Source organism: Ruditapes philippinarum, unplaced genomic scaffold (assembly GCF_026571515.1).
Source record: "Ruditapes philippinarum isolate M1 unplaced genomic scaffold, ASM2657151v2 ctg1836_1_1_1_1, whole genome shotgun sequence".
NCBI classification, from domain to species: Eukaryota; Metazoa; Mollusca; class Bivalvia; order Venerida; family Veneridae; genus Ruditapes; species Ruditapes philippinarum.
This window is the reverse complement of record NW_026859211.1, coordinates 68775-194095: the sequence shown is the minus strand read 5'-3', so window position 1 is coordinate 194095 and position 125321 is coordinate 68775. Positions and strand designations below refer to the sequence as shown.

The window sequence follows — 125321 nt, the reverse complement described above, 5'->3', positions numbered from 1 at the left end:
AAAGGGTATCGCCGTAGTGCTACAGGGTTATTGAGACTGCAACAATATTTTCATCCGGATCGTCTGGGTGGATCTGGGCTTTGCCTGGATGCTGGTGAGAACGCTACTTAAATCGGTACTTTTAATCCCTATGGAAACCTTTATAACTGGCTGATGCATTACTGTTGATCATAGAAATAAGTGCAATTAACATATGAAAAGTTGAGACATTTATCGTTAACCGATTTGGACATTTATGAGCACCTAATTTGTTGCGACCTTTTTCGTTAATTTTTGGAAATTTATCGTTAAAGGAGTTTTGGACATTTATCGGCGATTGAGACATTTATCGTCAATTTTTGGACATTTATCGTCGTTTGGACATTTTTCGACGTTTGGACATATATCGGCGCTACAGTATGTCTTTGACAACGTCGTACGACCGTTTTATGAAACGTATCACTGACGTCGTGTTTCTTCGGCGAAACACAATCTAGTTAGTGTGCGCTTTGACGCCACAGCTATCAGAAGTGACAGCAGAAAGCATAAAAACATGTATTGGCAAAACAAATTTAAAAAAAGACTTTATGTAGACTGTTGGAAGACTATTCTGAAACTTACATAATTATTATGATACGTATAAATACTTTTAAGTGTCATTCAAGGAACACTTTTTGTGAGAAAAAAGCTACATTTTTGGCACTCAGTCCATCTCTTATGCTATGCTTCCCCCTTACCTGTTCTTTACTGAACGGTAAAGGCACATAACCTCATAAAGGAATATTCTCTTCTTCTGTTAAAATAGCAAATATTGGTTTCATAACGTTTATACATTTGTATAATGATTTTAGAGAAAGTCAGATGTTTATCACCTGAAGAAAGTAGTGATGAATGTCAAATTAATTTAATTGTTATCAAAGTAGCAAATTGTAAACAAAGTAGTATTTGACTTTCATACAAATTACTAAATCATTATCATGAAACTAAATTGCCAAAAGTTAACAGAAGCAAACGATAGTTCAGGTTAATGATCGATCAATAAGTAATGGAAATAAATAAATAAAAAAGATTAAAAAACTTTGAGAAAATAAAAGCGGGCTTTATGAAAAGATTTTCTTGCGCATAGAAACAATTATAGGTGCAGTTTTAAGAAACGCCAAAAGTATTAAAGTACTGCAAAAATAAAAGATAGCTGTCATTATAAAACCATTAATTTCTTGTAAGTTTGAACATATGAATTACTTAAATGGCACTGAACTTTTCGAGTATAACGTGTGCTGCACATTTTTGCCCAATTCAGTTGTTTTTTATCTTTAATGTTACTCAGCTGATTTAACGCTAGAATCTGCAGAGTACCCGTATTAACTAAGTAAAACAGTATTTTATGACGCCAGTAGTTCAGGAAATATTAAAGATCCTGTAAAACAATTTTTTTTATATTTTTATTTCATAAACATGATGCTCAAATTTAGAATTTGTCAATATTGTAAGTTCAACTAAGCATTATTTATAAAGATATTACCCAATTTAACATTTCATGTAAACAAAGGGAGATAATAAGAAATTTATTTCTATTAATTCTAAGTAAAATTTACCAATAAGAAATGAATGCATGTAATTTATTGATTAAATATAATGTGCACAAATATTTGCAGTTCACATTTAACATATTCTTGGATGTTTGAAAATTATTTCATTTGCATAATTATATACACATATTCTTTTTTGCAAGTGTGGTATACACACAGCACAAAACATACAGTTCCGAAAAGCAAAATCAATGTCCAAAGTATTATATGCGTTCTTGTTCTATTTAAAACAGACGAACGCAATAAGTTGATTTCAGATTGATGGTTTGGTAATTATTTTCACCAATGATCATAAAAAGCGAATACATGGACTTCCTTGGGAATTTTTGTTTATACGGTAAGAACCGTTTGCGAGTGTTTCAAGACCCAGTGGTCCGTGCTAGACTGCGCGTGCTGTCTTCGTGTGCTGTTACTAAACATATATAGAAGGGGAGTGCTATTTAAGGATATACTAAAAGAACATTTAAGGGACGAAAGCATGCACGTTAATTTCAAGGAATATATACTATCAGACATCTATGACACGGCAACACCATATCATTTAAAACTTAAAATTCATAATGAAATTTATTTATTCATTCTTAGAAGCCTCGTCACTAATTGACCTTGTAAATAAACATACATTATATATTTAAATTGAAGGCCTGACAAACTATTATTTATCACGAATTTGATTTCACATGGATAAAATATTTCATTTTTAGGGCTCTTGTTTTGTTTAAATGCGCATTTGTCAAAAATGTCAGCCTCAGCGCAGGGAACCACGTGCTTGTAAATCTATGAGACGTTACTTGCTCTGCGAGTCAAAGAGTTATAAATTCCCTTTTTATGCCGTCTGTTTGAATAGCCTGATGGAATTTTTATTGGATAACGTTATTTGAATAGTTATAAGCCAGACATACGCCAAAGTATTTAAGTAGACTGTGAAAGAGAGACCGATCGCTCCTTATTTCTTTTTTTTTGAGAAGATGACTGAATGTTGTCAGTTTTACTAAGCCGGTTCGTACCTGCAATAATGTGTTGAAGACACTTGCGGAAATCGCCATTTAATATAGATATTCGCCTTTTATATAATTCATAATTTTCGTTTGATTTATTCAACCCCGTCCCCAAACAAGATAAACTTTGAATCATAGTCTTAAGTTAGTGGCTTTAATCCTGTTACTATTGTATAAACATATTGCATTTATTTTAAATCGTTTTGGGTTTTTTCTTGATTTTATATTTATATGCATAAAATGATTAGCCTTTTTTATAATAGAATCTCCTCCAGATTTGGACACATTTTCTGTGATATTTTAATATATCAACCTGACCTTTATACATTAAAAAAGTGGATTTCAATAAACTTGTACATGTAACACCTCATCTACTGCATTTTAAATTACAAGAGCGTAACGGTTAATAGTTTTGAAGGGTCTGTAAATAATATACAGCCCTATTTTTCGTACGGACGGTAACTATTTCTGCACGATATTTATTTATTGTTTAAGTTTTTTGACATGTAACATGCCCGAATCATTAATGAAATTGTTAAACACACGTTCGGCCTTTCTCAATAATAAAAGAAATGATTTCTGAGGCATAATGTCCTTTTAACAGATTAATATAGTGCATCATATTATAATGATTATCACTGATTTGGTTATTTAAACTTGAGAATTAAAAAGAAAAACAAATACAGATACATAAGAGAATAAAGCTTAAAACGTCCGACTCTAAATGATGGATAGGGCATTTTAAATATTAAAAAAAAACATACAAAAAGAAGTAAAAATCGTGCAGTAATTAAGTTATTTGTGCAAGCTACTGAATAGACCCCTTATCACCGGTTTAGGCAGTATTCAACAGTTAATGATGAAAAAATGAATGAAGAAACATCCAAAGATTTGTAATTTATTCAACCAAATATCAATTACATCAGTATTATTAAGGATTTCCAGACGGACAAAATTGGTATTGATAACAATCTCTGTATGATTGAGCCTGTTCATAGACGATAGAAGAATATACAAGCTACCGTACATGCCCCTTGCACCGGTCTAAGTAGATTTCAACATTTAACATGAAATGGTAACAATTTGAGTTTTAAATCATTCGCAGATGTTTTCATACGGTGGTTATCATTGTAAGCAGATATAACGTTTGTTTTATAAATATATGTATATTTGGGATGGGGATGGGCTATGTCGCACCAACACAGTATATGTCATATGGCGACTTTCCAACTTTACTGGTACAGGACGACCTCAGGTGATCTCATATGTTTTATTTCAGGCACGAACATGCACCTAAATTAACCCATCGACGTTCCGCGTTCCAAAAGCTAGCTGGATAGGTTCCTCATATGATAAAATCCAAAGTTAAAGTTTCTCCCCTTCGGCCTTCCCTTGTCTGTTGTATAATAACTTGAAATGAAAACGAAAGAAAAATGCTTACTCAAACTAATACCATTTACTGGTAATATATATAATTTAGAAGAATAATGATGTTTTTGTGTTGTTGTTGTTGTTGATGTTGTTGATGACAATGATCCGTGAACCGTTATTTTTTTAATAGAAGAGTACAACGCATATCACCAATAATTGTTTTCACAAACATTCCCACAATGAATTTATAAGCAATTAAATTTTATCGTGAAAAAAACAAATACAAAGATCAATCAGGAAATGCGAAATTCAATACAGCAACTCAGGACTATTGTCAAAGAGTCCAGCTATGTCTACATCTCGTTATTTTGCGCATGCCTCGCTCGTCTCTTGGATTTATAGTTGACCCTTGACATACGTTTTATAGACTAAGTTGAAATTCTTATGTATGCAGTAAAACTTAGATTATTCAACTGGTACATTTTTGTGAAGATTTTTCAACTTGTCCGTCCGTCTGTCTATATTTAGTGATAGAATGATGTAGATTGGTATTTCATTTTATAAAATATAAAAATATAGTCGTCCAATCATATTACTTTGACTTTATCATTTCATTAGTCTAGATATTTTGTAAAGACCTTGTTATAAATGTACATACTAGTTATTTTTTTTTTAATTGTTTTCTTTCATATTCATTTGATATCAAACCATGTGACATTTGAATTTTTTTTTTCAAAATAACTGATGGAGTCACCGTGAATGATTTAGTAATTATTATGAATCAAACATTTATCTGCCCACATGTATTGAAGTATTCTTGTTTTGTCATATAAACAACATTTGAGCCGCGTCACGACAAAACCAACATAATGGGTTTGCGACCAGCATGGTTCCAGACCAGCCTGCGCATCCGCGCAGTCTGATCAGGATCCATGCTGTTCGCTATCAGTTTCTCTACTTGTTATAGGGTTTGTAAGCGAACAGCATGGATCCTAATCAGACTGCGCGGATGCGCAGGCAGGTCTGGATCCATGCTGGTCGCAAACCCATTATGTTGGTTTTGTCGTGACGCGGCTCATTTGTTCATTATATTAAGGTATAAATCAACATAATGATATTTTATTTACACACAAAAAATAAAATAAATAGATAAAAAAACAACACAACAAGCAATAAAAGGTTAATATTTCTTCGGAGCAGACATATTAATTAAATTCAAAACGGAGATATTTATTGGTCAAGTAAATAAGTAACTGAAAATTCAAATTAACAGACCATTGTTCTTTAACATATAATAAATAAATGATCATCATAATTTATTAATTTTTTGGAATTGAAAGATGCTATCTACTTTTAATATATATATTTGTAATAAAATATTATTCTGAATATCAATATTTTATTAAATTTGATTACAAGATGTGTGTTTAGTTTGTACCCTATAAGTTGACGTGTCACTATCACTGATCACATTAAATGTGTCACATTGCAGCAAATATTCGCAATACTATATTGCATATTGAAAACCTTTATTGTATCATTTGAACTACGCTCCTTCTCAGAAGAACAACTGACATATAATTTGTGAGTTCTTTCACTGAATGTTACGGCCTGCGGACTATCAAGGTTTATTCTTTCTAATCCTGTGATCTCACATTTCTTGAAGCTGCTTGACAATCTGACAATTTTGTTACTTTCACGGAAGCAAACTAACAACGTACCATCTTCCAGCTCCTGAATTCCCTTAGGACCTTCACATCCTTGATCCGTGAAGCTTTCTACAACATTACCTTGCCAGTCTATCTTTGTACATTTTCCATCTATGATATTGATGTAATCAGCCACATACAAGAACTTCTCATCACTGCTGATAACAATCTTTTCAGGTTCTTCAAACAATCCAGGAATATCAATCACCTGTATCAATTTCCCGTCTAAATCCAGAATAACTATCTTCCCTGGATTACAATTACAGCCTACTACTAGCTTGTCATGACTATAAGCTACACAATCACACTCTTCACCGACATTTACACGACGATCTAATGTCAAACTTGTATTATTATAAGACATTATCTGGATACATTTTTCATTAGGTAATGCAACAGCAAGCTTATTTTGTGGAAGTTTAATAACATCCCATGGTGCTGAAGACACGGTCTTCTCAGACACCAGCGTTCCTGTGTCTACATCTATCATTTTAATTTTTTTATTTCCGTAGTCAGCTAAGATCATGTGTGAAGCAGAAATCGTTACCATCCCAAAAACATCACTTTGTTCTTCATCAGAAGGAAATGTCACGTTGAGCGATCTTTCATATTTGACACATATTTCAATATCTGTTGATGATTTTCTGTATGTGGAAATTGTTCCAAAGATTGTCTCACTTTTCAGTTGATCAAGCAGCTTTTCGTTCCGGTCAAACTGAATGTCGTCATATGTCATGTTCTCTTTAACAGTCTGTATTTCCTCACTTTCCAGTGTCATCAAACGAGGTCTGACATTTTTCAATTCAATGAAAAGCTTATTATTCTTGTTTGCTTCCTTCAAGGCATTAAGAAATGACTGTGAACGTTTCACATCCTCGGCTATTTTTTCACAAGCAACTGTGATATTCTTGTGTTTGTAGGTTGCTGTGTTAACAACAGCTTCAGCTTCTTTTATCATCATAGATTCCATCTGATCTAACCGATCGTTTATTTCTTTTCTCAAGAGTCGTATGTCTTCAACAACTTTTCCACGACTTTGTTCTAGTTGCTTTGTAGCAGCTGAAGCCTTCATAATGTTATTTTCACATTTCTTGACTAAATTTTTCATCTTTTTGTTCAAATCTATCAAGTCGCCAGATATGTTACCTGAAACATCAGGAATATAATCAACTTTGCATTGTTTGTGTTCAAGTGTAACACAGACATAACATGCTACAGTTTTGTGATTGTTACAATAGAACTCCAGTTGTTTATCCCTATGGTTGGTACAGTTGTCCGTAATTACTTCTGCATTTACGTCGTCAATGGTCGTTTGTTGTGTTGGCATTGCGTCTTTATCAAGCAATACGTGGTTTCTAGAAAGCCTTGACCTTCTATGATGTTGAAGGCAACTTTTGCAAAGATGTTCTTGGCAGTCTTGACAAAATCCGTGAGCTGGCTCCTTTAATCCATCTGTATCACACGTAATACAGTAGAGGTTAAAGTTCGTCTTTGATGTCGAAGTTACCTTTCCAGATACCTCCATTTTCTTAAATGGAAATAAATTACTAATCAATTTTCCGCCGACGACATATCAAAGTTCTGAACAATATGAAAAAAAAAGATAAATATTTATTACTATATATATTCATGGGAAATGAATATGTTTAAACCTTTATGACTTACATAAAATACATCGTATCAACTGTTTGTAATCCAATATATCAATATGCATTTCTCAATGCGATCTTGAAAGAATTTAGTTTGCATGCTTAAACACGTCCCATATTTATCAGCTAGCTAGTGTCACATAGCTAACTAGTGTCACATTTATTATTAAGTTTAACTTTATAGTTTTTCATCTTGAATATTTCATTGAACTTTTATTGTAAACGTTTATTTAGTATTAATTAAATTTAACTAAAGGTAAAGCGGTTTTGTTTTGTGTTTTACGAAAACAAAGAGAAGTCACGTGATCCGATTTATATTATTCAGTTGTTTCACTATATCTCACATATAACTTATCTTAAAATTAAAATAATGCTCGTATAACTATTTATCCCCACTTTATCTAGTAAACTCATCCTGCTTAAACATATATATTTTGCAATATTATACTGAAAAGCTGTAGAAAATCCTCACCTTTTTTAAGTCCGTTTCAACCCGAACCTTGGAACGCGGAAGTTTAAATTCTAGTTCGCAGGGGGCGTAATGTTGTCTTTCAAATATGACAGTGACATTATCTCCCTTGAAAGCAAATTTAGATAGATTTTTAAGTACAATGTTTCATAAAAAACTGCTGTTCATGTTAAAAATAAACATGTTTTGTAATGTTTACAAAAAGATTAATTAAAACAAAGTGTGTCATCATTTAAATTATAAATAATAACCGTTACTTCATATAGACGTCTTTTCACCACCCCTTTGAGGCCTCAAATAGTGGAAAAAAATACCTATTTAGACCCCAAATACTTGTAAAAAAAGTAGTCAGTTTTTCGGCGCCATCCGCTATCAAATAGATAAAAAGGGGTACAAGAGCATCTGCTTGGGGGGTTTGAAAGGGATCTTCTGACCCCCTCATCTACACGAAAATTTTGGACTAGTGAGAAGCTTAAATGCCCTCAGGTCGACCTTAAGGTAACGTGAAAGCAACGCTGAAAGCTTTTGGCTCTATCTCAATCCATTGAGAAATTGCAGCATTTTGAGAAATTATGAAGTAATTGGTTAAGGAACATTAATATGTACATAATATACATGCCTGTCATTGAAACTTTGACATACAATTTGATCGTATGCAATGAAATATAAATAAAATAAATAAATAAATCAAAAGTTTATTTACACATTCAGATACATAGATAACATATCTACATCTCCGATACATTTAAGAATTTTGACAAACATATACTATGTACCCTGTTGGGTATTCAATATTCATCCATGCTAAAACTCTATAAATAATCTATTACTAAATCAAAGAAGCTAATTGGACTTTTTATGCAAGATCCACGATTTGTAGAATAGAATAGAATAGTTTATTTCGAATTAATAGGTCACATTCATGACATATAAATCAAAATAATGGGCAAATAAATATTTCGCATAATATAAGTGTATTAAAGTCAATAAAGCTTGATTCTGATTATTTTGAAAACAATTAAAGATGACATGTATAAGACTAACTCTTGGCAAAGTTATGTAACATATTATAGACAAACTCCTTGGTTTTAAGTTTCAATCGTTTTTGTTCTCTATAAATTGAAACAGGACCACAAAATGGGACAATATCTGAATCCAGGGACATTTATATACAAAGGCAAGAGGATTACAAATTGTTATATTATGTAAGACTTAGAAAAGTATCAGAAGTGTGGGTAAATTTTATCCCAAGGGCATTTATGTATGACTCACTTAGCCATGTTATTTACCATATATATAAGGTCTGGCTTCTTTCTAGATACTGACAAAGAGATTCTCCACGATTTCAATTCTTTTAACTTAAGTTCAAGTAACCTACATATACAGAATTCAATGATAATTTATATGACTTGTGTAAAGGACCACTATGTTTTGAATAAAAATTGGGTTGGAGCTGTTGAAAGGAATTGTGAATAAAGACAAATACCAACATTAGCTGATGACTTAAGCTTTATATTGGTCAGGTCTAAACATAGTGTTGATAATGAAAATATATAATCAAATTAATGTGCTAGACTGGCGAGCGATGTCACCAGACATGTCACCAATATAGCATGTATGGGACGATTTCGGCGGTAGAATTAATACACGTAAACCATCTCGACAAAATGAAGCACAACTTCAACAAGCCTCAGTGCAAGAATGGAATAATAATCCAATTGCTGCAATAAGTCAGGTGTCTTTCTAGCATTCAGCTTAATGCGTCATACACGAGATACTGAACGCCTCATTTATAAGCCTAGTTGAAATAATATATAAAATGTTTTATACAAAACGCCACCAACGTCCCCGACACGTCCTCGTCGTAGAGGAAGGATATGATCTTAAACAATCCCAGTGAGATCATGACTGTGATTGGGACTATGCTCATAAAACAGGTCGGTTTTGATTTTTGTAAATGCGGATTACCACACATTTTTTACTTAAACTCAACAATAGAGTCGTGACAGTAACAATTTTAAATAAGAAGTATAGACATGTGTCCTTCAGTTTGCAAAAAAATCAAATACGCCCTTCCTTATAAAAAAGGTAAAAAACAATGGATGCGTTTCCAATGTCCAGCAGTGTATGTCGTTCTTGCAAGCTTTGTACAGTTTTTCAGCATATATACATGTAACGCTTACCTGGTACCAGTTCAAACAAAGATAAGAATACACAACATGTTGTGCACTTTACACTATTCAGTTAATACTTATTTGGAAATTTTCCCTATAATTTATGAATGGACTTGTCCACACTGAAAGATGAACAATTCTATTTAAGATATTTAGTGCAGTAAAGATCAATATCCCCTTACTCAACACCTAAAACCTCAGAGACTTATTTCATTTCAATAGATACATTTATATGACAGAACATTACAAAGTTGGGGGTGTTATTTTCCCTTTCTGTCACATTTTCATAATTTGAACACATTGGCTCTTATATACAAATATACAATACATATTAAAATATCCAAACAGTTTGTGAACTATGAAGTCTCAGTTTTACATGCAACAGTTCCTGTAGCTATCAAGCTATCTGATCCATCCCCACTGGCACCTTGTATATGTTGTTGATTTAACTGTACACCTAGAGGTTCCCCTACATGTACAATCTCCTGGTGAGCCTCTAAATGCTGTTGGAGGGTTTGTTGCTGCTGCAGCTGCTCCAGTTGCTGCTGTGTGATAATCTGAGGCTGCTGGACTTGCTGGTTGGTAGTTGCCTGTGTGAACACCACCTGACCAGTTGACCCCAGATCCAGTGTTCCCTGTTGCTGGGATGCCATAAGACTTTGATATATTGAGACAGGTATTGACATCATTCCAGCTGAAATAAGAAATGCAATTTGACAATTTGACAATTATTTTGAAGTTATACATTATTGCATAAATATAATCTAAGGCTGCTTGGGCAGATGCTTTGAAATATCAATTGATATAGATAGATAATCTAAGCTAGCTAAGCATTATGTCCTTAAAATTTACTTTTTGGGGGTGACGGGTGGAGGAAGACCTCAGGAACGCTTCCACGCATTATTTCAGGCACACACGGGCATCTGAGCAGAACCACTAACATTCCATAAGCTAGCTAGATAGCTTCCTCGCATGAAAGAATCTCAAGTCCCTGTCAAGATTTGAATCCACAGCGGTAAGGGGCAAGTGGTTTGAAGTCAACGACCTAAACCACTCACAAACACTTACAATTTACACAAGAATTTGTAACAGAGTTACCAACGTTCCCCGTCTCAGGGAAGTTTTATATAAAGCATAAAATTGTGCTATTTCAAAAGATTGATGTATGGATCTCAGGACTTTCAGTTCAATATTATGATCAATGCTAGATCTGCAAATGCATCAATAAATTTATTAAAGAAATAAAATGAAACACAGAATTTAAAAATCTATAATGTTAAGCTTTGACCTCTAAGTGTGCCCTTGACCTTGGAGATTGTGGTGCTGGTGTTGTGCATGACATATCGTCTTATAATTGTTTGTGCCAAGTTTTTTCAAAATCCCTTGAACTATGAAGAAGTTATAGATCAGACACAAAATATACCCTATAGCAGATTATGTTAATCTTTGACCTCTAAGTGTGACCTTGGAGGTAGGGACCAATGTTTTGCGCCTGACATATCGTCTTATTATTGTGATTATTTGTGCAAAGTATTTAAAAATCCATTGATGTATGAAAAAGTTATGGACTGGACGCAAAATATACCCTATAACAGACTATGTAAATCTTTGACCTCTTAGTGTGACCTTGACCTTGGAGGTAGGTAACCGGTTGTTGCGCATGACATATCATTTCATTATTGTGAACAATTCTGGCAAATATTTACAAAATCCCTACAAAGATAAGAAAGTTATGGAACAGACACGACATATACCCTCAAATAGACAATGTTGACCTTGAATGAACAAAAGCTACATTGACCCTGAAGGTAGGGGTCTGGTTGTTGCGTATGACACATTGTCTTATTATAACAAACATTTGTGCCAAGTTATTTCAAATTCCTTTGATAAATGACAAAGTTATGGACCGGACACGAAAGTGTGACGGACGGTCGGACAGATGGACGGAGCCTATTTCTATATCCCCCTTTTTTCTTCGAAAAGGCGGGGGACAATAAATTGCATAGAATGCGTCCAAAATAAAATAATCCAAAATATCCCTTAAGTTCATCAGTAACTGTTGCATGATATCGGCAGAAAATCATAAAATATTTATCATTTCCTAATCTCAGTATGAAACAAGAGCTGTCAGTTCTGAGTAGGACAGCAAACTTGACTATTCTCAGTGCTTGAAAGTAACCCAAGAGCTTGGATAATGTAGAATTTTTTATAAGTTCAAATAGGGCCATATTTCTGTCAATGTAATGTGCCTTATGCAATGATTTCCAGTTATACTATAAAGTAAGTGTGTGAACTTTCAACCCACTCCCTTCAGTAGCCTTGGAGATGAAAACACAAAGAAAGTGTGACGCGGATGCCGGGATGGATACATTAGCTCTCCCTTCGTTGAATAGTGGAGCTAAAAAAAATGGTCCCATGATTCAGAACATTTTTTATTTAAGCGGCTTGATACATATAATTCTGTAGAGTTCATTTGGCAAAGCTTCACACCAAATATCTAAGCATAAGGATATGTAGTTTCAGAGAAGATGATGTAAATCTGTTTTTATATACAAGGCTTTTTCCATACTAAGTGACCCTTAAAGAACAGCCAGATTTGATCCAAGGTGCATTACTTATTATATATAACTTTTGTAGAGGACCAAAAGGTTATAATGATATGCTATAGGCATTATCTTTAGATCTGTGCATTATATTCTTAGAAGATTTTTAAAGATTTCATTTTTAAAGTTTATTTTAAGCTCCAGACACCTCACCTAAAATCATTTCTTCAAAATTTTGTCAAAATGTACTATGAGGTTAAAGATATAATGATGCTAAGAGAAATTCTGGATAAGATAATGACAGACAGCTCAAGGCAGGTTATAAGTTGGACAAGACAACAGGTGATCACAAAGGGAAACAAGACACGGCACATTTGACCGACTTTCTAGCCTTTAACTCATATTATAGGTAATTTTGTTATAGAAACATGCCATAAATGGGTACATGGAATTGTTTTTAGTTATGAAAAAAGAAACATAATGACCAATATATGACCTGAAACTGAATGGAAGCTATCATAAGTATAATGAGCGGCAACCATTCTGACATTTAATGTCCCTGTCACCTTCACTTTTGACCTAGTGACCCCAAAATCAATAGTAGTTATGACCTATACCTTGTGATAAATATTTTTTTAAGATAAGAAGTGCAAAGCCATGTAGTTTACCGACGAAGAGACAAACATAACAATATACCGCCTCATTTTCGAAGGAGGGCATAATGAAATATTCACAAACACTTACTGGTTGGATCAGTTGTCAGTGGGGCAGTTTGCCAGGACTAAACGGCCTCCACTGATGGTAAGAGGTGCACCACCTGGCATTTCCACTATAGCAGAGTTAGCTTGAACCTCTTGTGATTGCTGGGTTGTTAATGCTGTATCCATAGCCTGTAAACCACCACTCACATCTTTGCTAACATGGTTTATATTTTCTTGAGGTATCTGTATTTGTACATGACATAGGCAGACAAAACATTAAGGCGTATATAAATCAATCCATTTTTTACTGAAATGTTTCATATACAGTCATTATTAGATATCCAAAGATAAGCCTGTTTTTTATTGTTGTTTTTCTTTAAAACAGACGTTTGCAACACATAACATAAATCAAATCAAATCTGCAATATCCTTACTGTTTCAAAGCTAGCAACTAAAAAGAGCTACCGACTAACGGGGCAACGCTCGACATTTTTTACGTTTTCTACAGGTTTACGTTTTCTGCAGTTAAACAAATAAAAGGTTTAAATAAATCTTTAGAAAAATTAATTAAATTTTCTGTTTTCGTTTTTTTCATTTCATTAGATAGGTCTAGTCACACTTGTTTTGTTAACGTATGAATCATTTCCATAATGTTCAATGTTCTGTTTTGCATATGAAACTGTGCACATAGTCCAAATTTTATGCATCAAAGGACAAGAAAGTGGGTCACTATATCAAATTATCTAGGTCAGATGATATCAAAGTTCAAATTAACATTTAAAACTGTGCAAATATTCCAAATTTCTAACTGTACATCAAAGGACAAGAAAGTAGGTCACTTTGTCAAATTATCAAGGTAAGCTGATATCAAGGTTCAATTTTATATGTAAGACCGTGCTTAAGGTCAAGATCTCATTGCTATATGAAACATAATGAAACTTCATGAACTTGACCTTGACCATCATGTCTGAATTGTTCAATATCTTTGTTTCGTAGCTAGTCTTGTTTTGTATATCTATAAATCAAATTCTCATATATTTTCTTGAAGCTGGCCGACAATCTTATAATATTGCTACTGTCTCTGTAGCATACTAATAACGTACCATCTTCCATCTCTTGTATTCCGGTTGGTCTTTCATATCCTGGATCTTGGGGCGTCCGTGGCCGAGTGGTTAAGGTCGTTGACTTTAAACCACTTGCCCCTCACCGCTGCGGGTTCGAATCCCGACAGGGACTTTGGATTCTTTCATGTGATGAAGCTATCCAGCTAGCTTACGGAACGTCGGTGGTTCTATTAAGGTGCCCGTTCGTGCCTGAAATAATGCACGGAAGTGCACGTGAGGTCTTCCTCCACCAGTAAAGCTGGAACGTCGCCATATGGCCTATACTCTGTCGGTGTGACGTAAAACCCAATCAAACAAACAAATATCCTGGATCTTCATATATTTGTACATCATTAACTTGCCAGTCCAGCTTCATAAACTTGCTTAAAGAGTAGTAATCAGATACATACATGAACTTTTCATCAATGCTGATAACAATCTTTGCAAGCGAATCAAACAGTCCAGGAGCATCAAACACCTGTATGATATTTCTGTGTAAATACAAAATAATCAGCTTTCCTGGATTAGAATTACAACCTACCACTCGTTTGTCTTGACAATAAGCTACACAATAACATATACATGTATATCCAATATCTATACGAAGATCTTGTGTCAAACTTTGGTCAGTATAAGAAATAATTTGAATACAGTTTTCAAACCGCAATGCAACAGCAAGTTATTTCCTGGAAGTTTTATTACATCTTCTGGTCCCGATGATAGAAATACATCTGATACCAGAGTCCCTTTGTTTACATCAATCATTTTAATTTTCTTATTCCCGTAGTCAACGATCATTTGTGTTGCTGTTATCATTACTATCCCACAGACATTACATTGTGATTTATCAGAGGGGAACTTCACATTAAGTGATCCTTCAAACTGAAAACATGCTTGACAATATCCATGAGCCGACTCGCCTAAACCATCTTTATCATATGGAGGACACTTTAATTTCGGGTTCTGCTTTGTGTCGATAGTGGTCTTCCAACATTTCTCCATTTCTTTCTAAAAGAAGACAATATATAATTAGACTGTGGTGTAACAATTAATATCTAACCAAATATAAAGGACCACATCTTACATCTTTTGGTTGAATCTATCAATATTTATTATGGAAATTTAAGTAACACAATGATATTAATAGCACTACTTAAGATAAATTGATATTTTTGATTTGGTAAATTTTTAAAGTTGATCACACTAATGAGCCCTTAATGAACATACAGAAAAGTCTGAAGTTTGTTCTGGGTTTACAATATTTGTGTAAAATTGTTATTAATACACAATAAAATCAAAATTCAAAAAAGTATGCAAATTGTTTACATACCACACCATAAAATGGTTAGTATTCATTAAACTTTCAAACTTTGTTATATTGAGATTTCTTCTCATAGTTAGATTTTGACAATATAATAGAAGATAAAAGTCATCCCCTATGTTTTGATTGCAAATAATGCATTTTCTATGTTCTTAAGGAAACCTATGCAAATTTCCAGTTTCAAGAGGCAGATTTTTGTAAATTTCAAATTTCTTTTCTATCAATATTATACTTTTACAATAAGATTTATTTTCGTATCCTGTGTACCACTGATTTATTAATGTATCTAATGTTTTCAATTTATTTAACCAGCCATTTCTGTTAGGAATAAATATTTTCTCAAATGAAAAAAAATGTCAATCAATTACAATGTTCAAAAGGAAGATTGATTTTCCGTCAGCTATTGATATGTTTTTATCATATTATTTAATTACCCCATTTCGCAAAGAAATCGATATTAAACTTGTTTAGAGTAGATCACCGTTTTCTCTGATTAAAAGTCAAGCTTTACGTTTATATTAATTGTATCCACAATAAATTAAAGTCATAACATATGTTTTTTACAACTCAAATACTTTATGTCGACATATGGTGAGATCTACCGACTTTGTATTATTACTTTATAAACACGTTCTAATCTAATAATCATGCAGCTGGCCTTGAATGGCAAGAGAAATGTTTGCTTTCAAAGATTCTATCTTTAGGTATGATTAGAGATCATGACCTAAAGAGTAATGTTTGCTTTGCAGGGATATTTATGAAAGAGCTGAGCACATTATAAGGAAATTATTATTTACAACATTTATGTAATGATGATTTTAAATTATGAATGTTTTTTTTATGTTTTCAGAAATAGGTAAAGATTAATAAAAATATAGCATTTAAGAATTTTACTGCAACTGCATTTCAAAGTTTAATACAGCTAAATAATACAGTAAATAACAAAATTCTTATTGTATTTTGAATCAATTATTACACCATGGCCTTTGTATATGAATAGAGACACATCTGCACATTGTCTTTCATTTGAAATGCTCAACTATGATCTTGACCCCAAAATTCACTAGATCCTCTTGCATTATGGCAAAGTTCAAATGTATACAAATAAAAGGGTATACTTCTTTTGTTACATTGTTTTAGTGGCAAAGCATTTTTTAATACAAATGCGATCTTGTTATAGTTACTTTAATATATTACTTTAATTAAAGATTTCATCAGTTTAGATATTTGTAAAGACTCTGTTATGCAGATTTAATTGGCGAATCCTACACATCATTATGATAATATTTCTTAGCTATTACAACGCAATTAGGCGTGAAATTAATTGTGTCTGATACCTTAACAAATTACTAACATCCAATTTTTTAATCTTTTAATTGTTGTGAAACCCTTATTTACTTTTTTTATTTTTCACATATTATTTTATTTACGTGTTTATGTTTAATTATTGTAAACAACTCAATTGAATTGAATAAACGAATTATTAACCAGGCATGTTAACGAAATTTCACTCAGATTTTATCAAATCAATCAAATTTATTCATCTCAGTACATCATACATCATACAAACATGAGTTTTATGCGCTGTAATTATTGGCAAAAACAGCACTAAATAGCATGCCATTTTACAATCACAATACATAATATAATATACAAATAATGATGTAAACCTCCTATTGTTTAAAAAAAGATTTTTTTATCAATCAATATGAAATGTAGCATTAAGAATGTGAAGATTCTGCAAGATAATAAATATCGAAGGTCAAAAAATGCTGTCATATACAGCTGATATCAAACCATGTGGCATATAAATAGTAAAACTATTTTCAAAATCACCGATAAAGTCATCGTTATTCATTAAGTAATTATTACAAATCTATTGTATGTATTGAAACATTCTTACTCCTTGGAATCAAAAAAGGCAAAATTAAGTTTTTTTAGTAATTAAATATAAAACAAAATGATATTTACAAAAAAAGACAAGAAATATAGGTTTTACACTTCTTCGAAGCAGAAATATCAATTAAATTCTTCGAAGCAGAAGTATTAATTAAATACGAAAAGGAAATATTTAATGGACAAGTAAATATGTAATAAAAATGGTTGTTCTTTAAAATGATATATAAATGATGATCACCATTTATCAATTATTCAAAAAAAAGATATTCTCCTTCATTATTATACATTTTTCAAACAACTGGATGGATATCTATAATATATCCAAGACATCTCAACTTTGATTACGATATATGTTTTTGTATTTAGTATTTTCCCAATGGTAAAATGTGTCTAATATTGATCATATACAATTTACCACATTGCATCATATATTCACATTTAAAACATACCAATTATCCATCTCACATTTTGAATACTTCTATTGTATGCTTTAAAACATTTTCGTGCTCAGAAGAACAACTAACATATAACTTGTGATTACTTTCACTATATGTTACAATTTGTTGATAGGAAAGGTCTATGTCCTCTAATCCAGTGATCTTACATTCTTTGAAGCTGCTCGACAATCTGACAATTTTGCGACTGGAGTATAAGCAAACTAACAAAGTACCATCTTCCAACTCTTGTACTCCTATAGGGCCTTCACATCCTTGATCCTCAAATCTTTGCACAACATTACCTTCCCAGTCTATCTTTACACACTTGCTATCTTTGCTACGAGAGTAATCAGATACATACATGAACATCTCATCTCTGCTGATAACAATCCTTTTAGGTCCATCAAACAATCCAGGAGTATCAAACACCTGTATCATTTGTCCGTCTAAATCTAGAATAACCAGCTTTCCTGGATTACAATTTCTGCCCACTACTAGCTTGTCCTGACAATAAGCTACACAAAAAAACTTTTCTCCCACATCTATGCGACGATCTAAAGGCAAACTTGTATCGGTATAAGACATTATCTGGATACACTTTTCATTAGGTAAAGCAACACCAAGTTTATTTTCTGGAAGTTTTGTAACATCGAGTGGTGCTGAAGTCAGGGTTTTCTCTGACACCAGCGTTCCAGTTTCTACATCTATTGTTTTAATTTTGTTGTTATTATAATCAGCAATGATCATTCGCGTGGAAGAAACCATTGCCATCCCAACAACATTACTTTGCGATTTATCAGAAGGAAATTCCACGTTGAGCGATTTATCATATTTGACACATATTTCAGTATCTGCTGATGGTTTTCTGTATGTTGAAATTGTTCCAAAGCTGTTCTCACTTTTCAGCTGCTCAAGTAGCTTTCCGTTACGATCAAATCGAATGTCGTCAAATGCCATATTATCTTTGACAATCTGTATTTCTTCACTTTCTAGTGTCATAAAATGTGGTCCGACATTTTTCAATTCAGTGAAAATCTTATTAAGCTTGCTTTCCTCCATCAAGGCGTTAAGAAATGACTGTAAACGTTTCACCTTTCCGGCTAATTTTTCGCAAGCAACCTTAATATTCTCCAATTTGTAGTTTGCTGTGTTAAGAACAGCTTCAGCTTCTGTCATCAACACCGATTCAATCTGATCTAAACGGTCGTTTATTTCCTTCCTCAAAAGCCGTATGTCCTCAACAACTTTTCCGTGACTTTGTTCTGGTTGTTTTTTAGCAGCTGAAGCCTTCATAATGTTACTTTCACATTTCTTGACTAGCACTTCCATCTTTTTGTCCAAATCTATGAACTCACCAGATACGTTTCCTGGCATATCAGGAATATATTCTGCTTTACATTCTTTATGTTCGAGTGCAACACATACATAGCATGCCGTAGTTTTGTGATTGTTACAATAGAACTCCATTGGTTTATCCATATGGTTGGTGCAGTTTTCGGAATATGCTTTTTCATTTATATTAACGGTCGTTAGTTGATCTGGCATGGCGTTTATATCAAGCAGAATGTGATTCCTACATGGCTTCGGCCTTGTATGATTTTCAAAACAAGTTTTGCAGAGGTGTTCCTTGCAGTCTCGACAATATCCATGAACCGACACTTTCAAACCATCTTGATCACATGGAAGGCAGTATAATTCCAGGCTCTGCTTCGTTTCAGCAATAATCTTTTGAGATTCATCCATGTTTGTCTGAAAAAGACATCTTCAATTAGACAGCGGTGTAACAATTTCATATTCTAACACTATCGGAAATTTCTCTGTATAAACAAAGAAGGCCGGATGCGTTCATTATTCTACAACAATGCACTCGTCGTTCTTATTACCTCTCTGTGTATTTTTAAACCGACACATTGACGGCGCCTTTTTGTTTGAAAATCTGATAAATAAAAAAAAAACATTTTTTTGTCGGATTTTGTTGTGAAAACTATTTAGAATGAAAGAAAATGGTCTAACTAAGAAAATTAATTCGAACACCAATATCTTTAATTCAGTCGATAACACTGTATAGAGGTTTACAGTTTTGTTTACGTGACGTCACAATGTAGCGCTAAACAGCACGTGCAAACACAATCGAATCAAGAACGCTATTTCAATGTCGCAAACGAGTTAAATTTCACATTTATTTCACTATTATTACATTGTATTTTGGTTGAAAAATATAAAGTGAAATAAAATAAACAAACAAAGTTTAATCAACGTTTTCAATATTTGTTATTCTACACACGGTAGATTTAAGATTTTTCAACCCACTGGAACAGTCTTTAAAGAACGTTTCTATTGGAAACTCTGAGGCGAAAACAAATTTAATCACCAAACATAAAGTCCAACTATGTAATAATTATTATATTTTTTCATGACGTGTTAGAATGGAAATAGATATTAATTCTTCATGCATTATATAGAGGATATTAAATGAGTGTAAGTTCAATACTGAATTTATTGCACGAGTTGAATAAAATTATATTATGCGAGCCTCTGGCGAGCATAATATTATTTTATTCAACGAGTGCAATAAATTCAGTAATGAACTTACACGAATTTAATATTCTATTTATCACATACCCAAAATAAAGACCTTTTAAAGTGAAATAAGAATAATTTTTCATTGACGCGCCTATAGTATAACGCTAACATTTAGCGCGTCTTTACTCTTTGTTTGTATAACGCTAATGACGTCACGTCAAAATATATGCACGGCCGTGCAATACCATATTTACGGAGTCGCAAAATCGGCACGGGTGTGTGATAATGTATAATAATCCACGTTTTTTTGTTCAAATGCTTTGTAATTAATCACTAAGGCCTGTTATTACTACGCATTTGAACTCAAACCGTGCATATTTCTACAACATTGCACTCAGAATTGATCTCTATTTCCTAACTAACATAGTATAAAGTTAAAATTAGCTGACAGTTACAGCCACATTGTTATTTATATGTTAAATATTCAATGTTTCACATTGATATACGCTATTAAGAAACACCTTAATAATTATAACTTGAATATTTTAGTCCAGATGATCAGATCTAAAAGTGAGTGATCCAATGGGGTTTCATGAAAGCAACATCATTACCTTTTCGGATATCCAATTTGAGAGTTTATACCGCCGGAAAAAGCCCTCTTTTTATATACTATATCCACTCTACAATTTATTTGTCTCTTTCATGACAAACTTGATATGATCAAAGTATATGATAAATTACGAGTAACCATTGTCTACTGAATTAAAAGGCGAGCGATTTTAAACAATTTTGTTTAGGCAACAACCGATTATATCTAATGTGCTTCTTATTCAACATATCGATTGATTGTTAAACCAATATGATTTACGCGACTTTTTATTGTAACTTGGTTTACAGGTATAATTCCATGAATTCTTTAAAAGATAGTGTCCTATTTCAATTTGAATAAATAAAACTCTTTTGTATCAAAAAAGAACAAAGTCTAGATGATTTAACTTTTTAGTATTGTTATATTTGTATTTACATGAAAGGTAGGACTATAAAATCTAAATAGAGAAAAATGATTATAACGTTAAGCAAACGTTCATAAGGTCATAAAAATATTATTTACAATTTGAAGGAGACAAAATAAAAAATGTCTTAGCTTTATTTTAACCTGTCTCAACCTGAACTTTGAAACGCGTAAGATTGAATATTCTAGTATACAAGGGAAACAACTCTCTGTGTCTGTCACGTACATTATGACGTTAAGCTCCCTTGATCTAAGCGTCACACACACGTATTAAAGCTTTGTTTTTTATAAATACTTAGAAAGAGATATAAAAAGTACAAATCATTGTCAAATGATGTACACTCGCACCAGCAAAACAAACCAGACTTAACTATATCAAAGTATGGAAAGAGACTAAGTGGAAAAATGGTAAGATAACTGGATTCAACATTATATTTTATATAATCAAATATTTCAACAGCCCAATATAGATAATGAATACCTGTTTTTATACATTGCTTCAATCCTTGATATGGTTTGTATTAAGTTTGATTTTCTAAAAAGACAACAATTATAATGTCGTAGTATGCTTACACAATTACAACGTGTCGTAGTCTACGACATTTTATTGTCGGTGACGTATGTCTTTGACAACGTCGTGCGACCGTTTAATGAAACATATCGCTGACGTCGTGTTTCTTCGGCGAGACACAATCTAGTTAGTGTGCGCTTTGACGCCACAGCTATCAGAAGTGACAGCAGAAAGCATAAAAACATGAAATGGCAGTAGAATTTTAAAACAGACTTTATGTAGACTGTTGGAAGACTATTCTGAAATTTACATAATTATTATGATACGTATAAATACTTTTTAGTGTATTTCAATGAACACGTTTTTGTGAGAAAACAACTACATTTTTGGCACTCGGTCCATCTCTTTTATGCTATGCTTCCACCCTTACTTCCTGTTCTTTACTGAACGGTAAAGGCACATTACTTCATAAAGGAATATTCTCTTCTTCTGTTAAAATAGCAAACATTGGTTTTATAACGTTTATAAAATTAGAGAAAGTCAGGTGCTTATCACCTCAAGAAAGTAGTTATGAATGTCAAATTGTTTTTAATTGTTATTTAAGTAGCAAAATGTAAACAAAGTAGTATTTGACTTTCATACAAATTACTTTATCATAATCATCAAACTAAATTGCCAAACATTAACAGAAGCAAACGATAGTTCAGGTTAATTTTTTCCAATAAGAAATAAATGCATGTAATTTATTGATTAAATATAATGTGCACAAATATTTGCAGTTCACATTTTACAAATTCTTGGATGTTTGAAAATTGTTTTATTTGCATAATTATATACATATATAATTTTTTGTAAGTGTGGTATACACACAGCACAAATCATACAGGATCTTTAAAGTTATTCCGAAAAGCAAAATCAATGTCCAAAGTATTATATGGGTTCTTGTTCTATTCAAAACAGACGAACGCATAAAGTTGTTTTCAGATTGATGGTTTGGTAATTATTACAAAGCGAATACATGAATTTTCTTGGGATTTTTTTGTTAATACGGTAAGAACCGTTTGCGTTTAATTTGATTACAGTGTTTCAAGTCCCTATGGTCCGTGCTAGACTGCGCGTGCTGTCTTCGTGTGCTGTTACTAAACAGATATAGAAGGGGAGTGCTATTTAAGGATATACTAAAAGAACATTTACGGGACGAAGACATGCACGTTGATTTCAAGGAATATATACTATCAGACATCTATGACACGGCAAAACCATATCATTTAAAACATAAAATTCATAATGCAATTTATTTATTCATTCTTAGAAGTCTCGTCACTAATTGACCTTGAATATAAACATTATATATTTAAATTGAAAGCCTGACAAACTATTATTTATCATGAATTTGAGTTCACATGGATAAAATATTTCACTTTTAGGGCTCTTTTTTTGTTTAAATGCGCATTTGTCAAAAATGTCAGCCTCACAAAGGGAACCACGTGCCTGTAAATCTATTAGACGTCACTTGTTCTGTGAGTCAAAAAGTTATAGATTCCCTTTTTATACCGTCTGTTTGAATAGCCTGATGGAATTTTTATTGGATAACGTCATTTGAATAGTTATAAGCCAGACATACGCCAAAGTATTTAAGCAGACTGTCAAAGAGAGACCGATCGCTCCTTCTTTCCTTTTTTAGAAGATTATTGAATGTTGTCAGTTTTACTAAGCCAGTTCGTACCTGCAATAATGTATTGAAGATACTTGCGGAAATCGCCATTAAATATAGATATTTGCCTTTTTTATAATTCATAATTTTCGTTTGATTTATTCAACTCCGTCCCAAAACAAGATAAACTTGATAAACTTGATAAACAAGATGTAACTATTGTTTAAACATACTGCATTTATTTTAAATCTTTTTGGGTTTTTTCTTGATTTTATATTTATATGCATATATTTCAAAAAATAATTAGCCGTTTTTATAATAGAATCTCCTCCAGATCTGGACCCATTTTCTGTGATATTTCAATATATCAACCTGACCTTTGTACATTAAAAAAGTGAATTTCAATAAACTTGTACATGTAACCCCTCATCTACTGCATTTCAAATTACAAGAGCGTAACGGTTGATAGTTTTAAAGGGTCTGTAAATACTATACAGCCCTATTTTTAGTACGGACGGTAACTATTTCTGCACGATATTTATTTATTGTTTCAGTTTTTTGACATCTAACATGCCCGAATCAATAATGAAATTGTTAAACACATGTTCGGCCTTTCTCAAGAATAAAAGAAATGATTTCTGAGGCATAATGTCCTTTTAACAGATTATTATAGTGCATCATATTATAATGCTTATCACTGATTTGGTTATTTAAACTTGAAAACAATTTGTGTGAATTAAAAAGAAAAACAAATACAGATACATAAGAGAATATAGCTTAAAACGTCCGACACTAAATGATGGATAGGGCATGTTAGATGTTAATCAACTTACAAAAAGAAGTGAATATCGTGCAGTAATTAAGTAATTTATGCAAGCTATTGTCTAGGCCCCTTATCACCGGTTTAAGCAGAATTCAACAGTTCGTCGCCCTAATTCCAGAGTGTATAACTCCAATTTTGAAAAAAATGAGTGTTTGGTATCAAAATGTTCGTAATTTTTGTCTCTATCTAATGGTTAGAACAACATCACTCTGGTTCTTGCCTGTTACAATATATTGAATGGGTCAGAGTGCTATAAGTCCAAAAATTGTGATAAAAATACAGTCCATAATATCGTAACTTCTGAACCAATAGTTTGTTAAGATTCTAGTCACGTGATGCTGTTTTGACAAAATGGCTGATTTTTCAAGGTATCAGGAATGACATTTTACGTTTTATATTGCTTGATAACATGTAAGTGTTTAGCTTTAGATGTTATCTAATTATCTATAGATTAATTTTTTATTGAACTGTTTCAAACCTTAAAAAGAAATAATAACTACTCTTAACCCTTGAGCTAAATTCAAAGCACCATGCTGTGTTATGAAATTCGGATAGCATGGAAATCGGATAAATTGATACAAACTTTCAATATTCACAAGTATCAACTGTTAATAACTTGATATGTGATTGATTATATGATTGATTGATCAATGTTACCATTAAATACGGACAATCAGGTTTTGCATAAGATTGTTTATACTTTTAACTTACAAACAAAACTCATCAAATGGAATCATACTACTGCCATTGTTACATTTTGTACAATGTTTTTCTTTTACTATATAAGACAAATTAACATACTGGTGCTAAGAGATTCGAATAAAATTTACACATATATAACTTTACCACTCATAACTGATGTTAAATTATGTTAATCATGTTTATTTCATAATTTATAATTTCATAATTTCAAAATTCTGCACTTTTATAAAACGATCACAAAAAAATCAAAAGTTTTGCTGTCCGAGGCATTATGCAATCCACAGTGGTTAACAATACCCACTGTAATATAGGAAGAAAGACAAAACACTTTTAAAATTGCAGAAGTATTCAGTCCTACATCACTCGTTTGTGTTCTTAAAACAGTACGTCCAAACGTCAAAGCCTATATGGTGGGTTAAAGTTGATAATATCCCTATAACAAAAGTTTAAAAGCTGAGACCGAGTTGTCTCAGATGCACCATTTAGCGTTGAATACAAATGGAATAAGAGATGTCATTTGCACAACAAATACTTATTAAACAGAATGCCACCCTAATGACCTACTCAGCTATTTTGCATAAATCAACAGGGTGTCAGTCTATACCATTTTGTCAACATAATCTTATGCTAAAATTTCTTAAATAATTGGAACATGCAAAGCAAAATTAATCTAAGTTTCTAAGTTAAAAATAATTCTGGTACATCTACTTCCAACTCGTAATGTAATACTACCTGTAATTAATTATCAAGTGATTCGAACCTGTGATCTGAAAATTATCCATTACCAAAACTATTTTTAAAAAGAAAAAAAAATATGCTTAGTTAAAAATTGTCATTTGATTGAAACGTAGAAAAAATGATTTCGTGAAAAAAAGTTACAAAGTCTTAAGACCATATAAAACATTAAGGAATCTTTAAATTGTCATATTTGTTTCATCAAATGTTTGTTGAAGTAAAATAGAATTAATATTTGACTGAAACTCTTAGATATTGACCATTGATTTTATACGAATGAGTTATTGATGTAAACAGTTCAGTTAAAAACATTAATAGCAAACGTATACTTAATTGTTATTGTATGTAAAGAAGTTGTATGCCACTTGATATATAAATACTTGAAGTAATTGAAGTACAGTAGTTCATTGAAACACCATATCCAGATCTGTAGCATCTTTGAAAATTTGTGAGCTTTGAGTTGTATTTCATATTTTTCTTTTTTTAAAAACAAAATATTAAGTAATGCTGTTCTTAGAAAAGTAAAATACATAGGTTTATTCTTTTTCATGTTACAGAGAAATGAACTCATTGTTAATGTTGTTTTTCAAAGTTGAAGCAGTTACATCTTTCAAACATTTTTGTGTGTTTTGTAAGTCAAATTGTGTTCAACATGCTGTTTGTATGCAAGTAACAGGTATTCAAAATTGAATTTGGAATGAATTAATGATATAATAACGAAACCAAATGTAAATCTGAATTCCAAATATTTTATAGTGTACAATGTTAATGTGAAAATAGCATATCATATGATAAAAGTTTTGCTATTTAATGTGGTAAATATCAATACAATGACGATGTTCCTAAATTTTGATTTCATTTTGTTTAACTCAATGTGATACTTTTACAAAATCAGTAAATAAATATTTTTTTTGTTCATTTGCAAGGCTCACTATTTCATGTAAATGGTCATAAGATAATGAAGCCCGAGTTCAATTTCAATCTTAAAATGCCTGTTCGTGGCTATTCACACTTCACCGCATTGTCTGGATTTCTATTATTGACTTTTAAGACTAAATTTACTGTTTTGATCCTGATTACATTACATGCTCTGTGGTGCCTAAATAAATGTGGATCCAGACTATTTGTTAAAGCATTCAATTTCTAGTTACGTCTAAATTTAATATAATTTCAGTATAAAACAGTAAAATAGTCATTATTTCACACTGTTTTAACTCCTAAATGTAATGATATTTTAGGGTCACATTGCTGAAACTTATTACATCATTCTGGTTCTTGTATTTTTGTCAACAAAATATATTTTCAGTGATTTTTCATTTCTTTTATTTTGATTTTTTAAAAAACTGTCTACAGGAACTTCTTCGTAACTAAAAGTGTAAAAGTTAAAATAATTCTGCACACTATGATGTTTTTTATATTAAAATTTGTTGAGTAAGTGTGAAGATATAGCCTGTTAAATCTTTGAAGTCGATTTTCTCAAAATGGTAAAAATACGACTTACATCATTATGGAATTAGGGCGACGAGTTAATGATGAAAAATGAATGAAGAAACATCCACAGATTTGTAATTTAATTAACCAAATATCAATTACATCAGTATTGCTAAGGCTATCCAAAACGGCAAAATGGAAAAAGATAAAATCTCTGTATGATTAACCAGGGATGTAAACGTAATTCAAATCAAATCGAATCCAATCAATCAAATTTATTCATCTCAGTACATAATACATCATACAAACATGAATTTTATATTCAGTAATTGTTTGCAAAAACAGCACAACATAGCATGTCAATTACTATCACAAATATTAAGATAAGCTTCTATTGTTTATCATTTTTATCAATATGAAATATAGCATTGTAAATGTAAAGAGTCTGTAACATATAAATAAATAACTATGGTCAACAATTTTGTTCATATTCAGCTGAAACCATGTGAAATGCAAATAGTTATATCATTTTCAAAATCACTGATGAAGTCAACAAGGATCACTCATGCAGTAATTATTACAAATCAAACACTTTTCTGCCCACATGTACGTATTGAAATATTCATATTCCTTTTTATTATGGCATTTGAAAGAGAATAACCACATTTGTTTAGTATAATAAAGTATAACTTAACATAATATTTTTATTTACACACAAAAAAACAACAGCTAACATTCCTTCATTGCAGACTTATCAATTAAAAACAAAGCGGGGATATTCACTGGACAATTAAATGATTAATTGAAAAGTCATACTAATAGGTTGTTCTTTAACATGGTATATAAATGATGATCTTAAGTTAATAATTAGTCTGATTTAAAAATAATAATCTACATTCATTATGCATTTTTCTGTTAAACATTAATCTGAATTTCTAGAGTTTATCAACTTTGAATAGAAGATGTCTATTTTTAATTTAGTATGTTCCCAATAATATAATCTGTCTACTACTGATTATATCCAATGTGTCACATTTCAGCATATATTCGCATTCAAAACATATTAATAATCTATCTCACATTGAACACCTTTATTGTATCATTTGAACCCCACACCTTATCAGAAGAACAGCTAACATATAATTTGTTATTGCTTTCACTGTATGTTACGGCATTTGGAAAGAAAAGGTTTATTTTCTCTAATCCTGTGATCTCACATTTCTTAAAGCTGCTCGACAATCTGACAATTTTGTGACTGCCGTTGTAGCAGACTAACAATGTACCATCTGACAACTCCTGTATTCCTTGAGGACCTCTATATCCTTTATCCGTGAAGCTTTGTACAACATTACCTTGCCAGTCTAGCTTTATACACTTGCTAGCTATATATCTACTGTAATCGGACACATACATGAACTTCTCATCTCTGCTGATAACAATATTTTTAGGTCTATCAAACAATCCAGGAGTATCAAACACCTGAATCAATTTTCCGTCTAAACCCAGAATAACCAGCTTTCCTAGATTATAATTACAGCCCACTACTAGCTTGTCCTTACAATAAGCTACACAATTACATAATTCTCTGACATCTATACGACGATCTAAAGACAAACTTGTATCAATATAAGACATTATCTGGATACACTTTTCACCCGGTAATGCAATAGCAAGGTCATTTTGCGGAAGTCTTATAACATCGCGTGGTGCTGAAGACAGGGTTTCCTCTGACAACAACGATCCTGAGTTTACATCTATCATTTTAATATTTTTATTATCGTAATCAGCGATGACCATTTCTGTGGCAGAAACCATTACCATCCCAACGACATTGCTTCTTTCTTTATCAGAAGGAAAAGTCACGTTGTGCGATCTTTCATTATTCGCACATATTTCAGTATCTTCTGATGGTTTTCTGTATGTTGAAATTGTTCCAAAGTTTTTCTCACTTTTCAGTTGATCAAGCAGCTTTTCGTTCCGGTCAAATTGAATGTCGTCATATGTCATATTATCTTTGACAATCTGTATTTCTTCACTTTCCAGTGTCATCATACGTGGTGTGGCGTTCTTCATTACAATAAAAAGCTTATTCTGCTTTTTTGCTTCCTTCAGGGCATTAAGAATTGACTGTGAACGTTTCACTTCCTCGGCTATTTTTTCACAAACAACCTTGATATTCTTGATTTTGTAGGTTGCTGTGTTAACAACAGCTTCAGCTTCTTTTATCATCATAGATTCCATCTCATCTAACCGATCGTTTATTTCCTTTCTCAAGAGCCGTATGTCTTCAACAACTTTTCCACGACTTTGTTCTAGTTGCTTTGTAGCAGCTGAAGCCTTCATAATGTTATATTCACATTTCTTGACTAAATCTTCCATCTTTTTGTTCAAATCTATCAACTCGCCAGATATGTTACCTGAAACATCAGGAATATAGTCAACTTTACATTGTTTGTGTTCAAGTGTCACACAGACATAACATGCTACAGTTTTGTGATTGTTACAATAGAACTCCAGTGGTTTATCCCTATGGTTGGTACAGTTGTCAGTAATGACGTCTGTATTTACGTCAACGGCTGTTTGTTGTGTTGGCATAGCGTCTTTATCAAGCAGTACGTGGTTTCTAGATAGCCTTGACCTTCTGTGATGTTGAAAGCAACTTTTGCAAAGATGTTCTTGGCAGTCTTGACAAAATCCGTAAGCTGGCTCCTTTAATCCATCTGTATCACACGTAATACAGTAGAGGTTAAAGTTCGTCTTTGATGTCGAAGTTACCTTTCCAGATACCTCCATTTTCTTAAATGAAAATAAATAACTAATCAATTTTCCGCCGACGACATATCAAACTTCTGAACAATATGAAATAAAGATTAATATATATTATTATATATATTCATGGGAAATAAATATGTTTAAACCTTTATGACTAACATTAAATACACCGTATCTACTGTTTGTTCCTGCGTAATCAAATATCTGCATTTCTCAATGCGATCTTGCAAGCCTAAACATGTCACATACATTGTATTTATCAACTAGTGTACAATTCATTATCAAGTTTAACATAATAGCTTTTCATCTTGGATATTTCATTGAACTTTTATTGTAAACGTTTATTTAGTATTAATTAAATAAACCATTTTAAGTAAGGTTAAGCGGTTTTATTTTGTGTTTTACGAAAACAAAGAGAAGTCACGTGATCCGATTAATATTATTCAGTTGTTTCATTTTATCTCATATTTAACTTATCTTAAAATTAAAATATGCTCGTATAACTATTTATCCTCACTTTATCTAGTAAACTCATCGTGCTTAAACATAATATATATTTTGCAATATTATACTGAAAAGCTGTAGAAAATCCTCACCTTTTTTAAGTCCGTTTCAACCCGAACCTTGGAACGCGGAAGTTTAAATTCTAGTTCGCAGGGGGCGTAATGTTTGTCTTTCAGATATGACACAGTGACATTATCTCCCTTGAAAGCAAATTTAGATAATATATCCTTTTATAAAAGACTGCTGTTCATGTTAAAAATAAACATGTTTTGTAATGTTTACAAAAAGATTAATTAAAACAAAGTGTGTCATCATTTAAATTATAAATAATAACCAATTACTTCATATAGACGTCTTTTCACCACCCCTTTGAGGCCTCAAATAGTGGGGAAAAATACACATGTACCTATTTAGACCTCAAACACTTGTAAAAAAAAAGTGATCAGTTTTTCGGCGCCATCCCCTATCAAATAGATAAAAAAGGGGTGCAAGAGCTTCTGCTTGGGGGGACTCTTCTGACCCCCTCATCTCCACGAAAATTTTGGACTAGTGAGAAGCTTAAATAGCCTCAGGTTGACCTTAAGGTAACGTGTAAGCAACGCTGAAAGCTTTTGGCTCTATCTCAATCCATTGAGAAATTGCAGCATTTTGACAAAATAGTGATTTTTGGTAATTTTGAAACTTCCCCTCGTTGCCATGGTAACAGGACATAAGATTGAGTATGCCGTTACAAAGGCTATGGTCCAGTCAACATTTGTGCCAAGTTTGAACAGTTTTGAAGTCTTTTTTATAGTTTCATAGCAATTTGAACTTATAACAGGGCTTTTCAATGAAAACAGTCATTTTTCACAAAATGCTCATGAAGTAATTGGTTAAAGATCCTGTAACACATTTTTTTCATGGTTTTATTTCATAAATATGACGCTCAAATTAAGATTTGTCAATCTTGTAAGTTCAAATAAGCATTATCTATAAAGATATTACCCAATTTAACATTTTGCGTAAATAAAGGGAGGTAATTAGAAATTTATTTTCTATAAATTCCAAGTCAAATTTTCCAATAAGAAATGAATGCAGGTAACTTATTGATTAAATATAATGTGCACAAATATTTGCAGTACACATTTTACATATTCTTGGATGTTTGAAAATTGTTTTATTTGCATAATTATATACATATATAACATTTTGCAAGTGTATGATACATACAGTAACAATATCAATCACAAAACATACAGGATCTTTAAGGAACATTAATTAATATGTACATACTATACATGCCTGTCATTGAAACTTTGACATACAATTTAATCGTATGCAATGAAATATAAATAAAAGAAATAAATAAATCAAAAGTTTATTTACACATTCAGATACATAGATAACATATCTACATCTCCGATACATTTAAGAATTTTGACAAACATATACTATGTACCCTGTTATGGGTATTCAATATTCATGCATGCTTAAACTCTATAAATAATCTATTACTAAATCAAAGAAGCTAAATGGACTTTTTTATGCAAGATCCACGATTTGAAGAATAGAATCGAATAGTTTATTTCCAATTAATGAGTCACATTCATGACATATAAATCAACATAATGGGCAAATAAATATTTCACATAATATAAGTGTATTAAAGTCAATAGAGCTTGATTCTGATTATTTTGAAAACAATTAACTAAAAATGACATGCATAAGACTAACTCTTGGCAAAGTTATGTAACATATTATAAAAGGAAAAGTTATGTAACATATTATAGACAATCTCTTTGGTTTTAAGTTTCAATCGTTTTTCTCTATAAATTGAAACAGAACCACAAAATGGGATAACATCTGAATCCAGGGACATTTATATACAAAGGCAAGAAGATTACAAGTTGTTATATTATGTAAGACTAAGTAAAGTATCAAAGTGCGGGTAAATTTTATTCTAAGGGCATTTATGAATGACTCACTAAGCCATGTTATTTACCATATATCAAAGGTCTGGCTTCTTTCTACATACTGACAAAGAGTTTCTCCAAGATTTCAAGTTCAAGTAACCTACATATACAGAATTCAATGATAATTTATATGACTTGTGTAAAGGACCACTATGTTTTCAAAAAAATGTACCCATTGGTTTGAAGCTGTTAAAAGGAATTGTAAATAAAGACAAATACCAACATTAGCTGATGACTAAAGCTTTAAATTGGTCAGTTGATAATGAAAATATATAATCAAATTAATGTGCTAGACTCACGAATAGAGCATGTATGGGGCGATTTATGCCGTAGAATTAATGCACGTATACCACCTCCACGAAATGTAGCTTCAACAAATTTTAGTGCAAGAATGGAATAATAATCCAATTGCTGCAAAGATTCTGTCAATGAGACAAAGGTGTCTTGCTAGCATTCAGGCTAATGGGTCATACACGAGATACTGAACGCCTCATTTATAAGCTTAGCTAAAATAATATATAAAATGTTTTTTTAAAAAAACCCACACGTCCTCACGTCCTCGTCGGGAGGAGGGACATAATCTTAAACAATCCCAGTGAGATCATGACTGAGATTGGGACTATGCTCATAAAACAGGTCGGTTGTGATTTTTGTGAATGCAGGTTACCATGCGTTTTCAACTTAAACTCAACAGAGGCTGTGACAGTAACAATTTTAAATGAGCATTATAGACACGTGTCCTTCAGTTTGCAAAAAAAGTTAAAAATCGAATATGCCTTTCCTTATAAAAAAGAGAAAAAAACAATGGATGCATTTTCAAACTCCGTCAGTGTATGTCGTTCTTGCAACCTTTGTACATTCAGAAATTCAGCATATATAATGCTTACCTGTGCATACAGCATACAGTGCTACCTAGTCCACACTGAAAGATGAACAATTCTATTTAAGATATTTAGTAAAGTAAAGATCAATATCCCCTTACTCAACACCTCAGAGACTTATTTCATTTAATAGATATATGGCAGAACATTACAAAGTTGGGGGTGTTATTTTCCCCTTCTGTCACATTTTCATAATTTGAACACATTGGCTCTTATATACAAATATAAAGAATACATATTAAAATATCCAAACAGTTTGTTAACTATGAAGTCTCAGTTTTACATGCAACAGTTCCTGTAGCTATCAAGCTATCTGATCCATCCCCACTGGCACCTTGTATATGTTGTTGATTTAACTGTACACCTAGAGGTTCCCCTACATGTACAATCTCCTGGTGAGCCTCTAAATGCTGTTGGAGGCTTTGTTGCTGCTGCAGCTGCTGCAGCTGCTCCAGTTGCTGCTGTGTGATAATCTGAGGCTGTTGGACTTGCTGGTTTGTAGTTGCCTGTGTGAACACCACCTGACCAGTTGACCCCAGATCCAGTGTTCCCTGTTGCTGGGATGCCATAAGACTTTGATATATTGAGACAGGTATTGACATCATTCCAGCTGAAATAAGAAATGCAATTTGACAATTTGACAATTATTTTGAAGTTATACATTATGATATAAATATAATCTAAGGCTGCTTGGGCAGATGCTTTTGAAATATCAATTGATTATAGATAGATAATCTAAGCTAGCTAAGCATTATGTCCTTAAAATTTACTTTTTGGGGGTGACGGGTGGAGGAAGACCTCAGGAACGCTTCCACGCATTATTTCAGGCACACACGGGCATCTGAGCAGAACCACTAACATTCCATAAGCTAGCTAGATAGCTTCCTTGCATGAAAGAATCTCAAGTCCCTGTCAAGATTTGAATCCACAGCGGTAAGGGGCAAGTGGTTTAAAGTCAACGACCTAAACCACTCACAAACACTTACAATTTACACAAGAATTTGTAACAGAGTAACCAACGTTCCCCGTCTCAGGGAAGTTTTATATGAAGCATAAAGTTGTACTATTTCAAAAGATTGATGTATGGATCTCAGGACTTTCAGTTCAATATTATGATCAATGCTAGATCTGCAAATGCATCAATAAATTTATTAAAGAAATAAAATGAAACACAGAATTTAAAAATCTATAATGTTAAGCTTTGACCTCTAAGTGTGCCCTTGACCTTGGAGATTGTGGTGCTGGTGTTGTGCATGACATATCGTCTTATAATTGTTTGTGTCAAGTTTTTTCAAAATCCCTTGAACTATGAAGAAGTTATAGATCCAGACACAAAATATACCCTATAACGATGATTATGTTAATCTTTGACCTCTAAGTGTGACCTTGGAGGTAGGGGACCAATGTTTTGCGCCTGACATATCGTCTTATTATTGTGATTATTTGTGCAAAGTATTTAAAAATCCATTGATGTATGAAAAAGTTATGGACTGGACGCAAATATACCCTATAACAGACTATGTAAATCTTTGACCTCTTAGTGTGACCTTGACCTTGGAGGTAGGTAACCGGTTGTTGCGCATGACATATCATTTCATTTATAATTGTGAACAATTCTGGCAAATATTTACAAAATCCCTACAAAGATAAGAAAGTTATGGAACAGACACGACATATACCCTCAAATAGACAAATGTTGACCTTGAATGAACAAAAAGCTACCTTGACCCTGAAGGTAGGGGTCTGGTTGTTGCGTATGACACATTGTCTTATTATAACAAACTTTTGTGCAAGTTATTTCAAATTCCTTTGATAAATGACAAAGTTATGGACCGGACACGAAAGTGTGACGGACGGTCGGACAGATGCGACGGAGCCTATTTCTATATCCCCCATTTTTTCTTCGAAAAGGCGGGGACAATAAATTGCATAGAATGCGTCCAAAATAAATATAATCCAAAATATCCCTTAAGTTCATCACAGTAACTGTTGCATTGATATCGGCAGAAAATCATAAAATATTTATCATTTCCTAATCTCAGTATGAAACAAGAGCTGTCAGTTCTGAGTAGGACAGCAAACTTGACTATTCTCAGTGCTTGAAAGTAACCCACGAGCTTGGATAATGTAGAATTTTTAGAAGTTCAAATAGGGCCATATTTCTGTCAATGTAATGTGCCTTATGCAATGATTTCCAGTTATACTATAAAGTAAGTGTGTGAACTTTCAACCCACTCCCTTCAGTAGCTTTGGAGATGAAAACACAAAGAAAGTGTGACGCAGATGCTGGGATGGATACATTAGCTCTCCCCTCGTTGAATAGTGGAGCTAAACAAAATGGTCCCATTATTCAGAACATTTTTTATTCAACCGGCTTGATACATATAATTCTGTAGAGTTCATTTGGCAAAGCTTCACACCTAACACCTAAGCATAAGGATATGTAGTTTCGGAGATGATGATGTAAATCTGTTTTTATATACAAGGCTTTTTCCATACTAAGTGACCCTTAACGAACAGACAGACTTGATCCAAAGAGCATTACTCATTATATATAACTTTTGTAGAGGACCAAAAGGTTATAATGATATGCTATAGTCATTATCTTTAGATCTGTGCATTATATTCTTAGAGGATTTTTAAAGATTTCATTTTAAAATTTTATTTTAAGCTCCAGACACCTCACCTAAAATCATTTCTTTAGAATTTTGTCAAATTGCACTATGAGGTTAAAGATATAATGATGCTAAGAGAAATTCTGGATAATTACAGACAGCTCAAGGCAGGTTATAAGTTGGACAAGACAACAGGTGATCACAAAGAGAAACAAGACACGGCACATTTGACCTCCTTTCTAGCCCTTAACACATACTATAGGTAATTTTGTTATAGAAACATGCCATAAATGGGTACATGGAATGTTTAGTTATGAAAAAAAAATAATGACCAATGTATGACCTGAAACTGAATGGAAGCTATCATAAGTGTAAAGAGCGGAAACCATTCTGACATTTAATGCCCCTGTCACCTTCAATTTTTACCTAGTGACCCCAAAATCAATAGTAGTTATGACCTACCAGTATGTGAAATATAAAGAGTTTGTTGTGATAAATAATTTTAAAGATAACAAGTGCAAAGCCATGTGGTCTACGGACGAACAGACAAACAAAACTAAAAACCGCTTCTTTTACGAAGGGGGACATAATAAAACATTTCAAGTCACAAACATACTGGTTGGATCAGTTGTCAGCGGGGCACTTTCCCCATTTGCCAGGATTAAACGGCCTCCACTGATGGTAAGAGATGCACCACCTGGCATTTCCCCTATGGCTGAATTGGCTTAAACCCCTTTTGTGGTTGCGGGCCCCCTTGTTAAGCTTTTTATCCATCCCCCAAAAAAACCCCCACTTCCCCTTTTGGGGGTTTAAACATGGTTAATTTTTCCTTCGAGGAACCCGTTTTTGTCATGCCCAAAAGGAAAGAAAAAACCCATTAAGGCGTAAAAAAATAAATTTAAATTTTTTTAACTAAAATTTTTTTCAAAAAACAGTCATTTTTAGAAATTTCCAAAGAAAAAGGGCCCTTTTTTTTTTATTTTTTGTTTTTTTTTTTAAAACAAAAGTTTTCAACAAAACCCCAAATTTAAAAAATTTAAAAAATCTCCCAATACCCCTTTACTTTTTTTTAAAAAGCTGGGAAAACTAAAAAGAGCTCCGCCCAAAGGGGGGAAAAATCGCTCGCATTTTTACGTTTTTAAAAGGTTTTACTTTTTTTCCTTGGCCAAAGTTAAAAAATAAAATTTAAAAAAAATCTTTAAAAAATTAATTAAATTTATTTTTTTCCCTTTTTTTTCATTTCATTAGATAGGAGTCACCCCGTTTTGTTAAACGTATGAATTTTTTCCATAATCTAAATTTTTGTTTTGCATTAAAAACTGGCCCACATAGCCCAATTTTTTTGCAAAAGGGAAAAAAAAGGGGGTAAAACTATATCAATTTTATCTAGGTCAGAGTTTAAAAGTTCAAAAAAACATTAAAACAAATATAAAATTTTTAAATATTAAAAAAATTTTCCCAAATTTCAACTGTACAAAAGGGACAAAAAAAAGGGGTTTCATTTGTCAAATTAAAAAAAAGCGATATAAAGTCAATTTATAGTAAGACCGTGCTAAGCAAGATCCAGAAAATTGAAACATAAAAATTTTATGAATTTTACCTGATTGACCATAAAATTCAAATTTGGGTTCAATTTTTTTGTTTGTACCTAGTCTTGTTTGTATATTAAAAATAAAATTCTCATAATTTTTTTAAAGCTGGCCGGACAATCTTATAAATTGCTATGTCTCTGTAAACAAAAACTTTAACCATCTTCCCCTCTTGTTTCCTTTTGGTTTTCATACCTGGAGGGGGGGCGTCCGGGGGCCGAGGGGTTTTAAGGTCTTTGACTTAAACCCCTGCCCCCCGCTGCGGGGGTTTGAATCCCGCAGGGATTTGGATTTTTTTCCCAATTATGAAGCTATCCACAGCTTACGAACGTCGGTGGTTTTTAAAGGGTTTCCCCCTTTTTTCGTGCCTTATCAGAAGTGCACCTGAGGTTTCCTCGACCAGTAAGCGGGAAGTCCCCAAAATGGCCTATACCTGTGGGTTTTGGACGTAAACCCAACAAACAACAAATATCCGGATCTTCTTTAATTTTTACTCATTAATTTTGCAGCCCCCAGCTTCATAAATTTGCTTAAAGAAGTAATCAGAAATCCATAATTTTTAAAATAAATGTATAAAAATTTTGCAAGGGGAATAAAAACGGGCCAGAATAAACCCCGTATAATTTTCTGTGTAAATACAAAAAAATAGATTTTCGCAAAAAAAGGAATTTTTATTTACAACATTTTTGTAATGATTTTTTTTTTAAATTATAATGTTTTTTTTAAGTTTCCAGAAATAGGAAAGATTAATGGAAAAAGAAGTATTAAGAAATTTACTGCAACTGCTTTTTTCAAAGTTTAATACAGCTAAAAATACTGTAAAAAAAATTCCTATTTATTTGAATAAATTAAACCATGGCCTTTATATAAAGAGACACACTGCACATGCTTTCTTTTGAAATGCCCCAACAGAATTGAAACCCCAAAATTCCTAGATCCTCTTATTGGGGAAAATTCAAATTTTTATACAAAAAAAGGGTAACTTTTTTTTTTACATTTTTTTTAGTGGCAAAGGCTTTTTTTAAAAAAAAAAAGGGATTTTTTGTTTATTTAAAATTTTACTAATAAAGTTTTCACATTTTAAAATTTTGTAAAAACCTGTAGCAGTTTTAATTGGCGACCAACCAAACTTATGAAATTTTTTTAGCTATTACAAGAATTAGGCGCAAAATTAATTGTGTATGAACCTTAATAAAATCTAAATTTCCCCAATTTAAATTTTTAATCTTTTGGAAACCCCCTAATTTACTTTTTTTTTATTTTTTCACATTTTTTTTTACGTTTTTTTAGTTTAATTTGTAAATTCAACTGAATTGAAAAAACGTTTTTTAACCGGGATGTTAAGAAATTTTTCACTAAATTTTTATAAAATCAAAAAAATTTTATTCATCTCAGTAATCAACAAACAGATTTTATATCCTGTAATTTTTGGCAAAAACACACTAAATAGCATGCCATTTTACTAAAATACCCCTATTGTTAAAAAAGTTTTTTTTTCAATATGAAAGTAGCATTAAGAATGTGAAGATTCTAAAATAAAAATATCGAAGGTCAAAAAAGCTTTAATATACACTGATATCAAAACCATGTGGCATTAAATAGTAAAAACTATTTTCAAAATCACAAATAAAGTAATCGTTAATCATTAAGTAATTATTACAAATCTATTATATGTATTGAAACATTCTTACTCCTTCGAATCAAAAAAGGCAAAATTAATTTTTATAGTAATTAAATATAAAACAAAACAATATTTACAAAAAAGGCAAGAAATATAAGTTTTTACACTTCTTCGGAGCAGAAATATCAATTAAATACTTCGAAGCAGAAGTATTAATTAAATACGAAAAGGAAATATTTACTGGACAAGTAAAAACGTAATTAAAAAGTTTGTTCTTTGAAATGATATATAAATGACGATCACCATTTATCAATTATTTGAAAAAAAAAGATATTTTCTTTCATTATTATACATTTTTCTAACAACTGGATGGATATCTATAATATCTCCAAGATAAATCAACTTTGATTACGATATATATTTTTGTATTAAGTATGTTTCCAATGATAAATTGACCCCCCACTGATCATAACAATTTTACAACATTGCACTTTTCACATTTAAACATCCAATTATCCATTTTTCACATTTTGAATACTTTTTATTGTATTTTTTAAAAAACTTTTTTGTGCCAGAAGAACAACTAACATATAACGTGGATTATTTCATGTTTTTCAATTTTTGTTGATAGGAAATTTTATGCCCTCTAATCATGATTTTACATTTTTTGAATGCTCGACAATCGAAAATTTTTGCGACGGGATATAAGAAAAACAACAAAGTCCCACTTCCAACTTTGATTCCTATGGGGGTTTCACACCCTTTGACCTCAAATTTTGCCAAATTTCCTCCCAGTCTATTTTAACACATTTGCTTTTTCCCTACGAATAATAATACTACAGAAAATTCATCACTGGCGATAACATTTTTTAGGTAATCCAAAACCCCAGGAGAAAAAACCCGTATTTTTTTCCCCTCTAAATTAAAAACAGCTTCCCCGGGATTAAAATTTTTGCCCATTTCTACTTTTTCCTGACAAAAGCTACACAAAAAAATCTTTCTCCCCATCTATGCGACATCAAAGGAAAAACCCGTATGGGGGTATAAGACTTTTACTGGATAAAATTTTTTCACCAGGAAAGGAAACCCCAAATTTTATTTTCTGAATTTTTTTAACAGGGAGTGGGCAAAAAGTCAGGGTTTTTTCTGACCCCAGCTTCCAGGGGCTACTCTATTGTTTAATTTTTGTTGTTATTAAAATCAGAAATGACATTCGCGGGGGGAAAAAAACCATTCCCTTTCCCAACAACATTTATTTGCGTTTATCAAAAGGAAATTTCACTTTTGAGCGATTTCATATTGACACATTTTTTCAGTACTGAAGGGTTTTTCTTATTTAAATTTTTTTCCCCAAAGCTTTTTTCTATTTTTTCAGCTGCTAAAGCTTTCCGTTCCGACAAAATGAATGGTCAAATGCATATTATTTTTGACAATCTTATTTTTTCATTTTTTCTAGTGCCCAAAAAATGGGGTCCGACATTTTTCAATCAGTGAAAACTTAAACTTGCTTTTCCCCCAAAAAGGGGTTTAAAAAAAGACTTAACGTTTCACCTTTTCCGGCTAATTTTTTCGCAAGCAACCTAAATCCCAATTTTTTATTTGCTTTTTACAACGGTTGCTTTTGATATCACCGACAATCTGATCTAAAAGGGCTTTTTTTTCCCTTAAAAAAAACCGTTGTCCCAAAACAACTTTTTGTATTTTGGGTTTTTTTTTTTTTTAGACAAAACCCCTTCATAATTTTATTCCCCAACTTTACAACACTTCCATTTTTTGTCAAAATCTTTAAACTGCACGAGAAACATTTACTGGCATATCAGGAATAATATTCTGCTTGCATTCGTTTATGTTTCGAGTGCAACACCAGACATAAGCATGCCACTGAGTTTCTAGTGATCTGTTACATGAACTCCCAGTGGTTTTATTCCATATGGTTGGCTCGCAGTTTTCAGACATATGCTTTTTTCATTTATGCACTAACGTCTGTTACGTTGATCCTGGGCATGGGTTCTATATGCAAGCGATGTGATTACTACATGGCTTCGCGCCTGTATGATTTTTCAAAAACAAAGTTTTGCAGAGGTAGTTCCTTGCAGTCTCGACATATTCCCATGAAACCGACACTTTTCAAACCATCTTTTGATCAGCATGGAAGGCAGTTACATTCCAGGCTCACTGCGTTCGTATTCAGCAAATAATCTTTTCGGGATACATCCATGTTTATCTGAAAAAAAAACATCTTCAATATGACAGCGGTGGAACAATTTTATATTCTAACACAATTAAAAATTTTTCTTTTAAAAACAAAAAGGCCAAGCGGCATTTTTCGCAACAATCCCTCGCCTTTTCTTAAACCTCATGTGTTTTTTCAAACCAAAAAAAATTTTGGCCCCGTTTTTTTTGGTTAAAAACAAAAAAATTTTTTTTTGTCGATTTTGTTGTAAAAAACTATTAAAAATAAAAAAAATTGTCAACTAAAAAAATAACCAAAACCCAATTCTTTAATTCAGTTTAACACTGTAAGAGGGTAAAGTGTTGTTACGGACGCCAAAATTTGGGGGCTTTAACACACGTGAAAACCAACAAAATCAAGAACGAAGCTTTTTTAAATGACGGCAAACGATTAAAATTTTCATTTTAATAATAATAATATTTTGTTTTTCCCCCTTTGAAAAATATAAAGGAAAAAAGAAAAACAAATTTTAAAAAAATTTTTTTTTAAATACGTTATTCCAAAAATGTTCCCACGTAGATTTCAACCCACTGGAATAGCCTTTAAAGAACGTTTCGATTGGAAACTCTGAAAGAATTTAATCACCAAACGTAAAGTCCAACTATGTAATAATTATGATATTTTTACATGACGTGTTAGAATGGAAATAATTTTTTCGTGCATTATTGTATACGAGGGTTGTTCAAAAAGTAATAGGACTGCAGCTCTACTGTTCACATTTTTTCATCTACGTACACGTGTTTACAAAAATCGAATATCGGAACTTGTCCTTTATATACAGTGAAAATATAAAAACAATATGTTTAAAAACAACAATGCTGTACAACTTACAAATGACAAGGGGTACGCGACCCGGCGCACGCTAATAGTTGAATAAATGACGTTCATGACGTCGTAAAATAAATTCAAAATGTAAACAGCGTCATTCTTTCTGAATTTATTCTCCACAATGTTCTAGGTGCTTGAATCATGTAACTATAACCAGAACTCATCTGTGGAGATGTAGCGAAAAAAAGCAATCACATTTTCATTTCTTTATTCGAAACATGCCCGGTGGCCGGCAACTTTCGGTTTTATCTCGTGATTTTGAGTATTCTGGAAGCTAAACGGGCATGGACAAAAAATGTAAATGACAAAGTGAATTATATTATTTATTTACACATGCCATCTTACATTCTTAAAACAATATGAGTATGTACAGTAAATTAAAAATGCTTATTAATTGAAAATATTCTCTTCTTCTGAGCATAGGCTATCATTTATTAAACAAAATCGAGGAAAATTGATACCAATAATTACCGCGTATCATCAAATTTATTCAATGATAACACACACATATATATATATATATATATATATATATATATATATATATATATATATATATATATATATATATATATATATATATCTAATAAAATGAAATAGTGTTTAAAACAAATTTCCCCTATTCAATAATTTTCTTAGAACTGAAACAGTAGACCCGATGCAAACATCAAACATGCCGGACAGTTCGCGGACTGTATATCGCCGATACTTTTGTAGCGCTATTGCAATTAACGTCTCTAACGTCGGTCAATTTTCCGCTTTCTCCCTGGCCCTTTCGTGTCTGTGATCTCATATTCAGCGTCTTTGAACTGCTTTCCCCAGCCGAAAACGAGTGTCCTAGTTATTGTTCTGTAAAAATTTAATCTTTTCATACGAAGCTGAAGGAGTAGGGCCTATCTGTTGGCAAAATTTAATGATCGTACACATTTTAAGTTTTTCAACGAACGTCATTTTTCTACATTTAAGGCTAATATCACTGCTTTTCAAAACGTTATAGTTTAGCGATTTCTTGTCTGAATTACGTCAATTTTGGATTACATGACACTTTAATACGATAAAATGTGTTGGTGAAAAATTAGGGGAAACAGACAACATATTATGAATAAACTGAAAGTACAAATAAGCGTCAAAATATTTTTGATGCGCTGCGCCGGGTGCGTGTTACCATGGTTATTTAATATCACAGGGAACGCACGTTTAGTGCAATAATTCAATAAACTTATGCTGAAGTTGTAGAAAACAATTAACTATTGCCGTGGATATGAAAATATTTAAAATCTAATGGAATATGGAGACATAAGACTCTTAGTCCTATTACTTTTTGAACAACCCTCGTAATAATGAACGTTTTTCGTTCAAATGCTTTGTAATTAATCACTCAGGCCTATCGGCTTTCCTGATTATATTACTACGCATTTGAACTCAAACCGTGCATTATTCTACAACAATGCACTCAGAATTGATATGTTTTTCCTAACTAACATAGTATAAAGTTGAAATGACAGTTACAGCCACATTGTTATTTATATGTTTAATCGTTCAATGTTTCACATGGGTTTACGTAATTAAGAAACATCCTAATAATTATAACTCGAATATTTAAGTCCAGATGTGAGTGATCCAATGGGGTTTTATGAAAGCAAAATCATTACTTTTTCGAATATCCAATTTGAGAGTTTATACCGCCGGAATTTGCCCTCTTTCTATATACTATATCCATTCTACAATTTATTTGTCTCTTTCATGACGAACTTGATATGATCAAAGTATAGGAAAAATCACGGGTAACCATTGTCTACTGAATTAAAAGGCGAGCGATTTTAAACAATTTTGTTTGCGCAACAACCGCTTATATCTAATGTGCTTCTTATTCAACATATCGATTGATTGTTAAACCAATATGATCTACGCGACTTTTTATTGTAACTTGGTTTACAGGTATAATTCGATGAATTCTTTAGATAGTGTCCTATTTCTATTTGAATAAATAATACTCTTTTGTACCAAAATAGAACAAAATTTCAGATGATTTAACTTTTTAGTATTGTTATATTTGTATTTACATGAAAGTAGGACTATTAAATCTAAATAGAGAATAATGATGATAACGTTTAGCAAACGTTCATAAGTTCATAGAAATATTATTTACAATTTGAAGGAAACAAAATAAAAAATGTCTTACCTTTCTTTCAAGAACTTTGGAACGCGTAAGATTGAATATTCTGGTATACAAGGGAAACAACTCTCTGTGTCTGTCATGTACATAATGACGTTAAACTCCCTTAATCTAAGCGACACACATACGTATTAAAGCTTTGTTTTTATTAATACATAGAAAGAGATATAAAATAAAAAAGTACAAATCATTGTCAAGTCTTTACACATGATGGTGTACCCTCGCAACAGCAAAACAAATCAGACTTAAATATATCAAAGTATGGAAAGAGACTAAGTGGAAAAATGGCAAGATAACTGGATTCAATTATGCTTTATATAATCAAATATTCCAACAGCTCAATATAGGTTATGAATACTTGTTTTTATACATTGCTTCAATCCTTGATATGGTTTGTATTAAGTTTGATTTTCTGAAAAGACAACAATTATAATGTCGTAGTATGCTTACACAATTGCAACGTGTAGTCTACGACATTTTATTGTCGGTGACGTATGTCCTTGACAACGTCGTACGACCGTTTAATGAAACATATCGCTGACGTCGTGTTTCTTCGGCGAGACACAATCTAGTTAGTGTGCGCTTTGATGCCACAGCTATCAGAAGTGACAGCAGAAAGCATAAAAACATGAAATGGCAAAATAAATTTTAAAAAATACTTTATGTAGACTGTTGGAAGACTATTCTGAAATTTACATAATTATTATGATACGTATAGATACTTTTTAATGTCATTCAAGGAACACTTTTTGTGAGAAAAACAGCTACATTTTTGAACTCGGTCCATCTCTTTCATGCTATCCTTCCCCCTTACCTGTTTTTTACTGAACGGTAAAGGCAAATTACCTTATAAAGGAATATTCTCTTCTTCTGTTAAAATAGCAAACATTGGTTTTATAACGTTCATATAATTAGAGAAAGTCAGGTGCTTATCACCTGAAGAAAGTAGTGATGAATGTCAAATTAATTTAATTGTTATCAAAGTAGCAAATTGTAAACAAAGTAGTATTTGACTTTCATACAAATTACTAAATCATTATCAGCAAACTAAATTGCCAAAAAAATAACAGAAGCAAACGATAGTTCAGGTTAATGATCGATCAATAAGTAATGGAAATAAATTAATATAAAAAATTAAAAAGCTTTAAACAAATAAAAGCGGGCTTTATGAAAAGCTTGTCTTGCGCGATAGAAACAATTATAGCTGCATTTTTAAGAAACGCCAAAATTATTAAAGTACTGCAAAATAAAAGAAGGCTGTCATTATAAAACCAATACTTACTTGTCTGTTTGAACATATAAATTACTTAAAGGGCACCGAATGTAACGTGTGGCGCATTTTTTGCCCAATTCAGTTGTTTTTTACCTTTTTTTTACTCAACCGATTCTAACGTTAGAATCTGCACAGTACACGTAAAACTAAGAAAAACTCGGAATTATTGTTTTCGAGAACATTTGGGTACATGTATAATAATTTTTGATAGTAATTTCCGAGGTATACAGTGCACATAAGTTCAAAACAAGCAATTTCTAGTTAACTGTTCTTTCTCGTTGTTTGAAAGAAATTTATATATATATATAATATAATGAATCTTATAGATTTAGTATTTATAATGTTTTGAAATGATAAATTGATGTTTTGACATATTTTTGTAAAGTTATATGGTAAGGAACGCACTACTTTTTTATTGAAAAGTAACAGGTTGTTCTTTATTCTGTCCCAACTTGTAATTTACGTAAAATATTTCACTTTAGAACGTAGTGTTTTTGGGTTTTTTTTTCGGAAAGCCGATTTTTTCCATAGATGTATATAAATATATCTCAAGTGGTATTAGTATACTTAATAATCCCCAAACCCCGGATTTGTAAATAACGTAGTTACAGTGCAGATACTAGATTATTTAAAAAAAAATGAAATGCAAAATATATACACCATGCAATTTGTGCAGCCTTACGTATTGATATATCTATACTGCATATTGCTTTTCATCCACGATGACTTCTACTTAGTGTCGCCTAATTTGGTTGATATTTTTTGGATTGTTTTTTATTTTATTTTTCTCGTGACCACGGTAACCTTCCGATGTCTTTTACTTTATATCATATGGGTGTTCCTAAAAAAATATCTAAATTTATATAAAATCTAGTAAAAATATAATGATTTGTCTAAAAAAAATTCTGGAAATGTTTTTTTAATAATGTGCTGAGCATTTATACATGTAAACAGCGATTGACAAACTTGACGTCACATAAACATCGTACGACAGCCCAAACTCTGTCGCAGAGCTAAGACCCCTGTCGCAGAGCTGCGACATTTCTCACAAGGTCGTAGACTATGAATAAAGGTTTATAAAACGGTTCTTACTGGTGTGCGACATGTCTGCGACAAAAACTAACGTACGGTTGATAAAACAGTCTCCAGCTTAATGTCTTCCATTTTTTAAAAAGAAGAAAATATTTAATGAGACTGTGGCTAAAATAGTATGAAAGGAAGGTTACGGCTACAACCACATGCTATTTTCATTGGTTTAATCAATCTATTTTATGACACTTTAGTCAACACTATGATATTGATAACATTAAAGTTCTTTATTTGCTACATTTGCAAAGCTGATCACGCAAATAACAAGCTGACAGAAAAGTCTGAGGTTTGTTCATGTTTACAAAATTTGTATACAAATGACATCAGCAACCAATTGCAATATCCAATGGAAAATTGTTCGTCATATATTGATATATTTCATAATACAATTCAATCGCCTCATTTCACAAAGAAATCAATATTAAACACGTTTAAGAATCTTATGATATCTGTTGTTATTGAATTTAAAGTTAACATAAAGTTTTATATACGCATATCATATCTAAAATGTCGAATAATGACAAAATCATATTTAAACACGTTCTAAATTAATAAACTACACAAAATAGAGAAAAAAAGAATCCTTAAAGAAAGCCCAACACGACAAAATTGAAAATGTTGCAGGCTCGGTTTGATAGAGCCTGTTCATGGACGGAACTGTTAAGTGCAAACTACCGTCCACGACCCCTAGCACCGGCTTAAGCAGAATTCAACATTAAACATGAACTGGTGCAATTTTTATTTTTTTGAAACATCCGCAGATGTGTTCATATGGCGGTTTTCATGGAACCTTCAATGTGACACGTAAGTGCCATTCCATGAAAAGCGGCATATGGTCCCCAAGTAAAAAAAATACGTGTGCCCTTAACGAGAAAACAATGGGTGGAACTAAATAAAATGAAATTTTGAAAGGGGATCAGAGGTAATGAAGCCTGCATATCACAGATAAGACGTCAAAAGACAAATTTAAAAAGCAGGCCACATATCTTAAGGGTGAATCAACAGTATTCAAGTGAGGAATACTGGAACCACCTAACAAGAAAAAAGCCGAATAGAAATAACTAAATTACAACAAGCACAACAATAATGTCGTGCTGAACAATATTAAAGGCTTGGAAATATAACATTTCTGATTGAATGTACGGGGCGACTTTTTACAGCCTCCTCACGGCACAAACAACGCTGATGTGGCGATAAAACAGAGAAAATGAGAATCCCTAAGGAAAGCCCAACACAGCAAAATTGAAAATGTTGTAGTTTGATTTAGCCTGTTCATGGACGGTACTGTCAATAGCAAACTACTCTCCACGCCCCTTGCACCAGCTTAAGAAGGATTCAACTTTTAACATGAACTGGTACAATTTTGAATTATGAAAGATCAAAAATGCCATCCGCAAGGAGCCAAGCAGGACACCAAAAAGGACAGGACACACGAGCATTTTCCTGACAAAAATTATTGAATCGTCGTAGTATTTGCTTAACATTTTGTCCAATAAGCGACACCTTATTTGAAAACGTCTGTATATTTTCAATAAAATGTCTAAAGCACATTTTATTAAGCCGTACATTCTTTATAATGTCGCCTCCTTTTAAAAAACCCACGCAGGTCTACGAGAATATGGATAGGGGTTATATGAGGTGCACGCTTGCAAGCATTAGTTATTTCTTATTTTGAATAAAATAAAAGAAGAAAAGGTCAAATTCCCGACATGAACGCTCAGATTCTGGTGATAACAAAATATAATTTCCCTATATTATGTTATACAGAATGTAAATTTTAAAACATAGTTATGCTTTATCACGCTTAATTTGGGTAACTTTTTTAAGTCTTCTGTTATTTAAATGTTAAATGTCTTATTCACTTTGCCTTTTATATATATTTAATTTAAAAGTCGTCACGTTTTTAGTTCAAACGGATTGATTTTTATTTTTCACCCCCCCCTGATGGTTGAGCATATAGTCGCCGTTTTGTCCGTCCGTCCGCTTTTCTTGTCCGGGACATAACACTGTAACAACAAGAGGTATAGGTAGATGTGCAGTGCAAAAGAATCATAACTCTGTCTTGCCTATTTTTGGAGTTATTGCCCTTGTTCATTTAATTGCTTTGAACTTTGTTCGGGACATAAATCTGGAACTTTAAGAGATATCAACATGAAATTTTGTATGAAGATAGATCTCATTGGGTAAAAGTGCAGTGAAAAACAACCATAACTCCTTGCCTAATTTTGGAGTTATTGTCCTTTGTTCGTTTTTACACTTTAAACTTTGTCTGGGACATAAGTCTGAAACTATCAGAGATATCAACATAAAACTTTGTAGGTAGATAGATCTCATTGGGAGGAAGAAGTTTAGGGCGAAAGAACCATAACTCTGTCTTGCCTAATTTTGGAGAAATTGCCTTTTGTTCATTTTTACACTTTGAACATTGTCCAGGACAAAGTTCTGAAAGTATAATAGAAATGAACAAGAAACATTAAAGGTAGATTGATCTGTTTGAGTAGATATGCAGTGCATAAAAACCGTAACGCTGCCTTGCTTAATTTTGGAATTATTGCCCTATGTTCATGTTTATACTATGAACTTTGTCCAGGACATAACTCTAAAACTGTAGAGAGATCAACATGAAACTTTGTAGATAGATACATCTCATTGGGTAGTGCAGTGCAAAACATTACTTTTCCTAGCCTTATTTTTTAGTTATTATCCTTTGTTCATTTTGACACTTTAAACTTTCTCCGGGACATAACTATGAATCTAAAAAAAATATCAACATAAAAATGTGTAGGTATATCTCATTGGGTAGAAGTGCAGTGCTTATAGCTCTGCCTTGCCTAATTTTGGAGATATTGCTCTTTTATATTCTAACTTAGTAACATTCATATCATCTTAATATATTCATTTCAAATTGTGTAGAATAGTTTGGGCTCTAAGAAACAGATCTTTGCAGCGAATCATTGCCATTATTTATCGTCACAAACCAAACCCTTCGTTTACTTGACAATAAAAAGAATACATGTATTTACAAAATATTACTACTGAAATTTGTTTTTACTGTATTTCTATAAAGTATAGAAATAGAAATAAATTGCATACTTCTGCAAACAATTACATATTCTTTATTATACGTAGTCTCATCTATACATATTTAAAACATAGACAACTAAACAACGAGAACAATGTATAGCCATAAAAGACACATTATGACCAAATTCTTTTATTTTCAACGGCTTTAGATAACGAGTTGTCGAGCCTTTTTATACTAAAATGCTTAAATGAGCTTGAGGTTTTTTAATTCGTAATGAAATAAATTAAAAATTTCGAATGGAAATTGAAAGAGTGAAGTTGGGAAGAAAAACTGTTAAAGACAATATTATTGTCTTCAACATTGACATAATACGCATTAAAAAGATTTAAAGGGACTTAATCGTGCAATATTACAATTAAGCTATGAATTCGATAACTTTTCGTAACACTAAAACATTAAGGCTGTTGTATGTATTAAAGTCGTATAGATAATTTAAAAGATATTTCCTGGATTATATCTCATGTTAAGTAATGATGAAACAAAAGAAACATAACAAAGAAAAACTTGCTAAACAGGAAATAAAACCAAACTTTATTACAATAGAGACACCTGATATGGTTTGTTTTTTCTAATAGTTAATAACTTGAATTATTTAAAACACTGTACACGTTAGACTTTGCAATTCTTCTTTCATTAAATACATGAAGTTGATGCTCGGGATAAACTCAAAATAAGCCTAGTACTGTCAGGGATATTTTGTAGTTGGACATAAGGGACACCTACACATTGTCAATGATTTGTTATGCTGAAATACGACCTTGATCCACAAACTCACTTGTCACTCATCGAACATTTTAATTGTATTAAAAAAAATTTACTTTTGTTCCTACTATCAAGTGTTGCAATGTGACATGTAAATAGTAAAATTCTTTTCAAAACCACTGATAAAGTCAACGTGAATCATTTAATCAAACACTTATCTGCCCACATGTATTGATATATTCTTTTTCCTTTTGGTCATGTACACAAGATTTGTTCATTATATATTTAAAGGCCCATTATGCCTCAGAAATGCTTTTGCTTTAATTTCTCAAAAACCTTTTTAATTTTGGTGTTTAATGGTATCCAAAAGGTTTCTCATTGGCCAATTGCCATTTCTTCTTCAATTGCTTTTTGAAAAATGAAAAAAACAAAACAAATAAAATAAAGGGCTAACACATCTTCAGAGCAGACACATTAAATTAAATTAAATTCAACACGGAGATATTCATCGGACAAGTAAATAAGCTTTCTATTTTTAGTATACTTTTTCTGTACAATGAAATATTAATCTGAATATCCATAACAACAGTTGTGTTTGAATTTAGTATGTCCACTGCAATATAATGTGTCTATTACATTTAACATTTTACGTTGCAGCATATTTTCACATTCAAAACGTACCATCAATCGATCTCACATTAAATACTTTTATTGTATCATTTGAACCACGCTCCTGCTGAGAAGAACAACTTACATATAATTTGCGATTTCTTTCAAGATATGTTACGGTTTTTGGATAATAAATGTTTATATTCTCTAATCCTGTGATCTCACGTTTCTTGAAGCTGCCAGACAATCTGACTATTTTGTGACTGGAGTAGAAGCAAACTAACAACGTACCATCATCCAACTCTTGAATTCCTTTTGGACATACATATCCTTGATCCTCAAATCTTTGTACAACATTACCTTGCCAGTCTATCTTCAGGCACTTGCCATGACCTTTCCAGTAGTAGTAATCAGATAAATACACAAACTTCCCATCACTACTGATAGAAATCTGTCCAGGACCATCAAATAAACCAGGAGTATTAAACACATGTGCGATATTTCCGTCTAAACCCAGAATAACCAGCTTTCCTGGATTGCAATTACAGCCTACTACTAGCTTGTCCTGACAATAAGCTACACAATTACACTTATCTCCGACATCTATACGACGACCTAAAGACAAACTTGTATCAGTATAAGAAATGATCTGGATACACTTTTCATCACGTAATGCAACAGCAAGTTTATTTTGTGGAAGTTTTATAATATCGCGTGGTCCTGAAGACAGGGTTTTCTCTGAAACCAACTTTCCTGTGTCTACATCTATAGTTTTTATTGTCTTATTGGCATTATCAGCAATGATCATTTGTGTTGCAGAAACCATTACCATCCCAAAGACATCACTTTGTACTTTATCAGAAGAAAATTTCACGTTGAGCGATCTTTCATAATTCACACATATTTCAGTATCTGGAGATGGTTTTCTGTATGTTGAAATTATTCCAAAGTTTTTCTCACATTCCAGTTGATCAAATAGCTTTTGGTTCCCGTCAAATAGAATGTCGTCATATGTCATATTATCCTTGACAATTTGTTTTTCTTCACTTTCCAGTGTCATTAAACGAGGTCTGACATTTTTCAATTCAATGAAAAGCGTATTATGCTTGTTAACTTCCTTCAGGCCATTTAGAAATGACTGTGAACGTTTCACTTCCTCGGCTATTTTTTCGCAAGCAACCTTGATATTATCGAGTTTCTGGTTTGCTGTATTAACAACAGCTTCAGCTTCTTTTAGCATAATCGATTCCATCTGATCGAAACGATCGTTTATTTCCTTTCTCAAGAGTCGTATGTCTTCAACAACTTTTCCGTGACTTTGTTCTAGTTGTTTTGTAGCAGCTGAAGCATTCATTATATTATTTTCACATTTCATGGCTAGCACTTCCATCTTTTTGTTCAAATCTATTAAATCACCAGATACGTTACCTGAAACATCAGGAATATAGTCAACTTTACATTGTTTATGTTCAAGCGTAACACAGACATAGCATGCTACAGTTTCGTGACTGTTACAATAGAACTCCAGTGATTTATCCCTATGTTTGGTACAGTTGTCAGTAATGACGTCTTCATTTACGTCAATGGTCGTTTGTTGTGTTGGCATAGCGTCTCTATCAAACAGCACATGGTTCATAGATGGTCTTGACCTTCTATGATGTTGAAAACAAACTTTACACAAATGTTCCTGGCAGTCTTGACAAAATCCATGGGCTGGCTCCTTTAACCCATCTCTTTCACATGGGATACAATATAAGTTTTGGTTTGTCTTTGATGGCAAAGCTATATTTCCTGGCACTTCCATTTTCCTAAACGACAAGAATTCATAACTGTCAATCCTTCTTACAAAAACATACTAATATTTAAAAAATGCCAAGATAAAGCTACAGTGTAAATGTACATCCAGCATTGAACATATGTGTTTAATATATGGAACAAAATTGCGATATTGAAACCCGGTTTGAATACCCTTAACTTAATGTAAAAGCACAAATACTTAATTCATCAAATTAAATACATCAATTTACTTTAGTTGATGAAAGAGTAATCAATATTTTGTTTCAAAAGAATGAGCCCAAACATGTCGTATACTCAATAGGCGTTGTCGCATAGAAACTTTACATAAATTTTCATGTGAAAGGTATTATTTTATCAAACTTATCCTATAAACCTTAAGTGTTACAATAACTAATGTTTCTCAATAAAGTAGCAAACTTTTCTGATTAACCAAACATATATTTTGTAATATAAATACAAAAATCTATTAAAGATCTCACCTTTCTATTCGTTTGTCTAAATATGAACTTTGGAACGCGGAAGTTTAAAAACGAGTACACAAGGGAAGCAATTTGTATTCCTATCATTTAAGATACCTTGCGTTTATTGCCCGTGAAATAGAAAATTATTTTTCACAACAATGCAAAATTGTATACAAAAATTAAGTCATTTATACTTTCAAGCGCATGTCTAAACAAACAATGTTTTCTTAATTTTGAAAATAAGAATTGAAACGTTTACAAATGAAGATATTCTAAAAGTGTATTTTTTGTAAACAAATCTATTTTTGTTATCATGTTGTTTTATAATAATCGCTTATAGCTCGTCCGGTTTATTAGATAGGTAATTGGACGTTATGTTTATTGTGATTTCATATAATCAACATACCGAATATTTTATGTCAGGTTTATCAATATAGCTAATTATGTTGTCATGTTTATCAAAATAGCTAATTTTGTCGTCCTATTTATAACATGGCTAATTGTTTGTCAAGTTTGTCAACAGGGCTTATTATGATGTCAGGTATATGAACACAGCTAATTGTGTCGTAATGTTTATCAACATAGCTATTTGTGTTATCATATTTATAATCATTCCTAATTTTGTTGTCATATTTATATAGCTAATTCTGATGTCAGGTTATTTTCATATATTGTTTTGTCATACATATTAAGAAAGCTAATTTTGTTGTGAGGTTTATCAACAGAACTACTTGAGATGCCAATTTATAAACACAGCTTATTGTGATGCTAAGTTTATCAACATATATCTAAATGTAATCGTTTTTTGTTTATAGCATAGCTAATTGTGATAAAAGGATTATCGACAAAGCTAATTATTTTGTTATGCTAATCAGGATAGCAATTTGTGTTGTCAAGTTTTTCAACATAGCTTATTTGTCGTCTGGTTTATCAACATAGCTTATTGTGATGTCAGGTTCAATACATAGCTAATTGTGTCGTTCAAAGTTGGTTTTTTATTCATTTTGATTTTCTTAATAATTATGTTTAGAGGGCTTGTTTATCTCAATGGTACAGTATGTCTACACTTATATCCAATTGAGCGACGCCATGAAAAAATGACCCTTCGGACAATTTTCATCATTTTTTTGTATCATAATTTATATATAAATCAATTATTGCAGATGATTTTACTTTTTATTGACTAAATGATTTTGAAAAATGTCCAAGATATATCTTTTTATGTACATGTACCAAAGTGTTGTTCTGACGTCGACGACGTTTCTATCAACGTTAAACGCTTTAAAGAACGTCGTGGTTTATATCTGAACTGCTATTGTTTTAAGAATGGATTTTGTAAGAACAAATAAAGACACTAAGCTCAAGTGAATTTACGTTTCTGTCCTATGAAGTTGCAAACTTAAAAATCATGAATATAAAAAGTTAACGGGGAAGAAATCACAAAAAAATGATCGGCAATAATGTACCCAGTATATTGTTTAATTTATAATTAACGAAATAATAAATAATTAGATCATTCTTATATCAAACAAATATCTAGTTTATTGATACAGTCAAAGATAGATACATTTGTACATATGAATCGTAAAATGAATGTCATTCTTCCCGTAGTTGTGGGCACGCCACATCACGGTACGCCTGACGTACAAAAGGTCGTACATTTTTAACAGATAGTCCACTAGGTAGCAAATCTGCAGGTAGAATGTCGTCTGGTACTGTAGTATTCCTCTTCAGAAATGTGACCCGCTGCTCTACGTCAGTTGAGCGCTCTCTCGCGTATATACGAGCATCGTACCATCCTTCGTTATACGGAAAGAGTGATACCGCTTTAACCCCGTAATGGTAAAAGGAAACACGGCAGAAATGTCTTCCAGTCATACCTGTAATATATTTTGACATTGTTAATAATAAGTCAATCGTAAATTACTTGATATTTAACCATAACAAGCAATATTTAATACACTAACCAGTAATATGACAACGTTTCTGCCGAAGCAGAATTTAGCTCTGTGTTTAATTTTTTAGTTTTTTATTGTACAAAATAGGGTGTAAATTTAAGAAATTAAAATATTTGTATAGAATATCCAGCCAATTCTGATATCCATGGTACTCGCGGAAGAGCACGAGGGAATTGCTTGAAGCAGACTTTCTTACGACAGATGCCACCTGCGAAATACTGTCGCAATCCTTGCGTCTATACAGCTTCTTGATATGCCCAAATTCTCCATCCACAAGACACCTGAAATCGAATAAAAACTATATCGAAAACTGCTTATTTATAGTTCACGTTTAATGATTTCTATATTTCTATAGGAACATAATAATTGCAAGTAGATTTGTTCTAGAATAATCGCTTTATTCGCCAGTGTTTTAGTTTTAATCCTATGGCCAGATTCTCTTCTTGTACGATGTTCTATGACATGTATAAAAAACGCCCGCTGGTATGCACGCACGTACGTGTTTGAACACGTACAAAAGTAGCAAATGCTCGTTTTGTGCAGACCAAAAATCCACAAATTAATTTAGCGGATTGTCATAAACTAAAATATATGAATCTGCATTATACGAGAATAAAATATAATATGAATAAAAACATAAATTAATTTGTGTGACCACGAATTCATTTCAGGAGTGTTATCTAATCATGGATCCCCATATGAATCCGCCATGCCAGATACGCTAACATAAAGCGAGTTTTATTCTGCGCTGTAATAAAAATATATTCACAATTTGAACTAAAACGATGCATTGTAAAGTGTCGCATCGGAATGGTCAATGCTATACTAATATTTAACTGAAAACACATATACGGTAAAATACTCACAACCACAGTTATCGGCGTGCATGACGCAAACTTTCTCTCCAAATCTTTAGTATGTAGCATACTTATAACTTAGTTTGGCCCGTGCATCCCTGTATCATCAACACATGTTGATTAACATTAATGTTTAGTATATTAAAGATTAAGTTGGAAAAATATGAATTCAGATGGCCCTGAGGAAATCATATACTTCCATTGTGATATGAGAAAGGGAGAAGAAATTAAGGTACTTGCAGTTTACAATATTTCAGCTTCTTTGATTCGATATTCCAATATGAAAAACAAGATCAACAAAGAAGGACGGCATTCAATGAGCGCATCCCCCAACACAAGACCATCCGCGAGAGTCCAGCAGGACAATAAAAAGGACAGGACATTCGAGCATTTTCTTAACAAAAAAATTTGAATCATCGTAGTATTTGCTTAACATTTTGTCCTATAAGCGACACCTTATTTGAAAACTTCTTTATATTTTCAATAAAATGTCTAAAGCAGCTTTTATTAAGCTTTATTTTGCCCCTTTCTTTAAAATAACCCAAGCAGGTCTACGAGATGGATAATGATAATATTAGGTAGACGCTTGTAAGCTTTAAAGTAGAAGTGTATGCTTTCCCGTTTTAGATGTTAAAAGTGAATGAATAAATGAATGAATATCATAAATCAGAACTACCTATGGCTACCATTAAATACATCTTAAGGTTGAGGAGTTTTTTTAAGATTCTCTATTCAACAGAGTCTTGGATTTCCATGCACTTCAAAATATTGTCATTGGTTAAATTTCTAGTTTAGCTATTTCTTATTTTGAATAAAATAATAGAAGCAAAAGGCCAAATTCCCGATATGAACGCTCAGATTTTGGTGATAACAAAATATAACTTCTCTATATCATGTTATACAGATTGTGAAACTTATGCTTTATTATGCCTTAACTTTGGGTAACCTTTTTTAAGTCTTCTGTTGTTTAAATGTCTCATTCACGTGGCCTTTAATATATATTCAATCTTTTTACTTCAAACGTATTTATTTTTTTGTCCCCACCCCCCGAAGGGTTAGCATATAGTCTCCGCTTTGTCCGTTCGCGCGCCTTCCGCTTTTCTTGTCCGGGACATAACTCTGTAACAACAAGAGGTAAAGGTAGATATGCAGTGCAAAAGAACCATAACTCTGCCTTGCATAATTTTGGAGTTAACGCCCTTTGTCCATTTTTACATTTTGAACACAGGTCTGAAAGTATAATGGGTATAAACAAGAAACTTTGTAGTTAGATAGATCTCATTTGGTAGATGTGTAGTGCACAAGAATCGTAACTCTAAATTATCTAATTTTGGAGTGAGTGTCCTTTGTTCACATTGACATTTTGTACTGTGTCCGCGGCATAACTCTGACAATTAAAGAGATATGAACAAGAAACTTTGTAGGTAGATATATATCATTGGGTAGATAAGCTGTGCAAAGAACAGTAGCTCTGTCTTTCCTAAGTTTGGAATTATTGCACTTTGAACTTTGTCCGGGACATAACAAGAGGTATTCTTTTCTGTGTCCAAAACCGATTCGGGGAGCATCACACGGTTCAACCGGTTCTTGTTTTATATGTTGTCTTGTTTTAGATTTATAGTGTAACCTATTTCATAGAGCCGTAAAGATGAAACCGAAAAGAAGCTTGATCAACTAGATTGTGTATACGAATATCTAAAATACAAACGTTTTTAAACTGTTTTTTTGATGTTCAACACAATTAAATATTGAAATCCTTTATACTTGTGGATTAAAAACTGACATTATTCCTTCCTACAGTAAAATATTGATTATCTTTCTATATAAGGACAATATTTTTTGCAAAATGGAAACAAAGGAAATAAATAATGGAAATAATGATAGACTACTTTAAAATCCCGCACTGAATGTATGTAATGAAATGTCGTTCGAGCAATTTTACAGAGATGTTTATTTATCGTGTTCAGTCGGTTACGTAAAGGGATCATAGAGTTGGCCTGATAAGTAATGATTTTGAAAATCTGATTTAAAGATACCTACCACTAGTGATAGACATTTAAAGCTGCAGGAAATTTATACACCGAATGATAACATTTGTGTTTCATTTGTTACATTTTATATAAATGGTATAATACCGGTCGATGACTTAGAGTAGCTTGACCCCAACGTATGCGAGTTTCATTGTCATTAGTAACTTCTTGTTATGTGTTGTCGCCTTTTAGCTTAATTCTCTGTCTGTTGTCTAATTTTTTTTTGCCGAAGGGAGAAAATTAAACCTTTTGACAAAAGTATTTAATGTAATGAAATGGGCTGCAGAGCTGCGGCATCGGTTTCTTCGACTTCAGGTCTAGGTCATACTTTCTCATTATGGGTCAATATCAAACGTGTATGTACACCATGGTTTAAATCGATAGAAGGAAATTAAATATATTTAGCAGAGAAGTATTAATGATAATGAGAAAATATGCACAAATCATCAAGTTTAGGTTTCCTAAGATCTAGATCAAGGTCCCACAAAGTAATTAAAAATTCTTATATTAAGTATTTATAAAAGGAAGTATCCTCGGTCACGACTACCAGCCTATATCGTAGGGTGAGTTTTCCAAAACTGCACAGTCATATATCCAGCCCCTCAAGTTTTAAATGCATCAAGTTTTTTTCTTTCTTTTATTCCACGCCATGAAAATGACAAAGCGGTGTGTCATGCACAAACTGACCCATATCTCAAAGGTATAGAAAAAAACACTTATAGGTCAGATATCAGCAGTAAGAGTTATTTGTAAGAAAAGTCGTCAGGCACATAACTCTTGTTATGCAGTCACTTTGTAAAATTGTTTAGCATAATGAGTCCTTGTTGTCCTTGCAGTTGTGATAATCAATGTTTCTAACTCTGTCAATAAAAAATATGTTGCTTATGTCAAAAAATATGATAAAGAAGATCAACAAGGAAAGGCGGCGTTCAATGAACGCAACCCCACATGACCCAGCAACAAGAACCAGTGGCAAGGAGCCGAGGCGGACCCCAAACAAAATCAGGGCAGGGCACAAGGAATTCAAAGAAAACAAATAAATGATTGAATAATTGGAAATCATTTGTACCTGATAAGGAAGTCAAAGAAACATATAAATGATTGAAAAACAGGTCCACAAAGGCAGAGGGCATAGGGGAAGGGGACAGGAGACCTGGGGAAGGGGGGATAAAGGAAAACCTATTGCACGTTATAAACTTTTAGTTTTCCAGATTTGGGCTCCGTTTCAGACTTTATTGAGAAATTTGTGTTCTATTACTCTACAATTAAGGCCTTGTGATTTTTATCAAGAGCCATATGTTCGCTTACTTTAAACTGTTTTTTATTGCAAAAAAAGTTCAAGAATACCAACTATGATGCCCCATCATAACATATTATTTTCAAATTGTTTAGTGTTTTAACATATAAAGCGGTGGACATCCTTGTATTTCTTCTTCGGCTTCTTTTGTATTTATTATAATTATTTCTCTATAAATTCTTTTGCATTTTTTTATAATGTGGGTCATCTTATTTACTGACGACAAATGTGTGGGTAATATATTATTTAAACTGCCCACGATATAACAAGGAGACTAAGTGGACGTAACCGATACATTCCGAAGGAAATTAGCAGACATTTCAGTGGGTCACATGGCTTATTGGTTATTCTTGAAAAGAAATATAACTTTGAAAACACTTATTGCATAACTTTTAACTGTACTCATCATCTACACTTTGAGGACATAATACCATTTTGATAGATGATTTTTAATCTCTCGAACAAATATATGTCAAATGTTGAATGTTTTAGCTATTTTTTATATATGCTCGTCTGTTTCGAAGAAAATGTGGAGCTATTTTGGTCTTTATGGCGGCGTCGTTGTCATGCAAAATTTTATTGAAGGCCATTTTATAAACATCAACACGAATCTTAGAATACTTTCTTATAGTGACAAGGCACATTTGTTAGACATCGGGCATTTTTCAGAAAGCTTAATTTCTAGAGTTATGTCTTTTATTATTTTGTTTTTGTCAAAATTGCTTGTTAAGTAGAATGTGATTGGGAAAAACTATGAAAAAAATATTAGCCAATATAAAACTTAGAATAGTTGATAATCATGATTATGAACAATTGAAAGAAAATGACATTTTATAAAAGCAATGATGTAAGAAGTTATGTCCCTTTTATCTTAAATGCTTGTAACAAATGTGTGATTGATAGGCATTGCTCTTAACAGACAAATGTTAACACCGCATGCCATGCTTTTGTTAATTTTAATGTGTAATTTTAGAAATATAATTCTTGCATATTAGCATGATTTTAATTTTTACCAAGGTAGTTTCCCAAGTTTACTTATCAAAGGATAAGAAAGAACAGTCGATCATTGGGCCTGTATTTATATTCAGATAATGGTGCGAAAAGTATAGAGCGTAGTCGAGCTTACTGTGCAAAGTAAGGGACATTCCGGAGGAAAATTCAATAAGTTATTTTAGTGACAATCTTTCTATAGTGGCAGTGTTAAGCTCCCAAGGCTTCTCGGCACATATCAATATACATGTGTGTATATATACGCACTTCATATTTAACATTCCCACACATATCTTATAGCAAAAATTCAATGAATAATGCGTAATTTTATTTTTTTTTTCAATTTTATTTCTATTTTACATGCCTTAATGTTATTTCAGGCTCTTTCTTCTAAAACATTTCAAGATATGAAAAAAGGATATTCTACACTTTATTTTTATCACATTTCTTTTCTTTTTACTTATTCGTATCGTATTATTTAAGAAATAATATATCCCAAACAGAGATTTTATCGTTCAATAACATCACTGTTTGGAGTTACGATGCGACGAATTATATCACGAGGGCGTAGCCCGAGGGGTATAATAATGCGCATCCGAACGACAAACAGTGAAGTTATCAAGCGATAAAATGACCGATTTGGATATATTATTTCGATTATAACACGACATCAACATATAAATGCTGTCGTACCTGATATTAAGCAAATTGCGCCTGATTTGTTATCACGTCAAAACACAGATAAAGTCAGATTTTGGCTACAAACAATTTATTAAAAGAAAAAGTATCATTAATTACGCATGAATTCAGTAAAATGCATATTAAATGCGTACAATTATAATACGCTTTGTTTAAGGATGCAGCCTACATGATTTTTCTGACCACTTTGTTGTCATCACTTCTATAAAGCATGTCTATCAGGCAACAACAGCATAGTTTTTAGATATGACCGGTTGATTTGGGAACCTGTTGAACGGACATTGTCTAGACTATTATTTCATGGACAGACAAATATAGACGAAACATCGATATTGTATCTAACTGATGACAACTTTGGTATTTGTAATTTTAGGAAGCTTTTGAGCTATGTTATCGAATGTCGGTAGTTCTATTCAGGTGTCCAGTCAATACTAAATAATAATCGAAGGGACTCACGAGGTCCTCCTACACCAGTAAAGCTTAAGTCTTTACAGTGCCACTTAAAATCACAACAATCAATCAAACTCTGCTACTATCGAGTTCCAACTAACGTCGTCTTTTAAAGTCCATAATGCCGTCCATAGATTTTTATCTCTGTAACCATGTCTACAATGTTAGCACTTGGCAATTTCCATGAGATTATATTGCAGAGTAAAAAACACACACAGATAAACATGTCTTAACAACGATGGGGTTCGAATCAAAGACATCTGTCATATCAGGCAAGTTTCTTTTCGATTGTGTTATCGGGGAATGTGATTCAACACTATTATTTCTTTAACCTAACATGTGACTTTTCAAAATATTTGTAATATATTTCTTACTTATTCTAGGATATGTTAAGGCTGGGGCAGTTTTGATGGACTATTCAGAAAGAGTATTAATGTAGTCAAAAGTGACCGATTCATAAAATCAAACAGCAAGCTATCTCTCTGTTATCATGGAATTTCTAGCTTTGTTTTTCAATATACAGTTGAGTATTGCCTTCATTTTTCAGTATGCGCCTCCATATCTAAGAAAGACATGGGGTTCAATTGTGAACATATCAAGTATCGGTTCACGCGCTACATTCAAGAACTCGACAACTCTTTGCGCTGCAAAAGTGGGTTCTCATTTTAGCATTCATTCTGAACACATCGTTGATTACAAATAGCCATAATGGAATTATACTAGTACGGATTTAAAGGAGTTCTAGCAAGTGACTTTTGAAATAAACAAAGGCACAGCATTATGTATATCAAATATACCAATTTTTATATCGGTAACATTATGTTCGAAAAGAAAATATCTTACAGTCAGAATCTGTTAATTATAACGGTTATCATCACATGAATAGTCGATCGGAAAAGCTTAAGTTATGAAACACATAATTTGCTGAACACAAATTATTTGCTATTCTGTAATTTTGTAAATTGATCTGAGGTGCATTGGTAACGCGCTGCTTTTGTAGCCCAAGGGCCGGAGGTTTTATCAAAATAGAGAAAAACAGAATCCCTAAAGAAAGTCCAACACAACAAAATTGAAAATGTTGCAGGCTCGGTTTGATTGAGTCTGTTCATGGACGGTAATGGAAAGTGCAAGTTACCGTCCACGCACCGGCTTAAGCAGAATTCAACATTTAACACGAAAATGGTGAAATTTTGAATTTAGAAACATCTGCAGATGTTTTTATACGGCGGTTATAATGGAACCTTCAATGTGACGCAGTAGTGCCATTCCATGAAAAGCGGCGTATGGTCCTCAAGTAAAAGAATGCTTTTGCCCTAAACGAATAACAATGGGCGGAACTAAATAATATGGAAATTTGAAAGGGGGTCTGAGGTTATGAAGCCTGCATATCGCAGATAAGACGACAGAAGACACTTTTAAAAAGCAGGCAGTGTATTCCAAGGGTGATTATTCAGTATTCAAGGAATACTGGAACCACCCAAGTTGAAAATGGCCAAACTGAAGAAACTAAAAGTACCACATAACATGTATACACAACAATAATGTCGTGCTGAACGATCTACAAGGATCGAAAATATAACATCGTTGATTAAATGTTCGGGGAGACTTTTTACAGCCGCCACACAGCACAAATAACACGGATGTGACAATAAAATAGAGAAAAACAGAATCCCTAAAGAAAGTCCAACACAACAAAATTGAAAATGTTGCAGGCTCGGTTTGATTGAGCCTGTTCATGGACGGTAATGGAAAGTGCAAGTTACCGTCCACGCCCCCTAGCACCGGCTTAAGCAGAATTCAACATTTAACACGAAAATGGTGAAATTTTGAATTTAGAAACATCCGCAGATGTGTTCATACGGCGGTTATAATGGAACCTTCAATGTGACACAGTAGTGCCATTCCATGAAAAGCGGCGTATGGTCCCCAAGTAAAAGAATGCTTTTGCCCTAAACGAAAAAACAATGGGCGGAACTAATTCTAATCAATTCTAATCATATTTTGCAACCGAGACACTCAATATCGGACATGTAAAAAACCCGGATCCCCACTTTAAAGGGGTAACGGCTGTATCAATTCACAAACACAGACATGATAACTCGACTAATAATCTTCATGGGTTGTTCCAGTTATATGTAACAGGTATATGACAGTAAATTCACTATTGAATTTTCTGTCAGATAATGATCATACAACTAATAAGCATTCATGTTACAATTTGATACGAGTCTTATAAAACGGTTCAGTGTTTTGTGCGCAGCAAAAAAATGATAATGGTGTTGCAGAAATTTCAATAGAAACGGTTATTTTCAAAAAGGTTCTTTGAAAAAAACATGATTTTTTTCTCTTTGAAAACAAATAGTCTAGTATAGAGACGATTATTTACATAAAACAGCAATGTCAGCCAATGACTCAAACTCTCTTTGATCTGATTTGTGACGATTATCGCTTTTCTAAGTGCAAACGATACCAAAACTTTTTTTTTTCATTTGACATTTTTGCTTTATTTTACTTCATTTTTGTTTCATTTTTTATTCATTTTTTTATAATTTCATTTTTTTTATTATTTATTTATTTATATATCTCTCAGTGAAATGAATCAGTTTCAAACACTGTTGTTCTAAACTGTAATTATGAAGTGGAAAACGTTTTATAATACCTCATTGGTTGTTTTATTGTATCGCCTTTACTTTATGCGCAGCATTAAATAGCAATTAGTCTGTCAGTCAATAAACTTGGCATCTCAGTACAACCCTGGAGGCCATTTTGAATTCACCCCAAAGATCCATATCTTGAACATAATTGAAGCAAAACTAAAGCACTCAATTGCCATTTTACTGAAATATTACGGAATGACAGGCATTCATTTATCAAAAATTATCATGTGTGGCCAGCAAATTTAGTAATATATTGTGCCTGGTTAGGTAATATATGCGGGTAATTTTATACTTAATAGATGACATTTATACATAAATAGTTTCAAAGAGAAGATTGAAAGTTTCATAAAGACTTTTTCAACGGAAAAGGCACATTGATAGCGGTTTCTATTGATATTTCCGCACTACATTCTGCTGATTTTAGCTGAGCGGGTTAAACGATGGCATATATGAAAGATAGTCTTATTCGCTTTTCAGATTTACACAAGTAATACCTTTAAAAAGAATATGGTTGGTTTCACAGGATCCCTGTTTTTTAGCTTTACTGGTGCAGGAAGAACTAAGATGCCCTTCCATGCATTATTTCAGGCACGGACAGGCACCTGAATTGACCCATCGACGTTCCGCGTTCCAAAAGCTTAATGGATAGGTTCCTCATATGATAACATCCAAAGTTCCTCCCCTTCGGCCTTCCCTTGTCTGTTTTATAATAAATTGAAATGAAAATTAAAATAATAATGCTTATTAATACTAATCACATTTACTGGTGATATATATAATTTGGAATAATAATGGTGATGTTTTTGTTGTTATTGTTGTTGTTGTTGTTGTTGTTGTTGTTGATAACGATGAACCGTGAACTGTAATTTTGAATAGAAGAGTTCAACACATATTATCAATAACTGTTTTCACAAACATTCCCTCACTGAATCTATCATCAATTCAATTTTATCGTGAAAATAATAAAAACAAATATCAATAAGGAAATGCGAAATTCAATGAAAATCCATCCCCCAACAAAAAAACCAGCAACACAGGATATTGTCAAAGAGCCCAGTTATGTCTACATTTTGTTATTTTGCTCATGCCTCACTCGTCTCTTGGATTTATACTCGTAGTTGTTCCGTTACAAACGTTTTATAGTGGAAAGTCTTATCTATGCAATGAAATTTAAAATTCTTCAACCGGTACATTTTTGTGAGGATTCTTCAACGTGTCCGTCCGGCTGCTTAATTTTGTGATAGAATGATGTAGATTAGATTGGTATTTCACTTTATAAAATATAAAAATATAGTCGTCCAATCATATGACTTTGACTTTATCATTTCATTTGTTTAGATATTTGTAAAGACCCAGTTATATGTATTAACAATTTATCAGTAAATCCTTGACATTTAAACCATAATATTTAATTAGATTAGAGAACGTAATTAGACGCGAAATAAATCGTGTCTGATATCTTAAATAAATTATCTACTTCCCATTTTGTTATTCCAAATGATAAATTGTTAATCGTTTTAAAACAGTATTTAATTATCATTTATTAAAATTTGATTTTATTTCAGTGTTTATGTATCACTGATGTTATAAGCCAAACAATTTAATTAAATAAACAAATGATTAACCAGGGATGTAAACGTAATTCCAATCAAATCGTATCAAATCAATCAAATTTATTCATCTCATCATACAAACATGGGGTTTATTATATACATAAATTATTTGCAAAAATCACTTCACAGTATGCCAATTACTCTCACAAATATTAAGATAACCTTCTTTTGTTTATCATTATTTTTATCACTATGAAATATAGCATTTTAAATGTTAAGAGTCTGTAACATATTAATAAATATATATAGTCAACATTTTTTTCATATTCAGCTGAAATAAATCAATGTGAAATGCAAATAGTAAAATTATTTTCAAAATCACTGATGTAGTCCACAAAAATCACTTAGTAATTATTACAAATGAAACATTTGTCTGCCCATCATGTATTGAAATATTCTTATTCCCTTTCTATCATGGAATTAAAAGAGAGTAACCACATTTGTTTAGTATAATAAAGTATACTTCAACATAAGAATATTTTTATTTACACACACAAACAAACAACAGCAAGGAATACAGAGTTAAGATTTCTTCATAGCAGACTTATAAATTAAAGACAAACGGAGATATTCACTGGACAAGTAAATAAGTAATTGAATAGTCAAATTAATAGGTTGCTCTTCAACATAGTATATAAATGATGATCTTTATTTAATAATTATTCGGATTTAAAACTGATAATCTACATTCATCATACATTTTCTAGAGTTTTTTTTAACTTTGAATAGAAGATGTGTTTTTGAATTTAGTATACTCCCAATATTGATTTAATCTGTCATTCAATGTATCATCTTGCAGGATATATTCACATTCAAAACCTACTATCAATCCATCCCACATTAAATACTTTTATTGTATCATTTGAATAAAGTCCGTGCGTTGAAGAACAACTAACATATAGTTTGTTATTCCTTTTACTGTATGTTACAGCCTGTGGAGAACAAAGGTTTATTTTCTCTAATCCGGTAATCTCACATATCTTGAAGCTGCTCGACAGTCTAACAATTTTTTCACTGCCATTGAAGCAAACTAACAACGTACCATCTGACAACTCCTGTATTCCTTGAGGACCTCTATATCCTTGATCCTTGAATCTTTGTACAACATTACCTTGCCAGTCTATCTTTATACACTTGCTATCTTTGAAAGGGAAGAAATCAGACACATACATGAACTTCTCATCACTGCTGATAACAATCTTTTCAGGTCCACAAAACAATCCAGGAGCATCAAACACTTGCATCATATTTCCATCTAAATCCAGAATAACCAGCTTCCCTTGATTCTTATTACAGCCCACTACTAGCTTGTCTTGACAATAAGCTACACATAAACCATTTTCACCGACACTAATTCGACGATCTAAAGATAAACTTGTATCAGTATAAGACATTATCTGGATACATTTTTCAGGATATAATGCAACAGCAAGCTTATTTTGTGGGATTTTTATAACATCGTATGGTGCTGAAAACAACATCTTCTCTGACAACAACGATCCTGTGATAACATCTATCGTTTTAATTTTTTTATTACCGGAATCAGCGATGACCATTTGTGTGGCAGAAACCATTACCATCCCACTGATATTGCTTCTTTTTTCATCAGAAGGAAAAGTCACGTTGTGCGATCTTTCATAATTCGCACATATTTCAGTATCTTCTGATGGTTTTCGGTATGTTGAAATTTTTCCAAAGTTTTTCTCATTTTTCAGCTGATCAAGTAGCTTTTCGTTTCGGTCAAATTGAATGTCGTCATATGTCATATTATCTTTGACAATCTGCATTTCTTCACTTTCCAGTGTCATCATACGTGGTGTGACGTTCTTCATTAAAATAAAAAGCTGATTCTGCTTTTTTTCTTCCGTCAGGGCATTAAGAATTGACTGTGAAAGTTTCACTTCCTCGTTTATTTTTGTGCAAGCAAAATTGACATTCTCGAGTTTGTAGTTTGCTGTGTTAACAACAGCTTCAGCTTCTTTTATCATCATAGATTCCATCTCATCTAACCGGTCGTTTATTTCCTTTCTCAAGAGCCGTATGTCTTCAACAACTTTCACACCTTTTTGTTCTAGTTGCTTTTTAGCAGCTGAAGCCTTCATAATGTTATTTTCACATTTCTTGACTAAATCTTTCATCTTTTTGTTCAAATCTATCAACTCGCCAGATACGTTACCTGAAACATCAGGAATATAGTCAACTTTACATTGTTTGTGTTCAAGTGTAACACAGACATAACATGCCACAGTGTCGTGATTGTTACAATAGAACTCCAGTGGTTTATCTTTATGGTTGGTACAGTTGTCCGTAATGACGTCTGCATTTACGTCGTCAACGGTCGTTTGTTGTGTTGGCATAGCGTCTTTATCAAGCAGTACGTGGTTTCTAGATAGCCTTGACCTTCTATGATGTTGAAAACAACTTTTGCAAAGATGTTCTTGGCAGTCTTGACAAAATCCGTAAGCTGGCTCCTTTAATCCATCTGTATCACACGTAATACAGTAGAGGTTAAAGTTCGTCTTTGATGTCGAAGTTACCTTTCCCGAGACCTCCATTTTCTTAAATGAAAAAAAATTAATAATCAATTTTCAGCCAACGACATATCAAGGTTCTAAACAATATGAAATAAATATAAATATATATTATTATATATATTCCTGGGAAATATAAATTGTTTAAACCTTTATGACTAACATTAAATACACCGTATCTACTGTTTGTTCCTGTGTAATCCAATATCTCAATATGCATTTCTCTCAAGCCTAAACACGTCACATATTAATCAGTTAGTGTCCAATTAATAATTATAAACATTATAGCTTTTTATCCTGGATATTTCATTGAACTTTCATTGTAAACGTTAGTTTAGTATTAATTAAAATGTTTTTCACGTAAAGTTTACCTGTTTTTTATATAACAGTCACGTGATCTGATTTATATTGTTCAGTTGTTTCACTATATCACATCTTTTTATTATAAATTATATGCTCGTATAACTATTTATCCTCACTAATAAACTCATCGTGCTTGACCATGTACATTTTGCTATATTATTAAGAAAAGCTGTAGAAAAGAGCGTAACGGTTGATATATAGTTATGCAGATTTATTTATCGTACGGACGGTTACTAATTCTTTTTTCAGATTTTTGACATTTTCAATAATTTAATTACAATGTATTGAATACATGTTCAGCTTTTCTTAAGAATTAAAATATTGATTTCTGAGGCATAATGTTAAAAACATATTAAAATAGTCCATCATGATGCTATTACAGATTTAATTATCTAAACTTGAAAACAATTTGTGTGAATTTAAAAAAAAAAACAAATACAGATAAATAACAGAATATAGCTTAAAAAGTCCGACACTAAAATAACGGATAGGGCATATTAAATGTTAATCAACTTACAAAAAGAAGTGAATATCGTGCAGTGATTAACTAATTTATGCAAACTATTGTCTACGCCCCTTATCACCGATTTATGCAGAATTCAACAGTTAATGATGAAAACATGAAAGAAGAAACATCCAAAGATTTGTAATTTATTTCCTAATAAACTCATCGTGCTTAACCATGTACATCTTGCTATATTATAAAGAAAAGTTGTAGAAAAAATGCTCACCTTTCTAACAGTCCGTCTCAACCCGAACTTTGGAAGGCTGAAGTTTAAATTCTAGTTCGCAGGGGGCGTAATGTTTGTCTTCAGATATGACACAGTGAGATAGTAATGAAACGATTCGCCACATTAACGATTCGTCACATAACGATTCGTCACAGAATAATAACGATTCGCCACAGTTATTAACGATTCGCCACATGTTGAAAATACAAATTTTTTCACATCTACATTAAAACTGTCTATGAAACCTTCTTTCCATTTTATATTTCATTGGTAAATTACATAAATTAATGCTGAAAATTATACTAAAAACGGCTTTTATTGAATAAAAACAAACATATTTTATTACCAAAATTACATAACACAGTGATTTGTTAGTGATAAAACCTGGATTTATTTTATTGAATAAAACACATTAAATCAAACATACTTTTTAAACTTACAAAACACATTGTAAATTAGTTAACATTTGTTTATAATATACATCCTGGAAAATTATACTAAATACAGCTTTAACTGAATAAAAAAACACATGAAAACGAGCATATCTTATTACCAAAATTACAAAACACATTGTGTATTAGTTAACATTTGTTAATAATATAACCTGGAAAATTATACTAAATACAGCTTCTGTTTAACACATGAAAACGAACATATTTTATTAAAATTACAAAACTCATTGTTAACAAAGACAAAGTTACAAAAAATTAGTAGACTCGTCAGGACTGTTTAAGCTGTGTATGCTGGTGTATTTAAATCTTCTAAATTGGCTCAAATTAAATTGTAGAGATATTGTCTGAAAAGAAAAGGAATATATCGGCGTCAATTAAATATTTCTTCAACAATCCTAATATAATTGGCTCTTTAAATTAAAGGTGTGACAAATGTTTTTTGCGTTCCTTAATCAATAATCGTTTATTAATGTTCATAATGAACACATGTTATTTTGCAATACCCATTTTAATTTGTTTTTGTCGTCATACCAAACAGATAATGGTAGCGAAATTACATACCCTGATGTGCTTATTTGCAAATACCGAAAGTAGTCCAAACTCCTCGAAGCGGTTACTTCCCTAATAAGTACACTAAGGCGATACATTACAGGCGCATTTATTCTTGGGGAAGAAAACAAATAGTTCCCAATTGGTCGAATATTTTTAATATTATTACTATTACTATTATTCTTTACAGATAAACATGCTTATATTAAGCTCCATGATTATTTAAATCAATGTTAAACAACAGGTTTACCGTGAAATTAATAAGGGTTACAAACCCTAATTTAGAATTATGTGGTTTTCTTCAGGCTGTTATCTTAAGATTTCACCGTCACGCTCGGTTAGGAAGCGAGAAGTCTGGAGTTCAAATCCCATTTAAGGCAACTTTGTTTTATATATATAAACTGTTTAAGCCAAATAAACATTGAAATGAATGTCAGTGTTGCAATTGGCCTTATAGTCACTTTACTTCAGTTGTAACAATGGAAACAAATTGTCTCACAACTTTCACCTTTCTGGCATTCTGAGACCTAAACAAATTCAGTGCCTTCTGTGCTTTGTTTTCTTATATTTGACATGTATATATATTCCAGTATCGCAGGAATGTGCAAATAACATAAAAAACGCCGAATCTGTGCAATGCTATTCCCCAAACTAATAACACAGTAATGAAATGAACTCAAATATTTGATTCTAAATCAAATTTAAAGAAATGAATAAGTGCATACGGCTGCTACATTATATTTTAACCAGCATTACAATTTTTTACTTTTAATGAGATAACCAGCGTTGCCTCAGTGCGTCATTCACGAATTCGGCGTCACCTCGTAAAATGGCATCAATTACGTCTTATCAGAACAATTAAGTGTAATATGACAGAAAGAGATTGGAAAATGTCTCAGGTACACCAAATATAAACAAGAGCACCGCTAGGCGGAGCATTAGATGCCCGAAAGTGATTTTTTACAAAGGATGAAGCATTTGTAAAACATGAGAATTTAATAATTTTACTACGACGGATGGACAGAATGATGCCAGGGATATAACATAAGTAAATATTTTAGGGCATATTATTAATGTACTCAATATAGGTGATCATCCTATGAAAGTTGACGGTTGTAAAACTTTTAACAATAAGGTCATTTGATATTGACCTTTGACCTTGTAACCCTAATATAGATATGAATCGTCTATTCAATATAGGCAATCATCCTTTGAAGTTTGAACACTGTAAGCCAAATGTAACGTGTGTTATGCTCCGGAAAGCACAATTTTCAGTGTTAAGGGCATTGTGACCCTGACCTTTGATCCTATGAGCCTTAAATCAATAGGGGTCATGTATTGGACATGTCTGTTCATCCTATACAATTTTACAGCTGTAGGTGGATTAATACTTAAGTTATTGAGCAAACACCATTTTCAGTTCAAAAGTAATAATTATCTTGACCTTGTGACCCATAAATTAATAGGGGTCTTCTACTCAATATAGACAATCATCCTATGAAGTTTGAACACTGTGGGCCAAATGGAACTTAAGTTATTCTCAAGAAACCACAATTTTCAGTGTTAAGATCATTGTGATCCTGAACTTTGACCTCATGACACCAAAATCAATAGGGGTCTTCTATCCAATATGGACAATTATCCTATTAAGTTTGAATATTGTGAGCCGAATGGAACTTAAATTATGCTCTGGAAACTGTTTTCAGTTTTAAGGTAATAATGACCTTGACCTTTGACCTTTTGACCTCAAAATCAATAGGGGTATTTTACTCAATATGGATAATATCCTAAGAAGATTGAATATTGTGGGCCAAAATGGAACTTAAGTTATGTTCTGGAAACTGTTTTCAGTTTTAAGGTAATAGTGACCTTGACAATAAATGTGGATAAATGGATAAATATAGAAAATTCCGCTTAAGAGACCATAATATCTAATATTCATTTATGCCATTATGATTTTTTTATATTTGATTATACAAAAATCATGGTCATTTATCTCTATGACTGTTTGACAATTTGGTAATTTACATAATACAAACGAGTATTTGGTAACTTACAGGGGACTCAGTTCCTGTTAGTCAATTTGGGAATTAACAGGGGGGAGGGGGGCCAAGTTCCTGCACGGATCTCAATTGCAAGTTGTAATATAAATCCGTGGTTGCTGTTAGTCATATTTGGAATTTAAAAGGGACTCAGTTTTAATTTTGGAATTTACATAGAACTTATGAATATTTGGTTATTAAAACAGAACAATTCAGTTCATGTTTGGACAACAACAACAATTTGAACTATAACCGCTATTTGATTAGTTTGTCAGAGCTAGATACCTGAGAAGCTATATAATAAGGTGTGATATTATCGTAGTCGACTGAACACAATAACGAGCATTGAAACTGACTCGACGAGGGGATTTTTGTTGAGGATTTGCAAAAACTTGAGATCTCCAGTTTTTCTCTTGTATAAATAAGATACTAGAAGACTCAAGGAATGCTGACTTTAATTTAAGTATAAATAGGAACAAGAACATTTACACGCACATAGCTGCTACCAATAAATGTTTCAGATATTGTTAAGTGATAATATTTCACAGTCTGTCTCTTTACGTAATAGGTGACAGATCAAGCAGCTCTGAAGAATTTCACTTTTACGATGGAGTTTGGCGTGGACGGAGAATTCTGTGCTAACTGTAAACGTTTCAGACCAAGTATTGGATCTAAAATGAAATAAAAAATAGCTGATTTTTTTTCCATGAATAAAGTGCATAGTTGTAATTGAATTTATATTGTTTGTAAAAATCATGTTATATTCTATGAAATAGTGTACCGATTGAATATGAGAAAGTATTGTTCATAATCTATTATCCTAATTGCTAAAAAACTTCCATAATTGATTCTTCCTCGAAATAAGAACAGCTGTAATATCAGGATGTTTTATATAGTTATTATATGGTAAGCGATAACATTTTTTTTAAGTAAACGAACAAATGATAACTTTGATGAATGATGATAGGAAATCATTATTCTTTTCAGTTTATAAGTATGTACACATTGAATACCTAATATGTCTTCTCCAGGTCCATGTATCAGGTTGAAACTCGGCGTTCTTTGTTGCCGTGCATTATAAGCGTGGATCACGCATCACATGACACTCCCACAGAATAAAACGGACCTTGGTCCATTGGGCACACGCGTCTTTCCAAGTCATACGAACAATCATTGATGCAAATCTAGTATTGCACATTATTTGTAACTTGTCAAGACTGATACAGGGCCATATATATAAACTTCCCCCTCTCTGAAAATACCCTCATATTCATTGATTAATTTTTGTAAGTTAACAACCTCAATGAATTTTCCATGTTCAACTCATTATCGCCTAATTTCATATTTTAACGTGTGAGCCACAACACATTGAAATAACATAATGAGTAACTAGCGTGCAATTATTTACTCAAATAATAATCCGTTGATAAACTTTATATCTCTCTCAATGCAGACAAATAGATACGAAAATTCCCCTACCAATAGATAAGATCTCCAATGACTTAAAGTCTCACTAGTAGGATGTCATTTTATCTTAAAAGTCATGACGAGATAAAATCACATATGTAACCATGAGTCTGAGAGAGGATTTATCATATAAATAATCAGGTGCTCTTTCTCTTTATGCATAATAATTTATCAATAAATAATGTCATGCGAGATTTATTATAAAGAATTAGATAAGCGTCAGTCATCTGCTCCATGCATAGAAGCCCAGTTGATTTCAACGTATATTTCCTCGTAGTAATTCCCACAAACTTCACATAGAAGAAATACTGCTAAGTTTCATTTCTCCGATATCTAATGCGTCATCTAAATAGAAACATTAACGATATAGGCTAAAAAATAATTGTACTATACTTGCAAGTAGTATTACATAGTAAATGGATATGTAATAATCATTAAACTATTTCAATTTGTACATTATTTACTTTCAACGAAAACACAGAAATTCCTAAAGACAAAGAGCACTTGTTTAATTTTAAGGTTTTTTGATATATGTCACTACTAAACGAACATTTTAAAGTAAAACATGCGAGGTCAATTCACATTAAGCAGTTTTGATATCTTACGGTTCTTGTCAATAATCCGGAATAGAGATCTTGAGAGAAGAACCGGTACAGGCCAGACTGGAAAGATATCTATCGACATTGCAAGCCTGGAATCAGAAGGCGATTTCCCACATTTCTAAAACCACTGTCTAAAACTTATATTTTTTTCTGGTTAAAATTGTTAAATAAAATAGATAATAGCTTTAAACATATAGCGTCAAAAACAAATTACAACATACTGTTAACTCTTTCTTAAAACTAATTCTCATGTCTAATAAATTTACTATGTATTCTTTGTTAAACTGATATCTGTATCAAAATGAGGCTACGTTAAACGCCGATTTCAATACATGTCCGGCCAGGCGGTCAAGCGGTTAACTAACTTTCTTTGATAAATAACCAGGAATTACCAATTTCAATATCAAGTGTCCCTAACGAGAGGCAAATGATCATTAGAATCGATGTTCGAAATTATCAATTACAAAAATTTCAACTATCCCGAGGAATGTGTCGAGGATCGAATCAGGAACCTCTGGATTACGTATCCGATGTTCTCCATATTGAGTGACGGCGGATAGCAGCAAACGCTAATGTTACAGCTATCATATCATTTTCTTTAAAGAAACTAAATCAAAGCTGGTTTATAAATAGAAAGATTAAAGTACCATTTTTAGCTTTGTCCATTTTTCTCGATTAGAGGTTGAGAAGAAACACTCGTGTTCTTCATAACATTTCTCGAGCTTGAGGGGAGAGGATTCCGGACCCAACCAGTGAAGCTTCTTGAAACTTTCATGGTGTAAACAGTTAGGTGGATCAATGATGACAGTATATGAAAAAAGAATTACATGTCAATATTGCGATTGAAATAAGCCAAGAAAGGAGAAGACGATAGTCATTTTGGTTTTGCGTTCCAATGTAATGTATCAACCATATTTTGATTGATTATAAGTCCGATCTTTTATGTCAATTAAATTTAATGTTATTTTAAATACGTTTCCACATTAACTCATTACGCGGGAATATATATATTTTTTTACAGTTATTGGTCTTAACAGTTTCCTGGTTTAATACATCCACGGACTATGAATAAATAAATAATATGACTAATTGGACTGATCTTCGGAAATAAGCCACCGGAGAGTCGAGCCATACTTTTTGTTAGACTTATCAAATACTAAGTACGAGGAATTGCCACAAAATACAGGGCTCATTTTTTTTGTTTGTTGTCTGTTTTTTTAAAAAGTAAACTTACCTTTATAAATCTTCAAGGTCACTTAGTTCCCAGTTGTCCATTGCCCATCCGCAATCTAACATTTTTGAAATTTCTCAGGGAAAAATAACAATTTTTCATGTATTAAGTCGCAAAGTTCAAAATTTAATGCGTTCAAAACTAAACTTTAGATCAGTTGCCTAAACTCTAAATAACGACTTGAAACGTATTTATATTAAAATAGGATAAGATTAATTCTTGGTTTCGAGAGCAATTAAGAGTCCTGTAAAATTTGTTAAATAAAATAATTGTGACCAAAAAAAACTGAGTCATTAGGTGGACATTGAAACAAATCACATCATTCCATGTTCAAGTTCCCTATGGACTCTCTCTGATATGGTCGTTACGGACATCGCATGCATTTGTAATTGACAGAGTGGTTCCTTGACCTCACGACATGATGTTTTTGTAGTTGTCATGGTTTTGGACCGATTTCATAGTTGTCATTGGTGACTATACAAGACCACGATGCTACTGTAGTTTGTTAATCGGTTTTGGACTTACAAAGACCGACGATGCTACTGTAGTTGTCTTGGTTTTGGACTTACAAGACATTGATGGCTTTTGTAGTTTCATTGGTTTTGAGCTTACAACGGACATGATGCTACTGTAGTTGTCATTGGTTTTTGACTGTCAAGACACAATATGACAGTTGCAAATGGTTATGAGTCGTCACGACGTTATACTATTGTTGCAATTGGTTATGATCGTCACAACCAAATACTATATTTTGAACTGGTTATTGGTCGTCACGACATGTTCACGACATGATACAATATTTGGAATTGGTCGTCACGACATGATACTATAGTTGGAATTGGTTACGAACGTGACATCCAAACTTTATTTCGAATTGGTTATTGGTCACAACATGCTTCCTTATTTGGTATTTGCTCTAGGTTTACACGACATGATACAATATTTTGGAATTTGGTCGATCACGACATGATACAATTATTTGGGAATTTGGCGTCACGACATGCATACATATAGTAAGAATCGCTAATGAGTTGCTACTATTTCATTACAATATTTGCAAAATAATATGAGTCGTATAAGTAGAAGCAAAGAGTCACACTGACCAAAGAAGTTGAAGTAGTATTCAAGTTTTGCTTTCTGAATGGGTGATAATGACATCTTCCTGTAAACTTCCCAAATCTTTCTGAGCAGCTGATCGACGGAAAATACCCTTTCAAAAATAAACATACTTTTTATTTCATTATCCCGAAAGACAATAAGAAACGTATTTTTACAAACACATTAAAAAAATTTTAACCCGAAGTGTTCGCTGATTAAAAGCATTTAGACACAAAGATCTGTAATTTTAATATCATAATTTATAAACAAAGCAACACATACTCTATAGACCAGTGTAGACAGATATTGAAATAAAACAAAGGCAATTAGATATACATTTTATGGAGTATAGAACAAATAAATTTTAGAGTATTAGATGGACATTTCAAAAAAGAAAAAGAGAAATTAAAAAAGAGATTAAAGTACCTTTCTTCTGTGTAGAAGTTTTCCTTGTTATTCCAAAAAGTAATGGAATTTTAAATGGTTCAAATGCTTACTTGCCTTCAAAATGTTTACATATAAAAACGAAAAAAATTCTTCGTATTTTTCATGAGAAACGCCGATTACGAAAACCGTTTGACCAGCTAATGCACGTGCAAACAACAATGTTTGCATAAATTAGTAAACAGATAATTCCCTTTACTTTTAATGTTATATGGGTTTAATATTTCAAATTATTACATAATTAGTTAAATGGTTTTAATCATGCAAATCAATTATATGTTGACAATACACTTTAAAAATTTTTTTTTTTAATAGATTAATATTATCGCATCATTATTTTTTTTCGATTTATTTAAATTTTACGGATTATGTTAATTAAAAAAGAAAAAGTGTGTGAAATAACAAAAATAAATAGAGATCTTTAAACGTTAATCACTAATGACACGAGAAATTCAATAGAAAATAGAAATTCTTAAAGAATTCTTTAAACAGCACGATTTAAAATGCTGCCGGATCAGTCTGTTCTTAGGCGGTGATGACTGTCTACGCCCCTTAACACTGGATTAGGTAAATATGAAAGGGGTGAAACAAAATGAAACATCCATCATGTATAAAAAACTAATCCACATATCAATTATATCAGTCTTGTTTAAGCTATCAAGCCCTTAATTAAAAAAGATACCATGGAACAACATTTCAAATTAAACAGAAGCATCCCTGACGTCAAAAAAACCCAACAAAAAAACATGTATATAGTCAAAGTATCGGTAAAGAAGAGAGAAAAAGGAATATCTAACGAGCGCACAAAACGGCAAAGTTGATGTGCATAAAACTTTGTAATAGATTGTACTCAGTCTTCAGAATGTAGCACATTCAAGGTTAAATATTCTTATTGTTATCATTTTTGTTTTTGTTTATAATAGTCATTAAAACATAGACCTGGAAGTGTATCGTTCATCATTTTAAATTGTGAACTTTGTTGTTATGTGAATTTTTAGCCTACTTTCACTTTGGACCCACTTAGTGAAAATAAAACATGGCTGACAAAGCGGAATCACTTCATTTAACCTAAAATGTTAAAATACATATGTATTGAGTTTAAAAAACATCTGCAGCCGGGAATGTTTTAATATGCGCTTATTATAGGAAGTACATATACTATACATTATAATAATGTTGATGATGATGATAATGTTGTTGCTGCTAAAGTTTTTAAATTTTTTTGTTAGTGGATTGAAGCAAATTTAAAAAGAGCAGGAACAAATTTTGCAATTTCTAGTTAGCAATACTTCTTATTATGTGTCTTGTCATTGAAATAAATAGATGTATATTTATGTACCTTTAAATTATTATTATATCATCTGGCGAGATGAAATTACATAAAAAACCATGTTATTGGCGTACATAACAGTTTAAAAACATCTGAAACAAATCGCTGCATCATGCCCGATAATGCAAAAATCAAAGATGATGGACTTGAAGAATTGCTTGTATAAATGTGTTATTAATCCATTCCATGAACCGTTTTTTTGAAGAGGATTTAATGCACACCATTCATTAGTGTTTGCCCAAACACTCCCTAAACTGAATCTATAATGAATTAATTTTCATCGTTAAATAATAAAATCTTGTAAAAACTCTATTTCAATTTATTATTTATTATCTATGTTTTAATGACCTGTTCATGTATTATTTGACTTTGTAAACCACACAATTAAATCAAATAAACAAATGATTATTCAGGGATGTAAACGTAATTCCAATCAAATCGTATCAAATCAATCAAATATATTCATCTTAGTAACATCATACATCATACAAACATGAGTTTTATATACAGTTATTATTTGTAAAAACAACACTACATAGCTTGTCATTTACAACCACAATACACAAATAATTAGGTTAAATATGTATTGTTTAAAAGTTTTTCTTTTCTCAATCAGTATGAAATTCAATATTTTTAATGTAATAATGTAACGATTCTGCAACATAGTATATATCTATTGTCAACAAATGAACTTTTATTTTCAGCTCAAGTTATGTGACATGTCAATAGTAAAATTCTTTTCAAAATCACTGATGAAGTCAACACAAATCATGATGTAACTACATGTATTACAAATCTTGTCTTCCTACGTGTATTGAAATATTCTTTTTCTTGTCATGGAATTGGAAAGAGGTATGCAAACATTTGCTTATTATATTTAAGGATAAGTCAAATTACATTATTTTTTTATTTACATACCTAAAAAGAAACATTGGGTTTAACATGTTCTTCAAAGCAGAAAATTATCAATTAGATTCAAAATTGAGGATACGTATTGGAGATGTAAATATGTAATTGAAAGGTTGTTCTTTTACATGGTACATAAATGATGATCACCATTTATAACAAATTTGAATTTTACAAAAATAATATCTACTTTCAGTACACATTTTCTATACAATATTTTTCTAAATATCCATAGTATATCAAATTTGATTTTAAGAATTTTTTTTATTGAATGTGTTATAATAATTTTATGTGTCGACTTTTCAATGATCACATACAATGTGTCACATTGCAGCAAATATTCACATTCAAAACATACCAATAATCTATCTTACATTGAATACTTTTATTTCATCATTTGAACCAGGCCACTGCTCAGAAGAACAACTAACATATAATTTGTGATTTCTTTCACTGTATGTTACAGCCTGTGGATAACGAAGGTTTATTTTCTCTAATCCTGTAATCTCACATTTCCTAAAGGCCGCTTGACAATCTGACCAATTTCGTGACTGCCGTTGTAGCAGACTAACAACGTACCATCTTCGAGCCCCTGTATTCCTTTAGGACCTTTTATATCCTTGATACTCAAACTCGTTTACAACATTACCTTGCCAGTCTATCTTCATGCACTTTCCCATGACTTTTAACGACGGAGTAGTACAGATACATACATGAACTTCTCATCACTGCTGATAACAATCTTTTCAGGTCCATCAGACAATCCAGGAGTATCAAAACATCTGTATCTTATGTCCGTCTAAACCCAGAATAACCAACTTTCCTTGGATCATAATTACAGCCCACTACAAGCTTGTCCTGACAATAAGCCTACACAATAACACCTTTCACCGACATCTATACGGTGATCTAAAGAATAAAACTTTGTATCAGTATAAGACATTATCTGGATACATTTTTCACTAGTACTGCAACAGCAAGTTTATTTTGCGGAAGTTTTATAACATCGCGTGGTGGTGAAGGACAGCGTCTTCTCTGACAACAACGATCCTGTGTTTACATCTATCGTTTTAATCTTTTTTTACCGTAATCAGCGATGACCATTTGTGTGCAGAACCATTACCACCCCATCAACATCACTTTGCGATTTATCAGAAGGAAAAATCCACGTTGTGCGATCTTTCATACTTCGACACATATTTCAATATCTGTTGATGATTTTCTGTATTGTTGAAATTGTTCCAAAGTTTATATCTCACTTTTCAGTTGATCAAAGTAGCTTTTCGTTCCGATCAAATTGAATGTCGTCATATTGTCATGTTCTCTTTAAACAGTCTGTATTTCCTCACTTTCCAGAGTCATCAAACGAGGTCTGACATTTTTCAATTCAATGAAAAGCTTATTATTTTGTTTGCTTCCTTCAAAGCATTAAGAAATAACTTGTGAACATTTCAATTCTTCGGCTCATTTTTTTCGCAAGGCAACCTTGATATTCTCGAGTTTGAAGGTTGCTGTGTTAACAACAGCTTCAGCTTCTGTTATCATTATCGATTCCATCTGATCTAAACGATTGTTTATTTCCTTTCTAAAGAGCCGTATGTCTTCAACAACTTTTTTCACGACTTTGTTTCTAGTTGCTTTGTAGCAGCTTGAAGCCTTCATAATGTTATATTCACATTTCTTGACTAAATCTTTCAATCTTTTTGTTCAAATCTATCCACTCGCCAGATAACGTTACCTGAAACAATCAGGAATATAATCAACTTTACATTGTTTTGTGTTCAAGCGTAACACAGACATAACATGCTACAGTTTTGTGATGGTTACAATAGAAACTCCAGTGGTTTATCCCTATGGTTGGTACAGTTGTCCGTAATTACTTCTGCATTTACGTCGTCAACGGCCATTTGTTGTGTTGGCATAGCGTCTTTATCAAGCAGTACGTGGTTTCTAGATAGCTTTTGACCTTCTGTGATGTTGAAAGCAACTTTTGCAAAGATGTTCTTGCAGTCTTGACAAAATCCGTAAGCTGGCTCCTTTAATCCATCTGTATCACACGTAATACAGTAGAGGTTAAAGTTCGTCTTTGATGTCCGCAGTTACCTTTCCAGATACCTCCATTTTCTTAAATGAAAATAAAAACTAATCAATTTTCCGCCAACGACATATCAAACTTCTGAAACAATATGAAATAATGATTAATATATATTATTATATATATTCCTGGGAAATAAATATGCATAAACCTTTATGACTAACATTAATATACATCGTATCTTCTGTTTGTTCCTGCGTAATCCAATATCTAAATATGCATTTCTCAATTTCGATCTTTGCAAGCCTAAACATGTCACATACATTGTATTTATCAACTAGTGTACAATTCATTATCAAGTTTAACATAATAGCTTTTTCATCTTGGATATTTCATTGAACTTTTATTGTAAACGTTTATTTAGTATTAATTAAATAAACCATTTTAAGCAAGGTTTAAGCGGTTTTATTTTTTGTGTTTTACGAAAACAAAGAGAAGTCACGTGATCCGATTAATATTATTCAAGTTGTTTTCATTTTTATCTCATATTTAACTTATCTTAAAATTAAAATATGCTCGTTATTAAACTATTTTTCCTCACTTTAACTAGTAAACTCATTGTGCTTAAAAACATAATATAATATTTTGCCAATATTATACTGAAAAGCTTAGAAAATCCTCACCTTTTTTAAGTCCGTTTTCAACCCAAACCTTGGAACGCGGCAAGTTTAAATTCTATTCGCAGGGCGTTAATGTTTGTCTTTCAGATATGACACCAGGTGACATTATCTCCCTTGAAAGCAAATTTTAGATAATATATCCTTTTATAAAGACTGCTGGTTCATGTTAAAAATAAACATGTTTTGTAATGTTTACAAAAAGATTAATTAAAACAAAGTGTGTCATCATTTTTTAAATATAAATAATAACCCATTACTTCATATAGACGTCTTTTCACCACCCCTTCGAGGCCTCAAATAGTGGGGAAAAAATACACATGTTATCTATTTAGACCCCAAACACTTGTAAAAAAGTGAATCAGTTTTTCGGCGCCATCCCCTATTCAAATAGATAAAAAAGGGGTGCAAGAGCTTTCTGCTTGGGGGGGGGGGGGTGAAGGGACTCTTCTGCACCCCCTTCATCTTCCACGAAAATTTTGGACTAGTGAGGAAGGCTTAAATAGCCCTCATCGACCTTAAGGTAAAACGTGTAAGCCCAAAGATGAAATGCTTTTGGCTCTATCTCAATCCATTGGAGAAATTGCAGGCATTTTGACAAAATAGTGTGCATTTTTTAATTTTGAAACTTCCCCTCGTTGCCATGGTAACACGACAGAGATTGAGTATGCCGTTACAAAGGCATATGGTCCAGTCAACATTTGTGCAAGGGTTTGCAACAGTTTTGAAAGGAAAGAGTTTTTTTATAGTTTCATGAGCAATTTGAACTTATAACAGGGCTTTTCAAATGGGAAAACAAGTCATTTTTCACAAAATGCTCATGAAGTAATTTTAAAGAACATTAATTAATATGTACATAATATACATTGCCTGTCATTGAAACTTTGAACATACAATTTAATTTCGTATGCCCAATGAAAATTAAAAATTAAAGAAATGAATAAATCCCAAAAGTTTATTTACACATTCAGATACAATAGAATAACATATCTACATCTCCGATACATTTAAAGAATTTTTGACAATGCATATACTATGTTACCCTGTTATTGCGTATTCAATATTCACCCATGCTTAAACTCTAATAAATTTAATCTATTTACTAAATTCAAAGAAGCTAAATGGACTTTTTATGCAAGATCCAACGATCTTTGTATAATAGAAATAGAATAGTTTATTTCAATTAATGGGTCACATTCATGCACATCAATATCCCACATAATGGGCAAATAAATATTTCACATAATATAAGTGTATTAAATCAATAAATTCTTGATTCTGATTATTTTTTAAAAAAAATAACTTTAAAAATGACAAATTTAGACTAACTCTTGGGAAATTAAATTTTAAAATTAAGAAGGCCCAAATTATGACATTAACTATTATAGAAGGAAAGTTATGTCATTTCCCTTTTTTTAAAAAGGCCCCAAAATTTTTTTTCTTAAAAATATTATAGACAATTTATTTGGGTTTTTGGGTTTTAATCATTTTTTTCTCCCAAAAAATTTAAACAGGGCCAAAAATGGACATTTTTTACGAAGGCCCAAAAGATTACCAAAATTTTATATTTAAACCATTTTGTAAGTCAAAGTTTCCCGTTTTTAAAAGTCGGTTAATTATGAAAACTAAGGACTTTTTTAGTAGACTTTACAAGCCATTAACTTTTTAAAAAATATCAAAGCTCTGGGGTTTTTTCTAGATCCCACAAAAGATTTTCCAAAATTTTTAATTTTTTTTAGCTAGCTCAAGTAAACCTACATATTATAAAAGAATTCAATAATTTTTATACTTGTGTAAAACCACCATTTTTGGGAAAAAAAATTTTTACCAATTTGGGGTTGGGGCTGTTGAAAAAAAGTAAAAAAGAAAACAACATTTGATGATGACCAAAAACCCTTTTTTTTTGCAGGCAAACATTAAAGGTTTTAATAAAAAAGTTATTTAAATTAATGTTTCTAGGGACTGGGGGCGATTTTCCCCCAGACCCTGACACCAAAAGAGGGATGCATGGGGGGATTTAGGGCCCTAGTTTTAATCACGGGATACCACCTCCACAAATGAAGCAAAAAATTCAACAAGCCTTAGTTTCAAGAATGGGAAAAATAATCCCAATTTTTCAAAGATTCTGTCAATTTAGCAAAAGGGTTTTTGCATTCAGGGCATAATGGGTCAATACACAAAGATTTACTAAACTGAAGAAAATCTCCACTGACTTCCCGACAAGTCCTCGTATGGAGGGACATATTTTGATCTTAAATTCCCCAGTTGAATCATGGCTCATAAAACACCCCCCCCCCCCCCCCCCCCCCCCCCCCCCCCCCCCCCCCCCGCGGGTTTGTTTTTTTTGAATGCAGGTAACCATGTCATTTTCGAACTTAAACTCAAAACAATAGAAGGGGCCTTGACTACCAATTTTTAAAGACATTATTAGAACCGTGTCCTTCAGTTTTGCAAAATACTTAAAAATCAAATATGCCCTTCCTTATAAAAAAGAAAAAAAAAAACGAATGCATTTTCATATCCATCAGTGTATGTCGTTCCAGCATATATCCATGTAACACTTACCTGGTTCCAGTTCAAACAAAGATAAGAATACACAACATGTTGTGCACTTTACCACTTTACACTATTCAGTTAATACTTATTTGGAAATTTTCCCTATAATTTATAAGACTTAGTCCACAAGAAAGAAATGAACCCAATCCTTTTTAAGATATTTTGTGCCCAGAAAGATCCCAATATCCCCTTACTTCAAACACCTAAAACCCTCAGAGATATATTTTCATTTCAATAGATACATTTATATGACCAGAACATTTTACAAGGGGGTGTTATTTTCCCTTTCTATTTCATTTTCATAATTTGAACACATTGGCTCTTATATACAAATATACAATACATATTTAAATATCCAAACAGTCTGTTAACTATGAAGTCTCAGTTTTACATGCAACAGTTCCTGTAGATATCAAGCTATCAGATCCATCCCCACTGGCACCTTGTATATGTTGTTGATTTAACTGTACACCTAGAGGCTCCCCTACATGTACAATCTCCTGGTGAGCCTCTAAATGCTGTTGAAGGGTTTGTTGCTGCTGCAGCTGCTCTAGTTGCTGCTGTGTGATAATCTGTGGCTGCTGGACTTGCTGGGTGGTAGTTGCCTGGGTGAACACCACCTGACCAGTGGACCCTAGATCCAGTGTTCCCTGTTGCTGGGATGCCATAAGACTTTGATATATTGAGACAGGTATTGACATCATTCCAGCTGAAATAAGAAATGCAATTTCACAATTATTTTGAAGTTATAGATTATGAATTATTACATAAATATAATCTAAGGCTGCTTGGGCTGATGCTTTGAAATATCAATTTATATAGATAGATAATGTAAGCTAGCTTAGCGTTATGTGCTTAAAATTTAATTTTTTTGATGGCAGGTGGAGGAAGACCTCAGGTACGCTACCACGCATTATTTCAGGCACAAACGGGCATCTGAGCAAAACCACAGACAATCCATTAGCTAGCTAGATAGCTTCCTCACATGAAAGAATCTCAAGTCCCTGTCAAGATTTGAATCCACAGCGGTAAGGGGCAAGTGGTTTAAAGTCAACGACCTTAAACACATAGTTAGGAACACCTTAGAATTTACATAAATTGCATAGAATGCGTCCAAAACAGTAAATCCAAAATATCCCTGAAGTTCATTTGTTGCATGCTAAAACATTGTGATAAACACAGAAAATCATAAAATATTTTGCATTTCTTAATCTTAATTATGAAACAAGAGCTATCAATTATGAGTCGGACAGCATGCTTGACTATTCTCAGTGATTGAAAGTAACACAAGAGCTTGGTTAATGTTGAATTTTTAAAAGTTCAAATTTGGCCATAATTTTGAACTTCAACCCAATCCCTTAAGTAGCTTTGGAAATGCAAACTTGCATGCAAACACAAAGACTGTGACGCCGATGCCAGGGTGCCAAAGAGAAACAAGAAATGTCAAACGGCACATTTGACCCCCCTTTCTAGCTCTTAACTCATACTATAGGTAATTTTGTTATAGAAACATGCCATAAATGGGTACATGGAAGCGTTAAGTTATGAAAAAAGAAAAATAATGACCAATGTATGACCTGAAACTGAATGGAAGCTATCATTAGTATAATGAGCGGAAACCATTCTGACATTTAATGCCCCTGTCACCTTCACTTTTGACCTAGTGACCCCAAAATCAATAGTAGTTATGACCTATCAGTATGTGAAATATAAAGAGTTTGTGATAAATAATTTTTAAGATAACAAGTGCAAAGCCATGTGGTCTACTGACAAACAGACAAACAAAACAATATACCGCCTCTTTTTCGAAGGGGGACATAATAAAACATTTCAAGTCACAAACATACTGGTTGGATCAGTTGTCAGCGGGGCACTTTCCCCATTTGCCAGGATTAAACGGCCTCCACTGATGGTAAGAGATGCACCACCTGGCAGTTCGCCTATGGCTGAGTTGGCTTGAACCTCTTGTGATTGCTGAGCTGTTAATGCTGTATCCATAGCCTGTAAACCACCACTTACATCTTGGCTCACATGGTTAATATTTTCTTGAGGTATCTGTATTTGTATATAAGGGCATACAAAATTTTAAGGCATATTTCAATCAATTTTTGTTACTGAAATGTTTCATATACAGTAATAATTAGATATCCACTGATAAGCCTTTTATTAGGTGTTTTTTTTTTCAAAACAGTCACTCACAACTCATTCAATAAATCAAATAAAATGTTATTCTTTACAAAGGTAACAACCCTTGCTTCCAGCAAAGGGGAAGACTTAGTTCTTATGTAATCTGTTTACTTCAAAGATTCTTAATCTTAATATGTTGATATCCAATGGACCATATATCTGGACTAAACAGAGAAATGTCCTCAAATAAAAGCACAAAAAATTACTTTTTGGAAGTCAGAGACTAATGGTGTAGTATCAGGGTATTTGTGAGAGAGAGAAAATCAACAAAGTTCTTGACCTAATAATACTAATCATTGAAAATTTGTTTTTAACGGTAACATTTTACAAATGGTTAAATCATAAATGAGCCACGTCATGACAAAACCAACATAGTGCGTTTGCAACCAGCATGGATCCAGACCAGCCTGCGCATCTGCGTAGTCTGATCAGGATCCACGCTGTTCGCTTACAAATCCTATCACATTTAGAGAAACTGATAGGGAACAGCATGGATCCTGATCAGATTGCGCGGATGCGCAGGCTGGACTGGATCCATGCTGGTGGCAAACCCATTATGTTGGTTTTGTCATGACACGGCTCAAATGTATTATGATAAAGCTTACAGCTGTCATGGAGTGTACTACAGTTGCCTGTGTACCATCTGGTAGTGTGACCACACTGTTTGGTCCTGTGTCTATTTGTATGATTGAAACTGTTCCGTCAGGATTATTTATAGTCTGTACCATTGTTCCGAGGTAAGCTGGCTGAGTTTCTGCACCGGCTCCTTCCTCCCCGAATATGTTCAATAAATCTTCACGACCATGATGCTTGTAACAGTTCCTTACAATTGATTTTAATGCTTCTGTCCATGAAACCTAAAAACAGTTGAATAATATCGCATAAAAACCTTTAACTTGAAAATCCTCAACCCCCTCCTGTTTACATATAATAAGTACCATTTAAAATACATCAATATGAACTGTATATCAATTTCTATCTCCAGATAAGTTTTTAATTAATGTAATCATTCTTTTAGAAGATTAAAAATAATCTTAGCTATTCTTTATCATTACACTTTTTTTTACAAGTCATACACACCAATTTTTTATTGACCAGTTATACATTTGCATTCTAATTATTTTGTTAGTAACACAAAAATGACAAACATTTGAAAAGTTTACAGACAGTTTTTTTGTTGCTTATAGGCCCAATGTGGGTAACCCTGTTTATTGATCCCAAAATAAGTTTGGGGTTGGAGTCATTTACTTTGACAGTTACTTTGAGTAAGAAACAAAACAAACACATTTTACTAACCCTCTTCTTTTCCTCTTCTGTACGTACATCACTGCGAACATTTGCCCACGGAACATCATTAGGCCACCAGACTGGTCGACTTTCACTTTTACCCCAGGCTGGTTTACTACGCCCAGTGGAATATTTCAACATCTCAGGTATGAAAGTACGTAATTGGGCCTAAAATACATGGGTCACAAAATTACACTTTGTAAGCCAAATAGTAAGATCCCCTCTAAATGCCACCATACCACAAGTAAATATCCCAAAATTATTTTTGAGCCAAAACAAAACTACCATATTCAGTCGAAAGGTAAAGACTTGACTGTTTTCCAAGTCCCATGGGAAGAAGGTCACCTGTTTTAGAAGGGGCCGGTAGGCACATTTGACTGGCACATCAACATAAAGTTAAGTTAATAATCCAAATTTACCACTGACATTACAAGTAAAGAAAATCTAGAAAACAATAGCAGTGCCTCTTAAAGGGACACTTAGGTTTAAAAGCCTAAAAACATAACATTTGAATTTCTTACATAAATGAGCTGGGGCACTTTAAACAGAAATATTTGAAAGGTAATGGTTAAAAAATATACTTCTAAATAAATTGAAAATCGTATTTTTATGCTATTCTTAGCCCGATTTAAGTGAAAAGTGTTTAAAGGCTTTTCATTTTGGGTCATTTTTTTACAATTTGAATATTTTTTCTGGAAAAACAAAGTGCGCAAATTATCTGAAATTTTGCACAAAGATTAGTGGTCTAAACCTACGTCAAATGGTACATTTATGTGGAAAAAATATTTCAGTCCCATCATGTCAAAAAATCTCAGTGGAGTCCCTTTAAACTGACATAATTATGATTAACAAGGGCATGCTTCAAACTATATGATAGGCAATTTTGAATTAAATCCTTACAAAGTATTAAGCAACAAGCATTTGATAGAATTGCGGGCAATACAGTAGTCCCCTACCGGTCCCTCAAAAAGTTCTTTAATTGTCATACACTCCTGTGTATTGCCATTTATAATGAATTTGAGGATGAAGTCTGTATTTGAAAATATCAACCACAAAACATAATAAAATAAGTTTGTCTATATCACAGTAATGTGTTAAGTTTCCATGCTTAGTAAGGAAATTATGTTTATACAACCTTGTCATATTATTACGATGTGGGGTTTTAAAGTAAATCCTATAAGGAATGAAGAAGTTGAAGTGAAAATACCAGTTTCTCGAAAAAAATCTAAGTTCAAGGGGGACATAATTCTGGAAATAGTCTTGCTAGAGTATTTAACCTTCTCAAAAATGTCGAGTGATAATAAGAAACATATATATGAAGTTTGAAGTAGATACATTAGGAAATAAAGAAGTTATTTAAAAAAGACAACATTTTTTCCCCTAAAAAATCTAAGTTCAAGGGAGGTAATACTGATATTTTTTGTGCTAGAGTTATAAACCTTGTCACATATGATGTGGTTGATGACCAGAAACTTATATTTAAAGTTTGAAGTAAACACCTTAAGAAACAAGCAATTATCATAGTATTGCAAGCAATCCATAAGTCCCCTACCGGTAAGAGCCCAAGCAACATTCTGAAGGGCCATTTGCCATTCACTTATGTTCCTATTTTAAGTAAATTTGTTGAAAAAGTTCTTTAAAAGTGATCACAGGAAACAGTTTTTATGTACAGACAGACGGACTGAAGGACACTCTAAAGTTATTTTTTAAACATCCCTGTTATCAAAATATAACATTTTTAAAATCCTATCATGATTGAAGAAGTTGGAGTAAAAATTACCAATTTCTCAAAAAAAAAGTCTAAGTTCAAAAGGGGCATAATTCTGGAAATAGTCTTGCTAAAGTATTGAACACTCACAAATGTTGAGTGACAATAAGAAACATTTATATGAAGTTTGAAGTAGATACATTCAGAAAAAGAAGTTATTAAAAAAAAAACAATGTTTTTTCATGAAAATTTTAAGTTCAAGGAGGTAATTCTGATAAAAATTTTGTGCTAGAGTTGTAAACATTGTCACATATGATGTGGTTGATGACAAGCAACTTATATTTAAAGTTTGAAGAAAATACCTTAAGAAATAAAGAACTTATAGTGAAAAAACTTAAAAACTAGAATCAGAAATCTTGAAATTCAGTCTATTTGTTGCCATAGCAACCAGAATTTTCAACATAGGAAGATAAAAAAGGATGTGCATAATTTCCATACTGCCATCTACCCATATGTCAAGTTTCATAAACATATTTTCAGTACTTTTTGTGTTATCACTGGATCAAGGTTATGTGTAAAATTTGCCATATTTTCAGTCTATTTGTTGCCATAGCAACCAGAATTTTCAACATAGGAAGAAAAGAAAAAGACGTGCATAATCTCCATACTTCCATCTATCCATATATCATGTTTCATAAAAATATTTTCAGTACTTTTTGCGTAATCGCGGGATCCAGGTTATGTGTAAAATTTGCCATATTTTCAGTCTATTTGTTGCCATAGCAACCAGAATTTTCAACATAGGAAGAAAAGAAAAAGACGTGCATAATCTCCATACTGCCATCTATCCATATATCAAGTTTCATTAAAATATTTTCAGTACTTTTTGCATTATCGCGGGATCCAGTTTTGTGGACGGACGGACGGACTGACGGACGGACAGACAGACAGACGGACGGAGGGTAAACCTAAAGTCCCCTCCGGTAAACCGGTAGGGGACTAATAAAGAACATATAGTGAAAAAGCTGAAAAATTTAAATCAGAAATTCAGGCTATTTGTTGCCATAACAACCAGAATTTTCAACATAGGAAGAAAAGAAAAAGATGTGCATAATCTCCAGACTGCCATCTACCCATATTTCAAGTTTCATAAAAATATATTTTCAGTACTTTTTGAGTTATCACTGGATCCAGTTTATGTGTTAAATTTGCCATATTTTCAGACTATTTGTTGCCATAGCAACCAGAATTTTCAACATAGGAAGAAAAAAAAAAGACGTGCATAATCTCCATACTGCCATCTATCCATATATCAAGTTTCATAAAAATATTTTCAGTACTTTTTGCGTTATCGCGGGATCCAGTTTTGTGGACGGACGGACTGACAGACGGACAGACAGACGGACGGAGGGTAAACCTAAAGTCCCCTCCGGTTAAACCGGTAGGGGACTAAAAAACAACAGCAATAAAATAATGAACATTATTGAATGTTGACTTTGCTGTACATCTCATTATCTAAATTTAGTCTTACTGATATTGAATAACATATTTATTTTACACTTTATACCACAATATAATCACTTTGTTGCAAGAAAATAAAAGCAAATGTACAGTATAATCATCTGAAAAGTTTGAAAAAATTTACTTGGTTCATTTTATCAACTGGTGTTGGTATACCATCAAGTGCAAGTGGTGGAAGCTCGTAAGTTAACGAAACATCGCTGTTTGGTGGAGCATGCACTGCCAATGCCACATCTAGATCCTGCATTATTGTGGACTTGCAGTTCTTCATCTGAAATTTTGAGTTCTCAAATTTAGAAGAGGATACAAATCAAAATGGGATTTTTTTTTACTTAAAGCTGCATGCCTCCAGATGAGTTAAGATAGTTCAAGAAAATCAAACTTGAGAAAAATGTACTAAGATTTTAAGAAAAGTAAAAACCATTCATGATTCAATAATAATTTACATGTTATGTGCAATAAGTGACTTATTTTACAGTATTTCTACTGCGTGACTAACACAGTGAGGACTATTTTTGCATATTTTTTCCTCTTTTTGGTATCTGAAGTGGATTAAGTGCTGTTTGCAACGTGTAAATTACTTTTTTATTCACTCCACAATATTTTACTGTTAAATAGTCATTTTCAAAATTGGCATGAAAATTAGCGTGTATCTGGGAGCATGCTACTTTAAAATTGTGATCCAATAATGACACTGATTGAAAATTAAATATCTTTAGTTTATGTAGTATTTATTTGAGTTTGATTGTGTAGGAAGCTATAAGCTTATAATGACACTCTCGAACCAACAAGTACTGAGCAATGAGTATAAAGTTTCTGGTTCAAGGAAACAATAGCTTGCCCCTGACAGAGTTTGAACCCACACAGTTAGTGATCCTTAAATTACTATAGTCTGACGTGCCCCCCAAAAAAAATCTTTTTTGAGAAAACTAAGTTTTGACATGTTTCATAACATATTATTAGTGATGGGTTATTTGTTCATACCCTATAAATACTTAAAAGCTGTGTATAAGGTAGTTATTTTCAACTTTTTAAATTTTCTCCACTTCTTGCACTAAAAAATGAGTTTAATTTTTCTAATTCATGCCAGGAGCCTCTCCTAAAACAGCTTAAAAAATGCCTTGGGGCGACTGACAACATACATTCAAATTTTGTTAAGTTTAGTTCATATTTAGTAATAATCAGACAATTTAAGTAAAGCTAGCTAAATCAAAGTATATTTTTCTCTTTATACATCTCTGATAAGTGAACCCATTCTTAATTTTACTACAAATAAGTATTTTTATTTTGCCCCAAAATTGTTCTTAATATAAATTAACTTAAATACTGTAATTTTACTTTTTAAGAGTGATTTTTTTCCGATATCTGATATTTTTTCAAAAACATACAAAATTGTGCAGACTTAAACCTAAGAGCTAAAACAAAGAAAAATCTCTTAAAAATATCAGGGAACAGGGATCATGCAATATAATCAAAGTCTGTGAAATATAGAAATGAATTCCAGAACAAAATATGAATACAAAACTCAAGAATCTGTACAACTTACAACATTTTCCAAAGGCTGGGATCCAAATACTTTGTATGAATTGAGACTTATGGCTTTGGATGGCGTACAACATAAAACCACAGCCTGCTGACCAACACGTGTTGTATATTCCTCTATACAAGCTTTCAGTTTCCTTTAAAAATAGAATTTAAAATACATGTAACAAAAAAATTATTTTATTGTCTTTAAATGTTAGATTCTTTAGACACTTTTTACTGGCTACTTGGGCCATCCTCCTTTCTTGCCTGTCTAGCAAATGTCATTTTAATATTTTAGAAATATATATGAAACTGACTCACAATTAAAAAAATCTCTTTTTAATATTCATCTTTTCTTTTCTAAGTTCTTACCATTATGTACTAACTTTTACTTCTCTTCTCCAGTACTAGGAAATAGTTTATGACATGCTTGCATGCATGTAGGAAGGGTTGCTAAAATGCATTACCAGCAATTTTTGTAAAACTGTTTATATATTTTTGAGCATTAGATATTTTCTCACTGAACCAAGAATTTGAAGCAAGGAGTAAATAATTCTGAATACAATATCTTTATATTTCAACATGTTAGACTTATCAATAAATTAACGGTATTAACCCTTAAAGTGCTGGAACCAAAAGCGTTAAGCCTTTGCCACCAGTATAGAGCCAGGCCAGCCTGCACATCCGTGCAGTCTGACCAGGCTCTATACTGTTGGCTGACAAATTTTAAATATTCAAATTGATATCCCTAAAATCGATAATGGACAGTCCCAAAAATGGATGTGGGACAAGTCCATTTAGAATATTAAGCATGTTCAGGGTTAACATCTGTAGATCACTTGTTGAAGCATTAGGTATAACTTAATTTTGAAATTATAACCTTCCACATTGAGTTTTTTGTTTTGTTTGTTGGGTTTATGTCGAACACAGTATAGATTATATGGCAACTTTCCAGCTTAACTGTTGAGGAAGACTTAGGGTGCCCTTTTGTGCATTATTTCAAACACAAACGGACACCTGAGTAGAATCACCAACATTCAAAAAGCTTAATTATAGCTTTCCCTCATGAGAAAATTTGAAGACGCTGGCGCAGCTTGAACCTACATCGGTAAGAGGTAAGTGGCATACAGACAATGACCGTAACCACTTTGCCAACACCCCTACACAAGGTGTTAAAGTTTCTATTATTCACTACCTTAATAGCCTGGTCTGTTGTCTTCTACGAACTGATGGATTTGTTTCAAACATATGATTGCGTTTCTTGCCACGACTTGTGTTGATGGCAGCTGCAGCGGCCACTCCAACTGGACCTGAAATGTTTATATTGTTATAATGTAACAAATAACTTGAAATAAATAAATATCTAATCCTTCTTTCAATTCAGATCATACTTGTAAAAGATAAATGTAGCATAATTAACAAAGTGTCAATAAGGAGTTGATTATGATAAGATTCAACATTATTTAAATTTTATATACATGTACATGTATGGTGGAATCAGACCAATCAAGTTGTATCTGATATATCAAACAAGGTGAGACAAAACCCAAATAAAAAATATAACATCATAAATGGTAAAACCTATACCAAAAATATAACATACATTGTACATGTATGATGCACATATGTACAAAATGAGAAGGACATGATGATGATGATGATGCAAATACAAATCTTATTCAGCATAAACCAAAACACATTGTTTATAGCCACATGCAAGCATAATCTTTAGAATGTATGGTCTTTATAGCATGTATTTAAATAACTCAGTGATTTTTCTCACTTAATTGGGAAGAGGCCTTAGCCTCTTGATTTTGGGAAAATTTTTCTCTAAAATTGCTGTTTTGGGAAGTAAAAACGCTGGTTTAAGTTCATATTTTTGGGAAAACTGCATGATTTTAAAGAAAATTTCAATTGGGAAGAGGCCTTTTTTCGGAGTCTGTTATATAAGTAGAAAAATCACTGAATTAACAGATATACAATTGAAGGCCCAACTCAATAAGTTAGGTTTTTGTTTGCAGCACTCAAATATGGAGAGAAATTACAAGAACAAATAAACTAGAATAAACCCTGTCATGACAGATCTATAAGTTCCCTTAACCAGCCTATTTTACTATACTTAAGTACCTTGGTTATAAAGGTCCTAATCTCAGTATCATCTCACCTTTAAATCTTGATACTGTAACAACAAAAAGTACCTGCAGCTTGTAACTGCGATGTAACTTCATCTCCAATAAGTTCCGACGCATCAAAGGCGCTCTCTGGAGAGCTTGGCTCACTCATTACATCATCCATCATCTCGGAGTTTATTTGTGTCGTATTTATAGTCGCAGTGTTGGCTACAGCATTTTGAACACTTGATGCCAAGCTTGAATTCATTACAAACCTCACGACACAATGAACAGTAACATTGCAACAAAACCTGAAAGAAATAAAGTTACTGAATACAATTTGACTATTTAAAGCATCAATTTCCATGCAGTTGTTTTGCTTGCTCTTTTTTATTGACACTATGGTAACATCAAAATAATTAACTGCCATTTTCATGGATTAACAAGATGCAGGAACAATCCATATACCCCTGGCGGTCGCACGTTAAATGCGTTCCATTTCCCCCCCACAGAGTGCCTCAAATTTTTCCAATAGCCATGTGACATCTGAGACAGATACCAGACGGACAGTATATCATGTTAAGATTTGAAGAAATTTCTGCTATAAAATGACATAAATCAACAGATTGTCACTGGGTCATAAAAAGTTGTTGGGAGTATGTTACCGCAAGTTGTGTCAGGGATTTTCGTTAGCTCAATCACTGACTTAATTATCTTTAATTACGTAATATGTATGGTGAAAATAGTGGCATAAAATTTTTGATGTTACGTAATATTTTTTTGAGAAAAGATAGGCATAATCTGAGACACAGTTCCCTAGATATTATATTCCAAAAATTTTATGACAAAACAATAAAAAATGACTTTGATAGGACGATTTAAAATAATAGGATTTTTGTTCAAAATTTATTTAATTTACAAAGGCATTCTTTTCAAATATGTTATTTTTTATGAAGATCAATTTTATTTTATTTATTTTATTTTTATTTTTAGCAACAACATAGATCACAGTTACATAATAAGATATATATATATATATATATATAAATATATCAAAGACATTTAATGCACAAGATTAAATTAAATAACAAAAATTACTAAATTAAGTTGGTTTAAATGACATTTATGGTAGTACCACGGAAAGTGTCTGTTGTCACCTTTAAATATCTCAAGACCAGAGCAGGGATTTTTTTTTTACTTATTTTATAGCCGATATTCGGTCATATTCCCAACTGAAAATAGTGTATTATTTTCCCAATCCACAGGAAAAAATTCCCAATTGAAAGTTACAAAATAAAAATATTGAATAACAAATTCAAAAATCTTTGAAAGTAAGGGCTTCTTCACTGTTATGGTGCTCAAATGTTTGAAGATGCCATCCTAGACAGTGATTCTTTACATGTGTAATTACTGCAAAATTTAAATCATGCATTTTTCCCAATTTTTATCAAAACATCACTGAAATTCCCAATTCCATGGGTATGGGACATATTCCCAAAATCCTGGGGAAAAAAACTGCAGAGACACACTGGAGATAGATTCTAACATGTTATCTCTATCTGATATCTCTGCCTTGAATGACATATAAACTGTTCAGTAGTCTAATATATTTTAGACAAAATTACTCTTGCTCTACAATTCCTTCCCTCATTAATTTATTATTCTACTATTTAGCTACAGAAAACAACAATTGTTTGATTGTGTGAATGAAGCTCGATTCGGGCAATGTGGCAGCCTCGGACATTCTGGCATTTGTAATACAAGTTTTGTGTTACTAAAAATAGCAGAAAGACCGGCCATTTTATCTGTATTGATTCTAATTGATCAGCATTATAGATGTTTAGGAATTAACATGGTTACTTTTGAAGGGATGTGATACATCGCAAACATTGTCCACAAATCTTCTTTATAGGAAAGGACAGTCATCGTCTGCACTGTTTGCATTTGATGTTTCAAATGCGCAAAGAAGACAAATTTTTGATGCGCCAGAGCCTGCGCGTCAAACAAATCAAAATTTTGCGGCAACGAACGGAGAATTCCGTAACAATTTTGTTGAAAGTACGGTGTAATTACATCTGTTGATATTTTGGACTTAAATAGAACACGAAAGGGTAAAAGATAATGAGAAGAATTTACCTTAGAACGAAAATGTGTACAGCGAACTTGATACAATCACACTTTTCCACCGAGAATGCGCAATTGTTTCAGTGCGCATCTAAGGGAAATAAATCTTCTCCCGCCACAATTTAAATGATAAATTATAAATGCTATTTTTCCAACAAACTATCTTTAACACACAAATAAACAAACTGCAGAAACAATTAGATTAAGAGACTCAATTGGTTATGTAGACCATAGGCGATAAAAAACTCTGTCAAAAAATTTAATTTTAATAATCTATAGATAGTAACATGTACACTTCCTGTTCCTTTTAACTCGTACCAGTCAGTCAGTTTGAGTTTATTTATACTCGGCGCCGGTTAAACCATCTGTCCGAGAATATAGCATCCGTGCCGGTCCACTAGGGTAGTCACATCGGGGACGTCTTTTTCATGCTGAGTCTTTCCTGAAGCCTATTCTTCGTTCGTTGGTGGTAGAGGAGTACGACAATACTGGCCAGGCATCAAGTTCCATACTGGTCGATAACAAAAACGGCTCTCGTTAGCGCCAACCCTCCAGAGTTAGTCACGACAGGTCAACCAATCACCTCTGGTACTTAAGATGACTTGACCTTGACCTGCCGTGTGCCTTCTCCGCGACGTGCACGCCTCTGGAGGGATTTGGAGAAGTTTTAACTCGTAGGCCTAGATCTGCATTTATGTAAGCGCTTCTGTACAGTATGACAAGGGGACGACACTTTTACCAAAGATTGGTTTTCACTGGAATATTTTTGTACAAATTGACGCCTGGCAAGATTTGTCCCGATGATCTAAGTTAAATGATATAAAGAATTTAAAACTGAATAGATCATGGTCATTTGATACCAAAATACAGTATATGAATACAGTTTATTAAAATACATTAAAGTCTCAGAAATGAATATTTCATTCTGTAGAAAGAGGTATTATAAGTTTTATAATACTGTAATAATTGATAATGTGAGATGCTATAATCCCTCGAAGGAAAAAGCTTTGAATGTGAAATAATCTGTCATAATGGTCGCAAAATGTAAATAAAGTGGTATTTTGTCTTCCATATAAATACCAGCTTGTATTTAATGATAAGCTGTATATGCATATTCTGTTTTGTTCTGTTCTGATATTGGAGTCAAAGTGGCCTTAACCATTTAAATGTGTCCTAGCAATAAATAGGAAAAAAATTTCCTAATAGTCCTTAGATTTGATGTCGAGGTAAGCCATGAAAAATAGATGACCCCTCTTGATTTTGAAATCATAAGATCAAGATCACCATGGCCTTGGTCACTTAAAGCTTGCCCGACCAACAACTAGAGAACAGATCATTTGATGTGGTGGTTGGTCATATGACTATAATTATTATATTCTAAAGTCATTTGGTCAAGGTCACGGTGGCCTTGACCGCTAAAAGTTGTTCGACCAAAACCCGAAGAACCGTCAGGCCTACAGGCCTTTAATTTGATGTTCAAGTTGTCATGACTAGCCGATGATAGCTAAATTAATAATATTGATTTTGAGGTCATTTGTCAAAGCTAAAGGGGAACGGTGGCCTAGTGATTTAGATGTCTGCCTCTCAACCCAGGGATCATGAGTTCGAGCTCTAATCGGGTCACAACGATGTCTCTCCATATGATACCATGGCAGTACTGGCTGATTCCAGGAAGTGGACTCGAAAGTGATTAATATAAGTCGCAAGAAATTGTTTCGCAATCGAGCTTAAATCAAATCAAAGGTCAAGGTAACGGTAGCTTTCAGCACTTAGAGTTTGTCCTTCTAATACCTACATAATGTTTAGGCCTAGTGTCCTAAGATTTGGTGTGGAGATTGGTCCTAACTTGTAGATAAATCCCATGTATGTTGAGATCATTAGGTCAAAGGTCAAAGTCATCGTAGATGCTTTAAACCCCTGTTTTAAAACTTGTTGTTTAGGCATATTTTACAGATAAACATAATCAACAAACACATTGGTTCTTCAAATCATAAACTTTTTATTGGTATCTTGTAATTTCTAATTTAAACCATGGTGACATGCTTTTACTAGGTTATTTGAGAATGTGTCTCTTTCTTTTTGCAGAATGGTTCTGTTTAATAGAAATTGTCACATGTTTCTTTGCACTGGAAACCGTTCAGCATTAATGGTGTTCCTGCTAATGGACGGAACACTTGAGCATGGCACAATTCGTAGTCGGTACGCTGTAAAGTAAAACAATAACAAAACATATTTGAGCCGCGTCATGACAAAACCAACATAATGGGTTTGCCACCAGCATGGATCCAGACCAGCCTGCGCTGTCCTTAAAGAACAAATACTATTATGTTGTAGCCGTGAAATCATTATAAATACCCATTAAACTGATGTCAACCTGAGATATCTGCCATGGGCAATACCAATTTCATGTACATTTGTGTAAATATCGTAAATTCCTATTTATTGCAATTGAAAAGAGACATCGTAATTAAAGAAAAATGCAGATTGTTTTTATATGTCCGAAAGAATTTCGGGCATATTATGTTATACCCCCTGGCGTCCGTCCGTCTGTCCGTCCGTCTGTCCGTCCGTCCGTTAGCAATTTGGTTTCCGGAGCATAACTTAAGTTCCATTCGGCCCATAACATTCAAACTTCATAGGATGATTGCCCATATTGGGTAGAAGACCCCTATTGATTTTGGGGTCCCAAGGTCAAAGGTCAAAGTCACTATCACCTTAAAACTGAAAACAGTTTCCGGAGCATAACTTAAGTTTCATTTGGCCCACAACATTCAAACTTCATAGGATGATTGTCCATATTGGGTAGAAGACCCCTATTGATTTTGGGGTCACAAGGTCAAAGGTCAAGGTCGCTATCAACTTAAAACTGAAAACAGTTTCCGGAGCATAACTTAAGTTCCATTTGGCCCACAGTGTTCAAACTTCATAGGATGATTGTCCATAGTGGGTAGAAGACTCCTATTGATTTTGGGGTCACAAGGTCAAGGTCACTATCACCTTAAAACTAAAAACAGTTTCCGGAGCATAACTTAAGTTCCATTTGGCCCACAGTGTTCAAACTTCATAGGATGATTGTCCATAGTGGTTAGAAGACCCCTATTGATTTTTGGTCAAAAGGTCAAAGGTCAAGGTCACTTTTACCTTTAAACTGAAAACAGTTTCTGGAGCATAACTTCAGTTCCATGTGGCCCACAGTGTTCAAACTTCATAGGATGAATGTCCATATTGGGTCGGAGACCCCTATTGATTTTGGGGTCACAAGGTCAAAGGTCAAGGCCTCTATTACCTTAATACTGAAAACAGCTTCCGGATCATAACTTAAGTTCCATTTGGCCCACAATATTCAAACTTCATAGGATGATTGTCCATATTGGGTAGGAGACCCCTATAGATTTTGTGGTGGCACGGTCAAAGGTCAAGGTCACTATTACTTTTAAAACTGAAAACAGTTTCTGGAGCATAACTAAAAACTGAAAACAGTTTCTGGAGCATAACTTAAGGTCTATTTGGCCCACAATATTCAAACCTCATAGGATGATTGTCCATATTGGGTAGAATACCCCTATGGATTTTTGGGTCACAAGGTTAAAGGTCAAGGTCACTATTACTTTATAACTAAAAACTGAAAACAGTTTCTGGAGCATAACTTAAGGTCTATTTGGCCCACAATATTCAAACTTCATAGGATGATTGTCCATATTGGGTAGAATACCCCTATTGATTTTTGGGTCACAAGGTCAAAGGTCAAGCTCACTATTACTTTAAAACTGAAAACAGTTTCTGGAGCATAACTTAATCTATTTGGCCCACAATATTCAAACTTTATAGGAGGATTGCTATTGGAAGGAGTTAATACTTTATTTAATTTATGGAATGTCTTACAAATGCTTCATCCTTTATATAAAAAAAACACTTTCGGGCATATAATGCTCCGCCTAGCGGTGCTCTTGTTTCGTTTTCTTTAATACCGTTTCGTATTATTTATTTTTTTTGAATGGTTCACCTACCGACAATTCGCTACGAACATGCAATTCCAAGTGGAAAATAGTGCCGGCTACAATCTGAAATAAATGCAAGTTGTAAACGTGTCAGAATCATAATTTTCATTTATTAAATACTCATGGATTAATAAACAAGAATTTTTCTACAACCTGAAGTAAAGAAATGTGGGAAAAAACTGCATGTTTTTGTACCCTTTTACCTGCCAGAACCTTGTACTATCTCAGTAACACTTGTACATAACAAAATTGTCACATTCATGCTTATATATGTCTGTAAGGTAAAGGCATCAGCTACGTCAAATATACATGCATATCTTTTTTTAATTTTCAATCGTTTGCTTTTATGAAATATTTGCTTTATTGTAAGGAAAATTAATGTGTTTGTATATGTTGTCTTTGATTCTTGAAAACATTGTGATGTAACAGATTAAAGCAAATATCAACAGCATTGGATAATTTATGTCGTATTTAGACGTATTTAACGGCTTAATATAATCTTGTTTAGAACTTGTTGCCCAACCTATTTGCTTTTGTTTTATTGTTCTATTTTGTCTAGATGTATTTATACACGACATGAACATAAATGGAAACTTACTTGTATCCGGACTCCCCGGATATATGGCAGTGTGTACGCTGGTCCCATGTTTTCTACAGCAAAATTAGCAAGATGTACATGAAAAGGCGTAATTACGCCCAAACATTGACCAATTCCTCCCGGTATTCCTCGTAGTATTGAGCCATCTAGACCGCCGACACGTGCAGCGGGAACTGAGCCACGTGCGATCAATGTTTCCGCCTCAATAGGCAGTTGAGCACACACAATAGCAAGAAGGAAAACAAAATGGTTATACATTTCAGCTTAGCCCTGAAATTATACATAGATGTTTTCTTGTTTATTTATTTATTAATTGATTTATTTATTTATTTATTCATTCATTCATTTATTTATTTATTCTAACTTTTTGTACATTTGAATTAAGCCCTTGTATTTTATTAACAAGTTTTAGGCTTGGTTTATAATTATATTTATTTGAAGTGGAATGCATTTTGAAAATTTTTACTTGATTAAGTAAGATATTTATACTGTCTAATTATTGATTAATTCTAATTATTGATCAATTATTGAATGAGAAATTTATTACCAAAAAACAGTTTACCAAATTGATAAAATTGGAAAATATTATTGTTTTTGTGCAAAGACAGATTTAATGAAATGTCTGGAAGAATGAAGAATTTTTATTTCATAAAATATTCATAATCTAACACATAATGATGTGTTGTTACCTCATAAAGTTGCAAACAGACATTTTCACAGAATTAAAAACACTTAATGTCACTTTTTTTACTCACTTTTCGTTTATGAACGTCTTACACGCCATCAACTGTTATCAAATCTGACTTAAAACTTTTTTTCTCCTCTTAAAATGAACATTTGACAGTGTTGGCTCGTGCTTTTCATATTGATGATTTGCAAATTTCATATGCGTTTTTGTTCGGTCGTTTACAAACGTTACGTGACTTTAGAAACGTAACGTAACGACGACGAAGATTATATTAATCATGATTTATCTTCTTATACAACAAAATGATATTAGTTTTTGTCAACTGTTGATCAACTAGAAATGATTACTTTATTAGAATAGATTAGTTCAAGCTTGCAAGCACATCATTTTATTTAATTTAAACTTTGATGTTCGCTTTTGTGTTTCATTTAAAACAAATCTGTTCTTTGGAAACGGTTCGTGTAATGAATATCTTTGATTTTAGTAAACTATATGGTATATTTTACATAAAAATATTTACACTTTATGAAAATGGATTGACCACGGCTGGAAGACTTATCTCACTTGTTATAGTCATTATACATTTGATAAACAGTATTCACGAGTTTTGGTTACCTATGCTACTTGTATAGAAAATATATATGTGACAAATTAAAATGTAATTAAGCTTTGTTATATAAACATTTTTGATGTTTATGCACAGGGGTAACACATCAACATGAGGAAATAAGTTATACATTTAATTCATTTTAACAGATATATTAACAAATTAGAGCTGTACAAGGTGCACGACTGTTATAAGGATATCTTATGTGCATTGTTTGACAATGATAAAATCTTGCTGAAGACGATATCAAATTAAAAGTGTATATAATACAATACAACGCCAGAAGTTTAAAAAAAATCTTGCACCGTCTTTTTCATCGCATGTAAAGGTACAGTTAGGAAAACTAAAGTGACTGGTCTGAGTTAGGTAAAATAAGGGAAACATATGTCATTAAAGTAAGTATATAAAATGCCATACGGACTTGGTCCTTAACTCATCTTTATTAAAATCCTTTTGATAACAGAAAGGACGAAACCTTACAAAACACGATATTGTTCAAAGTGCCGTCCATCGTTTAAGAATTAATCCTAAATGTCTTAAATGGGCATCTTTAAATCTGGACAACATCTTTCATCATTTTTATGTAAAATTTCCATACATGTATTGGCCAAAAAGCAATCAGTGCCGTCCGATCCTGGTCTGCATTGGTCGTGTAGGTAAATTCTATATCGCCATCAGGCTAATAATAAAGTCAGTTTGACAAAGGGATAGTGTTATTATGGTGTTTACATTATGGAGCAAGCCAGTAATTTGGAGATTTCATTACAAATATTTTATGTTTCCTACCAAAAAGACAGAAACGAGGAAGGTTCTTGTTCTTTATTACACTTGTATCAATATGTAAATATAATTCAAATGTGTTTCTTTACTATCAATAAGATTTGTCATCGGGTCTCGGTGCGCCATTTCCACGGCAACATGTATCTTTGCACTGGTATCTGTGGAGGACAAGTTGTTTTGGCAGCCATGGCTGATGCACGACTTTCACGTCACAGTGCAGACATTTTGTAACCTAAAAACACGGTACATTTTTACAAAACTAATAATATATAAAAATGTTTATGTCATTCTTGAATGAATAATTTCGTTAACTTTGTAATCCTTTTTTTTACAATGAACTTGTCATATACAACGGTAACAGATATGTCTGCAATTAGAACTTCCTTCATGCGTAATATCTTTACTTTGTAAAATAAAAACTGTTTAATGTATAGATATGTAAAGTGATGTCAACACTTTGAATGCACACTGCAGCCATGCAACACTAAAAGTTGATTCAGAACACTGTTTACATTTCATTTAAAGTATAAATCTAAATTTGTATGTAAATTTCAAGAACATTAACTGCCGTTTTGATAAAGGAAGTCAAGGTCTAAGATCAACTTACAGCGTTTGAAGAGGTCGCTACATATAACTCCATATGATACATGGTACCTGCCACGATCTAAAACAAAAATAAAATATTTGATGATAACTTAAAACTATATAACATATAAATTGTTAAACTATTCTTTTCATTCTCAAGCATGTCCTTCCAAAATATAAAACAATCCCATTACACACATTCAGCAACATCCAACATAAAAAAATGTGTTTTTTTTAATTTTATTTGTTTTTATATTTATTTTATTTCTTTTATTTATTTATTTCTTTAATTTTTTATTTTGGTTGAGCGTTTGTAAAATCATACGATGACATTCCACCTTCCAGCTTTACTGATGGAGGAATACCTCGGGCATAATTTCAAGCATGAACGAACACCTAGTATAGAACTACCAACGATCCGTTATCTTGCTAAAGATAGTTTCCTCACAAGAACGAACCTGGTGTACAAACGGGGTTCAAACCCACAGTGGTAAAGGGCAAGTGATTTGAAACCAACGGCCTACTCAGATCACGGACAGCAATATACATTTGAGACAAAGTGGGATACGTACACTTGTGCGTACTCCAAGAATCTCACGCAAGATATATCCAGTTCCCATTTCCTGTAAAGCAAAGTCGGCCAGCTGTCTATGAAAAGGAACAATAGCAAGGCACTCCCCTATACCTCCTGGGATAGGGATAGGTCCAACAGGGCCTCCAGTATTATCAGGTGTCATGCCACCAGGGTAACCTCCGTTACCACCGGGAATTACACCGCCAGGGGAACCTCCGTTACCATCGGGAATAACACCACCAGGGGAACCTCCGTTACCTCCGGGTCCTTTTGGTACTATATCACGTCCCGTATAACGCCCAGCCTCGCTTGTCTTCATAAAGCAGGCGCAAAATAGAAAAATAACCGTGCTGACATACATTTTGATGAAATACGTCTGTAAAGAAAAGCAAAACAAATACAAATGACAATATAATAATTAAAGTTGTGATGAAATTATGATCTTTTTTATTTACCCATACGCTTTCTGATGAAAATATTGTCATTTTCAATAAATGACCATGCAATTCATGAACATGTACTAACAAATCCAGATCGGATGTTCAATATTTCACGCTGTCTTCCTTCATCATGCGCATGTACTGTCTTTAAATGCATACGCCTGTTTAACTAAACATCACGCCAATAAACTTGTTAAAAATGTAATTTCTTCAGTTTTGTTCCGATTCCCTTTACCGCACTTTTACGGAACGGATAACGTATGTGAAGAAAAGATACCTGCATCAGTGTACCGTTCTAATGGCTTGATGCATCCCTTCTCGTTATGCGGGCTCGAGCGAATCACATCACAATGTACAATATTACCCATCATGTTATAATGTTGAATTATTTTAAATATAATAAAACCCGCCATTGCAATAAGTTATTTACAGCGTAAATAAATAAAGAAAATTATCATGCTAAACAATGAAGTAAAGGGTATAGTGTAACGCTATAAAGCGCCGTACTTCTTCTAATCATACATGTTTAGGTTCGAATCCCGCCACAGGTAAGATTCTCTTACAGCCTCCTTATTCCACTTTGGTGCGAGTACTGGCTGTATATGAGCCGTGTCACGACAAAACCAACATAATGGGTTTGCGACCAGCATGGATCCATACCAGCCTGCGCATCCGCGCAGTCTGATCAGGATCCATGCTGTTCGCTATCAGTTTCTCTACTTGTAATAGGGTTTGTAAGCGAACAGCATGGATCCTGATCAGACTGTGCAGGCTGGTCTGGATCCATGCTGGTCGCAAACCCACTATGTTGGTTTTGTCATGACGCGGCTCAAATATATGCTTAAGAAGCAGTCATTTTGGTGTCATTTAAATTGCTATGTATAATTTTAAATTAATTGGATAACAAGTAAGCAAATTAAAGTTGTGTCCATAAAATGAACAAAGCTAACATAAACATACTTGTATATCATTTTGAAATGTACTCATTTAGTTGATGTTGTTTATATCGTACATCTTTTTACCATACAAACTGACTAAATATTTTACACATAATTTAGCAGTATAGTACTCTGCTGAACATAGTGGTGTTATGTACAGGTTAATGTACGTTAGTAATTTTTTACAAAATAAAATTGAATAAGAGCGCGCACTATATTTAGATTCGTTTAAAAAGTAGTAGTGCAATTCCGCTGTAACAATATTTTCATTGAAAAAATCATTGTTTTACTACATAATTATGTTGATTTTATGCTGAAAAAAATATGATTAAAAGAAACTTACCTTTGTTGTTCCCTCGCAAATCGCAAAGTAATTAATCCTGCAAGAGACACTGTATTTATAAGCATTATTTAAACTTGACCTCACGTGATCCGGATTTTAAAACTGACTACAGAAACATGTTTTTCGTAGAATTTAACCGCGACTGACGTCATATTTACAGCGTTTTGTATTCGAACAACAAATTTCACGTATTCCGTTTTGCCATTTAATGCAACTTGACTTGTCAAAACCAACATTAAAACGGTTTTGTAATTTAAGAGAAAATAATTCTGTTGTGGTGTAACATGACAAGATATTATAATTTAAAGTAATTAAACAAATATCAGATAATTGTTTTGAGCAAAAAAAATGATGGAAAATAGAAAAGAAAGCGCCGACGATATGTAACTTTAACGCAATAAGCTGGTTATTTTACAATGTTGCAAAAATTGAGGAGAAAAAAAGAAATCAACTTAAGACAAATATACGCAAATACATGTCTTTATGTAATACTATATATGTTTGTTTTCTTTTGTTTTTTGTCTTACATCAGCATTTAGTGGTTGAAATTATATTTTGTCCAATGAGATCTTTCCGTTTTTCAATTTCTGTTTAATCTACATCAACTTCTCTTTTAACACTTTCCCGTTAAATCATTGTTTGTAAAGTTTGAAAACAAAATTTCAATTATTAAGTAAGTTCGTGTTTGTAAAGTCATCATTTATTAGTCCCCTACCGGTTTACCGGAGGGGACTTTAGTTTACCCTCCGTCCGTCTGTCCGTCTGTCCGTCCGTCCGTCTGTCCGTCCGTCAGTCCGTCCGTCCACAAAACTGGATCCCGCGATAACGCAAAAAGTACTGAAAATATTTTAATGAAACTTGATATATGGATAGATGGCAGTATGGAGATTATGCACGTCTTTTTCTTTTCTTCCTATGTTAAAAATTCTGGTTGCTATGGCAACAAATAGACTGAAAATATGGCAAATTTTACACATAACCTGGATCCCGCGATAACGCAAAAAGTGCTGAAAATATTTTTATGAAACTTGATATATGGATAGATGGCAGTATGGAGATTATGCACGTCTTTTTCTTTCCTTCCTATGTTGAAAATTCTGGTTGCTATGGCAACAAATAGACTGAAAATATGGCAAATTTTACACATAACCTGGATCCAGTGATAACACAAAAAGTACTGAAAATATGTTTATGAAACTTGACATATGGGTAGATGGCAGTATAGAAATTATGCACATTCTTTTCTTATCTTCCTATGTTGAAAATTCTGGTTGCTATGGCAACAAATAGACTGAATTTCAAGATTTCTGATTCTAGTTTTTTAGTTTTTTCACTGTAAGTTATTTATTTCTTAAGGTATTTTCTTCAAACTTTAAATATAAATTGCTTGTCATCAACCACATCATATGTGACAAGGTTTACAACTCTAGCACAAAATTTATCAGAATTACCTCCCTTGAACTTAAAATTTTCATGAAAAAAAACATTGTTTTTTATGCTCCCCGAAAAATTTCGGGGGAGCATATAGTCGTCGGGTTGTCCGTCCGTCCGTCCGTCCGTCCGTCCGTCAGTCCGTCAGTCCGTACGTACGTCCCGAATTCGTGTCCGGCCCATAACTTCCCTATTTGAAGTTAGATTTAAAAAGTATTTCACAGAAATGATCATCATATTGAGACGACGTGTCATGCACAACATTTAAGTCGCTACCTTGAAGGTCAAGGTCACAGCATGACCTTGCAGCAAAATCGTGTCCGGCCCATAACTTCCTTATTTGAAGTCAGATTTTTAAACTATTTCACAGAAATGATGACCATATTAAAATGGCGTGTCATGCGCAACATTTGGCTCGCTACCTTGAAGGTCAAGGTCACAGCATGACCTTGAAGCAAAATTGTGTCCGGCACATAACTTCATTATTTGAAGTCGGATTTTACAACTATTTCACAGAAATGATCACCACAATGAGACATTGTGTCGCGCGCAACATTTGGGTCGCTACCTTGAAGGTCAAGGTCACGGTATGACCTTGCAGCAAAATCGTGTCCGGCCCATAACTTTGTTACTGGAAGTCGGATTTAACAACTATTTCACAGAGATGATCACCATATTGAATTGACGTGTCGCGCGCAACATTTGGGTCGCTACCTTGAAGGTCAAGGTCACAGCATGACCTTGCAGCAAAATCGTGTCCGGTCCATAACTTTGTTATTTGAAGTCGGATTTAAAAAATATTCCACAGAAATGATCACCATATTGAGACGATGTGTCGCGTGCAACATGTGGGTCGCTTCCGTGAAGGTCAAGGTCACAGCATGACCTTGCAGCAAAATCGTGTCCGGCCCATAACTTCCCTATTTGAAGTTAGATTTAAAAAGTATTTCACAGAAATGATCATCATATTAAGATGACGTGTCATGCACAACATTTAAGTCGCTACCTTGAAGGTCAAGGTCACAGCATGACCTTGCAGCAAAATCGTGTCCGGCCCATAACTTCCTTATTTGAAGTCAGATTTTTAAACTATTTCACAGAAAATGATGACCATATTAAAATGGCGTGTCATGCGCAATACATTTGGCTCGCTACCTTGAAGGTCAAGGTCACAGCATGACCTTGTGAAGCAAAATTGTGTCCGGCACATAACTTCATTATTTGAAGTCGGATTTTACAACTATTTCACAGAAATGATCACCACAATGAGACATTGTGTCGCGCGCAACATTTGGGTCGCTACCTTGAAGGTCAAGGTCACGGTATGACCTTGCAGCAAAATCGTGTCCGGCCCATAACTTTGTTACTGGAAGTCGGATTTAACAACTATTTCACAGAGATGATCACCATATTGAATTGATGTGTCGCATGCAACATTTAGGTCACTACGTTGAAGGTCAAGGTCACAGCATGACTTGCAGCAAAATAATGTCAGGCGCATAACTTTGTTATTTGAAATCGGATTTTACAACTATTTCACAAAAATGATCACCATATTTAGACAATGTGTCATGCACAATATTTGGGTTGTTTTTACACTTTGAACTTTGTCTGTGACATAACTCTGACACAACAAGAGGTATACCTTCCTGTGTCCAAAACCTATTCGGGGAGCATCACCCGGTTCAACCGGCTCTTGTTTAATAACTTCTTTTTCTTAATGTATCTACTTCAAACTTCATATAAATGTTTCTTATTATCACTCAACATTTGTGAGTGTTCAATACTCTAGCAAGACTATTTCCAGAATTATGCCCCTTTTGAACTTAGACTTTTTTTTGAGAAATTGGTAATTTTTACTCCAACTTCTTCAATCATGATAGGATTTTAAAAATGTTATATTTTGATAACAGGGATGTTTAAGAAATAACTTTAGAGTGTCCTTCAGTCCGTCTGTCTGTACATAAAAACTGTTTCCTGTGATCACTTTTAAAGAACTTTTTCAACAAATTTACTTAAAATAGGAACCTAAGTGAATGGCCAATGGCCCTTCAGAATGTTGCTTGGGCTCTTACCGGTAGGGGACTTATGGATTGCTTGCAATACTATGATAATTGCTTGTTTCATTTAAATCTGTTTCCCGGCTGCGCCATGCCAGACAGATTAAATTCCATACAATATCAAATATCATTTTGTTCTTTAAAAAAGAGCCATTTATGTGTTACAGGTTGATAAAACTATTGATTATGTTTATAATACTTTATTTACAAAAAATACTCCGAATGTTTACGAAACGTTCCGTTCTACGACATGCTTTCAATATATTACGGAAGATTTAGGAAACTATCACTGGTTGAGTATGAACTTTGACATCACTCCGAAATACTTATATGCGTATTGCAAAACAAGTATGAGAAATAAGAAAAATGACTTGTCCATTCTGTATGATTTTAGGCCTGAGACAATGTGTAAATGCAATCTTTTCGGTCAAAATATTATGTTTTGGGAATAAATGGGACTTTACATATATTATGATAAAGCCTTACATATGAACCTTTTATTGTAGGCTTAATTCATATACATTTAATTGCACCTGTTAGATTATGAAATTTTCCTTTAAATTATTTTTTGTGTGTGTCTATAAACACTTTATATGCCTGCAGGTAGTTGATGAGTTAAACTGACATTTTGGTGGCTAGTATTGGATATATCATTTTTTAAAGTTTCAAACATAAATTTATATGCACGAAACTTTTAAGCGTCTTACATGTATATTTTTTGTATTCTTTGTCTACAATTTTGGCAAATAGCTTGTATCTTCTTTTTGTCCCCCGTCTTTTCAAAGTTAAAACGAAATATAGAAATGGGCTCCGTCCGTTTGTCCGTCCGTCTGTCCGTCCGTCACATTTTCGTGTCCGGTCCATTAATATGTCATTTGTCACAAAGGAATTTAAAATAACTTGCCACAAATGTTTGTTATAAAAAGACGATGTGTCATGCGCAACATCTGGACCTCTACCTTCAAGGTCAAGGTCACACTAAGTGATTAAAGGTCAACATTGTCTATTTGATGGTATATGTCGTGTCCGATCCATAACTTTCTTATTAATGAAAGGATTTTGAAAATATTTGGCACAAATGTTCACAATAATGAGACAATGTGTCATGCGCAAATAAAACCGGACCCCTGCCTTCAAGGTCAAGTTGAAGTCAAAGATTAACATGTTACAGGGTATATTTTGTGTCCGGCCCATAACTCTTTCATAGATCAAAGAATTTTAAAATAATTTTGTACAAATGTTTACAATAATAAAACAATGTGTCATGCCTTAAACCAGTTGCCTACCTTTAAGGTCAAGGTCACAGTTGGAGGTCAAAAATTAACATAGTTTTTTATAGGGTATACATTGTATTTTGTTTCCAGTGCATAACTTCCTCATCCATCAAGGGATTTTGAAAATTCTTGACATAAATGTTGACAATAATAAGACGATGTGTCATTCACAACACCTGGACCCTTATCTCCAATGTAAGGGCCACACTTAGAGGTCAAAGGTTAACATTATCTTTTATAGGGTACATTTTGTATGCAGTCCAAATTTTTTTATTGTTCAATTACTTGGCACAAATGTTCTCAATTATCGGACCATGTATCACATGGAACAGCTAGATTCCTAAATGCCAAAAATTTGTTTTCTTTTGTCTGTTCGAGGATATGTTTTGTGTGCGGTATATGACTTTTTCATCAATCAAGGGATTTTAAAATAACTTGGCACAAATGTTAACAATAATAAGACAACATTTCATGCGCACATCTAGACCCCTACCTCAAAGGTCAAGGTCACAGCCAAAAATGGTCTGTTACAGGATATAATGCCACGTCAGGCTTATGCAAATAAAATGTCATTGGTGAATTGCCCACATAACCTTGATTGACGACTGGACACAAAATAACCATGTTACATACCATATCCTGTATTGATTTTGTATTTGCCACATTTTGTGGCTTTTAGATAGTGATAACAAGTAAACACATGTATTTCTGTTGACACATACATATGAGTTATTTCATTATATTTCTTAAATGATTCTTTTGTTACAGGAATGTGCTGCTCTAGCATTGATCAAAATTTTGCACTGAAAGTCCAGATCTATGCCTCAATTTTTTAAATAGCACAATTTTGTGCGTCATGTAAAACTTCCCTTATGCGTTGGTAACTCAAAAAGAGTTTTACATAATATTTTGTCTCATTCATTGATGTCTGAAAAAAGTGTAATACGGTATCTGAACAAACTAGATTCAAACAAATCCACTTTCCTTCTTGTTTTGTTAGAGACAGTGCATCTATTATTGACTTTCCTTTAACACACATTATAAATTTATCATTGATACAAGACACACTACCAAATGATTTGAAGGCAGCAAGAGTTATTCCTCTTTTGAAAAAGAATGATACAACAACAAGCCTGCGTTGGAACCAAGCATCAGCAGCAGAGATATAATCAAAGCACTGAATGTACTGATGGGGAGGCTATGCCAGAATGTTTCAGACTTATAGTTTCTTTTCTGTTTGCTTAAAATGTGCTGTTAAATAAGAAGATATGCACATTGCGCCATTTATCGTTCAGCCATTCATATATATGGTTAATATGGTTGACTATTCATTCTGTTAATATTCCAGAACATTTCATTGAGGTCTACATTCGGATTGTTAATCATGCAAATTTTGAAAAACCTAAAAACCATTTATAAATGACATACCAGCAGGTATGACGACTGTTCATTATAAGATCATAATACCATTTTACAACTGACGGTTCCTTATCAAAATATTCTAGGACTGTTCATCATAAATACTTTATGTCATTTTAATATCATTGAATGATAATAACAACTGCAAGTTAAGCAACATTTTAATTGAAAATAAAAATTATACATATTTACATGTACCATAATTGAGATCAATAAGACACTGTCTTGTGATAAGTATTAATATTCATGCTCTACGGACAGAAAGTTGTCATCTCCTGAAGCAAATCTCGAATAAAATCATGTTTCAGAAAATTATTCCCATTTTATTACTCGTCGCTGACTTTGACGGCTTCGGATAATATTAAAGCTAAATATTTCTTGAAAAAATACATATCTGCAAAGCTTATTCAAAATTGAATCAACCTAAGTGAAAATTGATCAGGAAGTTATATCTTCTTTTTTCAACCAACTTATGGTAGTTAATCGATAGATTTTAAACCTCACTAGCTTGAAATATATACTGCGGAAAATCTGTTGTTAACAGGGTGTGCGGTTTCCTTGTCGACCATTTCCCGCAAATAGATGAGAACATCGAAGCGTCAGTGCTATGAATGGTGTTATAAATTGCGTGTTTTTGGAGGTTTTTGTTGAAACTTCTCAAAATCCCTCCAGAGGTATGCACGTCGCGGAGAAGGCACACGGCAGGTCAAGGTCAAGTCATCTCAAGTACCAGAGGTGATTGGTTGACCTGTCGTAACTTACTCTGGAGGTTTGGCGCTAATGAATGCCGTTTTTGTTGTCGTCAGTCAGGAAGTTGATGCCTTGACAGTACTGTCGTCTCCTTTACCACTAACGAACGAAGAATGGGCTACCAGGAAGATTCTGCTTGAAAAAGACGTCCCCGATGCTATAATCTCGGACATATGGTTATTCCGGTGCCGAGAATAAATGAACTTAAAACACACACTCTTGTTAATAACAAAACAAAAAAAACAACAACATATTTTCTGTAGTAATTTTTCAAGTGTTGTAAAATGAAAACGAAATTCGTCTTATGCCGCCAATTATTTTTAGAACACAAACATATAAGTTCTTTTTATTTGATTTATTCAAATAAACATTAATCACTTCAGCGCGCGCAAATATCGTTTTCAAATTAAAATTTCGTAAGATATGTTGATGAATTTCCGATGCTCGACTGTAAGTCATTCGTATATATATGCGTTTTTGTTTTGTTTTGTTTTTTAAAGCTTCTTATTCTTTAATATTTTTATGTATCTCATAATCTGTATTGAAAATTTTATTACACATGGACTATCAAATTATGATTCGTTGCCCTAGAATTGAATAAACTTTCTAATTACACAATACGGGGTCATTCATTTGATTGAAGACTGATCTTTGCGTCTTTCTCTGAAATAATTATTTCCTTGTTAAAACATATTTGACCACTTATTTCTGTCATTTAACTGTTCACTTTACTTCCGATTTTTGTTGTACCGAAACACATGTTTCTATTTGTGTTTTCTATTCGAATCTATAATCAGTTTAATGGGATCACCACCGGGTAAACGACTACTAGGTACTTTGGTCATGTTTTTTACCCCAAATATTTGAATGTTTCTATTGGGATTAAAATGAGCGTAGATAACTAAACTACTGGTTGTATAAATCCCTGACCTGTCTAATTCTAATTATGAGATTAGTGGATATATTAAGACTTTCACTACAAAATATTCCTAAACAAAAGAGCCCATGTTTAAATTTATTCCTTTACAAATAAAAGATCAGAGTAGGGATCTGTCAATTGCCAGACATATTTTTAAAAGATACTTTTATGTTAAAAGTTTGATTAATGAATTATGTAAGATGAAAATATAAGTATTGCTTTTTTTTATTTTGCTAATATGAAATGTAATCTTGTGGTGAAATTTTGTCGGAGGGTCCTTACGGATTTTGTAGTTAAATAGTTTTTTTTCCGGTGATACATGGTTTAAGAATATAATGTTTTCAAACTATATGTTCATCACCATTAGTGAATTTTTAGTTAAATGTATGCAAAATATTTACTAACAGCTATATGATATAGCGGTTTATGAGCGTTTTCCGCGTACAGCCTCCTAAGGTGTACTAATAAGTTAGTTTTCTATAGTTATCACGCAAGCATGATCCATGTCTCTGATGTAAGCGACAGTTTACCATTATTTGTCTTTAAAAAAATATTAACAACTATTAATGGTTTATAACAACAAAAGAACATGCATGATATTGAGACTACGGTGTTGCAACGTTCTAGTTAATGACCCGTCATAAACAGTTGGTCGCTGCGTAGTAATTGGAAAATTGTTATCAAAAATAATAAAGAATACTTGCCACCTAATTTAAGCATTTACCTATAAATTTTCATTTATGCTGTTTGTTTAAAAAATATTGTTAAAGTTATTAAATAGAAGGGTTTTCATACCAGAACTATTTATTACCAACGTACGTTTGCCTAAACCTGATTACCGCGGCAGTATGACGTCACGGAGTAGTGATTTTGAAAAAATAACAAACAAAAATCAAGAATTTTTCAGAGAATTATTATCTTTACAAATTGCAGATATGAAATAAAAGAATGAAAATATTTTCATATTGTAAATGTCTGTGATGAGTGATCAGTCAGCTTAGAAAAAATCAAGGTACTATTTTTTGACCTGATTACCGCGGCAGTAAGATTTGACGGATGGTATTAACATTGGGGAGGCATAGCCTCCCCAAAAACGATGATATTGAAATAAATGTAATCTTATAGACATACAGAAAGGGACGGCTATACGACGGACGAACTGGGGATTGGACTGAGTAAATGACAAAAATATTAAAAATTAATGTTTGCTTTTGACAATAGCTTTTCATATAATTGCATCAAGAAGTGGAAATGATTTTTGTGTTCTTGTTGACTATGGAGGTTTGGTTCTACCGTTCATTTTTACGGACGGATGGGGGTCTTTAAAAGCGTAATCATATTTGAGCGAGAGAGCTAATTTTATAATTGAACAATGTAATTTTATAACTAAACAATGCAAAAAGGTCAAAGGTCAGGGGCAGATAGCATTGAATATTACAAATAAAAAGCAAGTACATTTCATGTACTTGGTCAGAATCTGAGTAACTGATATCAGTACTCAATTCTACGTCTGAAATGGTCACCAATATTCAAATATCTGTAAATGACAAAGATATGGTAATTTATGGAAAATTCAATAGTGACCTTGAGGTCAAGGTCATTTCAAGGTCAATATTATAGTTGAACTATTCAAGATGTCCGTCCTGTCATAAATGTATGAATGACATCTGATCATTGATAACAAAGAAATGGCAGTTTTATCACAATTCAATAATTTGACTTTAAAATATGTCTTTATTTTTATTATTCAAAGGCAAATAACTCTTGACATATTCAGTCGTTTTAGGTCATAAATGAACTTATCGAGACCTTATTGTTATACATATTCTGTATAAAAAGATTAAGGATGGAGAACAAACGAAAGCACTAACAAGATGAAATATATAGTGCGTTTTTTGTTGGTTTATTTTTTTTGTTGTTATATTTAGCCTATAATCTAACTTTGTTGAGATTTCATTGTCATAGATATTCTGTTGAAAATTTTCAAGATTGAAGAAGAAATTAAAGCGTTGGAGTGGTAACATTGTGAAATATAACAGATATTGTAATTCAAGGGCAGATAACTCTGGACATATTGCTTAGGGTATGTGGATGCTAGAGTGGTATCAAGCTAAATTTGGACGGACAGACAGACAGGCGCATACTCAGGTGAGCTAGAATTAACACAAATAACACCTGATAATAACTGGACAAAATTAACGAAAATTATATAAATTTTAAAATATGGACGTTATGCGGCAGGACCATGCCTTTTTGCCGCAAAATGTACGTCAGAAAAATGTGGACGATATGCGCCGCAAAACGTCCATATCCGTACGTTTTGCGGTACGGACGTTTTTGCGGTGTTACAAAGCGCTATATGATGGTATCTTTAATTGACATTATGTCCATTTTTTCATTGGCGAAAAATAATTATAATAAAACTAGACTCTAAAATGATAATTGGCCAATAGTTGATTTAAACATATTTATTTAACAATTAAGTTCTTGCCACTTGTATTAATCACTTTCGAGTCCGCTTCCTGGAAACAACCAGTACTGGTGTCATATGAAGAAACATGGTCGTGACCCGAGTAGGGCTCGAACCCATGATCTCTGGGTTGAGAGACAGACACCTTAAACATATGGCCACGCTCCCATTGGCCAACAGGTGATACCGGGGAAAATGTAAACAAAGAAATATTAATCTGCCTAAAATGTAAGAAGGCTGTCCCACTACTTTTATTAATTGAACGGTTTGGAATGTCACTATAAGATTCAACCAGTTATTTACCATCATAACATTCGCTAACACACCAGCTATAGGAAACCATTTATTGATTTAACCATCAGTTTGTATGTTTTGCTAAGTTTGATAATTATATCAATGCTGTTTTTATCATACTTGTTAATCATCACGTTTTGCTCTCAATAATATTGCGGCGTACTTTTACTTTTTATAACTTTTATAACAATATTTTAAATACACATGTACAATATCAAACACAGAATCTTTTAATAGAGCTAGAGTAACATGCATTTTATTTGGAGCTAATACCCAAGATTAAGGGGATCTTAGAAAAATTTTAATTTCGATAATCTCTAAAATTACGTTACAGCTGTAAATATGTTATATACCATATCAAAATAAAGTATTGCATTTAGATAGTACAATACTATGAACACAATGAGTCACTGAAAAAATTGACAACATAGTTGAGTTTGCAAAAAAAAAAAATTAAAAAAAATGTACGGTTTTGGACCTATGTACACTAACCTGAACTAAAGCATTTGTATTTTAAGTACGCTTTTTTGCGAAATAAGGAAATTCTGAATGGTCAGACGCAGCGTTGTTACCTATAATCAAATACAACTCTTAATAATACAACATTTTATTTCAGCTAACAACAAACAATACAATAACAATTGTAACAATAGATATACAAATGAAAGAATGATATGTTTAGTATGTTACATTTACTCTGATTGATGTTACACGTGCATTTTCATACTTTTGATAAGCAATGTTATAATCTATATTATCATAATAAACCAGAAATAAATTGGTTGAAAGTATTGAACAATTGAAGTGAATCGATCCCGAATATTTTTTATATACGGTCCTGTATATTTTACATATACGGACATGTGCTCGCTTGTACAGAACGTTTTTGTCTAATATATGTAGGGTACATCGATAATACGGGAAATCCGTATATTGTTCAGGCATATACGCGATTTGACTAGGTTTGACTAGTCTAAGATTGCTTCACATGGATAAAAGGATCTTCAGAAAAAAACTTGCGCTATGTAAAGGTTAAAGTTTATTAGTACGTATTTACAAAATTAAATTGTTCCGCACGACCAATTTAATTTTGTAAATACGAACTAATAAATTTAACAGCTTAATGTTTTAAATTATTTTAATAAACAGTCAATATACTAGACTGATTAACGGTTTGCAGATTTACCACGATTCATTTGAAATACTGCACTCCTATTGGACAAGAAATAATTTCAAACACCAAGTTTGAGAGAATCATCACATTAAATAAAACATGTATTGACTCTATATAATAAACTATCACAAACATAAATAAACCTTGGACATACATAATATTATATTCGCTACACTCTCATTGATTAATATAATCAATGTAATAATATTTGATAAAACATGCGTGATTTACAGTGCAACTTACCAGTTTTAACAAGTTTAACAAGATTTGTGTGACATAAAGTGTTTTCTTAAAGTGAAAGTTTCGAACAAGTAGTTGCTGATGAGAATTCGTGTCTTCTACCTACAACATCACTTCATTAAGAGTCTGATTCTGCGCATGCCCAGGGATTTGCAGAAGTTTTTCCTTCATATAATTATGGAAGCTTACACTAAAATATCTGCAACTCAGAAGCATATAGTCTATTTCTCTTTTTCTTGCTGGGGCATCATCCTTGAACGTCGTTTCAAGAAAGTGTTCCAGACAGGCAATCATATGACGATGTAACCTGATGACTTTATCCCTGTTCTTTAAAGTCGGACAGCGATCTGGAAATAGATAAATGCAAATAAAGCAAAATTAACGGTTGAAAACAAGACATACCAGTACACCATAAGGGACAATTGATGCAGAAATTCATTTGATTAATTGTGGTGCTTCACATTGCTACATTTTTAAATTTCTTCCCATTTTCTCCTGCCTAATTTCTTCATAAATCTAAATAAAGCATGGGAATGGGTATGCCATGGGCTCGATCATAATGGATGCATTTTTTACACAAAGTATCATGAAAAATAGTTCTCGCGTTGCTCTTTAGCTGCGCATGCGCAGTTCGAAAGTGTTTATCAGTCAGTAAAACTGCGAAAGTAGTTGTTTTTGCTCATGTATAATAGGATTATAAGTGTGGTATACATGTAAATACATTACCAGCATCAGTAAAAACAATGGCTTTTAATAGTGCCTCTTCTTCGTCAGTGACAGTTCGCCATATGTCTCGTTGCGCGTGCTCCCTTACACATTCAAACATATCTTCTGCTTTATCCGGCATCAAATGCATCACATCCTCGACAATAAAATTATAGCCTGGCACAGGAGAGGCGATTTTCATCTCTGTATGGTAGCTTCGTATCAAACTAGGTATCTGCGTTTCTTGTCGAGATTCTGAAATATTTGAAATGTTGCCTTTTTATAATTGTATATGCATAGTATTATTGACCCTGAAATAGAGGCAATAGGAATAAGAATGAATCGTTAATGAATTTATATTGAACATTTAAAATTGTTTCAGCAGATGCAATAACAAGAGGGATATTTGCTGTCGCTTTCAATACAAGAATCAGGTCACTGTTTTGAAATCTAAGTCTCCTGACCCCAGTGCCATAATTTGAACAAACTTTGAAGAGATAAATTTGTTCTTGCCAAATATCCAATTGACAATAGTCGATGTCAAATATTTAAGTTATATAGCTATTGCGACTTTAGAGAAGGAGATTTTTTTTTTTATTTTTCCACATTCGTTTAATAAAATGTCATGAGGCACAAAGAGATGGGGGGGGGGCATTTGTAAACCAAGGGCCGTCAATTTTTCGTAGAGTTCTACTAGACACTGTTATATTCCAAATATGTAAGGTCTTACCTTCCCGATTTCAGAGGATTTTACTATATAGAACTCATGACTCTCGGAATGAGACAAATTTTGACGCTTGACGCCCATGACTATAATTTTAATTACATTGTTAGAAGACCACTAGAAAATGTGTCATACCAACTACCTAAGATTAAGCCTTCACGGTTTCAGATGAAAATAGTTTTCCCCAAATTTTTTTTCCTCTATGTGTATTCATTTACAAGGAAACCCCATGACCTCCGGGCGGTCCAAAGTTAACATTAGGACTAAATTGCATACTAATCTTGTTTCCATTTTGACCAAAATAAATAAAAGATACGTTTTAACCCTCAACCTGCCAAAATTTCTTAAATGGACTTGCCCAGGTTTTATGTTTTGAGTGGCCATTAAAAATTACGAGGATTTCACGAAGTACATCAGTTATCAGTGTACGGACGCACAAACTTACCTGGTACTAAAATAGTGGAAAAAGGATAGTCACTTTCAGTTTTAGCAGGGTTAGAGCCATAAGTATGTAAAGTTTCATAAATAAGCAGCAATATATACAACTTGTCATAATGCTTTACCTTTAATTAAAGCTATTTTGTCCTCCATATCTAGATTATTAAAGCCTGGAATTTTTTTGCAAAACATTGAAGATTCTCTGACAACTTTCTCAAAGCATATAACGCTGTTATTCGCCATAAGTTTCACGGTTTCTTGAATGTTTGGCTTCGGTATAATGCTCTGTTTACGTCTGAACTCGTCCTGTATAATCATAGCAATCATAAATTGTCAAATGCCGCTACAGAAAAAAATATTTTAACTTTCCGCCAATTCCCGACAAACTTCATTCAAGAATTGCCGAAGTGTTCGAATTGTTAATTCGTAGATTACTTGTGACATCGTACAGATAACAAAACACGTGGTAGAACTACTTTCTATCCGTATTGTTTCCGAGGTTATTATAGATAATAGCTGAGGACGTTCCGATTGTGATTATTCATTTTACATTATGTCGAGAATATTCGTTACTCATAAAGATAAAATAAAAGAAGCGTCTATATCACAAGCACAAAAAAACTGTGCAATCTGAAAGACCTGGACAAATTCATAATGGTTTGAGTGTTTATGAATATGGGTTCGAAAAAAATCGTATTTCTAAAAACAAAGTTATCACGATGATGCGGTATATATACAAGTATAATATTATATATACAGCTCAATGCTATGTGTGTTGACCAAATAAATTAATTCTTCAGCAGAATACGCTCACCTCTTGCTTTTTGCGATAAGCCACCCATTCTTCGCAGTCAGGTTTTGGCGTTTCTGTACAATACATTGCTTGAGCTCTTACCAGTCTTTTTATAACATCATCTGTGTCGTCTGTATCTATATGATAATAATAAACTAATATAAATGAGCCGTGCCATGGCAAAACTAACACAATGCGTTTGCGACCAGCATGGATCCAGACCAGCCTGCGCATCCGCGCAGTCTGATCAGGATCCATGTTGTTCGCTATCAGTTTCTCTACTTGTAATAGTATTGATAAGCGAACAGCATGGATCCTGATCAGACAGCGCGAATGCTCAACCTGGTCTGGATCCATGCTGGTCGCAAATGCATTATGTTGGTTTTGTCATGGCGTGGCTCAAATGTTATTCACGAGACCAAAGGAAATGTCCACATCGTTCAGAATGAATCGGTAACGCTCTAGTCCTTAAAAAGTGAGGGGCAGTCTTTTTATAATTTATGTAGTTCATAAACAATTTTCATTATTACTTATTGGTCTATCAGCATAACAACTGCCAATCTTTTGAACTATATTACTTATTCAACTCAATTTGACAGCGTGTGAGTATAATGTCACTTTAAACATAATTTAACTATTAATTCAGCCTGAAAAATTGCTCTACGCTTATTCGAAAAATTGTCGAGTCAGTTCCAGTATTGTTGTCATATGAGGAAACATAGTCATGACCCAAGTTGGGCTCGAACCTACGATATCTGGGGTGACAGGCAGGCACATTTCATTGTCTCAAGCTATAACTGGCGATATACATTTAAAATGTTAAATTTAATTATATAACCACAAGTCTTTCATATTAATCTTATCATCTGATCTATTATTTACTAGATCTACATTATTTCACACCTTAAAAATTCATATATACATGTATAACCAATTGAACAACGTGATTTTCCAATAGAAATCGTAATTTGCTCCAGTTTTATCATTCCATTTCAGAGTTCACCAAGTGCATCACGTACCCAATAAAGCCTCGTTTTCATTTTCAGAACCAATATTATCTTTTGTTTTTAAAGTAACAAGGATCTGTCAAAATGTCAAGAACTGGTGGTGTGAAATTAAGAGCTCATTATTCATTGTTGAGTACATTGCTGAATTCTATTGGACTCGTACACAGATGCGAAACATAATGGCACCTTGTCCAATAAAATTGTACTCAACATCGTAATATATCATCATATTATTTAATTTGTATAATAAACTCATACTATTCATAATTGATGTATAATGAAAACATAATGATGTTTCTTAATAAATGTTCAGGTTCTGTATTTAGTGGGCTTAGTGTCGCATATCTTATCGTAAACATTTTTCAATCAAGTTAGGTACATCGACTGTGGTATGATTTTCAAAAAATATACCAGCAAACATTTTATTAACTACACGTCTAAAATATAAGTAGAATATATTGAATGAGTGTAGGTTCAATACTGAATTTACCGGACGTGTTGAATATTATACATGTACAATGCGAGCCTCTGGCTATTTGGCCAATAGGTGCCGTTACTACCGTATCATGTAGCGTAAACACCAAAAATGAATTGTTTTTGAGATATGAATTATGTCAATTTTGGATGCTAATTAAATTGTTAAGAATTCATTCTTCGGAGCTAATAATAAACATGCGAGGGAGCTAATAATGAACATGTGAGAAACACTGGTTTAGATTTCGTAAAAGTTCTCCTCCATAAATTAACAAAACAGCTGTAAACATGTAATTTTCGCTTAGTTTTGACATAAAATATAAAATAATAATAAAAACACATAATTACCATGATCATTATAAGCGGCATCTAGGGTCTTGCAATGATCAAATTTAGAAAATATTGAGATTGGAGGACACATCTCATCTTTGCAGGACTGAAAACTTCCAGACAGCATAGAGCCAATTGCTGCCGTTTGTAGATGCTGCCCAGACGCCAATTCACGCCTGACATTCTTCAGGCAGTTTTCAAACGCTGGGGTAGAGCAGAAGACACTTTCTAATGCAGGCATTGCTGTGTTCACCTTTGTTTTACATAGAAGTTTATCGCTTATACTCGATATGTCGGCATCGAAAGCTTGTTGTTGATCATCAGCATCCCCCAGTTGTCGGTATTGTTTTGAAGGGGGTGGCATGTTCTCACGCTGGACGCTACAGCTTTCCGCAGAATGTGACAAAGTGTATATAGAATTGGTATCACATCTATCTCTGTTTTTCCTTTTGTCAGCTCCCCTGTTAAAGCTTTGATCTTTTTTCTCTTCCTTCTGGTCAAATTTCAATGAAGACAGAGATGGTAAAATCTGAGATTCAGCGATACCCGTTGAACAATCTTCTGCTACATCACTTGTGCCACTTAGCTTCTCATTGCATGGAACGTCTTCTAAATCAAGCAGATCGCTGATTCTCTGATCAAACGAAGGCATGTTAACATATTCTGATAAAAAACTGGCCACTATGAAATCAGTCATCTGTTGATCCATCGGTAACTTTACATGAGGTAATATGTAGGTAAAATCTGAAATAGAAATGATTTACCTGTATTTAATATAGCAGATTTTCACGAAAATTTAGAGGAAATGCAATTAACCCATAAGGAAATTATTCGAACATGAACATGCCCAAATCACAGACACTCGTCTCAGTTATAATACATGTAGTTAAAATGCTGTAATATATATATATATATATATATATATATATATATATATATATATATATATATATATATATATATATATATATATATATATATATATATATATATATATATATATATATATATATATATATATATATATATATATATATTATGTTGTAAATTAATTGTTTATTTGTTCACATGTTATTACAAAATGTATGTTTTGTATTCTGTGTCTATGAAATAAAAGAAATGTCCTGTTCTGTTCTGTAATAAAACATAATGACATAATGACAGAGTTATGAAGATATTTATTTGATCAGCAAGACATGATTTTAATCTACTTTTAAAAGATGTCAGAGAGTTATAAGAACGGATATTAAATGGTATTCTATTCAAAAACGTTGCGCCATTGTAAATAGCTGTGTGGTGCTTATGCATAACTATGTCATTATGTGATGAAGATTTCAAATCGGAATTTCATTGCCGCTTTTTAAAGTCACAATTTCAGATACATTGTATATGATGGGACTAGGTTATTACAAGTTTTATAAATGAGAAATCTAGTATGAAAATTACATCGTTCATTGAACGACATCCATCCAAGTTCTTTTAGTACATCTTGTTTTTTTATTCGAGATGATTTGTTTAAAATAATCTTTGCAACTTTTATTTGTAATTTAACAACTTTATTTAAAGACTTTAAATTGCATTGCTCCAAACAGTACAGCAATAATCGAAATTTTACATTATACATGTATATGCATTATAGAATAACTGTTTCAATTCATCTGTCAAATAATAATATGTACGCCTCACAAATGATATTTTTGAATTAAGTTTTGAAAAAAAGC

At 32.8% G+C, this 125321-nt stretch overlaps 9 protein-coding genes and 2 long non-coding RNA genes across 15 annotated transcripts; all 11 read right to left on the bottom strand.

Moving 5' to 3' along the window:
- Window positions 1–5110: 5110 nt before the first annotated feature.
- On the bottom strand, window positions 5111–7830 carry LOC132755621 (E3 ubiquitin-protein ligase TRIM45-like). 2 transcript variants are annotated; one of them, XM_060746515.1, is made up of 2 exons: window positions 7312–7700; window positions 5111–7174 (listed from the first exon to the last, which is right to left on the bottom strand). In XM_060746515.1, exon 2 carries the CDS (start codon window positions 7169–7171, stop codon window positions 5405–5407), a length of 1767 nt encoding a protein of 588 aa, XP_060602498.1. In that variant the 5' UTR covers window positions 7172–7174; window positions 7312–7700; the 3' UTR covers window positions 5111–5404. The 2 variants fall into 2 exon arrangements, with proteins under 2 accessions (XP_060602498.1, XP_060602497.1); XM_060746514.1 differs by lacking the exon at window positions 7312–7700 and adding an exon at window positions 7768–7830 and having other exon boundaries at window positions 5113–7174.
- Window positions 7831–9846: 2016 nt separating this feature from the next.
- Window positions 9847–13252, bottom strand: LOC132755620 (uncharacterized). Its single transcript, XM_060746513.1, has 2 exons — window positions 13226–13252; window positions 9847–10632 (listed from the first exon to the last, which is right to left on the bottom strand). Exon 2 carries the CDS (start codon window positions 10625–10627, stop codon window positions 10295–10297), a length of 333 nt encoding a protein of 110 aa, XP_060602496.1. The 5' UTR covers window positions 10628–10632; window positions 13226–13252; the 3' UTR covers window positions 9847–10294.
- A 4670-nt stretch (window positions 13253–17922) lies between these two features.
- On the bottom strand, window positions 17923–21395 carry LOC132755626 (E3 ubiquitin-protein ligase TRIM71-like). Its single transcript, XM_060746519.1, has 2 exons — window positions 21077–21395; window positions 17923–19691 (listed from the first exon to the last, which is right to left on the bottom strand). Exon 2 carries the CDS (start codon window positions 19683–19685, stop codon window positions 17967–17969), a length of 1719 nt encoding a protein of 572 aa, XP_060602502.1. The 5' UTR covers window positions 19686–19691; window positions 21077–21395; the 3' UTR covers window positions 17923–17966.
- A 6198-nt stretch (window positions 21396–27593) lies between these two features.
- Window positions 27594–69795, bottom strand: LOC132755616 (E3 ubiquitin-protein ligase TRIM45-like). Of its 3 annotated transcripts, none has more exons than XM_060746509.1 (2): window positions 69697–69795; window positions 27594–30129 (listed from the first exon to the last, which is right to left on the bottom strand). In XM_060746509.1, exon 2 carries the CDS (start codon window positions 30124–30126, stop codon window positions 28405–28407), a length of 1722 nt encoding a protein of 573 aa, XP_060602492.1. In that variant the 5' UTR covers window positions 30127–30129; window positions 69697–69795; the 3' UTR covers window positions 27594–28404. The 3 variants fall into 3 exon arrangements, with proteins under 3 accessions (XP_060602492.1, XP_060602491.1, XP_060602490.1); XM_060746508.1 differs by lacking the exon at window positions 69697–69795 and adding an exon at window positions 30704–30787 and having other exon boundaries at window positions 27594–30132; XM_060746507.1 differs by lacking the exon at window positions 69697–69795 and adding an exon at window positions 30623–30735.
- LOC132755625 (serine/threonine-protein kinase Wnk-like) lies at window positions 33133–36796 on the bottom strand. Its single transcript, XM_060746518.1, has 2 exons — window positions 36674–36796; window positions 33133–34052 (listed from the first exon to the last, which is right to left on the bottom strand). Exons 1-2 carry the CDS (start codon window positions 36759–36761, stop codon window positions 33706–33708), a joined length of 435 nt encoding a protein of 144 aa, XP_060602501.1. The 5' UTR covers window positions 36762–36796; the 3' UTR covers window positions 33133–33705.
- LOC132755622 (uncharacterized) lies at window positions 51324–53066 on the bottom strand. Its single transcript, XM_060746517.1, has one exon. It carries the CDS (start codon window positions 53064–53066, stop codon window positions 51324–51326), a length of 1743 nt encoding a protein of 580 aa, XP_060602500.1.
- LOC132755618 (uncharacterized) lies at window positions 66679–82569 on the bottom strand. The gene is made up of 3 exons (XM_060746510.1): window positions 82536–82569; window positions 81921–81941; window positions 66679–68608 (listed from the first exon to the last, which is right to left on the bottom strand). The coding sequence occupies exons 2-3, from the start codon at window positions 81936–81938 to the stop codon at window positions 66884–66886; spliced, it is 1743 nt and encodes a 580-aa protein (XP_060602493.1). The 5' UTR covers window positions 81939–81941; window positions 82536–82569; the 3' UTR covers window positions 66679–66883.
- LOC132755624 (uncharacterized) lies at window positions 73180–73783 on the bottom strand. Its single transcript, XR_009629235.1, has 2 exons — window positions 73753–73783; window positions 73180–73410 (listed from the first exon to the last, which is right to left on the bottom strand). It is a non-coding gene; the product is annotated as an uncharacterized LOC132755624 (long non-coding RNA).
- A 2797-nt stretch (window positions 82570–85366) lies between the features above and the next one.
- LOC132755619 (DNA-binding protein P3A2-like) lies at window positions 85367–97651 on the bottom strand. Of its 2 annotated transcripts, none has more exons than XM_060746512.1 (9): window positions 97284–97412; window positions 95511–95734; window positions 94508–94622; window positions 93335–93467; window positions 91913–92059; window positions 88569–88727; window positions 87878–88129; window positions 86933–87140; window positions 85367–85794 (listed from the first exon to the last, which is right to left on the bottom strand). In XM_060746512.1, exons 2-9 carry the CDS (start codon window positions 95689–95691, stop codon window positions 85457–85459), a joined length of 1533 nt encoding a protein of 510 aa, XP_060602495.1. In that variant the 5' UTR covers window positions 95692–95734; window positions 97284–97412; the 3' UTR covers window positions 85367–85456. The 2 variants fall into 2 exon arrangements, with proteins under 2 accessions (XP_060602495.1, XP_060602494.1); XM_060746511.1 differs by lacking the exon at window positions 97284–97412 and adding an exon at window positions 97560–97651 and having other exon boundaries at window positions 85368–85794.
- Window positions 97652–99526: 1875 nt separating this feature from the next.
- LOC132755623 (uncharacterized) lies at window positions 99527–102050 on the bottom strand. The gene is made up of 2 exons (XR_009629234.1): window positions 101555–102050; window positions 99527–99751 (listed from the first exon to the last, which is right to left on the bottom strand). It is a non-coding gene; the product is annotated as an uncharacterized LOC132755623 (long non-coding RNA).
- A 2192-nt stretch (window positions 102051–104242) lies between these two features.
- LOC132755615 (uncharacterized) lies at window positions 104243–107253 on the bottom strand. The gene is made up of 4 exons (XM_060746506.1): window positions 107099–107253; window positions 105376–105753; window positions 104826–104882; window positions 104243–104450 (listed from the first exon to the last, which is right to left on the bottom strand). Exons 2-4 carry the CDS (start codon window positions 105736–105738, stop codon window positions 104310–104312), a joined length of 561 nt encoding a protein of 186 aa, XP_060602489.1. The 5' UTR covers window positions 105739–105753; window positions 107099–107253; the 3' UTR covers window positions 104243–104309.
- Between the last annotated feature and the right edge of the window lie 18068 nt (window positions 107254–125321).

Bases quoted from the DNA above. Each gene is read 5' to 3' on its own strand.
- LOC132755615 (XM_060746506.1), bottom strand. From the start codon at position 105,738: ATGTATGTCAGCACGGTTATTTTTCTATTTTGCGCCTGCTTTATGAAG. The intron at 104,883-105,375 runs GTACGTATCCCA...TTTTTGTTTTAG, and splicing joins TTCTTGGAGTACGCACAAGT to ATCGTGGCAGGTACCATGTA. The intron at 104,451-104,825 runs GTAAGTTGATCT...CCGTGTTTTTAG, and splicing joins TAGCGACCTCTTCAAACGCT to GTTACAAAATGTCTGCACTG.
- LOC132755626 (XM_060746519.1), bottom strand. From the start codon at position 19,685: ATGGATGAATCTCAAAAGATTATTGCTGAAACGAAGCAGAGCCTGGAA.
- LOC132755619 (XM_060746511.1), bottom strand. From the start codon at position 95,691: ATGAATTCAAGCTTGGCATCAAGTGTTCAAAATGCTGTAGCCAACACT. The intron at 94,623-95,510 runs GTACTTTTTGTT...TAAACATTTCAG, and splicing joins ATCGCAGTTACAAGCTGCAG to GTCCAGTTGGAGTGGCCGCT. The intron at 87,141-87,877 runs GTAAGCTTTATC...ATACAAATACAG, and splicing joins TAGTACACTCCATGACAGCT to ATACCTCAAGAAAATATTAA.
- LOC132755620 (XM_060746513.1), bottom strand. From the start codon at position 10,627: ATGATGTCAATACCTGTCTCAATATATCAAAGTCTTATGGCATCCCAG.
- LOC132755622 (XM_060746517.1), bottom strand. From the start codon at position 53,066: ATGGAAGTGCCAGGAAATATAGCTTTGCCATCAAAGACAAACCAAAAC.
- LOC132755621 (XM_060746514.1), bottom strand. From the start codon at position 7,171: ATGGAGGTATCTGGAAAGGTAACTTCGACATCAAAGACGAACTTTAAC.
- LOC132755625 (XM_060746518.1), bottom strand. From the start codon at position 36,761: ATGCCAGGTGGTGCATCTCTTACCATCAGTGGAGGCCGTTTAATCCTG. The intron at 34,053-36,673 runs GTATGTTTGTGA...TTCTTATTTCAG, and splicing joins GCTGACAACTGATCCAACCA to CTGGAATGATGTCAATACCT.